At 44.4% G+C, this 109,087-nt stretch overlaps 1 protein-coding gene and 1 non-coding gene across 3 annotated transcripts; one reads left to right on the forward strand and one right to left on the reverse strand.

Annotated features, from left to right (window-relative positions):
* The first annotated feature begins 21,499 nt into the window (after window positions 1-21,499).
* On the forward strand, window positions 21,500-108,693 carry Lats2 (large tumor suppressor kinase 2). 2 transcript variants are annotated; one of them, XM_070003129.1, is made up of 8 exons: window positions 21,500-21,730; window positions 39,783-40,326; window positions 92,393-92,525; window positions 95,589-97,003; window positions 99,600-100,182; window positions 101,381-101,563; window positions 103,242-103,348; window positions 106,238-108,693. In XM_070003129.1, exons 2-8 carry the CDS (start codon window positions 39,988-39,990, stop codon window positions 106,730-106,732), a joined length of 3,255 nt encoding a protein of 1,084 aa, XP_069859230.1. In that variant the 5' UTR covers window positions 21,500-21,730; window positions 39,783-39,987; the 3' UTR covers window positions 106,733-108,693. The 2 variants fall into 2 exon arrangements, with proteins under 2 accessions (XP_069859230.1, XP_069859231.1); XM_070003130.1 differs by lacking the exon at window positions 21,500-21,730 and adding an exon at window positions 22,450-22,561.
* On the reverse strand, window positions 90,287-90,391 carry LOC138814405 (U6 spliceosomal RNA). The gene has a single exon (XR_011367984.1). It is a non-coding gene; the product is annotated as a U6 spliceosomal RNA (small nuclear RNA).
* Window positions 108,694-109,087: the final 394 nt, after the last annotated feature.

Below are 109,087 nucleotides of genomic sequence, written 5' to 3' on the forward strand. Positions count from 1 at the left end.
AAATGTGACCTTCTTTAAACATATGGATCTTTGCAGAGTCAGTTAATTGAAGGGAGGACATTAGATTGGGCACTAGTCCAATAAAATTGATGTCCTAATAAGAAGGGGAAAGTTGGATGATGATGCATACAGGAGGAAGATGATTCTGGAAGAACATGGCCACAGCCATGCCAAGGATCACTGAGGTGCCAGAAGCAGGAGTGCAGCCTGGAAGAGATTCTCCTCAGCCACAGGAAAGCCAGCCCTTTCCCAGCATTCAGTCAGGTCTCAGGGCCCTGGAGTTAGTTAGAGGAAATCGATTTCTGTTGTGAGATCTGCTCAGTTCTGTGGTGCAAATGCTCCCTGACTTAGGATGTGATCAGGTCATGTCCCAGGAAGCCCACTGTAAATCAAATACGACCACCAACCCTGCTGGCTCCCACAGCACTCTGTAGATCATCACTTGTGATTGCAGAGCTGATCGGTGCTGCTGCCACGCATTGCAGGAATATTTTGCCGCACATCATTAGTCCAGGAAAAGTTTAAAACTCAATTCTGATATATATGTATGTATATATGTATATATATTTATATATAATTTGCATCTAACTTTCATATATGAGAGTCTCTGAGCCTGACATACTTCATTTAATGTAATTTTTTCCAGGTCCATCTATTTCTCTGCTAATGATGTATTATTCTTTTCAATAGATGAGTAAAATTCCATTGTATGTATATATATATATATATATATATGAAATATGATATATACACATGTGGCATAGAGTATGTACACACATGGATATATATCACATTTTCTTGATCTATCACCTATTGTAGGGCATCTGGGCTGTTCCCATAACTTAGCTATGGTGCATAGTACAGCAATGGTCATGGGTATGCTTAAGTGTTATTACTGTATCTTGCCTTGTAATATTCTGGACAGATGCTCAAGAGAGGTATTGCTATATCATATGACAAGTTCAGAGAGACACATGGCTCATGTTTTCTCTCATATGAGAAAATTAGAGCTAAAATATAATCATACATGAAAACATATGCAAGGTTCTCTGCATATATACATAAGCAAATAGACTAAAAGATGGAATACTCAGGGGAGGAGTCCAATAGTATAACTCCTCTGAAGAAGTAAGGAACCATTTAGCGAAATGAATTTCAGGAAGCTGAAACATCTATTGTGGTGGGAGGAGGGAAAAGGGAGGGGTCAGAGGAATGAAGAGGGAAAGGGTGGGCAAATGCAGTCATTATAGTCAATGTATATGTGTGAAAATGGAACCACAACATTTGAGGGGGTGGATGGGATTGGAAGAGATGAGGGATAGCAAAGGAAGGTGTGGCATTGTCCAAGAAGATACGTACTCATTACCTGACTTAAGAAACTGTAACTTCGGGCTGGGAAGGTGGCTCAGTGGTAGAGCGCTTGCCTTGCATGCATGAGGCCCTGGGTTCGATTCCTCAGCACCACATAAGTAAAAAGAAAAAAGCCAGAAGTGGTGCTGTGGCTCAAGTGGTAGAGCGCTAGCCTTGAGCTGAAGAGCTGAGGGACAGCGCCCAGGCCCAGAGCTCAGGCCCCACGACCGGATCAAAAAAAAAAACAAAAAACTGTAACTTCTCTGCATATCACCTTTCTAATAACAATAAAAACATTGAAAAAAAGAAAAAAGAGGCATTTTACTTATAATCTGACATGTTGAATTGAAACTTCTTTATACAATATCCAAAAGATAAGAAGAAGGAGAAAAGAAAAGTAAAATGAAGAGTTATAAGAACCAAACCCTCAATTTGGAAGTATGGTTTCTTTGAAGTATGGTTTCTCTGGAGTGAAGATAATTTCCACAGCCTTGTGAAGGTGAGCCACTGTGGAGTAGGAAAAGACAAGCATCTGATGATGCAACCTAGCTCAGCAGCACAGGTCAGCTCTGGAGAAACTCTTTCACCTCTCACCTCTCACCACGTGCTGTGTCACGTCACCATCTGACGCTCTTTCTTCTTTTACATCTATCTGTTCCTTCCAGCCAGCCTCCACTTGTGCTCCTCACACACAATGGCCAGAACAGTCTTTTGTGTGTGTGAGAGGCGGGGGGGAGGTGGGGCCGTGAGGTGGTACATGCTGGGGTTGGAACTCAGGGCCTGTTAGTGAGTTTTTTCACTTAAGCCTGAAGCTCTCCCACTTAAGCCACAGGTCTGCTTCTGGTTTTTTTCCTGGTTAACTGGAGATACAAGTCTCACATACTTTCCTGCCCAGGCTAGCTTTCAATCATGATCCTCGGATCTCAGCCTCCTGAATAGCTAAAAATGACAAATGTGACCCACTGGTGCCTGGTCAGGTTTTTTTTTTTTTTTTCAGTTGTGGAGCTTGAACTCAGGGCCTGGGCACTGTCCCTGAGCTCTTTTTGGCTCAGGGCTAGTGATCTACCACTTTGAGCCAAAGCTCCACTTCTGGTTCACTGGAGATAAGAGTCCTATGGACTTTCCTGCCCAGGCTGGCTTTGAACCTTGATTCTCAGATCTTATCCTTCTGAGTAGCTAGGATTACAGGCATGAGCCACCAGTGCCTGGCAAGAGAGAATTCTTTTCAAGATGAGGCTACCAGGTCTTCCATGGTGTTTAACATTGATGAAGTCTCACATCTGCAACCTCTCCTCTTCTGTCACCCGGCCCATCCTTAGCCATGCTCTGTTCAGCTGGCCATTGTCCCTTCTGCCTGTGTTGTGAATGCCTCCCTCATATGCCTCTTCCTCCAGAAAAATGAAAATGAGGCAGGCACTGGTGGCTCACTCTTAGCTATTCAGAAAGCTGAGATCCAAGGACCTAAGTTTAAAGCCAGCTTAGGCAGAAAAGGCTATGAGACTCTCATCTCCAATTAGCTACCAAAAAGCTGAAAGTGAGGCTGTGGCTCAAGTGATAGAGTGCCACCCTTCGGCACAAAAAGCCAGTGGGCACTGGTGGCTCACACCTGTAATCCTATCTACTCTGGAAACTGAGATCTGACTATTGTGGTTCCATGCTAGCCTGGGGAAGGAAAGTCGGTGAGACTCTTATCTCCAGTTAACCACCAGAAAACTGGAAGTGGCACTGTGGCTCACAGTGGTAGAGCACTGAGCTTGAGCAAAAAAAAAAAAAGCTCAAGAACAGTGCTGAGGCCTGAATTCAAAGTCCCATGAACACCATCACCACCAACAACAAAAAAGCCAAGTGAGAGGCCCTGAATTCAAGACCCAGTACCAGCACATTAAAAAAATAAAAAGGAAAGAAAGAAAAAAATGATTCTTATGTACAAATACAGTCTACAGTTTATTATGATGTAATAGTCCTCTCTTCTTGCTAGGGAATACCTTAAAAGACCCCTCAGGGGATGATTAAAACTACAGCTAACATGGAACCCTGTAAATACTACTTTTCCTCTGTGTAACTACACCTATGATAAAATTTGATTCCTAAATTACGCACAATAGGAGATTAGGAATTGTAACTAATAACAAAATAGACTGTTTTAGCACTGTATTGTAATGATAGTTATGTGAATGTGGTCTCTCTCAAAATCACTTGTCATCTTTCTTGTGATGATAAGAGATGAGTCAAGGCCTCTGTCATGAGAGGAGGTGAGGGAAAGGAAATAGCTGGTGTGCCTGCAGCATTGCAGAAACACAAACATGAAGATACCAGCACAGTCGATCTGATAAAGACTCTACCAAGTGACGAAAGGAAAGCTGCATGACTAAGGAAAACATGTATGCGTGTTCTGGACAAAGGGCTCCATGCAGGACAACATGGGAGGGCAAGATATTTCACCATACTACTCAGAATGGTGTGCAATTTAAAACCAATGAATTGAGCTGGGCACAGTAATCCTAGCTATTCAGGAGACTAAGATCTGAGAATCTTGATTTGAAGCCAGCCTGAGTAGAAAAATCCCTAAGACCCTCTCACTTGTGTGTGTGTGTGTGTGTGTGTGTGTGTGTGTGTGTGTGTGTGTGTGTGTGTGTGTGTGTGTTGGTGCCAGTTCTAGGCCTCCATTTCAGGGCCTGGGTGCTATCCCTGAGCTTAAGGATATTGCTCTACCACTTGAACCACCACTCCAGTTCATGGTTTGGGGTAGTTAATTGAGATGAGAGTCTCACAGACTTTCTTGCCTGGACTGGCTTTGAACTACAATCCTCAGCTTCCAGAGTAGTGAGACACCAATGGTTGGCTTCCCCAAGACTCCCATCTCCAATTAGCCAGCAAAAAGTTGGAAGTGAAGGTCCGGCTCACACTAGAGTCAAGGGCAGCTCCCAGCCTCTGAGTTTAAGCCCTAGGACTGGCGCACACACACACACACACACACACACACACACACACACACACACACACACACACACACACACACACACACACACACACACGTAATATAGCCAAGTGCCGGTAGCTCATGCCTGTAATCCTAGCTACTCAGGAGGCTACAATCTGAGGATCGTAGTTCAAAGCCAGCCAGGGCAAGAAAGACCATAAGACTCTTATCTCCAAGAAACCACCAGAAAACCAGAAATAGCACTGTGGCTAGAGCTCTTGTCTTGAGTAGAAGAGTTTAGGGACAGCACTCAGGCCCAAAGTTCAAGCCCCATGACCAACAAAAAAATTTAAAAAATAATAATAATTTGATGAAAGAGGACATTAAAAGATGAGAAGTGGGCTGGAAATGTGCCTTAGTGATAAACTAATTGCTTAGTATGCATGAAGCCCTTGGTTCAACTCCCCAGTACCACATAAACAGAAAAAGCTGGAAGTGGCATTGTGGCTCAACTGGTAGAGTGCTAGCCTTGAACAAAAGAAGATCAGGGACAGTACCTGTGCCCGAAGTTCAAGCCCCAGGACTGTCACACACACACAAACACACACACACTCATACACACACACACACACACGGAAAGCATTCCCATGCTCATGGATTGGAAGAATTAATATCATGAAAATATACTATTTACTAATTACCTTACTCATGTAACTGTAACCCCTCTGTACAGTATTTTTAAATAAAAAACATTGAAAAAAATAGTCATACTACCAAAAGTAAACATATAGATTTGAAGCAGTTCACAACAAAATCTCAGTCACTTTCTATTTTAAGTAAGCCTTTATCCCATGCTGCAGTCTGAAGTACAATAGCCAAACTATCACTATTTTCTTTTTCTTTCTTCACAATTTCATTTTCTTTTGGGGTGGGAGCAGGAGACTGATACTGGAGACTTGAACTCAGGGCCTCACTCTCTCATTCTGCTTTTTTGCTCAAGGCTGGCACTCTATAGACACTGGGGTAACACCTCGACATCTGGTTTTTGCTAGTTAATTGGAGAGTCTCTTGGATTTTTGTGTTCCAGCTGGTTTCCAGATCTCGGCCTCCCGAGCAACTAAGATTACAGGCATGAACCAAAGCACCCACCTTTTTTCTTCACAATTTCTTTTTTTTTGGTGGGGGGGGTGTCCGGTCGTGGGGCCTGAACTCTCTAGGCTTGGGCGCTGTCCCTCAGCACTTCAGCTCAAGGCTAGTGCTCTACCACTCAAGCCATAGCGCCATTTCTGGCTTTTTCTGCTTATGTGGTGCTGAGGAATAGAACCCAGGGCCTCATGCATGCAAGGCAAGCGCTTTACCACTGAGCCACCTTTCCAGCCCCTCTTCACAATTTCATGAGTAGAGTATTTGTTCTTTCCTGAGATCTCATCAAATTAAGCATGAAGCTTTTTCTTCTTTCCTTCATAAGTCAAGAAACTTTTCACTTAAAAGAAATGTTTTACACAATAGCCAAGATATGGAAACAGACCAAATGCCCAAAAATAGACGAGTAGATCCAAAAAATGTGGTATCTATAAACAGTAGAATTTTACACCAACATTAGAAAGAATAAAATAATGTCATTTGTAGGGGAATGGATGAAACCAGAACAAATTATGTTAAGTGAGGTAAGCCAAGCTCAGAGAGACAAACAGCCCAAAGTTAGATCTAAAATGCACTCGGATATAACAAATTACACAGGACTCTAGACACTCACATACAGTGAGACCAAAAGAGGATAATCTTAGGAGAGAATCACAAAGATGCAATGTCTACATGCCTCTTCATATTTATATAAAGTAATATATATAAATTATACAGAAAAGAACTCCTAAGATATGGAAACAAAAGACTTTAAATTTTTTATTTTCTAATAATTCTGTCTTCTTTATCTTATATATACTATATTCACATATATATCTTCGGGAGGGTCAGGGGAGGGCACAGTAAAAGAGTAAGAAGTGCAGCAATGGAACCCACTGGACATTGATGAAAGTGAACTGTACAACTTGTTGGTGGAGATGGGAAGGAGAGACCGGGACAGAATGAGGGAACAGATGACACTATGAAAGGAAATGTACTCATTACCTGACTCATGTAATGTAACCCCTCCGTATATCACCTCATAATAACAATAAAGTAAAAATTTTTAAGTGCTTTACAGGTTCTCTCTGGCATATCTGAATTGCCAACATCACCATGATAGTTTTTTTTTTTTGGGAGGGTCTGGTCATGGGGCCTGAACTCTGGGCCTGGGCACTGTCCCTCAGCTCCTCAGCTCAAGGCTAGCGCTCTACCACCTGAGCCACAGTGCCACTTCCGGCTTTTTTCTTTTTGCTTATGTGGTGCTAAGGAATTGAACCCAGGGCCTCAGGCATGCAAGGCAAGCGTTCTACCACTGAGCCACCTTCCCAGCCCACCATGATAGTTTTTTTTGGAGCCATAATTCAGTAAACAGTGTTATTTGAACATAAAAGTATGATTAGACCATGACAGTCTAATAATTGAGATTGCTTCTAAGTATTTAATGCTAGGTAGTATTTATATAATACCTAGTATATTCAATGTGTCTAACTAAACAAAGGGATAATTCATATCTCAGGCAGGACAGTGTGAGATTTCATCATACTACTCAAAGTCGTACACAATTATAAACATATGAACTGTTTATTTCTAGAATTTTCCATATAATACTTTATACCTTAGTTGATCTCAGATTAATACTTTATACCTTAGTTGGTCTCACATAACTGAAACTTCAAAAGCAAAACCTAAAGTGAGAGCAGTATCATTTACTTTCTTTGTACTTCAGCTCATTTGCTTCTTTTCTATGCTCATATCTGAGCCAAAACAACCCCTGGTTTCTCAGAGCAGGTCACATCAGCAAAATTTTATTTTATTTTATTTTTTGTTGGTGATGGGGCTTGAACTCTAGGTCAGGGCACTGTCCCTCAGCTCTTCAGCACTCTACAACTGGAACCACAGCACCACTTCCGGTTTTCTGGTAGTTAGAGGTAAGAGTCTCACAGACTTTCCTGCCTGGGCTGGCTTTGAACCGTGATCCTCAAATCTCAGCCTCCTGAGTAAGTAGGATTACAGGCGGGAGCCACAAACGCCCAGCTTCATCACCACAATTCTAAGTGAGCACAAGAAGGTATCTGTTTCATCTAAAGTATTAATAACAATCCCAAATGTCCATTCATTTGTAGCATTATCTTGTGATGACTTACTTATCCCAGGGGATTTGTAAGTTCCATGATCTTGACTGAATTTCATCATTTTATGCCTGGTACCCAGTATAGCTGGGTGTCAATCACTCTATGTTGCACAAATGAGATCCTGGTGAAGAAGTCAACAAATCTGATACATAAGTACGAGTGAATGTACATGTTTGACATGCACAATTTATCCACATGAAAATACCTACCGATTGGAAGTGCGCAAATAAAAGTATTGATTTTTTTTTTTTTTTGTGAGTTGTAGGGCTTGAACTCGGGCTGGGCGCTGTTCCTAAATTCTACAGCTCAAGGTAAGCACTCTACTACTTGAGCCACAGCGCCACTTCTGGTTTTCTGATGGTTAATTGGAGATAAGAGTCTCATGGGTTTTCCTGCCCTGGCTGGCTTTGAACAGAGATCCTCAGATCTCAGCCCCTTAAGTAGCTAGGATTACAGACATGAGCCACCAGTGCTGGGCCTCCCCATTTTTTTGTGTTTTGTTTTGTTGCCAGTCCCGGGGCTTGAACTCAGGGCCTGGGCTCTGTCCTTGAGCTTCTTTGTTGCTCAAGGCTAGTGTTCTACCACTTGAGCCACTTTGCCAATTCTGGCTTTTTCTGTGGATGTGGTACTGAGGAATCAAACCCAGGACTTCAGGCATGCTAGGTGTGCACTCTACTACTAAGCCACATTTCCTGCCTCTAGCCATTTGTTTTTGTCGATCATGGGGCTTTTATTCTGGGCCTAGGTACTGTCCCTGAGCTCTTCAGCTCAAGACTAGCACTCTACCACTTGAGCCACAGCACCACTTTTGGTTTTCTGGTGGTTTATTGGAGATAAGAATCTCGTGGAACTGGGCACCATTGGCTCACGCCTGTAATCCTAGCTACTCAGGAGGCTGAGATCTGAAGATCATGTTCAAAGCCAGCTGAGCAGGAAAGTCTGTGAGACTCTTATCTCCAATAAACCACTCCATTAACCCGGAAGTGGCGCTGTGGCTCGAGTGGTAAAGCACTAGCCTTGAGCTGAAGAGCTCAGGGATAGTGCCCAGGACCAGAGTTGAAGCGCCACAACCGACCAAAAAAAAAAAAGTCTCATGGACTTTCCTTCGAACCACAATCCTCAGATCTCAGCCTCCTGAGTAGCTAGGATTACAGGCGTGAGCCACCAGTGCCCAGCCCCAGTTAAAAAAAATTTTTTTTTTGGTGGTCTGGTTGTGGGGCCTGAACTCTGGGCCTGGGCACTGTCCCTCAGCCCTTCAGCTCAAGGCTAGCGCTCTACCACTTGAGCCACAGCACCACTTCTGGCTTTTTTCTTTTTGCTTATGTGGTGCTGAAGAATTGAACCCAGGGCCTCATGCATGCAAGGCAAGCGCTCTACCACTGAGCCACCTTCCCAACCGCCCCCCGCCATTTGTTTTTAAAACCAAAGTCCCTCTAGATTACCCAGGCTGACCTTCAACTTCTGAGTTCAATCCCTCTTCCCACTTCAACCTCCTGAGTACGTAGGGCAGCCAGTGCATAATCACAGAGCTATGCCATCTCCTCTGCCCACTTCTCTGTTTACTTCTCATCCCTAGTTCTCTGACATCCTCCCTTCTATCACACAAGTCCATTCTCCACATGCCTCCAATTCCAAGCTTTCTCCTGACTTCATTTCTGCCCTTTTCCCCTTCCAAGTATCTTTGCCTCAAATATTAGACCTTCCTCTCCCCTCTGACTTTCAGAATGCTATTAGCTCTGGGGCATTTTTTGAATTCCAACTTCAAACCCAGATACTCTTCTTGGCCTGAGGTTATCAACCATCAAATATTTGGAAGCATATACGTATTTCCCTTTTGCCCTCTGAACTTTTCCAACCTCTTTATACCTGGCTTGTTTCTACTTCTGTTTGTGAACTCATAATTTCATTATAGTTTTTGTGACAGAAATCAGATTTATCAACCTTTCAGAATAGCATACTTAATTTTCCTTCTTCATATTTTGTCAATAAAGCAAGATACCTTATCTTCAAAGCAACTGTTAACAAAACCAAACATTTAGCAGTTCATTCCAAATTCCGAGTTAAAACTAATGAATAGGTTCCTTTAAAATTAAGCAATTAAATGTTTTTTGCCAGGCTCTAGGAGTTCACACCTGTAATCCTAGCTACTCAGGAGGCTGAGATCTGAGAATCTAGTTTTGAAGCCACCCTGGTAAGGAAAGTTAGTGAGACTCTTATTTTTAAATAACTAGCAAAACACTGGAAATGAAGTTGTGGCTCAAGTGGCAGAGTATCAGCCTTGAGCAAAAAAACTAAGGGATAGCACCCAGATCCTGATTTCAAGTCCCAGTACTGGCACAACATATATAGGTAATTTGGATTAGCTCAAATGCTTTTGGGTGACTTTTGGATATTTCTTTTCTTTTTTTTTTCTTGTCAGTGTGGGATTTGAACTCAGGGTCTGGGTACTGCCTCTGAGCTTTTTTGCTCAAAGCCAGCTAATACTCTACCACTTTGAGTCACAGCACCACTTCCTGGGTGCCTTTTAAATATTTATTTTGTTAGAGAAATTATCTTGTTGAGACAAGAGGAATTTTGGATTTCTGCTTTTTCTTCTTTCTAAATCAAGTTTTATCAATACTTAATGCAAAAGACTAAATTAAAAACTGTTAATGGAATAGTCACATTTGCTAACTGGTACCTTCAGCACTAGGGAGATTGAGGCATAAAAAAATTCCTTGAGCCGAGCACTGGTGGCTCATGCCTGTAATCCTAGCTACTCAGGAGGCTGAGATCTGAGTATCATAGTTCAAAGCCAGCCTGAGCAGGAAAGTCAGTGAGACTCTTATCTCCAATAAACCATTAGGAAACCGGAAGTGGCGCTGTGGCTCAAGCAGTAGAGTGCTCACCTTGAGCGGAAGAGCGCAGGGACAGCGCCCAAGCCCAGAGTTCAAGCCCCACAACCAACAAAGAAAAAAAAAAAACGAAAGTTCCTTGAGTAGCCAGACGCTGGTGGCTCAAGCCTGTAATCCTAGCTACTCAGGAGGCTGAGATCTGAGGATCACAGTTCAAAGCCAGCCCGGGCAGGAAAATCCATGAGGCTCTTATCTCCAATTAGCCGCCAGAAAACCTGAAGTGGTATAGTGGTTCAAGTGGTAGAGCGCTAGCCTTGAACTGAATTGCTGAGGGACAGCACCCAGGCCCAGAGTTCAAGCCCCACAAAAGACCAAAAAAAAAAAAAAAAAAGTTCTTGAGTACAAGAATTTGAGAAAATGTTGGCAACTGAGACCCTGGTTTAAAAAAAAATTAAATGGTTACCTTGCTCATGTAATTGTAACCCCTCTGTACAGTATTTCTACAATAAAAAAAAGAAAAAATGTTTGGAAATACAAAAAAAATTAAATGGAAGGTTTTAGAGCACATATAAGCAACATTTTACCTTATTCTTTTTCTTCTTTTTTTTTTTTGTCAGTTGTGGGATTTGAACACAGGGCCTAGGCATTGTCCTTTTTGACTCAAGGCTTCTGGTTTTTGAGTGGTTAATTGGAGATAAGAGTCTCACAGGACTTTTATGTCAGGGCTGGTTTTGAACCATAATTCTTGGATCTCAGCTTCCTGAGTAGCTAAGATTACAAGTGTGAGCCACCAGCACTCAGTCAAAACTTCACCTTCTCTGTAAGTATGTTGTGGGCAGTGGCCTGGGGCTTGAACTCAGGTCTTGGGTACTGTTCCTGAGCTGTTCTACTCAAGGCCAGTGTTCTTCCACATTGAGCCACAGCTTCACTTCTGGCTTTTAGGTAGTCAATTAGAGATGAGGGTCATAGACTTTCCTGCCCAGGCTGGCTTTGAACCCTGATTCTCAAATCTCAGCTTCCTGAGTAGCTTGGATTACAGACATGAGCCACAGTTGTCTGGCTAAAATTTTACCTCTCCAATGGAATTTTTTTTTTGTCAGTCATGGGACTTGAACTCTGGGCTTAGGTGCTATTCCTCAGCTCTTTAGCTCAAGGTGAGAGCTCTACTGCTTGAGCCACAGCGCCACTTCCAGTTTTCTGGTGGCTAATTGGAGATAAGAGTCTCCAAGAGGCTGGCTTTGAACCACGATCCTCAGATCTCAGCCTCCTGAGTAGCTAGGCACGGGCACCCAGCTGGATTTTTTTTTAAATCAATTATATAGACACAACAACTTTCTGCTGATATTTACAAATTAAATCAGAATTGAATATAGGGAGACATATGTACACAGCTGGTGTTGCTGTCATAGCTCACTCAGCATGGGAAGAAGCCAACAGGGGATGTGGTTAAGAAGGAAAATGTGTTGGGGCAATATTCTTAATAACACAAAGTGTCAACATAAGAATTCTTTAAATGCAGAATGTGATCTGTATCTTCATGGTGTTTCTTTGCACTCTCCTGGGAACAAATCTTCTCAAATTGTTGAGCAACACTGACTTATGCAACCACATATTTTATTACTCATCTGAGAAGCAGAGAGGCTATTCAGAGCATGAAGCTAACGTACCCTTCCTGGAGGCGGCTGGAAGGGCAAGCCTACAGAGATTTGCCCAGGGGCAAATCTAGTTGGCTAGTTTCCTAGTTTCCTCAGTTTCCCAGGAGAATCTGTCTCCCAAAAGACCTAAAAGAAAAGCTACTGCAAATAAATTAAAGTGGGAGAAGAGCTTATTTTTTTTCCCCTGAGTTTAATACTGGAAAACATGTTCAAGAGTCAGGATATTCATATCCAAAGCTGTTTTCATTATTATGAAAAAGAAGAATAAAACATAAAAAGAGGCTAACGGTTGGGAATGTGGTGCAATGGTAGAGAGCTTGCCGAGCATGTGCAAGGTCCTAGGTCTGATACCTACTACCAACAGCAACAACAAAAAATGTGGATAAGATGTTAAATTTGGTTATGTGTGTTCTGCAACAGTTTTCAAAACAAAATTAGACTGGGCACTAATGGTTCATACCTGTAATCCTAGCTACTAAAGTTGCTGAGATCGGAAGATCCTGGTTCGAAGCCAGCCCAGAAAGAAAAGTTCATAAGCTTGTTATCTCAAAAGAAATGAATAAATAAATAAATAGAAAAGAAATAATCAACCCTGAAGGAGTTGAAGGCATGGCTCAGTTAATAGAGTTCCAGCCACTAAGCGAAAACATCAGGTACTAAGTTTAAGTCCTGATTTAGGACCAAAAAGAAGGAACAATAGGAAAGAAAAGATTCTTATCTCCAATTAATCAACAAAAAGCAAGAAGTGGAGGTGTTGTTCAAGTGGTAGAGTGCCAGCCTTGAACAGAAAAAGCCAAGCAAAAGCAAGAGGCCCTAAATTTAAGCTCTAGGACCAGCATACATACATACCTATATACACACAAAGAGCTGGGCACTGGTGGTTCACTCTGCAATCTTAGCTACTCCGGAAGTTGAGATCTGAGGACTAGGTTTGATGCCAGCATAGGAAGGAAAAGTCTTTAAGATTCTTAAGATTGTTATCTATAATTAAGCTGAAAATGGAGTTGTGACTCAAAAGTAGAGTACCAACCTTGAGCCAAAAGGCTGAGATAAGCCAGGCCCTGGTGGCTCACACCTGTAATTCTAGCTACTCAGGAGGCTGAGATCTGAGGATCACAGTTCAAAGCCAGCCAGGGCCAGGAAGTCTGTTAACTACCAGAAACCAGAAGTGGCACTATAGCTCAAAATGGTAGAGAACTAGCCTTGAGCAAAAGAGCTAAGGGAGAGCATCCAGGCAGAGTCCAAGCCCTCTATGACTAAAAAACAAAAAACAAAAAACAAAAACCCTAACAGACAATGTCCATATTCTGAATTTCAAGGCAGAGCACCAGTCTTGAGCTAAAAGGCTGAGACAAGCCAGGCCCTGGTGGCTCACACCTGCATTTCTAGCTACTCAGGAAGCTGAGATCTGAGGATCTAGGTTTGAAGCCAGCCCAGGCAGAAAAGTCTGTGAGATTGTTATCTACAATTAACCACCACCAAAAAGCCAGGAAGGGAGAATGGTAGAATGGCAGATTTAAGCAGAAAAAGCCATATGAGAGCACAAGGTCCTGAGTTCAAGCCCCAGTACTGGCAGGAAAAGGAAAAGAAAGGAGTTGGAGGCATGGCTCACTTGGTAGAACACAAGCCAATGAGCAAAAGTGTCAGGTACTGAGTTTGAGTCCCAGTCTTGGAACAAAAAAGAAAAAAAAAGTTCATGAAGATGACTCATCTGTTGGGCTGAGAATGTGGCTTAGTGGTACAGTGCTTGCTAGCATGCATGAAGCCCTGGGTTCAATTCCTCAGTACCACATACACAGAAAAGTTGGAAGTGGCCCTGTGGCTCAAGTGGTAGAGGGTAGAGTGCTAGCCTTGAGCAAAAGCAGTTCAGGGATAGTGCCCAGGTCCCAGGCCTGGCAAGAAGAAGAAGGAAGAGGAGGAGGAGGAAGACGACGATGAAAGAAAAAGACAACTCACGTTTTTAATCCTAGTTATTCAAGAGCCTAAGAGCTGAGGATCAAAGTTTGAAGTTAGCTGGGGTAGAAAAGTCCATCAGCTTCAGCTTCTTATGTCCAATTAAGCATTAAAAAAAAAAAAGCTGAACGTAGAACTCTGGTTTAAGTGATAGAGCCAGAAGTGTCAAAGTGATAGAGCTCTAGCCTTTAGCAAAAATGTTCAGGGATAGTGCCCAGGCCCTGAGTTTAAAAAAAAAAAAAAAAACAAGCCAGGTGTCAGTGGCTCACACCTGTAATCCTAGTTACTCAGCAGGCTGAGATCTAAGAATCATGATTCAAAGCCAGCCCTGGGAGGAACATGCATGAGACTCTTATCTGCATGAGACTCTTATCTCCAAATAATCACCAGAAAACTGGAAATGGCACTGTTGCTGAAGTGGTAGATCACTAACCTTGAGCTGAAGAGCTGAGGGACAGTGCCCAGGCCCAGAGTTCAAGACCCACGACCAACAACAACAAAAAAAAGAGCCCTGGACTAGGAATGTGGCTTGGTGTAGACTGCTTGCCTAGCATGCATGAAGCTCTGAGTTGGATTCCTCAGTACCACATAAACAGGAAAAGCTAGAAGTGGCGCTATGTCTCAAGTGGTAGAGTGCTAGCCTTGAGCAAAAGAAGCTCATGAACAGTGTCCAGGTCCTGAGTTTGAGCCCCAGGACTGGCAAAAAAAAAAAAAAGATTCCTGAAGTAATAAAGGTGTCACTGGTAATTGTGCCAGAAGTCCAAGGAGTTAGCAGAACTCAGAAATTTTCAAAGAGCAGTAGAGTAAGAGTTTTTACTGACCTAGACAGGCAGCTAATGTTTCATGCTTTGATACTTAGCATATTATTTGTTTTGTTTTGTTTCTGTTTTTGCTTTTTTGGTTTTTTTGTTTTGGTCATGGGGCTTGAACTCTCGGACTGGGCACTGTCCCTGAGCTTTTTTGCTCAAGGCTAGTGCTCTACCAATTTGAGCTATAGTGCCACTTCTGGTTTTCTGATAGTTAATTAGAATCTCATAGGGCTTTCCTGCCCAGGCTGGCTTTGAACCAGGACATTCATATCTCAAACTCCTGAGTAGCTAGGATTACAGGTGTGAGTCACCAGCAGCTGGCCATTTTTTAATTTTGGAGACAAGAGTCTCACTATTTCATTCAGATTAGCCTCATAGTCATGGATTTGCAGCTTTTGCCTCCTGAGTGCTGGGATTATAGATGTTGCCTACCATGGCTGGTTCAAAGATGACTTTAAAACTGGATTAACTGCTCCAGAATAGGGACATGACTCAAGTCCTAGCGTACTTTCCTTAAGTTCAGTCCTCAATGTGATCACTAAAAAAAAGTGCATTTGACAGGTAAGAGGTATTTATGATTGTTAGGCCCAGCTGGGAAAAAAAAGGCCCCTTCTCTTGTTTTCTCTCCAAGTAAAACCCAACATAGATCCCTCCTGCTTTGTTCTCTGTGAAAGACTGCACTTGGCCCTCCCTAGAAGTCCCCGTACAGCATCAGTCACCCAGGTAACTGGTACACATGTGGGGGCAATGAGGGGCTCTCCTAGCTTGGAGGTTCCCTCCTCATCCCCTCCAGTTACTCCTCCTCCTTGCCTCCTTCTGCTTAAACTGCATGGCAGTCTCCTTTTGGCAACTCTTACAATAATCAAACCTTATTCCTGAAAAAAAAAAATAGATTGTTCCAAGCAGGGTGGCTAATATCTGTAATCCTAGCTACTTAGGAGGCTGAGACTTAAGGATTGTGGTTCGAAGCCACCCTGGGCAGGAAAGTCTGGGAGACTTATATTTCCAATAAACTACCAAAAAGTTGGAAGTGAAGCTATTGCTCAAGTGGTAGAGCGCTAGCCTTAAACAAAAGAAGGTCAGGGACACTTCCCAGGCCTTGCATTCAAGCCCCAGGACCAGCACCCACACATAAAAAAAGGTTGAGGCTTTTTTTGTTTTTTGTTTTTGCATTCAGAGGCAAGATGAAGGTGGGGGTACCAATGGCTGGTGCCTATAATCCTAGCTACTTAGGAGGCTGAGATCTGGGGCAGGAAAGTCTGTCAGTTAATTGCCAAAATGTAGGAAGTAGAGCTTTGGCTCAAGTGGTAGAGAACCAGCTTTGAGCAACTATAGCTCAGGGACAGTGCCTAGGCCCTGAGTTCAAGCTCCAATATAGGCATACAGGGGAGGGGGAGGGGATAGTATGGTGGGGAGTAGTTTTAAGTGAACTTCTATTTGAGGCCTCAGTGTGAACCACTAAAACTGTCTTGTCCTCAGAATTGCAAAGTTTCTATAAGTGGACATCCAGTATCTGTCAGAGCTGTGTCATCTCTGTGTTGGCTAGTGCGGAAGATACAGGTGTTTATTTATTTACGGAGACATGGGATTTTGTGTTCCCTTCATTCTCAATTCACTGTACCCACTCCTCTTCTTTCGGATATCTTTTCTGTCCTCAGTGTAGAAGGGGATTGACTAGAGGTATAGCTCACTGGTAGAGCACTTGCCTAGCATATGGAAGATACTAAGTTTTAGCCCTAGAACCACAAAACAACAAAAAAATGTAGAATAATAAATGCCTAAGTTCCTAAGGAAGTAGAGATAGAGGACTTATGGTTTGAGGCTAGCTGGGCAGATACAAATTTGTGAGATTTCATCTCACCCAATAGCTTAATATGGAGATATGTACAGCTACCAGGGAAAGCACAAAGGCTGTGTGCAGTGGTATGTGTATGTCATTCCCAGTGACATAGAGATGCTACATAAGTAGAATCACAGTGTAGACCAGCCAAAGCCTAAATTGAGACCTACCTTGAAAATAACCAAGGGAAAAAGGGTCGGAGGTGTGATTCAACTGGTCGAGTACCTGCCTACCTAGCAAGAACAAGACTGTATGTTTCATCCTTCGTACCACTTTAAAAAAAGAAAGAAAGAAAAATTAAAAAAAAAAAGTTTAATTTGGATTCTTTTTCCTTATTATAAGTACATTGTAATCATGATTTCTTAAACTTTTCAGAGAGAACCTTATATTTCAGTGTTTTTAAAGCTCTACTGTTAGATTTTCCAAGATTTAAATCCTAGCTCTTTGATCTTTGACAAATTACTTGGACTGTTTTCTATTTAAAAAAAAAGGGGGGGGGGGTGCTGGGAAGGTGGCTCAGTGGTAGAGCGCTTGCCTAGCATGCATGAGGCCCTGGGTTCGCTTCCTCAGTACCACATAAGCCGAAAAAGCCGGAAGTAGGGATGAGGCTCAAGTGGTAGAGTGCTAGTCTCTTCCCTCAGGGGAAGAGCTGAGGGACAGCGCCCAGGCCCAGAGTTCAGGCCCCACGACTGACAAAAATAAATAAATAAATAAAGGACCAATACTAACAGAGCTAATGTGGTCTCATGACTGTAATCCTAGCTACTCTGGAGGCTAAGATCTGAAGATCCAGTTTCTTTACTCTTTTTCTTTTTTCTTGGTATTGGGGCTTGAACTTAAGGCCTGGGTACTATCTCTGAACTTCTTTGTGCTCAAAGCAAGCACTCTACCACTTTCAGCCAGAGTGCTCTTTTCTATTTTCTGTTGGTTAATTGGAGATAAGAGTCTCATGGACTTTCCTACACGGGCTGGCTTTGCACCAGGATCTTCAGATCTCAGCCTCCTTAGTAGGTAGGATTATAGGTGTGAGCCACTGACACCTAGCCCTCGCTTTTTTGAAATACAATTTTATTGTTATTATTAAGGCATTGTACAGAGGGGTTACCATTTCATAAGTTAGGTCTTTCTTTCTTTCTTTCTTTTCTTTCTTTCTGTCCTGGGGCTTGAACTCAGCCTGGGCACTCTCCCTGAGCTGCTTTTTTTCCTTTTTTTTCTTTTTTTACTGGTCATGGGGTCTCTGGGCCTGGGTGCTGTCCCTCAGCTCTTCAGCTCAAGGATAGCGCTCTACCACTTGAGCCAAAGCGCCACTTCTGGCTGTTTCTCCTTATGTGGTACTGAGGAATCGAACCCAGGGCCTCATGCATGCAAGGCAAGCCCTCTACCACTGAGCCACCTTCCCAGCCCCACCCCTGAGCTTCTTTTGCTCAAGGCTAGCAACCTACCACTAGAGCCACAGCACCACTTCTGGCTTTTTCTGTTTATATGGCACTTAGGAATCGAACCCAGGACTTCATGAATGCTAGGCAAACACTACCACAAAGCCACGTTCCCAGCCTGTACATTTCTTTTTTTGGACAATGTCACCCTTCTTTTTCCCCTCAAGACTGGTACTGGTACTCTATCACTTAAGCCATTCTGTTATGTCCAGCTTTTTTTTTTTTTTTTCAGTCCTGAACTCAGGGCCTGGGCACGGTCCCTGAGCTTCTTTTGCTCAAGGCTAGTGCTCAAGCACTTGAGCCATAGTGCCACGTTAGCTTTTTCTGTTTATGAGGAGGAATCTAATCCAGGGCTTCATGAATGCTAGGCAAGCACTTTACCTCTAAGCCATATTCCCAGCTCCTTGTCTAGCCTTTTAGTTTTTGTTCTGTTTTGTTATATGGTCTTGAGGCTTGAACTCTGGGCCTGGGTGCTGAATCTGAGCTCCTTTTGCTCAAGGCTAGCACTCTACTACTGGAGTCACAGCACCACTTCGGGATTTTTCTACGATTTCATTGGAGATAAGAATCTCATGGACTTTCCTGCCTTCTTGTGTTCTTTTGTTTGTTTGCTTGCTTGTTTTTGGTCAGTCATGGGACTTGAACTCTGGGCTTGGACACTGTCCCTGAGCTCTTCTGCTCAAGGCTAGTGCTCTACCACTTGAGAGCCACAGCATCACTTCTGGTTTTCTGGTGGTTAATTGGAGATAAAGTTTTATGGACTTTCCTGGCCAGGCTGGCTTTAAGCCGTGATTCTCAGATCTCAGCCTGCTGAGTAGCTAGGATTACAGGTTTTGAATTGTAATTATTCTTTGACCAAAAAAAGGCAAATTTGTTCAGTAACAGTATGTATATAGTCTGAGCACCATCTTTTGTAGTAATACTTCTCTACTGTTGGACATTTAGATGATTCCTCATTTTTCACTACTGCAAACAATGCCAATTGTATGTATGTCATACATACAATTTTTTTTTTGACTTGAACTATAGGCCTGAGTGCTGTCCCTCAGCTCTTCATCTCAAGGCTAGTGCTCTACCACTTGAGCCATAGCCCCACTTTCAGTTTTCTGGTGGTTTATTGGAAATAAAAGTTTCACGGACCTTCCTGCCTGGGCTGGGTTTGAACCATGATCCTTAGATCTCAGCTTCTTTATATATATATATATTTTTATTGTGAAAATACTGTACAGAGGGGTTACAATTACATGGGCAAGATAATGAGTACATTTCTTATCAAGTATTGTAGCCTCCTCCTTTGTTTCCCCTTCCCATCCCTTCCTATCCTCCCCCCCTGCCCCTCCACCCAATCCTCCCCGCTCCCCCCCCCCCCCAAGTTGTAAAGTTCGTTTTCGACATAAGGACTTGAACATCTCATTGTTGCAATGGGTCCACCTGTATCCCTATTTACACAATTTGTTTTTCCCCTTCCCCTCCACAAATTATACCAACATCAAATACAGTGAAAGCAGGGGTTATACTGTGGGGGAGGGGCATACAAAGCAACAAAGAAATATCTCAGCTTCTTGAGTAGCTAGGATTACAGGTGTGAGCCACTGGCGCCCAGCTTATACATACAAATCTTTTTTTTTTTTTTTTTGTCGGTCGTGGGGCAAGAACTCTGGGCCTGGGTGCTATCCCTCAGCTCTTCAGCTCAAGGCTAGCGCTCTACCGCTTGAGCCACAGCGCCACTTCTGGTTTTCTAGTGGTTTATTGGAGGTAAGAGTCTCACAGACTTTCCTGCCCAAGCTGGCTTTGAACTGTGATCCTCAGACCTCAGCCTCCTGAGTAGCTAGGATTACAAGCGTGAGCCACTGGTGCCCGGGTTACATACAAATCTTAAAGTCCATTTATGTCACATTTTATTTCTGGGATAAAGTATCTGAGAAAATAAATGTAAAAAGAAGAAAGAGCTGAGGGCCAGGGCCTCATGGCTGTAATCCTAGCCACTCAGGAGGCTGAGATCTGAGGACTGCAGATCAAAGCCAGCCTGGGCAGGAAAGTGCATGTGACTCTTATCTCCAATTAAGCACAAAAAGCCAGAAGTAGAGCTGTGGCTCTAGCGGTGGAGTGTTAGCCCTGAGCATGAAAGCTCAGGGAGAGCTCCCAGGCTCAGAGTCCAAGCCCTAGGACTAACAAAAATTAAAATGAAAATGAAAAAACATATATTTCTGACAAGGGAGGTGAAGGGTGTGGTTCAGTGACAGTGCCTGAGAATCATATGTGCTAGTTCCTACGTTCCATCTCCCTACACCAAAAGGAAAAAAAAAGCTGGAACAAAATGATCATTCAATCATTATTATTTCTTTGGAGATTAATACTTAAAATGTCACCAGTTTGTTAATTAAAGAGACAATTGGGTTAACTTCACAAACTGTCTTCAGCAGCAGTGCCTCAGACGTAGGTGGTGGAAATAAGATGTTAGAGAGCCAACAGTAGATTCAGGATTTGGCTTGTAGTTGATTAAATTTCTACTCTGCCTTGCCATACAATTCTTGCTCATGTCCATGAACTAAATCCTCAAATGGAAGATAAAGGAGTGGCTTAAGTACAAAACCTCCTCTCTTGTTAGTTTATATATTACTTTTCTGCTCTACTAAGTCCTAAAACTCTTTCCATAAACAAAATATATCCCGGGACAGGTTCTGGTGGTATGTCTGTAATCTTAACTACTCAGGAGGTTGAGAGATCCAGGAGACTCTTACCTCTAATTAACCAGCAAAAGCTTGGAAGTGGATCTGTGGTTCAAGTGATAAAGTGTCAGTTTAGGGACAGAATCCAAGGCCTGAGTTTAATAAAGCCTCCAGTACAGGCATAAAACTAAAAACAAAACAAAATCTATAGAAGGGAAGAGACTCCACGAAATGACATCTGATCAAGTTGGATGTTAGATGGTTCTTGTCTCCACAGCTGTCTGTACTTTTGCAAGGTTGTCATCTACTTGTTAACTCGGGGCTCCCTAGGACCTGGCTAACTTTACTTTTCTCCAGAACCTTAAGAGAAGCAGAAGAAGGCAAAAGGGCTGGCACCGCGGTTTACCAACTCCCTAGGGCTTTTACTTTTCTCCAGAACTTTACTTTTCTGTCACTTCAGAGATGCAGAAGAAGAAAGCAAAAGGCTTGCACCACGGCTTCCCGACTTTCATGTACAAGCTCAGTGTGGGGGCCGCCCCGGGAGCGGGCAGTGGGAGTGGGTGAGCCCCTGGGAACACTATGGGGGTCCCCAGGCCCCGGAGGGAGGCCCCGGGAGGGAGTGGGGGGGGGCAGGTGGCCGCCCTGGCCCGGGGCAGGAAGCGGGGCGGGGCGGGGCGCCACGGCCAGCGCCGAGCCCCGGGGCCGCAGGCGCCCCGCCCGGGCTGGTATGCGGCCGAGAGTGACGCGGGAGGCGGGGTCACGTGACGCCCGAGGAATGCCAACAATGTAGCGAATGTCCCACTTGGGTCTGCGCGTTGGAACCGCGGCGCGAGCGTCCCGGGAAGATGGAACAGCCGCCGCTCGCGCCACCGCCGCTCCCGCCCGGGGCTCCCCCGTCCCTAGGGGAGCAGCAGCCTCTCCAGCCACCGGCGCCCGGTCTCGCGGCGTGTGAGGCTCCGGAGCCGCGGGCCAGGGCGCCCCCGAGGGTGTAGACCGTGCTCCCGGAGGTGAGGGGGGGAGAGGGGGGGAAGTGCGGGCCTCGGCCGGGCGGCCCGGCGGCCGGGAGAAAGTTTCCACGGGCCGGCGAACCCCGGGGGCAGCTCGGGACGCCCAGCGAGGTGGGGAGCGGGCTGCCAGGAAGTTGGTCCGAAGGCGGTGGTGGTGGTGGTGGTGGTGGAGGGGGCGCCCGCCCTCGGGCTCCGCGCGGCGGACGCCCCGCCCGGCCGCGCGCCCTCCGTCGCGGGGCCTGTGGGGGAGTGGAGGGCGTCGGCGCGGGCGTCGGGTCGGCCGGCCTGCGCCGCTTTGTGGTGCGCCGTCGGCCCCCGGGTGGCGCCGGGGTCGGGCGGCCTCGGGGACGCGGGGAGCCCCGGGCGGGGCAGGGCGTGGGGGGGTGGAGAGGGGGAGACGCGCCGTCGGCGCTGGGCCCGCCTCCGCCTCCACACGGCCGCGGGAGGTGAGGGGTCCCTCGGCTTCGACCGAAGCGCGGAGTCCCGCGTCCTTGATAGCCCCGGGCCACTCGAATCCACGCTGTCCCCCCCCCCACCTCGCCTCACAGGCCTCCGGGGCCCGCCGTGTGTCCGGTCCGCGCCGTGTGTCCGGTCCGCGCCGTCCGCCCGACGCGCGGGCCTAGTCCGTGCGGCTGTGCGCCACCGTCCCCGCGCAGCGCGCGAGCTGCGGGAGCTGCCAGCCGCGCTTGCCTTCGTGGCGGCTTGAGAACCAGCCGTTGCATAACGTGTCTTTTCGGCGCCCTCATTGAGGCCACTTTTCTGGGACTTGCCTGGTCCGGTCTGATGCAACCTCACCTGCTGGTAGACGGCTCACCCGCCCCACTGCCGGAGGTGCGACCCCCGGCCACGGCCTGCCTTCCCTCCTCTCCTGTATCCCGGGTCCGGGGCGCTGCCCTCTTCCGGGTGCCTGCAGCCCAGATCTCCAAAGCCTGGGGTCCAGATGGGTTAGGTGATGGGGGGAGAGGGGGGCTCGCCCCTTCCCAGAAGGTCAAACACACCTGACCTAGGACGCCACAGGGCAGGGTCTCTTGGTGACCTGAGCTGCCCGCTGCGCATTCCGAGGCCCTTGGGTAAAAAGAAACTTTTGCAAGCATGACCAGGAAAGAACTTGATTTGTACACGGATCTTGTTGACAAAGAGTTTGAACAACAACTTTTTACATTTTGACTGTTCTCTAGGACACAAGTGAATATCCTTAGATTGTTATCCAGGCATAAAAAAAAGATGAAACTATTAACCTGGGTGTTCTGAATAAAACATTCAGATTCATAGGCCAGTCTCATTAGACACAAATATATACAATTTTTAAAGGATCACTTAACTTCAGAAGTAAACTCAAAACATACTGAAATTACAACAAAAATGACTATATTGTGTGTAAACCTTAAGCAGGTGTTTTTTTGTTTTTGTTTTTTTTGGGGGGGTCCAGTCGTGGGGCCTGAACTCTGGGCCTGGACGCTGTCCCTCAGCTCTTCAGCTCAAGGCTAGCGCTCTACCACTTGAGCCACAGCACTACTTCCCGCTTTTTTCATTTTGCTTATGTGGTGATGAGGAATGGAACCCAAGGCCTCTGGCATGCAAGGCAAGTGCTCTACCACTGAGCCACCTTCCCAGCTCCAAGCAGGTGTTCTTAAAATTTATTGCTAGTAGGTGTGGCCCTCAGTCATGGAAAAAGTAAAAGTGTTACTGTTTGTTAGGAAGTTTATATTACCTAGATCTTGAATAATATTTTTAGTTCAATAACAGCCTAAGTCAGAATGGTAAGTGTTAAAAGCAAGAAACTGAGTTGCCTTTTTTTTTTTTTTCTGTAACAACAGTTATAATATGGTCTTTGTTTTGTTTTGTTTTTTGCTGGTCTTGGTTCTGAACTCTGAGGTGCTGTCCCTAAGCTCTTCAGCTCAAGGCTAGCACTGTAGCTACTTGAGCTACAGCACCACTTCCAGCTTTTTCTGCTTATGTGGTACTGAGGAATTGAACCCAGGGCTTCATGCATGCAATGCAAGCGCTCTACCACTGAGCCACCTTCCCAGCCCCATATAATATGGTCTTTCAATACAAGAATGCAGACTGAATGTGGGTGCAGGTACTGGCTCACACCTGTAATCCTAGCTACTCAGAAGGCTGACATGTGAGGATATGCTGTTAGAAGTGACCCCAGTTAGGAAAGTTTGTGAGACTCTTATCTCCAATTAATCACCCCAAATTGGAAGTGGAGTTGTGTTTTAGTGGTAGAACACCAGCCTTGAGCAAAAAAGTTAAGGAACAGTGCCCAGGCTCTGAGTTCAAGCCCTAGCACTTCTACACCAGTGCATTCACACACACACACAAGGCGGGGCGGGGAGGGAGAGAGAAAGATGTGCAGGGCTATTTAGAAGATCTGTTTTAAATGAACTGTAATTAAGACATTATGTTTTAGCTTCTTCTTAAAATTTGGTCCAATTATCCAGGTACAGAAAACACTGGTGAATGAATCTACCAGCATCTCTTTGAAATCACTGATCATTAATACATTTCAAAATGTCAAACAGTTTAAAATGGTATCTAAGTGGTGCTGTGGCTCAAAGTGGTAGAGCACTAGCCTTGCGTGAATAAAGTTCAGGGACAGCACCTAGGCCCTGAGTTCAAGCAAACAACCAAAAACAAAGAAAAGCAAAACTTTGGGGCTGGGAATGTGGCTTAGTGGTAGAGTGCTTGCCTAGAATGCATGAAGCCCTGGGTTTGATTCCTTAGTACCACATAAACAGAAAAAGCAGAAAGTGGCACTGTGGCCCAAGTGGTAGAGTTTTAGCCTTAAGCAAAAGAAGATCAGGGACAGTGCCCAGGCACTGTTCAAACTTCAGGACTGGCCAAAAAAAAAAAAAAAAAAAAGGTATCTAATTAGGCACAGGTATGAAAAATTGAGGTGAATTCCTAGAATCTTAGAACTTTTGAACTGGTGCTAGTCATTCCTGTCCCTCCACCTACTTTGAGATAGTTTTGACAAATGTAAATTGTAGCTGGTTGTGTTTTTTAGGAAATCATTATTGGTGGGAGGAACTTTTCCTTGGTGGAAGAGGAATTTATGTATTTGTTTTTACAATAAGGTGACTTAAATGCTTGAGCGTAGAAAGTCTGCCCTGGAATCCTAAGACCCAGGGTTGAATGGAGTGGAGGTTAAGGCTGATAAATTTGCTGCAAGTGTATAGAATTTGGGGAAGACCTGTAGGGGGATAAAAGTATTTTTTATATTTATTTCATGATCATAACATGAAACTACTAAACAATATTCCTTATTGACTTTAAATGTAGTAGTCCTAAAGAAATATAGAAGATAAATTCAATGTACTAAACTTTGTCTTTTCTATAAACCCGTCTACAGAGGGACAAAATAAAATATCTTACTCCATTGAAGGATCTTGCTTGATTGAAACTGTTAAGAATTCTCTGAATCTTCTTCCTTTTAAAGAGCTCTATTAGCCAGGCGCAGGTGGCACACACCTGTAATCCTAGCCACTCGGGAGGCTGAGATCTGAGGACCATGGTTCCAAGCCAGCTCAGATAGAAAAGTCCTTGAGAGGGCTGAGAAGGTGGCTCAGTGGTAGAGCACTTGCCTTGCATGCATGAGGCCCTGGGTTCAATTCTTCAGCACCACATAAGCAAAAAGAAAAAAGCCAGAAGTGGTGCTGTGGCTCAAGTGGTAGAGCTCTAGTCTTGAGCTGAAGCGCTGAGGGACAGCACCCAGGCCCAGAGTTCAGGCTCCACGACTGCACGCCCCTCCCCCCCCCAAAAAAAAAAAAAAAAAAAAGAAAAGAATAGTCCTTGAGACCTTTATCTCCAATAAACTACTCAGAAAAAGCTGCTAGTTGTACGGTGGCTCAAGTGGAAGAGCATTAGACTTAAGCACAAAGAGGCTTAGGGACTGCCCAGACCCTGAGTTCAAGCCCTAGGACTGGCAAAACCAAACCAAAACAACAACAAAAAAACACCTAAAAAATACTCGGTTGCTTAGTAATTTCTCTGAATTGGCTGGGCCTCCCAATTGCTCAAGGCAGGGCACTGTTCCTATTGTGTGCTAGGCTACATTGCCCTCAGAGGGACTTGTGAAGGAGTACTGGCTGTGGCTTTTGTCCGTCAGCGGTTCTTTCAGTACTGTAAAGGCCAACAATATTTGATTTTACTGTTTCATTTTGAAGGCATTAATACAACAGTAATGTTGGGAATAAAGATAATTGGTTATGCTAAAATTAGGATGGAAATTTGGCATTGCTTAATGCTTGCCATTCACACCCACCCCCTTCCCAAAGATTTTTTGTCAGTTATTGTCTAGACCATGTCAACTAACTTGTGAGAATGGCTTGTAAAAAGTTAATTAACAGATTTTTTTTGTTGTTGTTGTTGGTGAGCTGATAGTTTGACATACATAGATTTTTTTTTTGGAAGAATGAAAAAGGCTCCTGTTTCACAGCAGGAGTTTATATTTGTGTTCTACACTGATGGTTAATGATATTGTGGTGGTTGCCACAGACTCTAATGCAGGATTGTTAGGATCTTAGAATGTTGGTTGGATTTTGGGTAGAGTAGGCTGGTTTGGGTATTGAGCCTCACTGCCTTCAGGCAAGTTATCTTGAGCCAGAATATTAGAGGCTCAGCTATGTTCTTTACTGATTAATTCCATCTTCTCTCCTTGGACTTAACTCTGTTTTCTTCATTAAATATCCCTAGACAGCACCTGCCCTCCCTCTCCTTACATTGTTTTTGTTCATCTTTCTTTTCTGTGAGAAAGCCTTTTCATGGGAAGGTCATACTCCAAGAATAGTTTTGAACTTCCTCCATCAAATCATAGCCTTTCCAGTTTGGGTGAAGCATTCCTTTCTCTAGAAGCCTTTCTCTAAACAATCACAACATCTCCCTGAAGAATCAGATTCCTCCATAGAAACAGGCATGAGCACAGGGATTCTTTGGACATAAACTGTATTTTGTTACTCTGCCAGTGGCAGAGTGGGCTGAGTGTATCTCAATACCCAGAGAAGTGGATATAGAGGCAGAGACTGCTCAAAGATTGAGAATCAGTTTGATTTTTGCCTGGACTGTTCAACTGCTTGCTGTTAGGAACATTGAAAATAACTATTAGGAAGTTTAGCTTCACCTTGGTTCTTCACTGTTATGCATTGATATTTACATAATCTGTATCATGCAAATATCAGATGCAGCCCTGCTTAAAAGGTGGCAGGATGTAGCTACTCTGGTTTGTATTTCCAGCTACTGTGGAAACAGAGATTGGAAGTTGGATAACACAGGGCTGGAAAGGTAACTCAGTGGTAGAGTGCTTGCCTTGCATGTATGAGGCCCTGGGTTCAATTCCTCAGCACCACATAAGCAGAAAAAGCTGGAAGTGGCACTGTGGCTCAAGTGGTAGAGTGCTAGCCTTGAGCTGAAGAGCTGAGGGACCATGCCCAGGCCCAGAGTTCAGGCCCCATTACCTGGCAAAAAAAAAAAAAAAAAAGTTAACACAAAAACTAAGCAGGATCTGGGTGCTGTGGCTCAAACCTGCAATCCCAACTATGAAGGAAGTGTAGGATCTCAGATCTGAGGCCAGCCCCATCGAAAAGCAAAGTAGTTTATCTGCAAGAGGTAGACTCAAGAGGCAGAGCACCTCCCTGGCAAGTACAAAGTCCTTAGCATAAACTCCATACCACCAAAACCAAAGAGTGTGGTGGTATCTGGGAGAAAATGGTAGGAAGAATGCATTCCTAGGCCAGTCCAAAAACAAAACAAAGAAACCAACCAAAAAGCAAAAGGTTTGGGAGCCCATAGTTGAATCTTCAGTCCTACCTCCCTCTCTTCCCCCAAAAGGCCTAGACTTGTAGCACAAGCAGTAGAGGGCTTACTTGGAAAGTGCAGAGCACTGAGTTCAAACCTCTAGACTGTAAGCTTGTTTAAAAGTGAGACCCTGTTCTTACCTGGGTGAAGCTTCTTCAAGTATAGTGTCTGGTGTTTGTAAGGACCTGGGAAACCCACAGAAGCTGATGCTAGTGATGCTTCTTAGACAGTGGGAGTTCTCAACAGAATATTTTCCTAAACCCCCAGAGGTTTGTAATTTCTGCTTTCCTCCAAGACCCTCATTATGAGGGGCAGCCTATGGTTTCCTGGCCTGGACAGTGCTGGAGCAGTACATCTATCTGGTGGTTTATTGTTCTGACATTTAGCATCTGCCTCAAGGCCTGGCCCATCTGTTTGATTTTGCTAGTTAATTATAGTAAGTTGTGATTTAAATAATAACTGGAATATTGGGACTAAGAAATTATGTTTTTCAGCCAGGTGGTGGTAGCTCACACCTGTTATCCAAGCTACTCTAGAGGCTGAGATCTGAGGATCAAAGTTAAAAGCCAGCTGGAACAAGAAAGTCTGTGAGACTTTTACCTCTGGTTAACCACCAGAGGTGGCTCAAAGTGGTAGAGTGCTAGCTAGCCTTGAGCAAAAGAGCTCAGAGACAGTGCCCAGGCCCTGAGATCAAACCCCAGGACTGACCAAAACATTCCCTCTCCAAAACAAACATTTCATTTGCTGGTATATATAGTTATAATCCAAGTGCTTGGGAGACTGAAAGAGGAGGATAGAGATATGGAGGCTAACCTGGTCTGCATAGCAAGAACTTGTTTCAAAAACAAACAGCTGGGAGTCTTAGCTTCTCAGGAGGTTGAGAGCTAAGGATCATATTTCCAAGCCATCTTGGGCAGACAAACCTGAGAGACACTTATTTCCAGTTAACCACTAAAAGCTGGAAATAGAGCCTATAACTCAAGCGGTAGAGCACTAACCTTGAGCGCAAAAGCTCAGGACAATGTCCAGGCTCTGAGTTCAAGCCCCAGAATCAACATGTATGTGTGCATGCACTCAAACACACAACACAAACCCCACCAATGTGTGTCAGTAGAAGTTGAAGAGATAGGGGTTTAGTTGGTTCGTGGTTGTACTTCATGTGTGTTTGGCAGCTTATGTGGGATTTTGAAGCACTAGGAGAGGTTCAAAATATAAATTCTTGAACATCTGGTATCATTTTCCAGGGTTGGATTGAAGCTTGGAGTTGGGTTTGATAGGATCAAATGAAAGGAATGATTAAAATATTGTCCCTGTGGTATTTGCATAGCCACTTATACTGTAAACATGGATTTGGCTGGTGGTGGGCTCCATATTTGAGAATGAAATATTTTTGGTTTTGAATATTTTGTGTGTGTATATGTGCCAATCCTGGGACTTGAACTCAGGGGTTCTGTGCTGTCCTTGAGCTCCTGTGCTCCAGGCTAGTACTTGAGCCACCCAGTTCTACTTCTGTTTTTTTGTGTTTAATTGGAGATAAGAATCTGGCTTTGAACGGTGATCCTCAGATTTCAGTCTTCTGAGTAGTTAAGATTGTATAGTTGTGAGTCACTAGCACCTTATAGTTTGGTTTAATGGATATTTAAATGATCTGGTCGTTTATTTATTTATTTATTTATTTTTGCCAGTAAAGGGGCCTAAACTCTGGGCCTGGGCACTGTCCCTCAGCTCTTCAGCTCAAGGCTTGGACTCTACCCCTTGAGCCATAGCGCCACTTCCGGCTTTTTCTGCTTATGTGGTGCTGAGGAATCGAACCTAGGGCCTTATGCATACAAGGCAAGCACTCTACCACTGAGCTACCTTCCCAGCCCCGATCTGGTAGTTTAATGATACCCTCATTTTCCGGTATATATCACTAAGGGTGGTATTTTAACTCTTGACAAAGGACAAAATGTTCCCTTATGAGGTTATTTATTATTAAAATGTTAGAGCAATCTGTCAGAGTAGTTTATCTTCAGCTGCAGTCTTAATCTGAATAGATGTCAGATTAAAGATGTCAGATTAAGTAGTCTGAAAAGTTCCTTTAGAAGTTCACAATTTGGCTATGAAATCAGCTCTTTTTAAACTAAGAGGTTTAAAGATCCCAAGCTGAGAAAATAGCTTTTGCTCTTAACTGAATAGAAGGGAAGCGTCCTCCTTTTCAAATTATTCGGGTAAGCACACTGGATACCTATCACAGGGACAGTTCCTGGGGTGTTCCCCGGACCAGCACTTCCTATAAGATGGAGTGAGAGTTGGGAAGAAAATTGGGATGGTGTCCTGACCACCCTCCACACTGAGGACCAGTAGTTGGCAGTTAATTTATGGGTGTCCCTGAAAATCCTCTCAACCTTATGTTTGAAAATTTTTTGTAAGACGGGTGAAGGAGAAAAGAAAACCAAGACTCATGGTTGTGCTGCTGTTTTGGGAGTTCAGCCACTTAGGATGTCTTGACTCATACATCATTCCAGACACTAACAGGGGACAGTCCAGTCTCTCCTACCCTGGTCGATTTTGTGCTTGGAATGTCTGTGAGGTATGTGAGTGCTCAGCTGTGTGTTGGATGACAGCTGCTGCCCCCACTGTGTTTTCATTCTGTGTGATTAGGGATCATATATGAACCCACATTGCCTAGGGGTTTTGCCCTATTCTCAGTACCCAGTGCGTAGGGCTGGGCTTTTCATTGGTGGACCAGTGGTTTTTAGAAAGAGGGGCTGGGAATGTGGCTTAGTGGTAGAGTACTTACCTACCATGCAGGAAGCCCTGCAGAAAAAGCAGGAAATGGCACTGTGGCTCAAATGGTAGATTGCAAGCCTTGAGCAGAAGCAGCTCAGGGACAGTGCCCAGGCCCTGAGTTCAAGCCCCAGGACTAGCATACAAAAAGATAGCTTCTTGGTAACCTCTATTATTTTTTTCTTTTTTGGAGGGAGGGGGGTGATTTTGAATTTTTTTTGGTCAGTTGTGGGGCTTGAACTCTGGGCCTGGACACTATCCCTGAGCTTTTTAGCTCAAGGCGAGTACTCTACCACTTGAGCCACAGTGCCACTTCTGGTTTTTTGGTGGTTTATTGGAGATAAGAGTGTCACAGACTTTCCTGTCCAGGCTGGCTTTGAGCTGTGATCCTCAGATCTCAGCCTCCTGAGTAGCTAGGATTACAGGCGGGAGCCACCAGCACCAGCTTTTATTTATTTTTTATTTTTGAGAGAGTGACTCTTTCTGTGTGTCCAGGCTGGCTTTGTACTTGTGATCCTCCTACCTCAGCCTCCTAAATGCTGGGATTGCAGGCATGTACTACCATGCCTAGCTTCTATTCTCCTTTCTGTCTCTGGATTTGTCTACTCTAGTAAGTTGAATTTACGACAATATTTGTCATTTTGTGGGTGGCTTTGTTTACAGTCCATCCATATTGTGCCCTATAATAGGCATCCTATTATGGCTAAGTAATAGGCCATAGTCATATGACTCACACCCCCCTCCACCCCCCGTCCTAGGGCTTGAACTCAGGCCCTGGGCACTGTCCTTGAGCTTCTTTTACTGAAGGCTAGCATCTATCACTTGAGCCACAGTGCCACTTCTGGCCTTTTCTGTTTATGTGGTACTGAGGAATTGAACTCAGGAATTGGTAAGCAAGCACTGTATCACTAAGCCCAGTCATATGACTTTTGATAATAGTCCTATGACAACTTCTCTTGGGCACCTTTCATGTGGCCTTGCCCGTTAACTTCAGAGAAAGAACACTCTGTTAATGGGGCCTTCTTCCTAGTACTCTGCAGCCCCTCTTCAGGTCTCCAGGAAGGCAGGCTTCACCCCTATTGTGAACCTAGGCCCTCATATATCTGACTTCCAGACAGCCAAAAGGGTGGACAGACAGAATGTTCCTGCCCTCATTATGTTCATAGTTGAGGTCATTCATGAGGAGACATGGTGCTCATTCTTAGACACAGTGGTCATGCTGTAGAGGGACAGGTGACAGTATATTCTCTTAGCTTAGGTGGTTAGAAGGCCTTGCAGTGGGGTTTGGAGCTGAGAAATGACTAGGAATGAGCCAGGTAGATGGTAGGATTGTTCCTGGCGGAGAACAGTCCTGCCCCCTTCCAGAAGGAAAGGAGACTTTGTTAGTACCTTTTAACTTGTTCAGCCAATACCTGGTGAGTGGCCACAGTCACTTCTGTGGCTCTTGAAGTGGCTCTTGTGCAGCTTGGCCCCTAGCTGAGGCATGTGTGTTATCAGTCTAACACCTAGAACCTGTTTTCCTTCTCTGTGCTTTTTCTTCAAGCCTGCGTGAGGGTAGCGTTACCCAATACACTGTTTTTGAGTACAGATTTAAAGGTGGTCACTTAGTGGGCGTATGACATATCTGTTTGTATGTTTGTTTACCATAGCATCTTTCTCACTAAGTCTGTGTAAATTTTGCACTAGTAGTATCTCCTCCCTGATTGTTGTTGTTTGCCTAACTCATTAATTCATGTTACCTGAATCCTTAATTGATATGTTAGCTGTGCATCACTGTGTCAAAATGAGCATGAGCCTGGGTGCCGGTGGCTCACGCCTATAATCCTAGCTATTCAGGAGGCTGAGATCTGAGGATTGCAGTTCAAAGCCAGCCCAGGCTTAATCACCAGAAAACTGGAAGTGGCACTGTGGCTCACGTGGTAGATCACTTGCCTTGAGCTGAAAAGCTCAGGGACAGCGCCCAGGCCCAGAGTTCAAGCCCCACAACTGACCAAAGAGAAAAAGCATAATCAACTTGAAGAAAGATTTGTGGATTTGTGGTATCAGAGTTTGGCTCTGAGTGAGCCACAGACATGCATACAACACTCTGTAAAGGTAGTTTGTGTTGTACAATAAGATAATGGCACATGCATTATTTATAAGGAAGAGATGCCTCTTTGTTGTCACCCGTAGTCACCTGTATTCATTAAGGGTGGGAAGAATTTGTTTGGCTCATGGTTTCGGATTGTTCAGTTCATGGTGGCTTGCTGCTATGTGCTTAGGCAGAACAGCATGCTACAGGAGTGTGTGGAGGAAGTTCTGAATCTCATGGCAGACAGAGTTACAGGACTGGGGACAAGGTATACAAACACATGACCTACTTCAGCTAGGTTCCACATCCTAAACTTTCTACCTCTTCCCCAAATAGTGCTATCAGCTGAGCCTGTGGAGTCATTTTTGGATTCAAACCACTCCAGCCACCACAGGCTCTGCCATAATTGTATGAAAAATATCTAATATGGAAAAGCAAGGTCTTGGGCAGGCTTTACACTTCAGTCCCTTGCCCCTCAACAGTGGCATCTTGTGTAATAGGTAGGCCCAGGTGGAGTGGCTCCAATGTCCAGTGGTAGGAGCAATGATAGGCTATGGGAGATTCCTATTGGGGGATTGTTCTCAGTGCTCAGTGACAGTGAATATATAGGTGAGCAAACATAATGCATAAAATAAGTTTTAGGAGATTCCTATTGGGGGATTGTTCTCAGTGCTCAGTGACAGTGCATATAGGTGAGCAAACATAATGCATAAAATAAGTTTTAAAATAAGTATATAATGCATAATTCCACACATTTAGAGTCCAAACTGATGTTAGACATTGTGAAGGAGTTCCTATGAAGCCTAGTCTGAAGGGCTTCTGGGCCATGGTCATGATTCTCCTCTTGATACCGATGCTGATCAACAGTGTGTGAGCTCATGGGCAGTGGTTAGCTGCATGATTTGTGTGCTTTAAAACACATGTGTGAGCTGGGTGCCAGTGGCTCACACCTGTAATCCTAGCAGCTCAGGAGGCTGAGATCTGAGGATCACAGTTTGAAGCCAGCCTGGGAAGGCAAAGTCCATGAAATTCTTACCTACAATTAACCACTAAAAAAAGCCAAAAGTGGGGCTGTGGATCAAGTAGTAAAGTTCCAGTTTTAAGCAGAAAAAGCTAAGGGAGAATGTGAGACCCTGAGTTCAAGCCCCAGTTCCATCATAAGACAACAAAAACCATGTATGTGAAAAAAGATTGTCCCCACTCTAAAGCAAGCTTGCCTCTTTCAGAGTCAATTCCAGGGAGAGAGCTTCAGAGCCTCATTAACTCAGCAGAGCATCTTCAGCTACTTTAGTCTCTCCCTCTGCGGAGAAGGTGGCTTCTGGTCTTGGCTTCCATTCAGACTTTCTTATGGCTCTTTTTCTAGTTCTTTTTCTTGAAACTTAGGGGAGTGAAAAGCATCTTGCCCTTCTCTGTAGACTGAGGGTGTCACTGGTTGGTAAAGCAAGACACACACTGTGACTCTCCTGAGAAATGTCCACATAAAGAGGTTTGGGCCATGCAGTCCCTTAATGGATTGGTGAGTGAACTCAGTGTATGGTGAGACTTTGGGGAAAGGTCTCATTTGCTCAGTTCCATCTAGGTTTTTAAGCACAGGCTTTGTGCTTAATGCTAAAGTCATGGAGCCTCACTCCTGATCTGTGGTCCATTAGCAGGGCTGACCTTCCACTCTCCAGAGGCCTCTAAGCTCACCCCTCTGCAGGGTGGTGCTGCCCACATACTCTTCAGACTGACCATGAAGCCTATGCAGCATCTCTAAATACTTGAAGGTTTTCTCTGTCCTGAGCTCCTCCTGGAAAGCCCCAGCCCCATCCCACCTAGAAGAGCTGAGGAAGGCAGGGCCTACAGACTTCATCTTTTTGTTTCTTCCGTGCCTGTCTTTCCTCCAGCTCCAGTTCCATTCTTCCTAGGCTCACATTTGCTTATCTCTACTTTAAATCCTTCTCCCCTTCCTTCTCCCCTCCTTTGATATGGCCTTGTCCCTCTTTCCTTGCAGCTGTTTATTACCCATCTCACCCTCACCTCTCACTAAGTTTGGCATAAGATGGCAGTTTTGCTTATGCTTCCCATCTGTGACTGTTTGCACTGGCATCGTGGTATACACCCTTGGGAGGATGAGGCAGGAGGCTGGTGAGTTCAAGGCCAGCCTGGACTGCGTGTGAGACCTTGCCTTGTCTAAAAAAAAAAAACAAAACTGAAAATGGTTTGCAAAGTAGTCACGGTAGATGCTGGGCAGACCATGGGTGGAGAAGTTGGAATGAGCACATTTTTACCATGAGGACACCTTCCTGCTGTCAGACCCTTCCCGTACGTTGCTTGTTGTGAAGGTAGTATGACAGATGTCTTCTCTAGTTTAGTTTTCAAAGAAAGAGAAGTAAACAAGAGAGTATAAACCAAATGGTTGGTTATAAATTCCTACCAGAAAAGAAATAACCTTCTCATAAATTCCTAGACATCCAACTCACTCCTTGGAGTCTCCCTCCATCCTCAGCAGGCTCTTAGGAATCTCCATTTTTGTTGAAATGTGAATTTATGGTTTTGGCAAACCAGTTCTTTCAAAACAGATGCTCAGACCAGGAAGTCATTGCAAATGATGGTTGCAATGTGCCCTATTTTACATGCATTAGGCAGAACTCTAGGCTTCTGGGCCAAGGCCAACAATGAGGCTCTGGGGAACCTTGGCTCTCCCAGGTCTCATAGTTCTCTATCAGTACAGCTTTATACAATTGTTTTTGCTTTTTGTTTCTTGTTTGTCAGTCTGGGGCTTAAACTCAGGGCCTGGGCACTGTCCCTGAGCTGCTTTTACTCGAGGCTAGCACTCATCACTTGAGCCACAGTGCCACTTCTGACCTTTTCTGTTTATGTGGTACTAAGGAACGGAACCTAAGACTTCATGCATTCTAGGCCAGCACTCTACCACTGAACCACATTCCCAGCCCCTATATACAATTGTTTGAGTGACTAAAAATACTAGGAGTACATTAAAATAGAGGGTTCATGTAGGAAGTTTGATTCTGCCTTCTCAGTAACACCGAGAAAGTAGATGGTTGAACTGTGAAGAAAGGAATAAAAATTAAGTGCCATTTTATAATATTTTCTGATGTAATACTATGTACTAGAGCATATAAGTTAATTATATAACACTCTGAACAGTGTCTGGCCTACAGTAAGTACTAGGTAAATGTTAGCTGCCATTCCACACCCCTCCCGTAAACATTCGGTGAAGTAGGATCTTTTTTTTTTTTTTTTTTTTTTTTTGTCGGCCGTGGGGCTTGAACTCTGGGCCTGGGCGCTGTCCCTCAGCTCTTCAGCTCAAGGCGAGCGCTCTACCACTTGAGCTACAGCGCCACTTCCGGTTTTCTGGTGGTTTATTGGAGATAGGAGTCTCACGGTCTCTCCTGCCCGGGCTGGCTTTGAACCGCGATCCTCAGATCTCAGCCTCCTGAGTAGCTAGGATTACAGGCGTGAGCCACCAGCGCCCGGCTGAAGTAGGATCTTAAAGGATGCTTTTGGGCATATTGGTTATCAGTTTTCTTTCTTTACCAAAACTTAACAATAAGTTGTGTGGTAGAGTGTTTGCCTAACATGTGCGTGGCTCTTACTCCATCACCTGTACTGCAAAAAAAAAAAAAAAAAAAAAACACTGATTGGGATGGCTCATGCCTGTTGTCTCAGGGCCAGCCCAGGCAAAAATTTATTGGAGACCACATGTCAATCAGTAAACTAGATATGGTATACATTACTGTGATCTCAGCTATACAGGAGAATATAAGTAGGAAGATTATGGTCTGAAGCTGAGGCCAGATGTGGGCAAAAAAATCCCAGCTGGGCACTGGTGGCTCATGCCTGTAATCCTAGCTACTCAGGATACTGAGCTGTGAGGATCAAGGTTCAAAGCCAGCCCAGGCAGGAAAAGTCTATGAGACTTTTTTTTTTAATAGCCTTATTTTATTTATCTTATTTTTTAAAAGTTTTTTTTTAATTGTGAAAATACCGTACAGAGGGGTTAAAATTACATGAGCAAGGTAATAAGTACATTTCTTTCTTTCTTTCTTTTTTTTTTTTGATCGGTCGTGGGGCTTGAACTCTGGGCCTGAACGCTGTCTCTCAGCTCTTCATCTCAAGGCGAGTGCTCTACCGATTGAGCCACAGTGCCACTTACGGTTTTCTAATGGTTTATTGGAGATAAGAGTTTCACAGACTTTCCTGCCTGGGCTGGCTTTGAACTGTGATCCTCAGATCTCAGCCTCCTGAGTAGGTAGGATTATAAGTATGAGCCACTGGTGCCCAGCATTGTTGCCTCCTCCTTTGTTTCCCCTTACCATCCCTGCCCTCCCATTCCTCCCTCCCAACCCTGCCAAAGTTGTAAAGTTTGTTTTTCAGCATAACATCTTGTACCTCTCATTGTTGCAATGGGTCCACCTGTATCCCTATTTAAACAATTTGTTTTTTCCCTTCTCCACAAATTATACCAACATCAAATACAGTGAAAACAGGGGTTATACCATGGGGGAGGGACATACAAAGCAACAAAGAAATCATTTTATAAATATTTTAGAAACAATAGCAAGAAAGAAAAACCATTTGAGTCCTTATCTTAGGGTCCATTTCCCTGATATCAACTTATCTGACCTTTTCTGCTTGTCTCAGACATATACTAGATATTGCAAATAAGGGAAACCATGGGACCTATGTTTCTTTGGGCCTGGCTTACTTCACTTAATGTAATTTTTTCCAAGTCTTTCCATTACCTAACAAATGGGACAATGTCATTCTTTCTGATGGAGGCATAGAATTCCATTGTGTATATATACCACATTTTCTTTCCATTCATCTACTGAGGGGCATCCATGAGACTCTTATCTCCAGTTAACCACCAGAAAACCAGAAGTGGCACTGTGTCTCAAGTGGTAGAGCTCTTGCCTTGAGCTTAAGAGCTGAGGGACAGCGCCCACGCCCAGAACTCAAGCCCCACAACTGATCCCCCCCCAAAACCCAGCCAAACAAAAACACAAAGCCCCTATGAGAAAAATAACCAAAACAATAAGGGAGTAGGGATTAAAGTGTGGATGAAGTGGTACAGTGGAGGCCTTGAGTTCAAGCTCCATTACTGCCCAAAATAATACAATACATAATGATTATCTTTCCAAGTCTGCTCATTGAGTTATTTGGAATAAGAGGAGGGTATGAGGTTGAGGGAAAAAGGAGGAAGGGTCTGACCACTAGGTTTCAGTACAATATCAGCTATGATACCTGGGCATGCTGCCTTCCTTCATATACATCCTGACAGAGACCCATCCTAAACTGGAAAATACTGTAAGTGGGAAATGCATCCTATCTACATCACCTATTGAGCAGCCCAGCTCAGCAGTACAGTGTATAGTATGGAATGCTGTGGTTTCTCCTGTGAGCTTCAGGGCTGACTGGGAACTGAGGTCCACTGCCAGGCCTCAGGAGAAGATCAGACTATGTATTGGTAAAGCCCAAGGAAACGTGCAAGTTCAGCATCCCCAGGTATAGTTTTTACTGGATGCTTGGTGTTTTTGAATTACTACAGTTGAGGAAAATGGCAACTCAAATCATGCAAAGTAGGGAACTTCTGTATGGCAGATCCTGCTGGTTTATCATCATTCTCCTTGGTGTTTAGCACACCTGCTCCTGTGAGGGAAGTCAAGGGACTTGTCCTGGGTCACCTGGTCACCAAGTTAACCATAATCCAGAGCCAGCTACCTAGGGCAGTGTGGATTGGGCTGCAACCCTGAGTAGATGACAATTTAGGCCTGTAATCATTGTGATTCTCTGTGGAAAAGTACCCCAGGCATGTAGCCATACAATGGGGCCATGTTCCTGATGTAGTCCTCTATACCACTAGCTTGTGAAGTGTCTGGTCAATGTGCCTTTACAAGTCGTCTCCTCCTCCTCCTCCTCCTCCTCCTCCTCCTCCTCCTCCTCCTCCTCCTCCTCCTCCTCCTCCTCCTCCTCCTCCTCCTCCTCCTCCTCCACCTCCTCCACCTCCTCCACCTCCTCCTCCTCCCCCGTGTGTGTGTGTGTGTGTGTGTGTGTGTGTGTGTGTGTGTGTGTGTGTGTGTGTGTGTGTGTGTGTGTGTGTGTGTGTGTGTGTGTGTGTGTGTGTGTGTGTGTGTGTGTTGGTCTTAGGGCTTGAACTCAGGGCTTGTGTCTGTGAACTTCTTTTGCCCAAGGCAAGTGCTCTACCACTTGAGCCACAGGTCCACTTCCTACCAGTCTCCTGTATAGAATTAACTTCTACAAGAAAGATAGATTTGGGCTGGGAAGGTGGCTCAGTGGTAGAGTGCTTGCCTCGTATGCATGAGGCCCTGGGTTCGATTCCTCAGCACCACATAAGCAAAAAGAAAAAAGCCAGAAGTGGCGCTGTGGCTCAAGTGGTAGAACGCTAGCTTTGAGCTGAAGAGCTGAGGTACAGCGCCCAGACCCAGAGTTCAGACTCCACTACCGGACCGCCCCCCCCCCCCCCACCAAAAAAAAAAGAAAGAAAGAAAAGAAAAAAAAAGAGATTTTTGTTGTTGTTGTTGCTGCTGCTGCTCAGGCCAAAATGCTGAGTGATCACATTGTAAAAAATCAAGGAAGTAGTTGCCTTTGGTTTCATAATGCACAGCATGCAAACTGCTTTAGACTACAGTAGAGGATATCTTTAGGTGACAAATTTTGTGCTGTTTTTCAGGAAAATTGGGAGGGCTTTATTAGGAAAATTTCCAAAGATGTGAAAGGATCATAGCCTCAGGTGGGTAGCAGAATCACAGTGGAAACCAAGAATTAATGTGTTATTATTAAGGACAAGCCAGAAATCCACTGAGATAATTTCACTCTAGGCCCAACACTGGTGGTTCTTGCCTGTAATCGTACCTACTCAGGAAGCTGATATCTGAGGATTGCAGTTCAAAGCCAGCCTGGGCAGGAAAGTCTGTGAGATTTATGTCCAATTAATCTCAGAAAACTGGAAAATGGAGCTGTGGCTCAAACTGGTAGAACACTAACCTTCAGCAGAAAAGCTCAGGGATAGCACCCAGGCCTTGAGTTCAAACCCTATGACCAATCAAAAAGAAAAATTCATAAATAAATACTCAAGCTGTGAGCTTCAAAATGAAATTACATCATAATGAACTATTTTAAAGGACATGTCAATTGTTGGGACTTACTGGTCTTGTCCTGGGTAGGATATTTGTGGAGATACACTTGCTGCTTGATGGTCTGTTTACAGGAAACATCTTGGGATAGCCCCAGATGTCCTGTACTCTGGTGTTGCTAAACTGTTTTTGTTTTTCTTGCTTTTCTTTCCAAGTAGAGTATTCCCAAGATCACCGACCATTTCTGAAAATGCATTAACATTATATGGAAACCACAAATAAACATTTTTCTCTTTTTTCCTCCTTTCCCTAGAAAGTGGTGGTCTATAAGATGAAGATGCTGGAAAATTGTAGGTTCTCTACAGGAACTACAAAAATTGAAGGAAAGAAAAATTTCAAAAGGAAATTGTTTTGAATGTATGTTTACAACTAGTTGACTATTGAAAGTTGTTTTTTTAAAAAAAATAATAAACCCTTTGAGAAGATTGTATTTATGGTAAAAGGAAGTGGGACTAACAATGAGGCCAAAGACTTTTCCTGCCACAACTTATTCTGGAAATAGCCGGCAGCGACTACAAGAGATCCGAGAGGGGTTAAAGCAGCCCCCCAAGCCTTCGACCCAGGGACTGCCCGTGGGACCAAACAGTGATGCTTCTCTGGATGCCAAAGTCCTGGGGAGCAAAGATGCTGCCAGGCAGCAGCAGATGAGAGCTACCCCGAAGTTTGGACCTTACCAGAAAGCCCTCAGGGAAATCAGATATTCCCTACTGCCTTTCGCCAATGAATCTGGCACTTCCACAGCTGCAGAGGTAAACCGGCAAATGCTTCAGGAGCTGGTGAATGCGGGATGTGATCAGGTGCGTATAGACCTTCTCCAGCTTCCCATGGGGGTGGGTGCAATGAGTATCCCCCATGGGGACCACACTGGGATGGACAGAATCCTTTGGCAACTACTCAAGGCTTTGATAATACAGAAAAGTGTAAAGACATGAAAACCAGCAGTCTTTTCTTTGCATTACTGAACTGTTGTCTACCATGCCTCCCAGAGTCTATAGCTGCTTTTCCTTTTTAAGGCAGGATCCACAATGTTCTAAACGCTCCTGAAATTATAACATGCGCACTTGGTGTGTGTGTGTGTATGTTGTGTGTGTGTGTGTGTGTGTGTGTGTGTGTGTGTGTGTGTGTGCGTGTGTGCGCATGTGTGCGTGTGTATCTGTGTATCTTACTGGGATAGACCTCAGAGCTTTGTACCTATTAAGTGCTGTACCATGGGGCTGAATCCACAGCTCATTTCTGTTCTGATGGAGCAGGGCTTTTCTACTTTAGCCCTTTCTTTGGAGCTTTCTGTTTATGTGGTACTGAGGAATCAAATTCAAGGCTGCATGCATGCTAGCTAGGCAAGCACTCTACCACTAAGCCACATTCCCAGCCTATCTTTGGAGGTTTATTTAGGGTAATTCTGAGCTGCCCTAGGGAGGGGGCTAGCTTCTCTTCCTTTGTTTTTATACTCCTCTTAAGAGTGTTGGTTAACATTTAGGAACTATTTTCTGATTCCCTTTTCTCCTATTTTAAGAAGTTAATACTCTGTTATATAGGAGTTGTAACTATCTTCAGAAAATAAAGGAAAAAAGAATCCAAAAGACTGGAGAAACCAAGGCTGGTAAAATGGTCCAGATTTGTTAGTGGCATACTGTGCCTTCTCAGTCACTCAGGAATAAAGAATGCTAGTGGAAGGCTGGGAAGGTGGCTTAGTGGTTGAGCGCTTGCCTAACAAGCATGAAACCCTGGGTTTGATTCTTAGTACCACAGCAACAGAAAAAGCCGGAAATGACACTGTGGCTCAAGTGGTAGAGTGCTAGCCTTGAGCACAGAGAGGCTCAGGGACAGTCCTCAGGCCCTGAGTTCAAGTCCCAGGACTGGCAAAAAAAAAAAAAAGGTAGCCAGGCGCCGGTGGCTCATGCCTGTAATCCTAGCTACTCAGGAGGCTGAGATCTGAGGATTGTAGTTTAAAGCCAGCCTGGGCAGGAAAGTTCATGAAATTCTTATCTCCAATAAACCACCAGAAAACCGGAAGTGGCGCTGTAGCTCAAGTGGTAGAGCACTAGCCTTGAGCTGAAGAGCTGAGGGACAGTGTTCAGGCCCGGAGTTTAAGCCCCATAACCGACAAAAAAAAAAAAAAAAGTGTTACACATAAATAGACAACTCCCAGCTGGGCTCTTAGCAGTGCATAACCCTGAATAAAATCATGTTGAAGGGCTGGGAAGGTGGCTCAGTGGTAGAGCGCTTGCCTTGTATGCATGAGGCCCTGGGTTCGATTCCTCAGCACCACATAAGCAAAAAGAAAAAAGCCGGAAGTGGCACTGTGGCTCAAGTGGTAGAGCACTAGCCTTAAGCTGAAGAGCTGAGGGACAGTGCCCAGGCCCAGAGTTCAGGCCCCACGACCGGACCCCCCCCCCCCCAAAAAAAAAAAATCATGTTGAAGGCCAGGACCTTGTAAAAAACATGGCTAGCCAAATGTAACTAGCAAAAATGTCATTGTGTCATGGAAACCAGGGTTTTATTTCCATCTGTCATGTTAAGGATCAACTGTGTGAAGTGGGAATAAGCGTTTTATTTTTCTGCCTTGGAAAATTAGAGTTCTTGCCTAAAGCACACTGGGATGGCTTGAGCACTGTAATTTCTTTTTCTTTTTTAAAAATTGTTATTATAAAGATGAGGTACCAGTGGGGTTATAGTTACATAAGTCAGGTAAAGAGTACATTTCTTGGGGCTGGGAAGGTGGCTCAGAGGTAGAGTGCTTGCCTTGCATGCATGAGGCCCTGGGTTTGATTCCTCAGCACCACATAAGCAAAAAGAAAAAAGCCGGAAGTGGTGCTGTGGCTCAAGTGGTAGAGTGCTAGCCTTGAGCTGAAGAACTGAGGGACAGCGCCCAGGTCCAGGCCCAGAGTTCAGGCCCCACGACCGGGCCCCCCCCCCAAAAAAAAAAAGTACATTTCTTTTTGGATAATGTCACCCCTTCCCTCGCTCCCAGTTTTTTCCTTAACATTTATAATTTCTAATAATTACCGTCATTTCTGTACAAGGCAAACAATGGTCTTCTTTTATTCCCAAAGGCAATCTCTGTCCTCTTATACTGTAATTTATTACCATAGAACTTAACTGGAGAATTGTTACTTTGAGATAATACATTGTTAAAGCAGATCTGGCTATATTGTAGGGGCTTCCTTGATACTTGGGGATTTGTGTCCCCAAGTCTAGCAAGCATACTTGTATCTGGCCACTTAGATGAAGCTGAGGATCATGAGTAATGTGTGGAGTGTTTTAGGACAGTAGTGGCCCAGCCTTACTCATGAACCAATGAAGTTAAATATGCCTCCAGTTGTTGTGCCCTGACAGACAGTACTTGGTTGTTTTGAAAGTAGGGAAATTGCAGCCCAAAGAAGCCTGGGGTAAGATTGCAGAGGGATTTTTCAGGTCAACAGGAAGGCTAAAATTTTTTGTAAATTAGTTGTACACGAAAGGGGGCTATCAGAGCCCAGGTGTCCTTTGCAAGATGTATTTCAGATTCGAGAGAAAGAAACAAATCAAGAAAATAATCTGAAGTACAGGTGGGATCTTATTAGAGTAAAATCCATTAGTCGTAATTATACTACAAGACATTACACTAAAGCTGGTGCTGTTCTCAATACAGTAAAATGCAAATGCTGGAGAATTAAGGCTCATGATATCATTGAAGTTCACATTAACATTTAATTTATGTTAATTGCTAGCAGAAAGGGCTCCATTTGCCACACTAAATGCTTCTGAAATACTTGTTTGGTATCTAGTATTTATAACTTAAAGCAGCTGTGCCTTGGTCTTACCCTCCAACTCAGACAAGGGTGAATTTGCTTTCAGATAATTCCAGTAGGAAACGTTTATCTGAACCCCACTAATGTAAGGGAAAGATTGATACAACCTCTGGTGCCCTGTAAGACTGAGATTAACAGGTAAAGAGATCCCTGCAGTTGCATCTTTCCCCCTTTATCTCCTCTTATAATAGATACAGTTTTAATTTATATGTAATTTTTGTTTGAGTTTTGTTTGAGTTTTTATTTGAGTTTTGCTTACAACACTCTTCCCTCTTAAGCCATACCGCTACTTCCCGCTTTTTGGTCATCAATGGGAGATAAAAGTCTCATGGACTTTCTTCCCTGGGTCTAGGATCCTTAGAGCTCAGCCTCCTGAGTAGCTAGGATTATAGGCCTCAGCATTGTATTATTCATCCTATGGTCATCAGAATGTCCATAAGCACCTTGCTTTCTACCTAGTAGTGTCACATTTTTATTTATAAATTATTATTATTTGTCAGTTGTGGGGCTTGAACTCTGGGCCTGGGTGCTGTCCCTTAGCTCTTCAGCTAAGGCTAGTGCTTTACCACTTGAGCTACAGCGCCACTTCTGGTTTTCTTCTTTTTTTTTTTTTTTTGGTCAGTCCTGGGGCTTGAACTCTGGGCCTGGGCGCTGTCCCTGCGCTCTTCAGCTCAAGGCTAGTGCTCTACTGCTTGAACCATAACACCACTTCCAGTTTTCTAGTGGTTTATTGGAGATAAGAGTCTCACGGACTTTCCTGCCCCGGCTGGCTTTGAACCGTGATCCTCAGATCTCAGCCTCCTGACTAGCTAGGATTACAGGTGCCTGGCTGGCCTTGAACTTCTTTTGCTCAAGGCTAGTGCTCTCCATTTTAGCCATAGCTCCACCTCCAGCTCTTTTGCTGGTTAATTGGAGATAAGAGTTGCATGGACTTTCCTGCCTGGGCGGTTTTTTTTTTGTTGTTGTTGTTTTTTGTTTTTGGTCAGTCATGGGGCTTGAATTCTGGGCCTGGGCGCTGTCCCTCAGCTCTTTAGCTCAAGGCAAGTGCTCTGCCACTTGAGCTACAGTGCCACTTCTGCTTTTCTGTGGTTAACTGAAGATAAGAGTCTCATGGACTTTTCCTGCCTGGGCTGGCTTTGAACTGCAGTCCTCAGATCTCAGCCTCCTGAGTAGCTAGGATTACAGGCATGATCCACTTGTGCCTGGCTAGGAAAATTTCTATAATCATAAGGAAACTACAAGGAAGATGCTGTTATAGATTGAAAGAATTAGAAAAAAAAAGAGAAGTTTATTATATGAGTGGCATGTTTTGTAGCCTTGGATGCTTGTAACTGGCATAAGTAATTGAGTGTAGCTTTTACTTTACAAACATTTCTATTTCTTTTTTTCTTTTTTTTTTTTTTTGGTCAGTCGTGGGGCCTGAACTCTGGGCCTGGGCACTGTCCCTCAGCTCTTCAGCTCAAGGCTAGTGCTCTACCACTTGAGTCACAATATCACTTCTGGCCTTTTCTGCTTATATGGTGCTGAGGAATTGAACCCAGAGCCTCATTCATGCAAGGCAAGCACTTTACTACTGTGTCACCTTCCCAGTCCCCCTTACAGCATTTCTTTCTGCTTTTTCTCTTTATGCCTTCAAATGACCATATTTCCTCTTCAAAAAGTGGTTTTTATACTTGATACGCAGTGAAATTACTATATAAAACAGCCCCTGTTTCACAGTCTTTGTGACAGACCCAGCACCTGCATAGGGGGGTGCAGGAGTATTGCTGAATGACAGATGGAACCCTTACATGAGGGTGCAGGAGTACAGCTGGGTTAACAGGCAGAATCCCTTAATAGAGCACAATGGTTATTCTGACCCTGAATTGTGCTCCTGGCAGAAAGATGTGACTGAATGATCCAGTGCAGGCTTGTGACTGAGTGACAGGTGGAGAGGTTGTGTGAAGATGTAGGGGTGTTGCTAGATGACAGGAGGACCCTGAAAGGAGGGCATTGAGGTGTTGCTGAGTGATAGGTGGAACACTTGCATGTCCCAGGTTCACTGGTGTTGGGTGAGAGAGCTTTCACATTGGGTTATTGTATGGCTCTCTGCACTCACAGCATAATGACTCTGGTATGAGAGAAAGGACTCGAGGGCAGGCCTATTGCTTCTGGACCCCTCCATCAGGTTGTGATCTCAAGAGAAAGAGTTATGGAGAAACTGCCAGATATGAGGACTAGGAGGTGTGGCTGTCTCCTTTGAGGAATAGCTTGTGGTTTTTTCCTCTGGGACAGCTGTAACTGACCTTGCTGGATCCTCCCTCTCTCTGTGAAGTGCCCAATCTATGGCTATGTCTCAGTGAGATTCCCTGGTCCTGAATTTCTGTTTCTACTGTAACTTTACAACTTTAATCCAACTCCCTCCAACTTTTATTGTATGTGCTTAGGTGATTTAAGTCTTTATTGGAATAAGGGTAAGGAGAATACAAGTAAAGTGATTTTATTATATACTCAGTCAACAGAAGGAATATCACCAGTGGTCAGAACATGTCATCTTCTGAGGCCAGCTTCCTGAACACAGCAGCCATGACATCAAACTCATCAGAGATGAGCTGAGTAATAACCAAAGGAAGTCAAGTTTTTTGTTTGTTTGTTTGTTTGTTTGTTTTTTTAATGCCAGTCCTAGGGCTTGAACTCAGTGCTATCCCTGAACTTTTGTGCTCAAGGCTAGCTCTACCACTTGAGCCACAGATCCACTTCTGGCTTGATAGTTAATTAGAGTAAGAGTCAGGTTTGTCTATCTGGGATGGCTTTGAACAGAGATCCTTAGATCTCAGCTTCCTGAGTAGTAGGATTATAGATGTGAGCCACTGGTACCTGGCTAGTTTTTCCACTCATCTAAAAAGTTAGTGGCATAGCACTGTAAAGGGGCAAGGCATGTTGAAGCCCCGATCTCACATAGGAACAAGATGGATGTTTGTAGACACTGGAGTGCTAGGCACTATGCTCAGAACTTGTCACCTGTAATAGCATAACCACCTAGCAATTTGAGATGGGTTCTTGGTGATGTCTCAGTGTGATAGAATGGAAGAGTCAAACAGCTGACTCAGACTCTGATCTGCCTCACCTGAGCACTCACAGGTTCACCTGCATGTAAGAATATTTCTTAGACATTCTTGTCCAGGAGTCCTGACTGAGTGACAGGTCTTGTAAGTTATTCCTGAGTGCAATCCCTTGAAGTCTGGCTTTGCCTTTCTTATCTATCTCTAGGCAGCGGCTGACTTTTCATCTGCTTCTGTTTTTTTTTATCCTCTGACATCTCGCTCTCATTCTCTCTTGTACTTTGGAGCACAGATGTCTCCTGTCCTCTGATTTGGACAGACAGTCCTTTCAGGCTTCTGATGTCCCTTGTGTTTGAATTCAGCATACCTTGATTGTCCCATACCTGTGAGCTCTCTACTTTAGGAACCTTATGTCGTTCCAAACCTCCTTTCTCACTTCCTTGTTTTGGGGCTTTTGCAAATGATAGCTAGTTATTTGCTTCCAATAACTTTCCCATCTGGATCGTAGCATCAAAGCTCAGCTCACATCCTTCCTCCTCTTCTTCCTCCTCCTCCTCCTCGTCATTGTCTTCTTCTTCCTCCTTCCTTCCTTCCTTCCTTCCTTCCTTCCTTCCTTCCTTCCTTCCTTCCTTCCTTCCTTCCTTCCTTCTCCTCCTCCTCCTTCTCCTCCTTCTTCTTTCTTCCTTCTTCTTCCTCCTTCCTCTTCTTCTTCTCCTTCTCCTCCTTCCTTCTTCCTTCCTCCTCCTCCTTCCTCTTTCTTCTTCCTTCTCCCTTCTCCCTTCCTCCCCCTCCTCCTCCTCCTTCTTCTTCCTCCTTCTTGTTCTTCTTCTTGCTCTTTCTTCTTCTTCTTCTTCTTCTTCTTCTTCTTCCTCTTCTTCTTCTTCTTCTTCTTCTTCTTCTTCTTCTTCTTCTTCTTCTTCTTCTTCTTCTTCTTCTTCTTCTCCTTCTCCTCCTTCTCCTCCTTTTCCTTCTCCTCCTCCTTCTCCTCCTCCTCTTCCTCCTCCATCTTCTCCTTCCTTCTTTTTCCCCTTCCTCTTCCTCTTCCTCCTCCTCCTCCTCCTCTTCTTCTTCTTCTTCTCCTCCTTCTCCTTCTCCTCCTCCTCCTCCTTCTCCTTCTCCTCCTCCTCCCCCTCCTCCTCCTCCTCCTCTTCTCCTCCTCCTCCTCCTCCTCTCCTACTCCTCCTCCTTCCTTCCTTCCTGTCTGTCTGTCTGTCTGTCTGTCTGTCTGTCTGTCTGTCTGTCTTTCTTTCTTTCTTTCTTTCTTTCTTTCTTTCTTTCTTTCTTCTTCTTTCTTTCTTTCTTTCTTTCTTTCTTTCTTTCTTTCTTTCTTTTTCTTTCTGCCAAGCTTTTCCTGTGCCCAGATGACTGCCTATTCACTGTGCAATTTAATATTTAAAGAAATAGATGTGAGGGGCCGATAAGGTGGTTCAGTGGTAGAGTGCTTGCCTTGCATGCATGAGGCCCTGGGTTCGATTCCTCAGCACCACATAAGCAAAAAGAAAAAAGCCGGAAGTGGCGCTATGGCTCAAGTGGTAGAGCCCTAGCCTTGAGTTGAAGAGCTGAGGGACAGCGCCCAGGCCCAGAGTTCAGGCCCCACGACCGGACCCCCCCAAAAAAAGAAAGAAATAGATGTGATTCCATGTTCTGGTCTAGGCCACCCCTCTCCCCTCAGTTGTCAGTCTCAGCAGTAGACAAATGTGAATGGAATTTATTTAGTCTAGATCTAACAATAGGCACCATCAGGAGAGATCTAGAGAAATGTTATGTTTACAAGTCCTACCTCAGGACGGTTTCATTCAAATAAAGGTATTTCGCTAATAAAAAAAAAATAAAAGGAACATAGATACCATGTACATTTCTTCTTTTTCCCTTCCTCTAGAAAAAGGAGCTTCTAGGGTGACTGAATGCAAGAGTAAGAGGAGGAGGAAGAAAAAAAACAATTCAGGAATGTCAGTAATGTAACAGGAAATCAGATCACAATGGCCTTTGGGTGTAGCAGTTCCTTGCCTTTCCCCCTGTTTTTATTTTTATTTTTAAAAAAGGCTTTAAAAAAAAAGGACTGGGGCATGCTTAATTGGTAATCTGCTTAGCAGCCACAAAGCCTTGTGTTCAAATCCTAAAAAGAATAAAATAAAATAAACATAGGCCTATCATTTCTTTCACCAACTTCAAAAAAAAAGGCTTTCAAATAAAATTTGGTCCAATCCAAAGGTAAACTTAACTACATACTTTTTAAAAAGTAAGATTTTAAAATCTCTTCAATGCTGAGGGTGTGGCTCAATGGGAGAATTCTTGCCTGGTATGTACAAGGGCTGGGGTTGAATCCCCAGCACCACCAAAAAGTATAAATAAATACTTAAAAAAATAAAATGACCTTGACAAGACACAGGCTGGTCATACCAAGGTGTGTCATCACTGTAAGGTTTGAGGCACTCTGATCCTGACCAGGGAGTTCGCCTGGGTGTGTACCCCAATAAACTTTTATTCACTTTTACCTCCTCTTGCACGTACTTTCCTTGCCTAAAAGCTTACAATAACTCTTTCTGTAGTCTCGTCTTCAATTATTAAAATAAGGTGTGGCCTTTTGTGTGCCATAAAACCACAGCCCAAGCCTGTAATCTTAGCTACTCAGGAGGCTAAGATCTGAGGATTGTGGTTCAAAGCCAGCCCTGTCAAGAATATCTGTGAGACTCTTATCTCCGGTTAACCACCAGAAAACCGAAGTGGTGCTGTGGCTCAAGTAGTAGAGTGCTAGCCTTGAGCTGAAGAGCTCAGAGACAGCGCCGTGGCCCAGAGTTCAAACTCCATAACAACAACAACAACAACAAAAGACAGCTCAGGGCTGGGAAGGTGGCTTAGTGGTAGAGTGCTTGCCTTGCATGCATGAGGCCCTGGGTTCAATTCCTCAGAACCACATAAGCAGAAAAAAAAAGCTGGAAGTGGTGCTGTGGCTGAAGTTGTAGAGTGCTTGCCTTGAGCTGAAGAGCTGAGGGACAGCGTCCAGGCCCAGAGTTCAGGCCCCATAACCGGACCCCCCTCCCCACCCCCCCAAAAAAAGACAGCTCAAAAGACCATCCTTAATGTTTTAGATAGAGAATTGGCTAACTTTTTCTAATAGATCACATGTATATAATGCATTTTAAACAGTTATAGATATAACAGATGTCCATTTTTCATAACAGAATGGGGTCATACTGCATATGGTTGCTTGTGACCAGCTCTCTCCTGTCACTTTGGATTAGGCTCCCTTGTGACTTTCCTCATCTGCTCTCCTGCCCAACCCATCCATTCTGTCCCACAGTCCCTCTCTACTTCCTCTGCTCCTCTTGGTCCAGGCCTTTGTCCCCTTTGGGACCCAGGTGTTCACTGGTCACCCTTCCTGCCCCTTCTTCCTGGTCAGCATAATACCTATCTTCAAGGTACATTCTTTCTGCAAAGGAGATGTCAGATCTTTTCTCTTCTGGAAACTTCCTCCACTGCCTTTAGGATAGCTCTCTGAGGCTTAAAGCTTCAGGCCACCCTTGCCATTCTTTTCTGGTTCTGTGGACAATCTGTGCATTCGATTTCCTTGCCTTGCTGAAGGAGGATGCCCACTCTCCTTAAAGGCTGACATCATGTCTGTGGTTCAGAAAATCCTTTTCTGATCCGTCAGTCTAAATCAGATTCCTGGTCTTCATTTCCCTAGTATATATCAGAATGTGTTACCAGGTAGTGGTGCATTTTATTGAATATCCAGCTCCCTTATAGTCCTATTAGCTAGCATTAATCTTGTTCTTGCCATCGCTTGCTAGGACTCAGAACTGTGCTTGCTTGCAGAAATATCCAAGTTACGAACATTTCACCAGAAACATTTTCATACTGTTTACTGTTGTTAGTGGGGTTTTTTGTTGTTGTGATGGTAGTAGTGGTCGTGTTTTTTTGGTGCTGTTACTGCGGTTGAATTCAGGGCCAGGACCCTGTCCCATAGTTTTTTCTGCCCAAGGCTGGCACTCAAGGCTGGCACTCAACTACTTGAGCCCTAGCTACACTTGTGGCATTTTGCTGGTGAATTGGAGATAAGACTGTCATGGACTTTGTTGCCTGAGTTAGCTTCAGACTGCAATCCTCCTAGTTTCTAGGATTGTAGGCATGACCAGCGCCCAGCATAAACATAAACTTTTTTTTTAATTTTAATTTTTTGGGTCCAGTCGTGGGGCCTCAACTCTGGGGCTGGGCACTGTCCCTTGAGCTCTTTAGTTCAAGGCTAGCGCTCTACCACTTGAGCCACAGCACCACTTCTGGCTTTTTTCTTTTTGCTTATGTGGTGCTGAGGAATTGAACCCAAGAAGACCTCATGCATGCTAGGCAAGCGCTTTACCACTGAGCCACCTTCCCAGCCCCAACATAAACATTTTTTGTTTTTTTTTTGTTTTTTGTTTTGAATTCAAGGCCTGGCTACTGTCCCTGAGCTTCTTTTGCTAAAGGCTAGCACTCTACCACTTGAGCCACAGTGCCACTTCCAGCTTTTTCTGTTTATGTGGTACTGAGGAATTGAACCCAGGACTTCATGCATGCTAGGCAAGCATTCTACCACTAAGCTACATTCCCAGTCCCTTAAAACATAATTTTTAATGTCAATTATTCCAGTAGATATTCCATACTTTATCATAAAGCGCTAGAAATGAACATCTTTCCCCATAAGTATGTATGGATATCATTGATTTCCTTAGAATACAATTTAGAATAAAAGTATTAGGATAAATGAGCATTTTTACAATATTTATTTTGTTGTTCAGAGTTATTAAATAGCACTGCCAGCAATAAATATTATGGTTACTACTGAGCAAAACAACAAACAACTAATTGCCACTTGTTTGTAGCTTTCACTGTCTGAAGCTTTTAAGTTAAGGGCTCACTTGGAGCTGAGCATCAGTGCCTCACACCTGTAATCCTATTTACTCATGAAGTTGAGATCTGAGAATCCTGGTTTGAGGCCAGCCAACACAGGTAAATCTGAGACTCTTATCCCCAGTAAGTCTCCTAGTATGGGGGCAAATAAAGATCTCACTAGGAATATATCTCCCTGAATTGCTTCTACGTGTGAGTGGTACAGGTCCTAGGTTGACAATGGAATCTTCTCTCTTGGAGGCTTTGAAGAGAGAGGGGACAGCAATCAGCATGTGAACCATCCATTTTTTCACTTCACATTATAGCCAAGTGACAAGCACATACCTTTGTTCTCAGCTTCTTCTGTTGAGGTGAAGTTTCATGCACTTTCCTGCCTGGGCTGGCCTGAAACTCTGATTTGTCTGATCTCAGCCTCCCATGTAGCTAGGATGATGAACCACTATGCTTAGCTGTTGGTTGTGAAGAGGCCTCATGGACTTTCTTGCCTGGGCTGGCCTCCAACTGTAACCCTCTCATTTTCAGCCTCTGAAGTAGCAAGGATTACAGACATGAGGTGAAGAGAAATGATGTTTTCTTTTCTTTTCCTTCCTTCCTTCCTTCCTTCTTCCCTCTCTCCCTCCCTCCCTCTCTCCCTCCCTCCCTCTCTCCCTCCCTCCCTCCCTCCCTCTCTCCCTCCCTCCCTCCCTTCCTTCCTTCTTTCCTTTCTTTCTTGCTTTCTTCCTTTCTTTTTCTCTTTTATTTTCTTTCTTTTTCTTTCTTTTCTGCCAGTCCTGGGACCTGAACTCTGGGCCTGGGCACTGTTCCAGAACTTCTTTAGCTCAAGACTAGTACTCTACCATTTGAGCCACAATACTACTTCTGGCTTTTTTTTTCTCTGCTTATGTGGTGCTGAGGAATCGAACCCAAGGCCTCATACATGCAAGGCAAGCGCTCTACCACTGAGTCACATTCCCAGCCCATGATTTTTTTTAATAGTTATATTTTTTTCGGGGGGGGGGGCGGTCTGGTCATGGGGCCTGAACTCTGGGCCTGGGCGCTGTCCCTCAGCTCTTCAGCTCAAGGCTAGCACGCTACCACTTGAGCCATAGCGCCACTTCTGGCTTTTTTCTTTTTGCTTATGTGGTGCTGAGGAATCGAACCCAGGGCCTCATGCATGCAAGGCAAGCGCTCTACCACTGAGCCACCTTCCCAGCCCAATAGTACCCTCTCCTCCCCTTCCCCTCCCCCTCCCTCTCCCCCTCCTCCATGTCTGTCTCTCTCTCTCTCTCTCTCTCTCTCTCTCTCTCTCTCTCTCTCTCTCTCTCTCTCTCTCTCTCTCTCTCTCTCTCTCTCCCTCCCTCCTGTGTATGTGTGTTGGTCCTGGAGCTTGAATTCAGGGCCTGGGCACTGTCCACAAGGGTTTTTGTTTTTTGTTTTGGCAGTCATTGGGTTTGAACTCAGAGTGTGGGACTGTCTATAGCTCTTTTGCTCAAGCTAGTATTTTACCACTTTAAGCAACAGCATCACTTCAGGCTTTCTAGTGACTAATTGGAGATAAGAGTTTCATGGATTTTCCTGCCCAGGCTGGCTTTGAACCATGATCCTTAGACCTGAGCTTACTGAGTAGTTAGGATTACAGGTGTGAGCCACTGATGCCTGGCTCCAATTTGTAATATTTTATAATTTGTTAGTGGCCTGATTTGAATTTTGACAAGGGTTCCTTAAATAAAGTGTGGGACCCTTTTTCATAGTACCATTCCTGAGCACTGCCTCAGCACCCCACCTCAGTCTATTTCAGGAGTGGGAGCTCCTCAGTACTCCAGGTATCGGAGACAGATGGACTCTATTAGGGAGCTTGCTGGCCATATCATTGGAAAATTGAATGAGTTGGTAGTAGCAGATCCCCAAACAAAGGCTTACTGTAACTACAAGTAGAATAAGGACAGTTGAAGGTTGGCAGGATGTGGCTGGAATGGTAGTCCTATGGTATTATTAAAGATATCATTTCTTGGGCTGGGAAGTTGGCTCAGTGGTAGAGCGCTTGCCTTGCAAGCCTGAGGCCCTGGGTTCGATTCCTCAGCACCACATAAGCAAAAAGAAAAAAGCCGGAAGTGGCACTGTGGTTCAAGCAGTAGAGCACTAGCCTTGAGCTAAAGAGGTGAGGGACAGTGCCCAGGCCCAGAGTTCAGGCCCCATGACCGGACCCCCCCCCCCCCAAAAGATACCATTTCTCTTTCTGCTTTGCCATCCATTAACAAGTAGCTTCCACCAACATTCCAAGTGATATACAGAACAAGGGCAAGGAAGACCACTTAGGCCCTGGCTCTTTCTCAGGGTGCTTCCTCCAAAGTTCCAGCAAGGCTGAAAGTATCTTGGAAACGGGCCACTCCCAGTAAGACCTTTAAGCTCTGTTAGTAGGGAAGATAGAAAAGGTGACTTTTGTTATGAATCCACAGTAGAACCACATGTCCCTGGCAGTGTCACCAGGATAAATGGCTTAATTTGTCATTCTCTAGATTATTGGGCTAATTACTACTGCCTCCAGAGTTTCCCCGCAGACCAGAAAGAATGTCTCTGTGGTGGCTGGCACAAGGTTGGTACACAGAGATGGTAGTTCAACCTTAGTACCATATGTCACCAGCAAAGTAGCCAGAGAGCTGGGCACATTTTATGAAATAATAATATCATTATCTTCTTACCAGTCTCTGGCTGCTGGTTGTCTCTCTTTTAGAGCTCATACAAATAGTTGCTCAAACTCAGGGACTGTGTATACCTGTGGCTTTCATATATGTTGTGGCTGGTCATTATATTGAAAAAATGATTGATCATGTGATAGAAACAAAGGTGGTTTTCTACAGAAGTAAATGATTAACTGAGAATTTTCCCTAGCCAGCAAGTAAATATTCAATGTAAATTTGAAGTAACTTTATTTGTTTTCTCAAGGCTTTTATTTAGCCAGAGAGCCTTGTAAAGCTAGGCATTTGACATCTAAATGACTCAAGAATGTGGCCAAGGAGAGTGGAACAAATTGGACTCAGTACCAGCTGTCAACCTCTGACAGGAGGCTTCAAGAACACTGTATGTGGCTGTCACCTTTGGTTTCTGCTTCCATGCCACATGGTTTTACTCAACTGTTTTGTTGTTTCCAATTTTTCTGGTATTTTAAGCTAGAAATGTTAGGGCAGGAGTCTTACCCCTATAGCTGTGACTGTGTTGGCAAATCTTGGTGTGATTGTTTGATACTGGCCCTATTCACATCCCTGCCTTGTAAGATTCTCAGAAGGAAAAGGAGCCAGGCGCTGAGAGGGAGTTGAGTGGGCAGAGCCCTATTTGCTTTACCAGCCGCGGAAGCTTAGGTGCATGATAGGGTGTGACCTTTACAGTGATTGGTTCCTCTTCCTCCCCTCCCATGCCACCTGGTCTTTTTGCTTTAAAAAATGCTTGCTGTGTGTTCATAAACAAGTTTTCCTGCTTGAAAAAAAAAGAAAAAGAAAAAGAGCCAGGTAGCAGAGTAAGCACTCATTTCTTAGGGTTTCATTGGTAGCTTCAGAATTCTTCCCCAGACAGGAAGGTATCCCTTCTCTCTCTCTCTCTCTCTCTCTCTCTCTCTCTCTCTCTCTCTCTCTCTCTCTCTCTCTCTCTCTCTCTCTCTCTCTCTCTTCCCCTTTCTCCCTCTCTTCCCCTCCCTCTTCTCTCCTCCAGCTTCTGGTTTTTGTTTGTTTATTTTTTGGCTGGTTATGGGACTTGAACTCTGGGGCCTGGGCAATGTCTCTGAGCTCTTCAGTTCTAGGCTAGTACTCTACCACTTGAGCCACAGCACCACTTCTGGTTTTCTGGTGGTTAATTGGAGATAAGAGTCACAGACTTTCCAGCCTGGGCTGGCTTTGAACCTCAGATCTCAGCCTCCCAAGTAGCTAGGATTATAGGTGAGAGCCACCAGTGCCCGACCTGTTTTGTTTTGTAGTGTTTTTGTTTTTGATAGCATCGAGGGAGCTGAACTTAGAGCTTTTTGCTTATTAGGCAAGCATTCTTTCACTTGAAGCACATCTCTCCTTTTTTGTCATTTTTGTTTTCTTTTTCCTTTGTGCTAGGACTTCAACTCAGGGCTTGGATGCTATTCCTTGGCTGTTTCACTCAAGGTTGGTGCTCTACCATTTGAGCTACAGCTCCACTTCTGGCTTTTTGGTGGTTAATTGAAGATAAGAGTCTCATGACTTTCTTGCCTGGGCTGGCTTTGAACTGTGATCCTCAGATCTCAGCCTCCTGAGTAGTTAGGACTACCAGAATAGCATCTTTCCTTTATCCAGACCTTCCTGGATTATCTATTTTAATTAATTAATTAGTTAATTAATGCCTATCCTGGAGCTTGAACTCGGTGCTTGAATGCTGTCCCTGAGTTTATTTTGCTCAAGTCTGGTACACTACCTCTTGAGTCACAGCTCCATTTCCGGTGGTTAATTGGAAATAGAATCTCATTGACTTTCCTGCCTGGGCTGGCTTTGAACTATAATCTTCAGACCTCAGCCTCCTGAGTAGCTAGGATTAGAGGTGTTAGCTACAAGTACCTGGCCCTAATCCTCTTATTTATGATTCTCACATAGCTGGGGTGACAAAATGCCTGTGCTTAGCTTTTAAATGGTTGAGATATGTATTGCAAGCCCCCACCCTCCCGTCAGGCTATCTTTGAATTTTGATCCTTGATCTCTGCTTCCCAAATAGGTAGGATTTTAGTTGTGAGCCACTGGTGCCTGGCTTTCCTCACCCACTATTCTGTCCCTCACTTTGTCTGGCTTAAAATGGTCTGGGAATAGTTACCTTTTTTTTTTTCTCCATGTGGGGCTTGAACTCAGGGCCTAGGTGATGTCCCTGAGTCACTTGAGCCACAGTACCACTTCTAGTGTTTGAATGGTTAATTGGAGGTAAGAGTCTCATTGGGGCTTTTCTGCCCAGGTTGTCTTCAAACCCTGATCTTCAAATCTGAGCCACCTAAGTAGCTAGGATTACAGGCTTGAGCCACCAGCACCTGGCTGGAAATAGTTTCTTTTTTCTTTTTTTTCTTTCTTGCTTTTTTTTTTTTTGGTCAGTCATGTGGCTTGAACTCTGGGCTTGTGCGCTATCCTTGAGCTCTTCAGCTCAAGGCAAGTGCTCTACCGCTTGAGCCACAGCGCCACTTCCGGTAGTGCTTTATTGGAGAATAGAGTCTCACAGAGTTTCCTGCCTGGGCTGGCTTTGAACTGTGATCCTCAGATCTCTCAGCCCCCTGAGTAGCTAGGATTACAGGCGTGAGCCACTGGTGCCTGGCTTGGAAATAGTTTCTAATTGCAAAAGTGAACCTTTATCTTGGGCTTGTCTTTGGTTCTAGTATCTACTTGTTATTATATTTATGGGTACCTTTCCTAGAGCCTACTATTTTTTTCTAAATAGTTTCAAATTCTCCTGCCTTAGCCTCTTTCATGCTGGGATTGCCCCCAAGAAGAGATAGAAAAAAATACAAATAGCATAATTTGTATTAAATGAAATTAATAATTAAAATTTACCTATAAAGTTCAAAGTGGGGCTGGGAAGGTGGCTCGGTGGTAGAGTGCTTGCCTTGCATGCATGAGGCCCTGGATTCTATTCCTCAGCGCCACATAAGCAGAAAAAAGCCAGAAGTGGCACTGTGGCTCAACTGGTAGAACGGCAGCCTTGAGCTGAAGAGCTGAGGGACAGCGCCCAGGCCCAGAGTTCAGGCCCATGATGGACCAAAAAAAAAAAGAAAGAAAAAGTTCAAAATTGAGTGCCACTGACTCACACTTGTAATCCTAGCTACTCAAGAGGCTGAGATCAAAGGATCATGGCTCAAAGCCAGTCCAGTCAGGAAAGACTACTAGTCTCTTATCTCCATAGACTACTTAGAATAAGCCAGAAGAGGTGCTATTGCCCACATTGTAGAGTGTTGAGCAAAAGAATCTCAGGGACAGTGTTCAGGCCCAGAATTCAAGCCCCAGGACTGGCAAAAAAAAAAAAAAAATAGTTCACCTGGAATTATTGGTGAGGTATGAAATAATTAAGGAGGATATATCAGTAATCCTAGCTAGACTCAGCAAATAAAGGAGGGACCAATCACCAATTAATTTTTAAAATTTTATTTTTTGTCGGTTGTGAGCCTGAACTCTTGGCCAGGGTGCTGTCTCTCAGCTCTTCAGCTCAAGGCTAGTGTTCTACCACTTGAGCCCCAGTACCACTTCCTGCTTTTTCTGCTTATGTGGTGCTGAGGAATCAAATCTAGGGCCTCATGCATGCAAGGCAAGCACTCTACCACTGAGCCATCTTCCCAGACCACCAATTAATTTTATAATATCAGTATTCATAGGATATCAAGGTTTGACAAAGCCATTGTGAGGCCAATAACTTTTCAAGTTACCTTTTGTATTTATAATATATGTTATCAAGTGATAATAGGTTACAAGGTAATTTCATCAGTGCAAAGAAGTAGGATTTATACCAAACATGCAAGATTTGTTTATCATTGGAGAAGCAATGTAATAAAAACTAAAACCATTGCATCATCTTAGTAGAGAATACAAACACTTCACCAAATCCAACAGTCATCTATCACAAATTCTCACCAAGGTAGGAATAAAAGGGAACTTCAACTTGCTGAAGCCACTTGTGCAAAATTCTCATCTAATATCAACATTTAAGGATGAAAACCTGAACACTGGGGCTGGGAAGGTGGCTCAGTGGTAGAGTGCTTGCCTTGCATGCATGAGGCCCTGGGTTTGATTCCTCAGCACCACATAAGCAAAAAGAAAAAAAGCCAGAAGTGGCGCTGTGGCTCAAGTGGTAGAGCGCTAGCCTTGAGCTGAAGAGCTGAGGGACAGCGCCCAGGCCCAGAGTTCAGGCCTCATGACTGGACCCAAAAAAAAAAAAGAAAGAAAGAAAGAAAACCTGAACACTTAGTTTGCAAGACTGGTCTTATGGCAAGCATGGATACCCACTTTCACCTTCTATTGAAGGTCTTTACTAGTACAATAGGGGAAGGAAAAGGAAGTACATGAATTAGAAAAGAAGTAAAACTCTTTTTTTGGGGGGGGGTCCGGTTGTGGGGCCTGAACTCTGGGCCTGGGAGCTGTCCCTCAGCTCTTCAGCTCAAGGCTAGCGCTCTACCACTTGAGCCACAGTGCCACTTCTGGCTTTTTTCTTATGCGGTGCTAAGGAATCAAACCCAGGGCCTCAGGCATGCAAGGCAAGCGCTCTACCACTGAGCCAACTTCCCAGCCCTAGAAGTAAAACTTTTTACTTGCTTTTTTTTTTGGGGGGGGGTCCGGTCGTGGGGCCTGAACTCTGGGCCTGGGCGCTGTCCCTCAGCTCTTCAGTTCAAGGCTAGCACTCTACCACTTTAGTCACAGTGCCACTTCTACCTTTTTCTGCTAATGTGGTACTGAGGAATTGAACCCAGGGCCTCAGGCATGCAAGGCAAGCGCTCTACCACTGAGCCAACTTCCCAGCCCTTGTTTACTTTTTTATTATTTTAAAGTTTTATTGTCAAGGTAATGTGCAGAGGGGCTACAGTTAGATAGTGAGTGAGTTAGGTAAGGTAGTGAGTACATTTATTGTCGAACTCGTTATCCCTTCCCCTGTTTTTCTCCCACATTCCCTCCCCCAACACCTTGTACAGATCATTTTCAACATATTATCTTGAGTATCGCTGTTGCATTGGTCAGGGGGGACCAATTCTCCTTTGTCTCACCATTTTGTTGTTCCCCTTCCGTTCCCTAATTCAAATAAATGTATATACAATACCAGGATTCTAATTTTAAGATGACAGCTCTTCTTGACCTTTTCTATAGATGGTGTATAATCTCCAATTAACCACCAAAAAAACTGGAAGAGGAATTGTGGTTCAAGTGGTAGAGACCTAACCTTGAGGAAAAAAAATTGAAATTGACAAGCTTATCTTAAATTCATACAGCATATAAAAGACTTAGAATACCCCAAACAATTTAAAAAAGATAGCTGAAGATGAGGCATTCCTATACTACTCAGAAGGCAGAAATTAGGAGGATTGAAGTTTAAGGTCAGCCCAAGGAAAAGGTTCAAGAGACCCTGTGTCAGTTAATAAAAGCTGGGATATGGTGATATGCATCTGTCATAGAAGGATCACTGAAAGACAACCACTGTTAAGGTTAAACTTTTAACAACCTTTTCATACATATGCCTTCAGCCTGTGTATATGTATCTTCTTTTCAAAAAAACAAAATAATGAAATCATGGGGCTGGTTGGGGTCATGGCTCAAGCACCTGCGTATTAAGCACACATAATCTTGCCATTTTTTATTTTCCTTAAGAGCTGTAGGGTTTATTGTTTCCTGAGTTGCTTCCATTTTCTTTTCTTTTGTGTAAACCATGGGTTTATTCATAGTGGCCGGTGAAATGCTTTTTTCTCTGAGTCCCTCAAGGGAAGCAGGATGCCTGCTGGTTGTTTCCAAAGCCTTTGGTGTTTCTTCTTTTATTTTCCTTTGTCAATAGCATGAACTGTGCCACTAGTTGGAGCTGCCCCCCCCCCCCCCCCCGGTCCTTTATGAGTTCCCAGAGCTTGTTTCCTTTGGTCTGTGAAAGGCTGGGAACTGAGTATCCCTCATTCTGGATGATGGCACTCCTTCTGGTGTGGTTGGCCCCTATGGTGGACTGTGCTTAGTGAATAGGTGTGGGTGAACATGATTCACAATTCATTGGTAGCCATATCTAGCCAATCAGCAGAAGCTCACCTCTAGTTTCATCTTTGGAAACAGAGGGCAGAGGGAGGCAGAGGAACTTTCAAACGCGCGTGCGTGCGTGTGCGTGTGTGTGTGTGTGTGTGTGTGTGTGTTAGGGCTTGAAGTGTGTGTGTGTGTGTGTGTGTGTGTGTGTGTGTGTGTGTGTGTGTGTGTGTGTGTGTGTGTGTGTGTGTGTGTGTGTGTGTGTGTGTGTGTGTGTGTGTGTGTGTGTGTGTGTGTGTGTGTGTGTGTGTGTGTGTGTGTGTGTGTGTGTGTGTGTGTGTGTGTGTGTGTGTGTGTGTGTGTGTGTGTGTGTGTGTGTGTGTGTGTGGGCTTGAAGTCTGGGCCTGGTCTCTGTTACTGAGCTTTTGTGCTCAAGGCGAATATTCTACCACTGGAGCCACAGCTCCACTTCCAGCTTTTTATGGTGCTTAGAGAAAAGAGCCCCTAGGGGCTGGGAAGGTGGCTCAGTGGTAGAGCGCTTGCCTTGCATGCATGAGGCCCTGGGTTCGATTCCTCAGCACCACATAAGCAAAAAGAAAAAAGCCGGAAGTGGTGCTGTGACTCAAGTGGTAGAGCGCTAGCCTTGAGCTGAAGAGCTGAGGGACAGTGCCCAGGCCCAGAGTTCAGGCCCCACGACCGGACCTCCCCTCCCCCCCCCAAAAAAAAAAAAAAAAGTCTCCTAGACTTTCCTGACCAGGCTGGCTTTGAATTGTGGTTTTCAGATCTCAGTCTCCTGAGTAGATAGGATTACAGGCTTGAGCCCAGGACACCCAGCTGGGATTAGTCTTTTAAAACTGGTTTGTTTGGCTGAAAAGTGGGGTCTGGGAAACCCTTTTGTAAACATGTGCATCTTCAGGTGATCTGCATCCTGACTCTAGCTGGCCTAATAATTTCTGTTTACACTAACTTCAGTTTCTTTGAAACACCCAAATGAACTCCTGCACTTTCCTATCTAAATTGACCCTGTGTCTTTGTGTAGTGTCCTTCCTCTCATTTCTCTGATTCCTTGAGAATTCATTTTCTCTGATTTACAGAGTTAGTACAGATTCCTAAAAGCCCTCTGAATCATGTCTATAATTCTAGCTACTCAGGAGGCTGAGATCTGAGAACACTTGGTTCAAAGCCACTCTGAGCCAGAAAAGTCTCAGAGACACTATTTTATTTTATTTTATTTTTTTGTCGGTGGTGGGGCTTGAACTCTAGGCCTGGGCTCTGTCCTTGTGCTCTTCAGCTCAAGGCGAGTGCTCTACCGTTTAAGCCACAGCACTACTTCCGGTTTTCTAGTGGTTTATTGGAGATAAGTCTCACGAACTTTCCTGCCCGAGCTGGCTTTGAACCGCGATCCTCAGATCTCAGCCTCCTGAGTAGCTAGGATTACAGGCGTGAGCCACTGGCACCCACTACAGAGACACTAATTTGCAATTAACCACTAAAAAGCCAGAACTGAAAGTGTGGCTCAAGTGGTAGAGTGGCAGCCTTGAGTAAAAAAACTAAGGAACAATGTCCTTGCCCCTGGCTCAAGCTCCTGTACGCACGTACGCGCGCGCACACACACACACACAGAATTTGAACTAAAAGCACTTTATTAACAAATTTAAAGCTTTGGTACAGGCCTGTTTTTGTTTTTGTTTTTGTTTGGCGCCAGTGCTGAGGCTTGAACTCAGTGTTTGGTCACTGTTCTTGAGCATTTTTGCTCAAGGCTAATGCTCTACCACTTGAACCACAGCTCTACTTCTGGCATTTTTGGTAGCTAATAGGAGAAAAGAGTCTCACAGACATTCCTACCATCCCAAGCTGGTTTTGAAGAGCAATCCTCAGATCTCAGACTCCTAAATAGCTAGGATTACAGGTGTGAGCCACTAGCACCAGCTGGTACAGTCCACTCTAAATTTTCACAGGTTTTGAAAGATGGGCAAAATATATTTGTGTGGTTAGAATATGAGCCAATGGGTGTAGGGGCCAATCCTTGTGTCATGTGAGGCAGAACTCCAATCTGGAGAAGCATAGCCTGGCAGAGATTGAAAGCTTCTATGGCCAAAGAGAAAAAAGGCATTATATTGGGAGCATTCAAGAATGTATTAGATGTTATGCCCTTGAGCCACAGAAGAGAACACATACATCACATGCATGGATATGTGTAGACATGTACATGTGTGCAGATACATACCTACATACACGTAAGTTAATTGCACAAACCCCAAGATGCCAGCTCCAGAAGTCCTGACTCCACTGGCCTTGGTTGGGTTCTGGGCACTGGATGTTTTTCAGAGTTCCTCAGCAAGCATGAGGCCAGACTGCACTGTCCTCTAGTGTGTTCTGTCCCCTTCACAGTGAGTCCACTCTGCTTTTACAGTTCATTGTTAAAATAAGGCCATATTCTCTGAGAACTAAAATAGAATAGACCATTTGAGTGTAGCATGTGGTTTTTGGAGCTCAGCAGGTAAGGAGCTTTCAAGTTAGCTGTGCTGTGATCGCATAGTTTTGGGGACCCAGGAAAGTGTTCTGATCCCCTGTCAGTTGTAGCTGTATGCAGCCTGAGCACATGTCAAAGCTCTACCCCAGAGAGAAGCCTGGGCAGTGATAATATAAACTGAGCATTTGAACAGGTATAAGTAAGACACATTGGGGTAAAAACTGGAAGAAGATTCTCTCCCCTACCCAACCTTAAATGTGCATATCAGAAATTCCTTTTTAGGTCTGTGGGTGTAGCTTAGTTATACAGTGTCTGCCTAGCTTGAAAAAGACCCTGGTTTTTGATCCCCAGCACCTCAGAAATAAAAAACAAAGGAATTTCTTCATAAGAGGTTTAATTATGGGACGTTTTAAACATACTCAGAAGCATACAGGATTAAATAATGAACTCTTTCATACTCACTGTCCAGCTTCAGCAGTGATCCATGCATGGCCTGCCCCATTGGACTTCTTCTACCTCTCTTCCTCTCAAGCTCTTAAAATAAATCCTGACATCAATCAGATGCTTTGTGGGGGTTGGGGGGATGGGAGGCGGTGTTTGTGGGTCTGTGGATCCAGGGGCTTGAACTAGGAGCCTGGATGCTGTACCTGAGTTTTTTTGGCCAAGACTAGCAATTCTCCTACTTGGGTCACAACTCTAGCTTTTTGGTAGTTAATTAGAGATAAGAGTTTCATAGGCTGTTCTGGGTGTCTTTGAACCGTGTGATCCTCATCTCATCCTCCTGAGGAGCTAGGATTACAGGTGTGAGCCTGGCATTATTGGATGCTTTTTTTAACTTTCCAAGGATCAAGGTCACCTTCCTTACCACTGATGGTAACAAAAACCTTAATGGTAACAAAAGTAATTCAGAGACAATCAAGCCGTTACATGGGAAGCACTTTTTTGGTCTTTACAATAGACCATCAGTCTGAGTTGCCTGAAAGGGGTAGCCATATTTGGGGCAGGGGAAGGGTGCTTATGTGATAAGATCAACTCTTCTGTGGGGCAAGTGTGAGCTTCCATCACCATCATGTGGTAGGAATACAGTATTTTCTAGACTCTGTTTCTGGTTGGAAAAGCCATCCTCCCTTCCCTGCATTTCTCAAGGCAGACAGATACATGTGCAGACAGGTGAACTCAGCCAGCTCTCTGGCTAAGCTGCCTGATGGCAGGCATACTGACTATATGCAGTTAAGTTCTGGGTTTCAAGCCACTCATTTGTGCCTATCTAGCTGTACAGGAGAGAAGTTTGGTGATTCTCCTTCACCTTCACCCCCTTAAAATTACTTCCTACATAGAAGCAAGGTTTTATAGGAACTGGTTCATACCTATAATCCTAGATACTCAGGGGCCTCCATTTCTAAAAGTAATGAGGAAAAAGGTGACCTGGATGTGTGACTCAAGTGGTAGAACCCCAATCCAGCCAAGAAGCTGAGTGAGTGCAAGTTTGGTTACCAAATGAAAAAGGCTTTTGAATTTCTGAATATTGGCTTTCTGTCTATCTTTCTTCTTTGATGTGCTTCCTGGGTAAATTGCCCTATACCTACAGGCAGTACAGAAGAAATTTGGTTTTATTCTGCTTGTAGACTCCTCAGCAGTAGCTCTGAAATGAGGCAAGCTTGAGTTCAGGGCTAGCCTGCCCAATATCATGAGCCCGTTTCTCATGAAAGAGAAAAGAGATGAGGAGATGGGAGGGGAGAGAATAAGGATAGAGGAGTGCAGTCTTTTGGTATTATTTTGTTTTTCAGACAGATTAGAAATACTTAAAGAAGCTTGAGCCTGTTCACTCACACCTGTAATCCTAGCTACTCTGGAGGCTGAGATCTGAGGATCAAGACCCAAATTCCAGGCAGGGAAGTTCATGAGACTATTATTTCCTGTTAACCACCCCCAAACTGGAAGTGGAGCTATGACTCAAAGTGGTAGAATGCAAAGGAGCTCAGACACAGCACCCAGGCCATGAGTTCAAGCCCCACAATTGACCCCCTCCCCCCAAAAAAAGTAAAATCAGGAATACTAAATAACTTAGCATGTACATACAATTCATGCTAAAAAAAAATACAAAAAAAAACCCCACTTTTCATCTGTTTCTCAGGACTATAGCAGAGGAGGTTAGGAATGCCTACTCCATGCCAGGCACTGCCTTCAGTGCTAAAGATGTAAGAGATCTGCAGGTGAAATGGAGGCCTAGGGATTAAGTAAGGGACAACCCTCCTAGAAGCTGCTGGTCCAGGGTTCAGGCTCAAGTCATCTGGCACCCTTACTTAGCCTCAGCGGGGAGAGAGGGTTGAGGAAAACTAGGAAAATTAATTGGAGGGACCCAGAAGGAGAGTACCAGTACCTCTGTTCTAGGTGAAGGATCTAAAACATTCTGCTTAGCCTCACTGCTTCCCTACATGTGAGATCTGCCCGGGGGGACTTCTGCCTTCCCCACTAAGACCCAGATGGCCCCATCTGGGACCATCTTGTCCCCTTGGAGCCTCTGAATCTTATGTAGCACTTACATCAGCCTCATGGCATAGTTTGAACTGCTTTCTGTGTCAAAGCCCAGTTTGGTTTACCTTGCCTCTAGGACAGGAAGTTCCTTTGAGTGAGAGCGGCACAGAGTTTGGGTAGACAAACAAAACAAGTGAAGTCTTTAACAGTGTTAAACAAGCCTTTGCAGTAATATTGCAGACTTAGCCAAGCACCCAATTTTACAAGTGCCATGGGCAGTATCCTCTAATCTAGGCCAGCAGAAACTGCCTGCATTTATTTCCATAAGAAGCATTTTATTTTATTTTTTTTCCAGTGTTTGAGTTTGAACTCAGGGCCCTATGTTTGCTTCAGTAGTGCTCTACCACTTGAGCCATGCTTTTTGCTGGCCATTTTGAAGATGGGAGTTTTGTGGGCTTTCCTGCCGGGTCTGACTTGGAGCCACTATCCTTCTGGATCTCAGCCTCCTGAGCAGCTGGAGCCACTAGCACTTGGCTTTCAAAAGTCTTTTTTTTTTTTTTTTGTCGATCATGGGGCTTGAACTCTGGGCCTGGGCGCTGTCCCTCAGCTCTCATCTCAAGGCCATCACCCTACCACTTGAGCCACAGCACCACTTCTGGCTTATTCTGCTTATGTGATGCTGAGGAATTGAACCCAGGGCCTTATGCATGTAAGGCAAGCGCTCTACCCCTGAGCCACCTTCCTAGCCCTAAAGAGTATTTTTTAAAAGTGAAGTTCACTTTCTAATTGAATACTAAGTACCAATACCTGAGGGAATATCAGTTTTCTCAACAAGTCTCCTCAAATCAAATTTATAATTGAATTCAAGAAAAATTGACCCATTAAGAGTCAAACAAGATAGTTTAAAAATTCCCTTCTTCAAGAAGATTGCTTTAAAGAGTAGGATGAGAACCTTGAAGAGAACCTTAATCAAAGGGAAAGCATCTAACAGTTTCATTATTAGTAGCAAAATGAATCCTCTTTGTAAGAGGTGGTGTTCCTAATGACCCTTACACCTCCTTCAGCATCTCCTGTTTTTCAGACAGTAGGGAGCTATTATTCTTGAGCTGGGCAAGTATCTAGTACAGTTGTCTCTGACCATTCTCTGGGGTTGGTTCCAGGACCCTGTGGACACTCAGATCTTATGTAAAGTATTTACATATAATCTACATACATATCCTGTATACTTTAAGTTATCTCCTAGACTTACAGTTAATGCAGTGTAAATACTTTGTGAATAACTGTTAGTACTGAAGTGTTTAGGGAATGATAAGAAAGTCTGTACATATGCAATACAAATGCAATTGTATTGAATATTTTTTATCTGGTTGGTTGAGTCTGCAGCTGCAGAACCTATGGAGGAAGGAGCCAGCCAGAATCAGATTTGGGGTCGTGAGAAACACTTAAGCAGCCCTTCAGAGAACGTAATTTTCTGTGCTTGGGAAGGTTGATGTAACCAGGCGCCATGCCTTACTTCATCACACCAGCTGTCATCCATGTGCCAAACATTTTGTGAAGGCCTCCTCTCATGATTAGTCACCTCCTGTAACCACTGTGAGCTTCTTAGAAATCTGGGAGGGGAAGCATTTATAATGTAGATGAATTTGATGTCAGTTTTGCACAATATTCCTCTCTGGGACCTGGTGTGTATTTTGCCCATAAGTAATTGGGAACCATAATTGTTCTTAGATCTGAGTCTAGCTACAAGGTCACAAACTCTGTTGGGCATTCTCCTTTGTCTTGGTGGTTCTTATCTGTAGGATCCTAGACTTGCTGGAGGGAAGCCAGGCAGACAGCTGTGACTGGTAAATACAGCTGTTCAAGTGTTCTGTGGAGCTTTGTCACTGAATTTTCTTACTCATTTCTGTGACCTTGACCATCTAGTCTTTTACACTGGCTTAGAAGAGTAGCTGCCTGCCAGGCTCTGGTAATCCTAGCTATTCAGGAGGAAGAGATCTGAGGATTGCTGTTCAAAACCAACCCAGGCAGGAAAGTCCAGAAGACTCTTCTCTCCAATTAACCAGCAGAAAACCAGAATTGGAGCTGTGGCTCAAGTGGTAGAGTGCCCGTCTTGAGCTGAAGAGCTCAGGGACAGTGCCCATGCCCAGAGTTCAAGCCCCATGACCAACCAAAGGAAAAAAAAAAAAAAAAAGAGGAAAAATAGCTGCCTTTCTCTGTAGGTCCTAGAGGAGCTGCACTAGACACCTTAGCATATGCAGCAGGGTACTGTTTCCTGGGCTTTGGATGGATGTGAAATGTTCAGAAATTTCAAGTCAAACTTTTCTGGCCATTTGTGTTTGTGTGTGTATATAATTTTTTTTCTGTTTATGTGGTGCTGAGGAATTGAACCCAGGGCGTCATGCATGCAAGGCAAGCACTCTACCACTGAGCCACCTTCCCAGCCCCCTTTGTGTGTATATATTTATATGTATATGTCTGTATGTATGTGCACGTGTGTGTGTGTGTGTGTGTGTGTGTGTGTGTGTTTACTGGGGATTGAATTCAGAGCTTCACACTCTTGCTTAGCTTTTCCACTTAAGGCTAGCATTGTACCACTTGAGCCACACCTCTACTTCTGACTTTTTTGCTGGCTAATTGGAGATGAGTCTTTTCAGAGTTGTCTGCTGCTTTTTGGCCATTTTGAAAGTAATGGGTTCTGGGAATGTGACTTAGTGGTAGAGTGCTTGCCCAGCATGAATGAAGCCCTGGGTTCAATTCCTCAGTACCACATAAACAGAAAAGGCTGGAAGTGGTGCTGTAGCTCAAGTGGTAGAGTAGCCTTAAGCACAGAGAGGCTTAGGGACAAGAAAGAAAGAGAAAGAAAGAGAGGAAGGAAGAAAGGAAGGAGAAACAGTTAGGGAAAGGAGGGGGGAAGGAAAGAAAGAGAAAGAAAGAAAGGGAAGGGGAGGGAAAGGAAGGAAAGGAAAGAAAGGGGAGGAAGGGAAGGAGGAAGAAAGGGAAAGGAAAGAAAGTAATGAGTCATACAAAAGGAGAAACTACTTTTTGAAAAATGCTAGTTATAGAAAATCAAATCAATTTTTAACAATTACCTACAAATATATAAAAGTCAAATACTAGAAATGCCAAACTTGGCCTGGCACTGGTGGCTTACACCTGTAATCCTCAGGAGGCTGAAATCTAAGGATCACAGTTCAAAGCCAGTTTGGGCAGAAAAGTCCCTGTGAGACTCTTATTTTCAATTAACTACTCAAAAACTGGAAGTTGCACTGTAGCTCAAGTGGTGGAGTGCTAGCCTTGAGCACAAAGAGGTTCAGGGATAGCGTCCAGGCTCTGAGTTCCAGCCCACAACCAACACACACACACACGCACGCACGCACGCACGCACGCACGCACCTGAGAAAAAACTTCTTGGCTTCTCTTTTTTTCTTGGTGGGAGGTATTACTGTAAGTTTGAATTGTTTGATATGCAAGTAATAATTTGAGCCACACCCCAGCTCTTTTTGCTTTTTTTAATTCATTTATTTTATTGAGTGTGGGGCTTGAACTCAGGACCTGGGCACTGTCCCTGAGATCTTTCTTTCACTCAAGGCTAGCACTCTACCACTTGAGCCACAGCGCCAATTCTAGCTTTTTCTGCTTATGTGGTACTGAGGAATCGAACCCAGGGCCTCATGCATGCAAGGCAAGCATGCTACCACTGAGCCACCTTCCCAGCCCCACATACATATTTTTTTGTGGGGGTTCTAGGGTTTGAACTCAGGGCCTTGCTCTTACTCAGCTTTCTACTACTTGAGCCATATGCTTCCAGTTCTGCATTTTGTTGGTTAATTGGAGATGGAATCCTGACAACTTTTCTACCCAGACTGGCTTCAAAACCTCAATTCTCCATGTCTCAATTTCCTAATGTTATAGGCATGAGCCACTGGTGTCTGGCACATTTAATAATTTTTCAAATAGGGGCTTTTTGCTCTGGTAGGTCTGGACCTCACTCTTCCTATGTCTACTTCCAGCATAGCTGGGATGACAGGCATATACCACCACACCTAGCTTTATATTGGTTGAGATGGGTTGTTGAGGTCTTTTTGCCACAGTTGTCTCAAACTAACATCTTCCTTATCTCTGCCTCCTGTGGGGTACAGGCATGACCTACTGTGCCCAGTTTGCTTAAGACAAAAGATAAGTATATCTTTCTTAAGACAAAAGATAAGTAAATTCGATTTTTTGGTGAGTTACTATGTATGTACTGGTAATTTTTTTGTGGGGGGAGGGGGTCAGTTGTGGGGATTGAACTCTAGCGCTGTCCCTGAGCTCTTCAGCTCAAGGCGAGTGCTTTAGCACTTGAACCACAGTGCCACTTCCGGTTTTCTGGTGCTTAATTGGAAATAAGAGTTTCATGGACATTCTGCCAGGGCTGGCTTTGAACCATGACCCTCAGATCTCAGCCTCTTGAGTAGCTAGGATTACAGGTGGGAGCCACGGGCACCCAGCTTGTGCTGGTAATTCCTAATGATTGGCTCTTTATTCCATGTCAGAAATGAGCCCACCTACTGAGCCTGATGTCCACTGCCTGCTGGATTGGTGGTTCTTCTGTGGCTGAGGTGCAGGTCATCTTTTGGACAGGATCTTAAGGCAGCAACAAAACAGCCATCCCCAGCCTGCAGGGGAGGCAGCTTTAGTCTTGGCATCCTCCAGATGCTGTCCCTTATATGGGCTGTTGTTCTGATGGACTTTGACTGCCAGCAGGTGGTGTCAGAATCCTTCAGCCAAACAATTTTGGGGGGTAGGAGAAGAGAAAGGGGTTCTGCTGGCTCATTCTTGACAAGTGCAGCCTCATCCATTCAGCAGCAATCTATCTTCAGTTTCCCCAGTGTATGGGGAGGATGGCTCCAGACCCCCTCTCTATAGGTGCTAAAATGTATCCCATGGCAGATGTATCCCATGGCAGATGTATCCCATGGCTAAAATGTATCCCATGTCTACCATACCCTCCCTCCTGTATGCTTTAGATTGTCGTATGTAATCTACAATACCTAAAAGTTAATTCAATTTAAATACTTTGTATATCACTGTGTGGTATAGGGAATGACTAAAAACTATCTGCATATTGGCAGATATGGTATATGTGTGTACATGTATATACATATATGTATGCAATACACATGCAAGTGTGTATGCAAATGCATGCTCTGTGTGTATGTGTGTGTGTGTGTGTGCTGCTGCCATACTAGAGTTTGAACCCAGAGCCTTATACTAGAGCCCACATTCCCAACCTTTCTGCTTTATTTTTCAGGTAGGGTTTCCCTTTTGCACAAACAAAAAGGACTTCAGTCTTCCTACCTCCTCCCAAGTAGCTGGGATGGCATGCTCAGCTTGTCTTTTGTTTTTTCATCAGTTATGGGGCTTTAACTCAGGGCCTGGGTGCTGTCCCTGAGCTTTTGTGGTCAAGGCTGGTGCTCTAGTTTTATCATTTTGAGCTCCACTTTCAGGTGGTTAATTGAAGAGTCTCAGGAACTTTTCTGACCAGACTGGCTTTGAATCGTGATCCTCAGATCTCAGCTTCCTGAGTAGCTAGGCTTACAGGTGTGAGCTACCAGTGCCTGGCTTCAGCTTGCTTTTATGAGAGATGATCTTTTTTTCTCCCAGCTGGCCTCAAGCAATATCCACTTTCATACAGCTGGAATTGTAGGCAAATGCCACAATAACCAGTACTCATTTTTGAATTCTTTTAAAAAATCAAGACTGTTAAAGTTTGAGATGCAGAACCCAAGAATACAGAGGGCCAAGAGCTGTTGTTCATTTTTACTTAGAATGCCATATATTCAAAACTCAAAAGAAATTCCTTGTTAGTCACTGAGTTTGCACTCATTTAGTGAGTGGCCTGGGCTGCCCTCTTGGAGTTTACAGCTGGAGCTTATCAACCAGGCAACAGATACTTTGTCATTACCTTTTTCCAAAGCCAGCCTGTCATAAAACAGCCACTATCTGAGAATAGTTTAGCTCATCCCAGCTGGTAAAAGTATGTTAGGTTATTTGTGCTCTTCTCTTCTCTTCTCTTCTCTTCTCTTCTCTTCTCTTCTCTTCTCTTCTCTTCTCTTCTCTTCTCTTCTCTTCTCTTCTCTTCTCTTCTCTTCTCTTCTTTTCGGTCAGTCGTGAGTCTTGAACTCTGGGGTCTGGTCACTGTCCCTCAGCTCTTCAGCCCAAGGCCAGCGCTCTACCACTTGAGCCACAGTGCCACTATTTGTGCATTTCTGAGAAAGGAATTTTCATTTGGTGAATGTGTAAACCTAACCCACTCAACAAACATACTTTTTTTTTTGAAGCACATGATTGGGGTAGGGGGAAAAAAGCACATGCTTCCTTCTTTCCTCAATCCTGCAATGTTTGTTTATTTTTGTTCCTCAAATTGGACTTTCAGATTGATGGCAGCCATGCTGTCTGCAGAAACAGATTTTTCCAGTCCAGTCAAGTAAGCCATTCGGGTGCAGATCAGAGGCACATGCAGGGAGGAGCTCTGCAGCCACACACGACGTGACCTGGCCACACACTCTTAGACAGTGCTGTGGTGAGACTTCCTTGTGGGTAGTTTGTTACACTCACTGTCAGGCATAAACTTTCCATCCGGAATACTTCCTTCCCAGCACGTCCTTCAGACTGTGCTTTTCTCAGATGCTGACATTCAGCAAAACCAAACCCAGGTGGCAGTGAAGGCTGGCCTTGAGAGAGTATGTATAACCCACATGGAGGTGTTGTTTTTTCCCTATGCCATGGGGGTGGGGTGGGGTGTGTGTGTATATGTAAGTAAGTAAGTGCTGGACTTGGTTCACAATATATTGTCTGTCCGGAAAAGAGCTGGCTATACTGCTAAATGTCTGCTTGTTTCTCCCTTCCGTGGGAGAACAAGAAGGAAAGCCACTGGATTTGGGAGTGTCCTTCCTTCCCATTCAGGGGAGGACCTGGGACAGCCTGTGTTCCTACTTTCCCTGACCTACTGTTGCCCTTGGTTTGGTTCTCTTTCTTTGTCTTGCCTTTGGCTTGCCCCTCCCTCCCTCCCTCCCTCCCTCCCTCCCTCCCTCCCTCCCTCTCTCTCTCTCTCTCTCTCTCTCTCTCTCTCTCTCTCTCTCTCTCTCTCTCTCTCGTGTCTCTGTCTCTCTCTTGTGTGTGTCTGTGTGTCTCTATTTCTCTGTGTCTCTGTCTCTTTCTCCCCTCCCTGCCTTTCCTATTTCCTTCTTTTTTTTTTTTTTAACCAGTCCTGGGGCTTGAACTCAGGGCCGAGGCACTGTCCTTGAGCTTTTTTTTTTTTTTTGCTCAAGGCTAGCATTCTACCACTTGAAACACAGCGCTATTTCTGGCTTTTTCTGTTATTTAGTACTGAGGAATCTAACCCAGGGTTTAACCCAGCCCTTTTCTCTCCTATTTCTTTCTTCCTTTCTATCTTTTCCCTTCCCTACCTCCCTCCCCTCCTCATCCCCTCCTTCCTCTTCCTTTTCCTTCTCTCCTCTCCCATTTTCTTCCTTCTCTCTCTTTCTTTTTCTTCCTCTCCTTCCCTTTCTTCTCCCCTCTCTTTCCCTCTCCTCTCCTCTCCTCCCCTCGCCTCCCTTCCCCTTCTCTCCTCTCCCCTTTTATCCTTTCCCTTCTTTCCTCTTTCCTTTTTTTCCTCAAACTCTCATTCTTCCTGCCTCAGTCTCCTGAGTGCTGAGGTTACAAGCTTGCACTAACAGAACAGCTCTGTTCTGTTCTTTTTTTTTTTTTTTTCCCAGACTAATTTTCCACTATCTAGTTTTCCTGGATTACTTGTTTTTTGGGTATTTTGGGTTTTGTTGTTGTTGTTGTTTTGTCTGTCATGGGGCTTGAACTCTGGGCCTCAGCGCTGTCCCTCAGCTCTTCAGCTCAAGGTTAGTGCTCTACCACTTGAGTCATACTGCCACTTCTGGTTTTCTGAGTGGTTTACTGGAGATTAGAGTCTATGGCCTTTCCTGCCTGGCTGGCTTTGACCTGCGATCCTCAGATCTCAGCCTCCTGAGTAGCTAGGATTACAGGTGTGAGCCACCGACGCCTGGCAGATTACTTGGTATTTGAATCCCACTTTCAAATTTCATTTCTTAAATAATCTGTCCAGATTTGATGGGAGGACAAGACAGAGGATCTCAGAGAACAGATAAAGAGACCATGGCAATAAAATGGGTTCTATCAAGGTCTTGTTCCAGTGCAGCCTGCTTGACGCAGCCTCCAAGTGAGCCTGTCCTTACCTTTCCTGCCTGTCTGGGATCTTTTTTTTTTTTTTTAATTTTTTTTTTGGGTCCGGTGGCGGGGCCTGAACTCGGCCTGGGCACTGTCCCCCAGCTCTTCAGCTCAAGGCTAGCGCTCTACCACTTGAGCCACAGCGCCACTTCCGGCTTTTTTTTCTTTTTGCTTATGTGGTGCTGAGGAATCGAACCCAGGGCCTCAGGCATGCAAGGCAAGCGCTCTACCACTGAGCCACCTTCCCAGCCCCTGTCTGGGATCTTGTCTGTACAAACCAGATTCTTTCCATGGTCTTTGGAATGAATAAACAATTTTTACTTTTATTAGATATGATAATATTTCTTCAAGCACATTAGTCCAAGAAATAAGAATGATTTTAGGGTATTGAGCCAGGACAACGGTTCAAGAGGAATGAGATCAAGAGGAATATTAACATTATTCCATAACTGGGTGCTATTGATCACATTAGTGCTTTCAGTGTCAAAACATACTAGTACTTAGAATGGAGCTCTGTCCTCAGTGCCCAGAGCCAGACTCTATCCTGTTTGGTTATTGAGTAACAGTTTTGAGTGCATGAAATAATTGTAACTAACACCATGAAGTCATCAGTTGGAAAAGGTCACTTTACCTTAACCAGTTGTTTCAGAATAGAAATGTATATGTTTCTCCTCCCCTCACTACACACTATCCATGTTATCTTTGGACATTTGGATGAATTGCTATGGTACTTTAACTCACTTTCCCATCTTTGAAACATGGCTGGTAATGCTCACTTTTAGGGTGCTAGTGGGTGGTCAGGGATCCTGATAGGAAGACGCATTAAGTCATGTCACCTGGCCCTTCATCCTCACAATCCTTCAAATCAGTCTTTTATGCATTACTCCCAAGTGTGAACAACCTTTGTCCTGCAGTATATGATGGGTTGGAAAGGGAAAGTTGAAGAGGCAAAGCTGATTTTTTTTTTTAATGCTTCACTTGATCCTGTATCTTCCTGTGTTTTCAGTCTGCCTGCTGTGACTATTCAGCATCTCTTACTCTTTGTCTGCAAGGACTGGTGCTCAAGGGAGACCCACTATCCAGACCCTCTACACACAGCCCGCCAGGGAAACTCTTCTCCAGCTTCCTCCATCCTCAGCATGTCCTTATGGCTTGTGTGTCCTCCTCTCTGAGGCTGGTTGAACACTGTGCTTGCATCTCATGTCTACCCTAAAAGATGTTGACACCTTCTTTCTCTTCCCTCCTCCCTCCTCCCTCCTCTTCACTCCTTCCCCTTTTCCTACCTTCCCTTCCCTTTCTTCCCTTTTTTCTTCCCTCTCATTTTTCTCTCTTCTTTTTTGTGCCAGTACTAGGGCTTGAACTCGGGTCCTGAGCTCTGTTTCTTAGCATTTTTTTTTTTCACTCAAGGCTGTCATTCTACCATTTGAACTACACCTCCACTTCTAGCCTTTAGGTGATTAATAGGGAATAGGGCTCATGGGTCATTCCTGCCCAGTCTAGCTTCAAATTGTGATCCTCGGATCTTAGCCTCTGTGGCATGAGCCACTGTCACCTGTCTTGGTATTTGTTCTTGTTCTTCTTTTTTTTTTAATGCCAGTTCTGGGGCTTGAACTCAAGGTCTGGGTTTGGAAGACACCCTAGAGCAGATATGTAGTAGTGTCTTGCAAATTCAAAAAAAAAAAAAGTATATACAATAGGATTTTTTTTTGCCGGGGGGGGGGGGGGGTGTCCTGTTGCGGGCCTGAACTCTGGGCCTGAGCGCTGTCCCTCAGCTCTTCAGCTCAAGGCTAGCGCTCTACCACTTGAGCCACAGCGCCACTTCCGGCTTTTTTCTTTTTGCTTATGGGGTGCTAAGGAATCGAACCCAGGGCCTCATGCATGCAAGGCAAGCGCTCTACCACTGAGCCACCTTCCCAGCCCTACAATAAGATTTTGCAAGTTGCTTTTGTCTCTCCTGGTTTTGTAATGTAGCCATGTTGATAGATGAGGGTCTAAAATTCTGTTGTGCTGGCTAATCATGCCATTGCTCATCTGCTTATCTTACATTACCCTTGTTGAGGGACTTTTAGAAAGTTTCCATTTCACACAGAATACAGAGTGTTCTTCTGCCTGTCTCTTGCTCATGGGAGGAAGTTTACTGGAGGATAGACGTAGACTTTTTCCTTCCCTCCTCGTCTTCATCCTTTACTTCCTCCTTTTCTTCCTTTTCCTCTTTTTCTGCCAGCATCATGCAGAGGGGTGCCCCACCACATCATGGAGGAGACCCCAAAGGCCGTGTTCTGAAGCAGCAAGAGCCAGGCAATGAGGGCTGGCTGGAGCTGCAGTCACCATCCCAAAGACCCAGTGAAAGTCCCAGGAGGGCGATGTGCGCCTGTGCTTCAAAAGCCACCTCAGCTGGCAGTGCTGGCTGCGAGTGCTTATTGAGGTACTGTCTATTGTGTTGCACCGGCCTGCTCACACAGCATACCCTCTCCCCTCCCAACTCACTACACAGATCAACTGCAGTAAGCCTTCATTTATACATTTACTTACTTAGTTTTGTGCTGGGATGGAACCCAAGGAGGGGCTCTACCACTTTGCCACAACCCAGCCAATGGATGGTCCTCTTAAAGCAGAGGAAAGATTTAGAACCCTCTAGTGACTCCCTGTCTCACTCCTGGAAAGCTTCAAACTATGGCATTTCACTTCTTGAATCCTGAAATCAATTTAAAGGAGGAAAGATAATCATCATCATAGTTGCTACTCAGGAGGCTGAGACCTGAGGATTGAAACCATTCTGGTCGTGAAAGTTAAGACTCTTATCTCCAATTAACTGGCAAAAAACTGGATGTAGAAGTATGGCTCAAGTGATATAAAACCAGCCTTGAGTGAAAAAGCCAAGAGATAAGTACCTAGGTCTTGAGTTCAAGCCCTAGGACTGACTGGCACACACACACAAAAAATCCTAGCGTGCATGCTTGAGTAGCTCAGAACATCAGTAGGAGGATCACTTAAAGCTGAGAATTTGTTCCAGGCTAGCCTATAATGTAGCAAGACTGTCCCTCAAAAGTTAGTATGTTAACTAATTAAAATGAAATAAATAGAAAATGAGGTAATTTATGGCTGGTTTGTAACAGGCCTTAAATCAGGGCAAACGTTACGTCTGGGTGTCATAGGCCTAATGCTGTTTTCAAGTTAAGTGAATCTTTCAGACCTTGGCAGCATTTTACAAGCAACATTTGTGGGACATGAAGAGCATTCCATCTTCCCATTGACACAGAGACTTATCATTAGCAGCCAGGGTTGGCTTGTAGCCCAAATTGGAGAAATCTGTTCTTCAGAATTGCATTGCTGCTATTTGTGCTTTGGCTCTGATGACTGGTTTATTTCCTGATTCTGTCAATCTTCACTTAAGGCACAAGTTAATCACTGTTTGTTGGTTGGTTGGTTTTGGAGCCAGTCCTGGGGCTTGAAATCGGGCCCTGGGTACTATCCCTGAGGTTTTTTTGCTGAAGGCTATTGCTCTACCGCTTGAACCCATAGTTTAGTCTATGGCTTTTTGAACCATGATTCTCAGATCTCAAACCTCCTGAGTAGCTAGGATTACAGGTGTGAGCCAGGTGGTGTCCAGCAAGTTAGTCCCTTTTAAACTCAGACTCACCAAAAAACAGTCTTTCAGGGGCTAGAAATATGGCTTAGTGGTAGAGTGCTTTCCTAGCATGCATTAAGCCCTGGGTTTGATTCCTCAGTACCATATAAACAGAAAAGCTGGAAGTGGCTCTGTGGCTAAAGTGGTAGAGTGGTAGAGCCTTGAGCAAAAGAAGATCAGGGACAGTGCCCAGGCCCTAAGTTCAGTTCCAGGACTGGCCACCAAAAAAAAAAAAAGCACTTCTAGCTAGGCACCAGTGGTTCACACCTGTAATCCTAGCTACTCAAGAGGCTGAGATCTGAGGAGCACAGTTTGAAGCCAGTCCAGGCAGGAAAGTCCATGAGACTTATCTAAAATATTCAGAAAAATCCAAAAGCATTGCTGTGACTCAAGTGGTAGAGTGCTACTCTTGAGTACAAAGAGGCTTAGGGACAGTGCCCAGGTCCTGAGTTCCACCCCTTAGGACTGGTTAAAAAAAAATCTGGGCTGGGAAGGTGGCTCAGTGGTCGAGTGCTTGCCTTGCATGCATGAGGCCCTGGGTTCAATTCCTCAGCACCACATATGCACAAAAAGCTGGAAGTGGCACTGTGGCTCAAGTGGTAGAGTGCTAGCCTTGAGCTGAAGAGCTGAGGGACAGCACCCAGGCCCAGAGTTTAGGCTCCACAACCGGCAAAAAAAAAAAATCTTTCTACAGATCGGGAGGATCACGGTTCAAAGCCAGCCTGGGAAAGAAAGTCCGTGATACTCTTATCTCCAATAAACTACCAGAAAACTGGAAGTGGCACTGTGGCTCAAGTGGAAGAGCACTCGCATTGAGCTGAAGAGCTCAGGGACAGTGCCCAGGCCCAGAGTTCAAGCCCCACAACCAGGGGGAAAAATAAATCTATCTATCTATCTATCTATCTATCTATCTATCTATCTATCTATCTATCTATCTATCTATCTATCTATCTATCTATCTATCTATCTATCTATCTACCTACCTACCTATCTATATATCTATCTATGTTTCTACAGGGGCAGGAGGTTGATGGTGGGCCAGAGACCTGGACTGGGAATTGGCTGCCATCTAGAACTGCATTGCTGCTGGGCACTGGTATCTCAAGCCTATAATCTTAGCTACCTGAGAGGCTGAGGTTGTAGGATCATGGTTTAGAGCCAGCCAAACCAGGAAATTCTGTGAGACTCTTACAACCGATTAGTCACCAAAATATTAGAAGTAGAGCTGAATGGTACTGTAGCTACCACAGACATGGGGCCAGATGGCCTTTGTCTTACCTGACCTTTAGTATCTTACCTCAGTCCGCAGCAAGGTCAGTATTGGAAATTCATGATGAAGTTTATAGGTAAGTTTTTGCAGCTGGGCAAACCTTGCCTGGGGAAAGGCACCCTCCAGCTTGGGCCTATGCAGCTATGACCAGTAGGGGGCACTAGAAAGTTGGCTTGGTTCTTCCCTGTGTCTTCCCATTCAAATCAAAGGCCAGATTGTTTTTGTGCCAGGTTGCTCTCTCAGGACAGCCCTTATAGGTCACCAAATGGTTTGTGGAGCCATCTTCTGAATCCTGCAAGCCCCACTCTCCTATCAAACACACTTCAGCTCCTTTTTCACATTCTGCCTCCCTAGCTTAGTGTTAGGTTTCCTTTTGTGCCTCCTTGGCAGATGGTTCCAGAATTTTCCTCAGCACTTGTTTGTTTTCTTGATACCTGTGTCATTCCTGTCTAGAAAGCAATGCTTCTTGGCCAGCTTCAGTAGGCTCCTTGGATTTCCAAGTATTGTGAACATTTGGCTAGGCTCTGTCCTTGGAGTGACAATCTGGCTTGACCCTGTTTGGATTTCCTTTTGTTTCCTTGGAAAATAGATTGTTTCCAGTCATCTCCCTTCGTGGATTTTGAGTGTTAATTTTTTATTTTTTTTGTCGATTGTGGGGCTTGAACTCAGGTCCTCCAATGCTGTCCCTGAGCTCTTTTTGCTCAAGGCTAGCTAGCACTCCATCACTTGGAGTTACAGCTGGAGTTCTGGTTTTCTGGTGGTTAATTGGAGATAAGAATATCACAGAGCCGGGCACTGGTGGCTCATGCCTATTATAATCCTAGCTACCCAGAAGGCTAAGATCTGAGGATCTCAGTTAAAAGCCAGCCAGGGCAGAAAAGTCTGTGAGACTCTTACCTCTAATAAACTACTCGGAAAAAGCCAGAGGCAGAGTGGCTCAAATGGTAGACTGCTAATCTTGAGCAAAGAGTTCAAGACATTAATAATATTAATTTTGTAGTCAAATAGTGACTAGACCAAATATTTATTTTCTAGTCTATAAAGATATAATACCTTATAGAAAATATTAGTGTTGAATACACAGCCAAATTATTATTGTAATGTATTATAATGTTATTGTAATGTCTTTATTTATTGTTGTATAACCAATCATCCTGTGTGGCTTAAAAATCATTATTTATTATTTTCAGGTTCAGCTGGGCAGTTTCATTCCAGGTAGTATCTAAGGCAGGGGGGACAGCAGTCCCCATGTAGCTCATTCTCCTAAGCATTCAGCTGGATTAGGCTGGACCTGAATGATTGCTTCACTATTGGCCAGAGCTGCAGCAAACTGGTTGGGAGCAGCTGGGTGTTGCCAGCCACAGGGATCCAAGGCATGGAAGTGGAAACAGCCAGGTTTTGTGTACATGTGGCTTCTGTGCTATATTCATTGTTTAAGACAAATCACAGAGCTGCAGCCTGCCGGTCTAGGGATGGGTGGAACTACTGGCACTCAGATTTGACACTACAATAGGAAGATGGGATCCAGGACCCCTGAAAGTGTGTGGGGATGTGAAAAGTAGTAGAAAATCTGAGGGATATTAACTTCACCCAATGTGCCCCATACTTCTGTTTGCCTATTGTATGTATGTATTTTAGCAACCATCCATCAAAACCATGGGAATTTGGAGTTGAAACTAATTTTAGCATTGGCTTGTGAAATCTTATTCTCTCTTTGTATTCAACTAAGATCTGAAGAATTTTTGTTGATATGCTCATAATTTGGTAGCTAGACAGTGAAGGCAATTTTTAAACTATAATGGATTTGAAGAATGCAAAAATATTCTTGTCTTTGACAGAAACAAAGTTAAGTCAAACTTTTATTTTCCTTGTATTCTAATAAATCCTTTGTAGGCATAGTTCCTAGGTACAAAGGATACCAAAAGATAATAAGCTTTGTTTTTTTTTTTTTTTTTTTTGGCCGGGCGCTGGTGGCTCACACCTATAATCCTAGCCACTCAGGAGGCTGAGATCCGAGGATCTCGGTTCAAAGCCAGCCCAGGCAGGAAAGTCTGTGAGACTCTTCAATAAACCACTAGAAAACCAGAAATGGTGCTGTGGCTCAAGCAGTAGAGCACTCGCCTTGAGCTGAAGAGCACAGGGACAGCGCCCAAGCCCAGAGTTCAAGCCCCACGACCAACTTTCTCCCCCCCCCCCACCAAAAAAAAAGCTTTCTTTAAAAAAAAAAAAAAACACTGTTGAAAGTTGTGTTATACTCAGTACTTCTTTCTCAGTGTCTAGAACAATAGTTGATGCTTAGAAAGCATTGGCCAAGTAGAGAATTGTGGTTATGAAAAAGCATTGTTTGGAGGAAGTGGTGGAGGCAGAGGGGGGTGGTCCTTGGGCTGAACTTGGGGCCTGAATGCTGTCTCTGAGCTTTTTTTTTTTTTTTTTTTTTTTTTTTGTCCGGTTGTGGGGCCTGAACTCTGGGCCTGAGCACTGTCCCTCAGCTCTTCAGCTCAAGGCTAGTGCTCTACCACTTGAGCCACAGCGCCACTTCCGGCTTTTTTCTTTTTGCTTATGTGGTGCTGAGGAATCGAACCCAGTGCCTCAGGCATGCAAGGCAAGCGCTCTACCACTGAGCCAACTTCCCAGCCCTCTCTGAGCTTTTTTACTCAAAGCTAGCATTCTATCACTTGAGCCTCAGCTCCACTTTTACCTTTTTACTGGTTAATTGGAGATAACAGTCTCACAGACTCTCCTACCTGGGCTTGCTTTAAACTGTGAGCCTCAGATCTCAGCCTCCTGAGTAGTTAGAATTACAGATGTGAGTCACTGGTGTCCAGCAATGGAAAGCATCTTTAGGGCTATGTCAAATGTGTAATTTATAGTTAACATGTTAATTATAAATAACTTTCTATTATTGAGTAGTAAAGGTCTAACTTTTTCTTACCCTAAGATACCAGGTACACATATATTACAGCCAACTTTGACAGACATCATATGGAAGTTGATTTTTTTTTTAATTCTTTTAAGTTGTCCTGAGAATAAACTTCATGAAAAAAACACATTAACTCAGGATACAAAACCTTTAAAAATCATTGGTGCTTAACAAAAACTTATTTGAAAGCAGTTTCATGGTTTATATTGCCACCAAAGATACTTGGCTGTGCTGTTTTCCTGGCCCATTTATTTTATAATGATTAATTTTATTTTGGTGCTAATAATAATTATAACATGATCTTCATTAGTGTTTTTTGGGATCATTGGCAAAGTTAATTACTTGGGTTGGTTTAGTTTAAGGACAGATTTCTTCACTGCCCACATCAAGTTTCTTTTTAAATAGTGGGATTGTTTGTTGTTTTGTTTTGTCTTTTTTTTTCTCAGCCATGCTAAGCATGTACCCCCACCTGCACAATAGGTGAGAGAGTTGTGGGCTTCCCCAGCAGCCATAGAGACCACCTCCTCCTGGGATTCAAGCTTCTTTTCATTTGTTGTATTGGTGTGAAGTAGCAGTTGACTTTTCCTTTCATATACATCCATTGGCAATTCAAAAATTACTTTTATTAGTTGGGCACTGATAGCTTACTCCTGTAATCCTAGCTACTTAGGATGCTGAGATCTGAGAATTGAAGTTTGAAGCCAGCCCCAGCAGGAAAGTCTGTGAGATTCTTTATTTCCAGTTAATCACAGAAAAAACTGAAGTAGAGCTGTGATTCAAGTGGTAGAATACTAGACTTGAGCAAAAGGAGTGTAAGGATAGTGCCCAGGTCCCAGAGTTCAAGCTGCATAATGGGCAAAAAAAAAAAAAAAAAACAAAGAAAAACCATCTTATTTTCTTCTTTACTTTGTTTTTCCAGCTGTTGCTTGTGCACTTACATACATAGAGAAGTGCTCATACATACACATGAACACACACAAACACACACACAGCTTCTTCTGAGAACCCATGTGTATCTCAGTTCTCTATAGGAAATAAGAGGCAGGGAGGGCGCCCTGTGATTCACTCGCTCATTCTACTGAGGCTGTGTTTCTGGTTAAGGCCTGACAACTGGCAGCTGGATGCATTGAAACACTGTGTTCCCTGTGCTTCTCAAAGGGCTTCTGGAAGCCCTTACCCCAGAAGGAACCATGGAAGTCAGCCTGGGAAGGATGGATTTGCCTCAATGGAGGAGGCCTGGCCTCACTTGGCCCTGCTGTGGCCTGGGGAGCCTGCATCCTTCCACAATCCCCAGGCTCCTGGCTTCTTTCTTTTTCTTTCCTGTGCTCACAGACTAAGCCTTTGAGCCCCTCTACCATGACTTAGGGTTCCGCTACCTCTTCTACCCACTCTTTTCCTTCCAACTTTAGACTAAGATTGCAAGTTATGCAAATATGAGACAAACAGACGCAGACTGAAGAGAGACTCAGCAAGGCCCAAGTGCCCGCATTTCTCTCTCTCAGCCAAACCTCCTACTTGGAATGTTCAAACATGGGACATGGCTTTGCTAATGCTTAAAAAATGTTTCCTCTCCAGGAAGGGGCGGGGGTGGCTTTCCAGAGGAAATTCCTTCCTTCATACATGATGGTTTGTGACTGGATTACTCACAGTTATGCTGGTAAAAAAAAAAAAAACTATTGTGCTTCGTGGAAACCATGAACCTAGCTCCTGCTAAAGAGACTGCAGGTGTGAATTCAAGTTCTACAGCTGCCCTCAGAGGGCTTGTGTGCAGTGGGGAAGCAAGCAGTGGAGAAAAACTAACTGAAGAGAGCAGAGGTGGAAGCCTGGGCACCAGTGGTTTACTCCTGTAATCTTAGCTGCTCAGGGGATGAGATCTGTAGATGGAGGTTGGAAACCAGTGTAGCCCAAAAAAAATCTGTGAAACTTTCATCTCCAATTAACCAGGGTATGTCTCGTCAGCAAGAGGTGAGGCTTAAGTGGTAGAATGCCAGCTGAGCAAACATGAAGAGCAAGAACAAGAGGATCTTAAGTCCCAGCACTCATAGGATGAGAGAGTGAGAGCAAGAGTGCACATGTGTGTCTGTTTTGACAAGTTTCTTGACTGGTATTGATTTCCAGTCTGTGAACAGCAGGACTGATGGTGGACAGGGCTTCCCAGACACATACCCTTCTTTGGGATACCCCATCACAAGAGAGATGCAGTCCTGGGCTGTAGTAGAGGCCTGTACCATCCCATGGAGAGCTCTGGAGTTGGTCCCTACATGAGGGACCAGCCTGAGATTCTGTCAGGGCAGCAGGAGAGCAACTGAGCCATGGGCCCCATATCTTATAGTCTCTTTGCCTCCTTTCCATACACATGGTACATACCATACATGCCATGATTATAGAAGCCAGAACCAGGGTTTTGGGGTTTTGTTTTATGTGTTTTTTTTTTTTTTTTTTTAATTTTTTATTGTAAAGATTCTATACAGAGGGTTACAGTTACATGAGTGGGGTAATGAGTACACTTCCTCTTGAACATTGTTACCCCCTCCATTGTTTTCTCCCTACCATCCCCTCCCTCCCTCCCTTCCCCAAGGTTCTTTTTTTTTTTTTTTTTTTTTTTTTTTTGATTGTGATTAAGTGATTACTTAATTTCCGGAAATTCACAGTATTGTGGAATAATGATGCTCATTTAAAGTCACACGTTCATTCTAACTTTCCTGGAGCAAATTGTCTATCACAGTCTGTAATATATAACGGTGTTCATATGTTATATACCATACACGTGATCAGCAGCATGGGGATATTTAGTAGTGGTTCAACCAGATGAGTGGGAGTTCTTTGTTTCTTAAGTCCTGTTAGTTTTGTCATATCACCTAACATTTTGGATTTATCATCCGCTTATCAGGGAGACCATGTACTGTTTGTCTCTTCGTTCTTGGCTTACCTCGCTCAACATGATTCCTTCTAGCTCCATCCATTTCCCTGCAAATGCCATTATTTTGTCATTTCTAATGGCTGCATAATATTCCATTGTGTATAGATACCACAATTTTTGGATCCATTCATCTGTGGTGGGGCATCTAGGTTGTTTCCATATCCTAGCTATTGTGAACAGTGCTGCAATAAACATGGAGGTGCACGTGTCCTTGTATATTGGTTCCTGTTGTTCAGGGTAGATGCCTAGAAGTGGTATGACTGGGTCGTAAGGGAGGTCAATCTTTAGCTTTCTAAGGACCCTCCAGACTGCTTTCCAAAGTGGTTGTTTTATGTGTTTTAAAGATGGAATTTCCTATGTATGTACAAGGTTAGCTTATAACATTTTACCAACACCCTCCCTCTGCCTCTTCAGTGCTCAGATTATGGTGTATACCAGCACACTCAATTCCAAAATACAGGTTTAAGTGGTCATCAGTTTTTAGATAAAATATAGGGAGAAACCACAGGAATATAGCTAAGGTACAGATATTAAAAACAGCTTTTTATAGGATCTTAAGATCATAGTTTGAGTCCAGCCTGGCCAGGAAAGTCAAAGAGACTCTTATCCCAATTAAGCACCAAAAAAATCAGAAGTGGAGCTGTGGTTCAAGTGGAAGAGCACTAGCCTTGAGCAAAAAAAACTCAGGATCAGTGCCCAGGCCCTGGGTTTAAGACCTAGGGCCAGCACAAAAAAACAAAATGCCAGCTTTTAAAAATTCATTGCACTGGGCTGGGAAGGTTGCTCAGTGGTAGAGTGCTTGCCTTGAATGCATGAGGCGCTGGGTTTGATTCCTCAGCACCACATAAGCAGAAAAAGCTGGAAGTGACACTGTGTCTCAAGTGGTAGAGTTCTAGCCTTGAGCTGAAGAACTGAGGGACAGTACCCAGGCCCCAAGTTCAGGCCTCATGACTGACCACCCCCCCCCCCCGCAAAAAAAATTCATTGGGCTGGTAGTCTAGCCCAGTGGGTAGAGTGCTTACATGTACAAGGTCCTAGATGCCCTGCCTAGAAATTCTTGCAAAAGATATAGATTACTCACCTAAGGTAGATTTTCTTAGAACTTCTACATCAGGAAACCAATGAAGTTTGAAACCTGGGTATATCACATTTTACACACATACACACTCCTTTTTGGATTTGGGTTTTAAAATATGTTTTTGGTGATTCTGGGCTTTGACTTCAGGGCCTTGCTAAGCAGGCACTGAGCCAAACTCAGCCCCATCTTTTCATTTTAGCAGTGAGGCAGACACATTCTTGAGGAGCTCTGTTTTAAAGGGGCAGGATTAGTTCCTTCTCTTTGGTCCAGAGCCAAGTATCTGAGGCTGAGAATAGTGTGCTTAAGGCTGTTCCCCAGAAAAGAATAAGCAGCCGGCCTCTTCTCTTGTCTTCGTGCAGCAGTGTTTAGCCCTTCCAGCTCCTTTTCTGTGGAAGCTCTGATAAAGCACGGTTTCATTTGCTCATGTACTTACATATATTTGAGTCTACAAGAATAGGGTAAGAGCCATGTGCTGGTGACTCATGCCTATAATCCTAACTACTCAGGAGGCTGAGATCTGATGATGGTGGTTCAAAGCCAATCTGGGCAGGAAAGTCTGTGAGACTCCAGTTAACCACCAGAAAATCAGAAGTGGCACTGTGGCTTAAGTGGTAGAGTGCTTGCTGAAGAGCTCAGAGACAGTACCCAGGCCCAGAGTTCAAGTCCCACAACTGATCACTCCCCCTCCACCACCCCCCCAGCCCCGCCCCGCCAAAAAAAAAAAGGATAGGGTAAGAGCCCAGAGGACAATTATCTGGGCAGTACCTTGATTCTCACATTATAACTCATGGAGTTAATACCATGCCAAGTTTTGCTGGACCTGGTATGGAATGTGAGAGACAGTGTCCATAGTGGTCTTCTACTCTACCTAGTTAGGCCTACAGAATGTGCTTCTGGATTGGAGACAAGAAGATAATTCCTAACTAGGGAGGGTAGATAAAGCCAGCAGTTCTGTTTTGCTCATGTGGAGTCATTATACTATGGCCGTAGGTCAACAATGAAGTAACTTTGAGGACTGGAGGCATCTTAAGCCAGATGATGGCTTCTAGCTCCAGCATGCTGTATGCCTGGAAAAGAAAGCAGGCTTCTTGGACATCGTGGTTGTGTTCCTATTGGACCAACATCACTTTTCCAAGACACTAAACAATCCTGGAGTAAGCCTGCTAAAGCATTTTAAGAAAAGAATTTAGTACCGTGACTATATCATGTTACCCACCTTATTGCTCTGTTAATAGTAAATGGTGAGCAGTACACAGAGCCCATCAGCACTGATGTTTCTGAACCTCTATATAAGAGGCTGCCCTAAAGGATGGCCCAGACTGGAGTTACTGGGAAAGAATAATGCTTACTTGGGGAAGTTGTTACGGCTGCTGCTGTAGCAGTTCATCTTAAGTTTCCTTTCATCTGGGTCTTGGTGCATCACCTGAGCTTTGTGCCTTTTCTTCACCATCTCATATGCTGCACATAAGCCTGTCCAGTAGCATCTTGTGTCAGTCCCTGCCTATAGCTCCTTCAGAGTCTAATTCAGCCATTCACTCACTTATTTATGGAATCCATATACAGTCTCCCCCACTTCAGCTTTTGGTTTTCTGTCTTTGGTTTAGGAGAGGGCTGCCCAAAAGTTTTGGCCTGCAGAAGTTGATAATAATTACACAGCAGTGTTTTGTTTTGATCAGTCCTAGGGACTGAACTCGAAGCCTGGGCACTGTCTCTGAGCTTCTTTTGCTCAAGGCTAGCACTCTACCACTTGAGCCATAGCACCACATCCAGCCTTTTCTGTTTTTTTTTTTTTTTTTTTTTGTCGGTCGTGGGGCTTGAACTCTGGGCCTGGGCGCTGTCCCTCAGCTCTTCAGCTCAAGGCGAGCGCTCTACCACTTGAGCTACAGCGCCACTTCCGGTTTTCTGGTGGTTTATTGGAGATAGGAGTCTCACGGTTTCTCCTGCCCGGGCTGGCTTTGAACCGCGATCCTCAGATCTCAGCCTCCTGAGTAGCTAGGATTACAGGCGTGAGCCACCAGCGCCCGGCAGCCTTTTCTGTTTATGTGGTAGTAAGGAGTCGAACTCAGAGTTTCATGTATACTAGGCAAGCACTTTAGCATTAAGCCACCTTCGCAGTCCCACACAGCAGTTTTGAAGTAATCTGGAAGAGATTGGAAGTATTTGTGGATGCCTACTGAATAAAACTCATTCCATTTCTTTATATAAATATGATTTTTAAAAAAATACATTAGCCAGCGCCGGTGGCTCACACCTATAATTCTAGCTACTCAGAAGGCTGAGATCTGAGTATTGCCCTTCAAAGCCAGCCCAGGCAGGAAAGTCTATGGGACTTTTATCTCCAATAAACCACCAGAAAACCGGAAGTGGGTCTGTGGCTCAAGTGGTAGAGCTCTAGCCTTGAGCTGAAGAGCTGAGTGACAGTGCCCAGACCCATAGTTCAAGCCTCACAACCAAAAAAAAAGAGAATACATTAAACAGGTGCTGGCAGCTCACACATGTAATCCTAGCTACTCAGGAGGCTAAGGTCTAAGGATCATGATTCAAAGCCTAGGCTTAGGTAGGAAACTGTGTTAGACTGTTATCTCCAATTATCCACCAGAAAACTGGAAATTGTGCTCAAAATAGTAGAGCACTAGCCTTGAGCAGAAGATCTCAGGGACAGAGCCTAGACCCCAAGTTCAAGCCCTATGACCAACCCTCCCAAAAGAATATAAAGCACTAAAGATAATTAATATTGAATCTGTGTGAAATCTATACATATCATCTCATTTTCTGCCTGAGGCACCTATGATATTTCTGAAAACTGTAGCCGTGACGTCAGAAATGGTGCTGGGATGTGCCATTACATCCTTTTAACCCTTTTAGCCTCATTTCCCAGATGAAGAAATGTATGTTTACAGGAGGAAGAGGATTTGGTAAAGGTTACACAGCTGTAAGGTATCAGAGGGTAGGTGTGAACTCAAGTCCCTGGGCTGTGCCTTTACATGTGGTATACTAGAGATATCTGTTCCTGAGGGACCTAAAAATATAGTCTGCTTTCCTTTTCTTAAGACACAGATGAGCCGGGAGCTGGTGGCTCACGCCTGTAATCCTAGCTACTCAGGAGTCTGAGATCTGAGGATTGCAGTTCAAAGCCAGCTTTGAAAGGCAGGAAAGTAGTCCATGAAACTCTTACCTCCAATTAACCACCAGGAAACTGTAAGTGGCCCAAATGGTAGAGCACTCACCTTGAGCTGAAGAGTTGAGGGACAGCACCCAGGCTCAGAGTTCAAGTCCCACAACTGACAAAACACACACACACAGATGGACAGGGCTGACAGTGTAGCTCAATGGTAGAACATGTATCGACATGTGAGAGGCCCTGCATAATGAGGATTATGTCAGGATCATGCACTTCAAAAACAAAAGGCAAACCAAGGAAATACCCTAAGGCCTTAGGAGAATTAATGTGCATTTCCATAGCATCTTCTGAGAGTTACCATGTAGAAACTAACATACTTGCTACACACAGATGATGGACCGGTAATTTTATTTATAAACAAGTTGACTCATGAATGTGATTCAGTTTGATGAGCCCAAGTCTTGATATATGTTCTTGTGCTGATTCCTCTTTCCTAGATTTGAAATAGAGTAAACACAGATCTTAAAATAGTACAAGTCTGGACTCACCTACAGGTGATGTGGTCCTTTCAGGAGTTGTCACCTTCTTAATTGCCAACAAGACCTGAAGTGACAAGTGATTTACCCTGAAAGAGATGTGGCTACTGGACACATTTCATATGAAGCAAAGGCTTGTGTTTAGAGCCAACTCTCATTGCCACAATTGTTAATAGGTGTCAAAAGCTCTGGAGTGATTGGCTGGAATGTCTTTTTTTGCTGGTCCTGGGGCTTCAACTCAGGGCCTGGGCACTGTCTCTGAGCTTCTCTTTGCTCAAGGCTAGCACTCTACCACTTGAGCCACAGAGCCGCTTCATGCTTTTTCTGTGAATGTGATACTGAGGAATCGAACCCATGGCTTCTTGTAATCTAGGCAGGCACTCTACCAGTAAACTACATTCCCAGCCCTATACCTTTGACTTTTTTTGGTGATTAATAGGAAAGAAGTCTCATGGACTTTCCTGCCCAGGCTAGCTTTGAACCATGATACTCAGATCTCAGCTTCCTGAGTACTTTAGGATTGTAGGCGTGAGCACTTGGCCCTGAGGGTCTCATAGACATGACCTCATTGCATAGCACAGCTAAGAAGGCAAAGCAGGACATGCTTCCTGCCTGAACTCCACTACCTTCTCCCCATGGCTTCTCCAGATGACAAACATTTGTCTTTTCTGTCAAGCCCGTGCCACCTCATAGAGCAGCCCTGTTCTTAAAAGTTCATGTTAGGTGATCGGCCCTGTGGGTAATAAGCATATAGTTTATGCCCTTTGTGAGGTAGGTGGGTGCAGCAGTTAGTCATGTGGAGTTTCAGGCCTAGCCAGATTTCTCCTAGTCCTAGTCCTAAGGAAGTAGACAGACACATGACAGCTCATAGATACCATGTAGCCTATCCAGAGATTGTAGGGATAGAGTGGTTCTCTCTTCCATAGCCAGATTGCCTTGATCTGAAAGCAGCTCTGGCCACCCCAGTGTCCTGGAGACTTCCTTTGTTCCCACCCATGACTTCCTCACCTTCTACTCTCTTCCTGCTCTTTCATTGTTCTTTTTTTTTTTTAATTGTGAGAATACTGTACAGAGGGGTTACAATTACATGGGCAAGATAGTGAGTACATTTTTTATCCAGCATTGTAGCCTCCTCCTTTGTTTACCCTTCCCATCCCTTCCCAGCCTCCCCACCCCACCCCACCCTCCCCCCCCTGTTGTAAAGTTCGTTTTCGACATGACAACTTGTACTTCTCATTGTTGCAACAGGTCCACCTGTATCCTTATTTAAATGACTTATTTTTCCCCTTCCCCTCCACAAATTATACTGACATCAAATACAGTGAAAGCAGGGGTTAACTGTGGGGGAAGGAAATACAAAGCAACAAAGAAATAATCTTATAATTGCATTAGAAACAAATGCATGAAAGAAAAAAAAACATTTAAAATACATATCTTAGGGTTCATTTTCCTAACATCACCTTATCTGACCTTTTCTGCTTGACTCATACATATACTAGATATTGCAAATAAGGGAAATCATGGGACCTATGTTTCTTTGGGCTTGGCTTACTTCACTTGATATAATTTTTTCCAAGTCTTTCCATTTCCTAACAAATGGGGCAGTGTCATTCTTTCTGATGGAGGCATAGAATTCCATTGTGTATATATACCACATTTTCTTGATCCATTCATCTACTGAGGGGCATCTGGGTTGGTTCCAGATCTTAGCTATGGTAAAAAAATATGGAACACTTCACAGATTTGCATGTTATCCTTGCACAGGGACCATGCTAATCTTCTCTGTATTGTTCCAATTTTAGTATATGTGCTGCCGAAGTGAACAAACACTCTCTCATTGTTCTTTACAGTGCTCAAGTTCTCCTTTGTGGAAGCCCCTTTTGCTACCTCTATTGGCTTCTGCTTTGTCCTTGTCCAGGAGCCACCATCCATGAGGTTCTTTCTTTGTCCTAGTCCTTGTGTCCCAAAAGGCCAAGTGCCAAGTCACAGCCTTTGTGGCCCTGGCACATTTCTGAGTCCTCTTTTTTTTTTTTTTTTTGTCGTGGGCCTTGAACTCTGGGCCTGAGCACTGTCCATCAGCTCTTCATCTCAAAGCGAGCGCTCTACCACTTGAGCCACAGTGCCACTTCTGGTTTTCTGGTAGTTTATTGGAGATAAGAGTTTCACAGACTTTCCTGCCTGGGCTGGCTTTGAACTGAGATCCTCAGATCTCAGCCTCCTGAGTGGCTGGGATTACAGGCGTGAGCCACTGGCACCCGGCTCCTTTTTTTTTTTTTTTTTTTGACTCGCTCTTTCACCTGAGTACCTCCAGCACTGCACCTTACAGTGCCCTCAGGTTCATGTTCATATGATAGTGGTCTCTGAGTGCTCCTGAGAACTTATTCACAGGGGCAATACCTGGGATAATCTGACCTCGGGCTGCAGCTCCCCATCCTGGCTCCTGAGTACTGCTGCCATTTAGGCCACCTGTCCCCAGGGACTGCTTTAACTGGTCCATCAATATGGATACCTATTCTATACCTAGAACTTCTCCTGCCCAGTCCATCAGTGCCATCCCTTCCTCCTGGGGCGGGGGAGGCGAGAGGATATTGTCTCCTGACTCATATCCATTCTGCCTGTTTCCTCCTGCCCTGTGTTCATCCCACACCAGTTCAAAGTGACCAACAGGGCTCAAAATGCTCCCATTATTGCCTGCCTTTGACAGATCCCTAAGGGCAAGTCTCTACTGCTGTGGCCAGCACCAGAGAGGATAAACAGTCAAGTATTTCATAAATGAATCTTTTTTTTTTTTTTTTTTGGTCAGTCATGGGGCTTGAATTATGGGCCTGGGCTCTGTCCCTGAGCTCTTCAGCTTAAGACTAGTGCTCTACCACTTGAGCCACAGGGCCAGTTCTGGTTTTCTATTGGTTAATTAGAGATAAGAGTCTTACAGATTTTCCTGCCTGGGCTGATGATCCTCAGATCTCAGCCTCCTGAATAGCTAGGATTACAGGTGTGAGCCACCACCTGTGTCAGGCTGAATGAGTTTCTTAACAGCCTCCCTCCCCCCTAGGGCACACCTAGGGGTGAGCTAGGATTAGATCCTACTTCCCTGACTCCTTCAATTCTTCGTCTTGTAATTTCTTTCTTTCTTTCTTTTTTTTTTTTTGGGGGGGGGGGGGTCCGGTCATGGGGCCTGAACTCTGGGCCTGGGCGCTGTCCCTCAGCTCTTCAGCTCAAGGCTAGCGCTCTACCACTTGAGCCACAGTGCCACTTCTAGCTTTTTTCTTTTTGCTTATGTGGTGCTGAGGAATCGAACCCAGGGCCTCATGCATGCAAGGCAAGCACTCTACCAGTGAGCCACCTTCCCAGCCCCCGTCTTGTAATTTCTTTGTTTTTATGTTCACATAAAAGTTCTCGGAAGGTGGCTCAGTGGTAGAGTGCTTGCCTTGTTTGTGTGAGGCCCTGGGTTCAATTCCTCAGCACCACATAAGCAGAAAAAGCCAGAAGTGGTGCTATAGCTCAATTGGTAGAGCGCTAGCTCTTCAGCTCAAGGCCCAGAGTGCCCCAGGCCCAGAGTTCAGGCCCCATGACTGGCAAAAAAAAAAAAAAGAGAGAGTTCTCAGAAGAGAGGAGCTTAAGCTTTTCCTTATCTACTATGTATTCAGATTCTCTTGAGCTCTGGACACAGGCTCAACAGTACAGGTGTGGTATGACCTCAGCCTTTGTCATTAGATGCCACCTAGATACTTTCTGAATGTTCTTAGGGCACTGGTAGGCACTGTGTGGGGACACGTGTCACCAGTGACAATGATATGTGCTTACCTCTCCATGCTTCTTTCCCAGGAAATGGCAGGCAGAGCACTCAAGCAGACGGGCAGCAGGAGTATTGAAGCCGCCCTGGAGTATATCAGTAAGATGGGCTACCTGGACCCGAGGAATGAACAGATTGTTCGTGTCATTAAACAGACTTCCCCAGGTGAGTGCAGTGAGGTGCATGAGAATTTGAGAACATGCAACTGTTAGCAGGAAGAGGTCTGATAGCTTAGCTTTGGTCAGTAGATAATTACTTGACACATAGCCTTGTATGGCCAAAGGATGCACTGAGCCTACCCTGGCCTGATAGTAAGGCCTAGAGAGGGGAGAAACTTGTCTGTGTACTCACCCTACCCCTATCTGAAATAACCTGTAGTAAGTCTTGTCTAGAGGGTTTTTGTGCTTGTTTTGTTTTCTTAAAAAATGAAAAAAATCCAGCAGAGTGAGTAAATATGTTCTTTTTACTTGCTCTTTTCCTGGAGAAAAGTCTTTGAAATACTTACCAGTTCTAAGTTGGGCACCAGTGGCTCATACCTGTAATCCTAGCTACTTAGGAGGCTTGAGCTGATTGCAATTTGAAACCATCTTGCGTAGGAAAGTCTGTGAGACTCTTATCTTCAATAAACTACCAAAAAAGCCAGAAGTGGAGCTATGACTCAAGTAGTAGAGTACTAGCCTTAAGTACAAAAGCTCAAGTACAGTGTGCAGGCTGAGTTCAAGCTCCTAGGATCAGCATCCAAAAAAAAAAAAGCCAGGCTGGTAGCTGCTACTCCAGAGGCTGAAGATCGAGGTTCCAAGTCAACCCAGGGAAGGAAAGTCCCTGTGAGCCAACCCCTGCAATCTTTGACTCTTTCTCCAATTAACCACCAGAAAACTGAAAGTGCAGCTGTGGCTCAAAGTGGTAGAGTGCTAGCCTTGAGCAGAAAAGTTCAAGGACAGCACCTAGCCTCTGAGTTCAAGCCCTACAACCAACCAGAAGCACAACTTTTTCACACTCAATGACAGGTACTTCTAGGGATCTCTGGGATTTTTTCAAGTGTCCCCTGGAATGGACAAAGGAACCCACAGTGCTTTATTGGCTATCAATTATGTTCTTCCCTGAGAATGCAGGATAGGCCATATTTTAGGTACTTTGAGACCCTGGTATGTGACAAAGGATCTATAGCTTGCAAAAGTATTTTCTCCATTTATATGAAAACCCTGGAATAAAACCTGCTTCACATGAATGAGAAACATCTCACAGGTCTTATAAGTTATATCTGTTGTTAGGAGAACACAGATTTCTGTTTTCTTCTTGAGAGAAGGTCTTTCTAAATGCGTTCCTGTTCATTTACATCATGATTCTTGGAGTTCTGATGCAAAGGGAAACAAGATCTACTCTGTAATGATTTTTTTCCTAATGGCCTTTGCTGTGCTGTAATCACAGGAAAGCATTAACCCAGGCAACCAAACCATAATTTGGTTACTGTAACTTCTGCTCAGTGTGATGGCTGTTAAGGCCTTCACTCTGCTGAGTTATCATGGAGGCACGGATGTGGTCCTCCTGGATGGGCAAAGTCACAGCTTTTGGATTACAGCATCCTCTGCCAAAGCAGGCTCTGGAGCAGAGCATTTGAGGTGAAGAAATGAAAGGAGGAGCCCTTTTTATTCCTTCCAGGCATCAAATTTAAATCAGGAAAATTTCTTAAAGTAGAAAAGTCAGGAATTGGAGACAGCAGCAGAAGTCCATCTGGATGTTTGTGGAGGGAGCCTATGGGGTTTTTTTCTTTTTGTTTTTGTTTTTATTTTTATGTTTGTGCTGGTCCTAGGGCTTGAACTCAGGACCTGGGTGCTCTTCCTGAGCTTCTTTGCTCTAAGCTAATGCTCTACCACTTGAGCCACAGTTCCACTTCCAGCTTTTTGGTGGTTAATTAGAGATAAGAGTAGCTAGGAGCCAGGAGCCTGTGGCCCATGCCTATAACCCTAGCTACTAAGGAGGCTGAGATCTGAGGAACATAGTTCAAAGCCGGACCAGGCAAGAAAGTCCATAAAACTCTTATCTCCAATAAACCACTCAAAAAACTGGAAGTAGTGCTGTGGCTCAAGTGGGTAGAGTGCTAGCCTTGAGCTGAAGAGCTGAGAGACAGAGCCCAGGCCCAGAGGTCAAGCCCCACAACTGAAAAAAAAAAAAAAAAAGAGTAGCTATGATTACAATTCTGAGCCCCCAATGCCTGTCTGCCTTATTTGATTTTAATAAAGACAAAAACCCAGGAAGCCTTTGATTTAGAGAACTAGGTAAAAGGAAAGTAGACATTTTGAGTGTGTATGATTCTGACCTTTGTTAGAGAAGGAGAAAAAGCAGACTTTGGGAATCCTGTGACAGTAAACTAAACTGTCCCACATGACTTGAGCATGTCATGTAGAAAACAATGCTGGCTGTATACATGGTTCCGGACAAAACTGAGACTGTACCTTCTCTGGCCTATAAGCCATGCACTCCTTGGCCTGTGGTCTCCTCTCCTCTTCCCATGCCAGATTATGGTGATTGGTCCCTGCTGGACAGTATGTACTCTTTCCAGCTCAGAGTGGAGTCCTTGTGCATCTGTTCAGCCCCAAGAAACATGGCTAGTATGAGGATCAGCCTGAAAGTACGAGAACTCACAGATCCTTTCACCTACAGGAGTTGGATCACTAAGACCTGGTGGGTTCTTGTTCTTGCTGAAAAAAATAATTCAGGGACAGACTGTTTTACACAGCTAGGTTTGTTACAAGCAAAAGTGAAAGGAAACAGCAAAGAAAACAAGCAGCCAAATGTTCTGATCTTTCAGGGCCTAAGCACCCTTACTAGCCTTAGGAGCTGTTTAACTGGCATGTTAGTTTATATACTTCATTGTGGAGTATTCTAGGTAATGGGAAGACTTTTCCTAGAAGCTGTGGCTAAGGAGATTACCTCACAAGGGCAAAATGGTGATTTGCAAGGGTGTGTATGCATAATCCCACAACTTTAATTAGTGCTAGTAAAGTCTTCCTGCAGAAGTGAAACAGAACCACAGAGTGGGAGATTCACAGAACTGCCAAAGTGTCAATGGGGTATTGAATCAGGAGGTGAGTAGAATTGAGGACTTGTGTGGGGGCACCAAAAGCTCTCATCATCCGTTTTGGAGTGGCTGCTACTAGACTCATATTCCTCTGCCCAAGACCCCCTTAGTCTCACTCTGATACTATCCTTCTGTTCTTCCTGCTGCAGGAAAGGGCCTTGCACCTGCCCCGGTGACACGGAGGCCCAGCTTCGAAGGTACAGGTGAAGCCTATCCACCCTACCACCCGTTGGGCAGCTCCGCCTATGAGGGTCCAGGCTTTGGCACCGAGGGCCCCACTGCACTGGAGGATGTGCCACGGCCCTACATGGATTTCCTCTATTCTGGGGTCAGCCCCCATGGCGTGCATGGCCACCAGCACCCTCCCAAAAACTATGGTGCAGGAGTGGAGGCTGGGGGGACGCACTTTCCCTCCTCAGGTGCAGCCCTGCCACTGCCAGGTGCTCACTACAGCCGCCCACACATCCTGGTGCCAGCTGAGCCCCTGGGCTACAGTGTGCAGCGCAGTCCCTCCTTCCAGAGCAAGACGCCACCAGAGCCAGGAGGCTACTCTGGCCTGGCTGCCAAGGGTCAAGGGGGCCCACCAGGCCCTGGCCTGGCTTTCTCAGCCCCAACCACAGGGCTGTATGCTCAACACATACACCACAAGCAGGCTGGGACCCACCAACTGCATGTGATGGGGTCCCGAGGCCAGGGGTTTGCTGGTGACAGCCCCACACAGAGCCTGGTTGCCTCCTCCAGAAACAGTCTCAACATGGACCTGTATGAGCTGGGTGGTGCCCCTGTGCAGCAGTGGCCAGGTGCCACGCTGGCCCGCCGTGACTCCCTGCAGAAGCCTGGCCTGGAGGCACCACGCCAACACATGGCCTTCCGGTCCAGTGGCCCAGGACCCAGCAGAACCAACTCCTTCAATAGCCAGCAACCTCGGGCCGGTGTGACAGGCCAGCCTGAGCCCTCCCTGCCCACCCCCAACACTGTCACGGCCGTGACGGCCGCACACATTCTGCACCCTGTGAAGAGTGTGCGGGTGCTGAGACCTGAGCCACAGACAGCTGTGGGGCCCTCGCACCCCTCCTGGGTGCCTGCCCCTGCCCCTGCTCCTGCCCCTGAGGGGCTAGACAGCAAGGAAGAACATAGCCTGGGCCTGGGCAATACCAGTACTCACCCCCTGGATGTGGAGTATGGTGGCCCAGACCTCAGGTGCCCACCACCACCCTACCCCAAGCACCTGTTGCTGCACAGCAAGTCTGAGCAGTATGACCTAGGCCTGGACAGCCTGTGTGCTGGTATGGAGCAGAGCCTTCGCTCAGAGCCCACCGACAGGGGTGACAAGAGCCACAAGAGCACGAAGGGGGACAAAGGCAGCAAAGATAAAAAGCAGATCCAGACCTCCCCAGTTCCTGTTCGCAAAAACAGCAGAGATGAAGAGAAGAGAGAGTCTCGCATCAAGAGCTATTCCCCATATGCCTTTAAGTTCTTCATGGAACAACATGTGGAAAACGTTATAAAGACCTACCAGCAGAAGGTGAACCGCAGGCTGCAGCTGGAACAAGAAATGAGCAAAGTAATTTCTGTCTTCATTTTTAGCTCTCTCTCTCTCTCTCTCTCTCTCTCTCTCTCTCTCTCTCTCTCTCTCTCTCTCTCTCTCTCTCTCTCTCTCTCTCTCTCTCTCTCTCTCTCTCTCTCTCTCTCTCTCTCTCTCTTTGGTAACAGGCTTCTCTGGAAGTCCTATTCTTTCTGTTACATTTCTTTATCACGAACCCATCTCAGGGTCATAGTCGTGTGTATGTGTGTGTGTGTGTGTGTGTGTGTGTGTGTGTGTGTGTGTGTGTGTGTGTGTGGTCCTACTCAATTCTGTTACATTTCTTTATCTGTGTGTGTGTGTGTGTGTGTGTGTGTGTGTGTGTGTGTGTGTGGTCCTACTCAATTCTGTTACATTTCTTTATCTGTGTGTGTGTGTGTGTGTGTGTGTGTGGTCCTACTCAATTCTGTTACATTTCTTTATCTCTGTGTGTGTGTGTGTGTGTGTGTGTGTGTGTGTGTGTGTGTGTGTGTGTGTGTGTGTGTGTGTGTGTGTGTGGTCCTACTCAATTCTGTTACATTTCTTTATCACGAACCTATCTCAGGGTCATAGTCGTGTGTGTGTGTGTGTGTGTGTGTGTGTGTGTGTGTGTGTGTGTGTGTGTGTCCATCCATGTGTCAGTTCTGGAGCTTAAACTTGGGCCTCCTGTTCTCACTTTTTGTTTTTTTCTTTTTTCTTTCAGTCCCTGAGGCTTTAACTCTGGGCTTAAGCACTGTCCCTGAGCTCTTCAGCTCAAGGGTAGTACTCTACCACTTGAACCATAGCACAACTTCTGGTTTTCTGGTGGTTAATTGGAGATAAAGAGTCTCTCGAATTTGCCGGGGCTGGGCTGGCTTTGAACTGTAATCCTCAGATCTCAGCCTCCTGAGTAGCTAGGATTACAGACATGAGCCACCAGTGCCCAGCTCACTTGGGATTTTTGCTCAAGGCTGTTGTACTACCACTATAGCTATAACCTCCACTCCTTGCTGGATTTTTTTGTTGTTGCCAGCCTAGGGCTGGCTTCTGTCATCCTCAGATCTCAGCTCTCTGAGTAGCTAGGATTACAGCTGTGAGCCACCAGCACCTGGCTTCATAGTCTTATTGTGGATCAGTGACTCAGAAAAGTCACAAATGTGGTGGCTTCCTTTTCTCCTTCCCTTCCTGCTGACCTTGGGGAATCTGTGATAGCTGTGTATAATGTGGCTAATAGGTAAACTGGCAAGTTGATTTTTATGGCATTTTCCTCATTCTTGAAGAAGCTATGTGAAGGATGACTTACCACTGAATGAATAAAACCAAAGTTCCAGGTTTATAAATTGAAACTGAGATTTTTAAAGAATATATCTAGTAGTGATCCATTGATACATCCTATAAGTAATTTGTAAGTAATATTTTAAACATACCAAGTAATTGACACTATGAAATGCTAGGAAGAGGTATTTATTGAAATAATAAGATAATGTAACAGTAAATATGAGTTACACAGAACTCTGAAAGTCGTTTGTGTTCTTTCTATTGTCCCATTCATTGCTTTATGTTTTCTCTTCCCCATCTTCTCTGAGCTGGTGATTACTCTAGGAGTTCCAGGAATGGTATCATCCCTTTCCCCTTATCTTTTTTTTTTTTTTCAGCTCTTTTCTTTCTTATTGTGAAAATACTGTACAGAGGGGTTACAATTACATGGGCAAGATAAGGAGTACATATCTTATCAAGCATTGTAGCTTCCTCCTTTGTTTCCCCTTCCCATCCCTTCCCAGCTTCCCCCTACACCCCAACCAACCCTCCCCCCCACCAAAGATGTAAAGTTTGTTTTCTATATGACAACTTGTACTTCTCATTGTCCCCTTATCTTTTAACTAGTAGAGTTTCCTTCATTTTTAGAGTTGAAAGTCACTTACAAAAGAACTGTTTTTGTCTTCTCTTCCTTTGGGTTACAAATTTTTATTTCTATATGGATAAAAGAATAATACTGGGCCGGGCGCTGGTGGCTCACGCCTGTAATCCTAGCTACTCAGGAGGCTGAGATCTGAGGATCGCGGTTCAAAGCCAGCCCGGGCAGGAGAGACCGTGAGACTCCTATCTCCAATAAACCACCAGAAAACCGGAAGTGGCGCTGTAGCTCAAGTGGTAGAGCGCTCGCCTTGAGCTGAAGAGCTAAGGGACAGCGCCCAGGCCCAGAGTTCAAGCCCCACGACCGACAAAAAAAAAAAAAAAAAAAAAAAAGAATAATACTGGGGCTGGGAAGTTGGCTCAGTGGTAGAGCGCTTGCCTTGCATGCCTGAGGCCCTGGGTTCGATTCCTCAGCACCACATAAGCAAAAAGAAAAAAGCCGGAAGTGGCGCTGTGGCTCAAGTGGTAGAGCACTGGCCTTGAGCTGAAGAGCTGAGGGACAGTGCTCAGGCCCAGAGTTCAGGTCCCACGACTGGACCAAAAAAAAAAAAAAAAAAAGAATAATACTAATTATTGTTCTGCTTGTAGTGTAGTAGAACCATTCTTCTGTAGCATGCTCTTGGTTCCAGGACTTTCCCTGCTCCAATCCCTTGTTGCCACTGGGCTCGCTAAGGTGACTCTTCTGACTCATTTTACTTGTGTGTAGGCTGGACTCTGTGAGGCTGAACAGGAACAGATGAGGAAGATCCTCTACCAAAAGGAGTCTAATTACAACAGGCTGAAGAGGGCCAAGATGGACAAGTCCATGTTTGTGAAAATCAAAACCCTGGGGATCGGTGCCTTTGGAGAAGTGTGCCTTGCCTGCAAGGTAGACACACATGCCTTGTATGCCATGAAGACCCTGAGGAAGAAAGATGTCCTAAATCGGAATCAGGTGGCCCATGTCAAGGCTGAGAGGGACATCCTGGCTGAGGCAGACAATGAGTGGGTAGTCAAACTCTACTACTCCTTCCAAGACAAAGATAGCCTGTACTTTGTGATGGACTATATCCCTGGGGGGGACATGATGAGCCTGCTGATCCGGATGGAAGTCTTCCCTGAGCACCTGGCCCGCTTCTACATCGCAGAGTTGACTTTAGCCATTGAGAGTGTCCACAAGATGGGCTTCATCCACCGAGACATCAAGCCTGACAATATTTTGATTGACTTGGATGGTCACATCAAACTGACAGATTTTGGCCTCTGCACTGGATTTAGGTGGACTCATAATTCAAAATACTACCAGAAAGGTACTGTCCTGGGTGTGCTGTGGGCATCTCCACATCCATCTGGAGATCAACATTCTGGGGCAATTGGTCCCATACGGGTGGCTCCTAATCATTGCAAAGTTACCTCTCACTCCATTTTATAATTTGATGTAACATCCTTTTCTCCCTGAAGGAATAGTGTAATTTATGTGAGTTGGTGGGGAAGGGGAGGCTGGGGGTATTTTTTGTGGCCGTGTTTTTGGTTTTTTGTTTTGTTTGTTTTTAAGGTAGTAAGTAGCCTTTAGTGTTGCTACATTTTAAGGTCATAGGAACTTTGTGAAGAAACGTCACTTTTCTATTATTTAAAAGAAGCTTTGAAAAACAAGCGTATGGTCTAAGGGGGTAGATCAGTGTCAGAGCACTTGCCTAGCATGGACACGGTCCTGGACATAAAAAGAAGGAAAAGCCTCACTGCTCCTCCTACAGCTGACCTGATTCTAATGTATCGTTAGCTTCATTTCCTATGGTTCTATTTCCAAAGACTAAAACCAGCTGCTGCTTACCTTATTTATGATTGGAGTTCCTGAATTAATCAATTTTAATACTCAAAACTAACCTTCATTCTCACTGAGCCTATTTTTGAAGTCTTCTTTAGTTTTTCTATGCTCATTATGTCTGCTGGACAGGTGCCATTAGTGTGAGAAGTGAGCGGAGTGGCATGCCCTCATCCTTCCAGGCTTGCTTTTATTATTATATTTTTTTAATTTTTTTAAAATTTTTAATCCATGCTGGGACTTGAACTCGAGGCTTGAGTGGTCTTCCTGAGCCTTTTTGGCTTAAGGTTACCTATCTACCACTTGAACCACACAGCTCCACTTCTGGCTTTTTTGCTGATTAATTGGAGATAGGAGTTTCACAGACTTTGTTACCTAGCCTGGCTTTGAACCATGATTACAAGCATGTGCCACCGAAGTTCAGTTTCTTTCCAGCCTTTCTTACCATGCTTGATTGCCTGCTTACTACAGTGTACTTTGCTATTACTACTTCAGGCCACTGGCATTGCCCTTAGCTAGTCTCAACCAGGAGCCACAGATATCCTTGTGGAACAGTTTGGGGAGGATTCTTTGTCCTAATGTGTTAGCAGCTGATTGAAATTACTTGTTAAAACTTAATTGTCACATTGGCTCATAAGATTCACATTACTTTCTGTTCTTTCACCATCCCTCATTCCTTGGCAAAGGGAGCCACATCAGACAGGACAGCATGGAGCCTGGTGACCTCTGGGACAATGTGTCTAACTGCCGATGTGGGGACAGGCTGAAGACTCTAGAACAGAGAGCACAGAAGCAGCACCAGAGGTGCCTGGCACATTCCCTGGTTGGGACTCCAAATTACATCGCGCCAGAGGTGCTTCTGCGAAAAGGTACACTAAGGGGTTGCTTGTCACAGGCTCACAGCTAGCCATTGACTTGAGTTGATTTTCCTTTCCAGCCCTGAGGGGCCGGATAACTTTTATGAGGTCTCTCTTACCTTTAGGTTTCCAAGACTAAATATTTCCAATGTATATTTGTGCCCAGGGAAGCTTAAAAGCAAAGTGATTTCTCTCAGCTCTGTTCTGGAAGTTTTCTTGCTTCATGCACTATTAGGCCAGTGTCCGCTTGTCCCCTCCCTCTGGCTGTGATGAGTGTAGCGCCTGGGCTTTCTACCTAAGATCCAGAGGAAGTGGCTCTGAAACTGAATTTTCCAAAACATGTGATGGAAACAGTTCTGGGACTACTACTTGATCTGCCAAACCCATCCCTGGGCTTTAGGCCTCACACTCTCTGTCCTATATTCCTGACCAGGTAATTCTGTGTCTAGCACAAAAATACTGTTTTTCTCTCATTTTTCTGCTAGCCCCAAACTACTGACAAATCTTACCACACTACCTTTGTAGTGAGCATAAAGTCACTAATACTCAGCAGAAATTGTCTCCTGGATGGATTTGTCTGTTTGGTCAAACACAACATTGGTTTCAGAAAATGAGGAATCCCTACACATCTGGGCCTATATGGCCCATAACAACTGGTGGGCTGCTGGCTTGCTTCTATGTTGTGCTAATTCAGGTAACAGGCAGTCTCTCCCTCCACATGCATTGTTGGATGTTGTTGGGGCCAGCCAGACCTGTTCCGATTGAGGGTTTTTCTGTTTGGTGTGGAGATGCCAGGCAGGAGGTAACTAGGAGCCAATCAGCCACAGTTAGTGAGTACTAACCTGGTGCCCAGGAAAGGAGCTCTGGACTGTTATTCTTGAGTCTCAATGGCAAAACAAATGTGTAAAGGAGAGAATCCAGAGATCTAGCAAGCCATCTGAGGGGCTGACCTCTCATAAATTTAGTTCCCAATAACAAGGACCACATGGCAACAAGACTAGCTCCTCTTGACTAGGAGAAACAATGGAGCTCTGAAGGAAAACTACGAGATAATCAAAAGTTAAATGAACTTTCCCACCTCAGGGTGGCCCTGAGTACCTACCCCAGACAGGGACTTTGTTGCGGGGAAACACTTGGCTCTGCTACAGCCACATATACAGGAAAGGCATTTGGAGTTACAGTGCATTGTCCAGTCATCTTTGCCAGAGTAGCCCTTCTCTTCATATCTTCAGCTCCATCTAAAAATGCCTTAAAGGTCCCCAGGAAACCCTCTTAATGATGGCTTTATCCAACTATTCTCAGGTCATGGCACTTTGTGGTTTTTTATTTCTACTATCTTCATTTGTGCCTCTGTTTATGTGATCAGTTGGTAACAAGTATTGTTGTTAAGGACTACAGTGATCTCTTAAAATTAAAAAAGTGGTTTCTTATTATGAAAGCATCCCAAATATATCACCTACTGCTGACTGGAAGTAGGCAAGTACCATGTGGCCGGGGTTCCTGTGAACTAGCACACTGGCATGAGGCCTCCAGCTGCTTTCTGAGTCCCTGCAAGGACTCTTGTCTTCTTTCATGAGCACCAGTACTACCTGAGTATGCTTCCCTGAAGTCCATATGCTCAGGATCTGACAGAAGTCATCTTGACGGGGAGTCTGCTCTGCACTGGGACTGATTGAACGCTGTCTTTCAGGGTACACGCAGCTCTGTGACTGGTGGAGCGTTGGTGTGATTCTCTTTGAGATGCTGGTGGGGCAGCCGCCCTTTTTGGCACCTACCCCGACAGAAACCCAGCTGAAGGTAAGTGGGAAGGGATGTGCACCTGCTTATGAGCGCTATACTTTCTGATGCTTCTGAAATCCTCAATTACTATCTGACTTCTTATTGGTTATAATGGAATTTTTTGTTTGTTTTGTTTTAAAGCAGCCTCTGATGTAGCCCCAGCTGGTCTTGAACTTGAACTCTCAATTTTTTTTGGGGGGGGGCCTATTTTTGGTACTAAACTCAGAGCCTCGGTACTGTCTCTTAGCTTTCTTGATCTATTCTACTGCCTTGTGACTTTAGCCACAGCTCTACTTCCAGCTTTTTTGGTAGTTAGTTTATTGGACATAAAAGTCTCAGGGAAGCTGGGTGCCAGTGGCTTACCCCTGTAATCCTAGTTACTCAGCAGGCTGATCTGAGAGAATTGTGGTTCAAAGACAGCCAAGCAGGAAAGTCCCTGAGACTCTTGATTTCCAGGTAAACAACCAGAAAACCGGAAGTGGCTGTGTGGCTCAAGTGGTAGAGCACTTGCCTTGAACTGAAGAGCTCTGGGACAGTGCCCCAGACCCAGAGGTGCCAGATCCTCAGATCTCAGCCTCTTGGGTAACTAGGATTACAGGCATGAGTCACCAGTGCCCACCTTCCATTTATTTGTTTGGTTGTTTTTTTACCAGTCCTGGGTCTTGAACTGAGGGTCTGCACACTGTCTTTGAGCTGCTTTTGCTCAAGGCTAGCACTCTACTACTTGAGCCACAAGTACCACGTCCGGTTTTTTCTGTGTATGTGGTACTGAGGAATCAAACCCCTGGCTTCTTGCAATCTAGGTAAGCTCTTTACCACTAAGCCACATTCCCAGCCCCTACATTCACAATGTTGATTCACCGTTTCCACACTCTTAATTCCAGTTTTTAAATCTCAGAAACTTTGTACCCATTAAATAATAGTCCCCCTTTCTCCCTACCTCCCCCCTCCCTTCCTCACCTCTGTTTTATTTTGTGTCTCTGAATGTGACTACTTAACGCATATATATGGAAATGAACATTATTTGTCCTTTTGTGACTGACTGCCTTATTTCATTTGGCATGTCACCTCCAAGGCTCATTGTGCTTTAGAATGTTGGAGTTTCCTTCCTCTTGGAGGCTGAATTAGAATCCTTTGTTTGTACCATATATTGTTTATACACTCATCCAGCAATGAACCTCTGGGTGTTTTTACCTCTTAGCTGTTGTGAAAAGCGCTGCCATGAACATGGCTATGGAAGTATTTCCTTTGGATATATAGGCAGAGGTGGGATTGCTGGCTCTGTAGTCATTCCATGTTTAACTTTTAGAGGAACTGCCAACTGTTTTAACAGCTGTACCAGTTTACAATTTCACCAGTAAAATACACAGCTTCTGACTGATTCTCATTCTTTCTGCCAACCCTTAAAACCCTCACTCCTCCTATGTTTTAAATTCTGGCCATTTTAGTGGGTGTGTACCTCCATTCTTCTCTCTGAAGTTACTTTTTTTAAGAAACATTTTAAAAATTTTATTGTCAAGGTTATGTACAGAAGGATTACAGTTACATAAGTAAGGTAGTAAGTACATTTCTTTTGGAACTTGTTACTCCCTCCCACTTACCCCCACCCCTATCTCCCTCCCCAAAGTTACCGTCTATTGTCTAAAAGTGACTATTTTGGCCCAGTAAATATTGAGTGACTACAGTAGAAAACAATTGCCATTGCTAAAGGAAACTACTTATAGGCTAGAGATGTGGCTTAGTGGTAAAATGTTTGCCTATGCATGAATCCCTGGGTTTCTTTTCCTCAGTACCACATACACAGAAAAAGCCAGAAGCGGCTCTGTGCCTCAAATGGTAGTGTGCTAGCCTTGAGCAAAAGAAGCTCAGGGACAGTGCCCAGGCCCTGAGTTCATGCCCCAGGGCTAGGGAAAAAAATACTATTTATTGAGATGAATTCCAGGAAATGGAAACATTGTTGGGTTTTTTTGTTTGTTTTTGCTTTTTTGGTTTTTTTTTTTCTTTTGTATTTTTAGTGGGGGGGGCAGTGGGGGGGAAGGGCGGTGCAGAATTGAGGGAGGAAAGATGAGCAAATGAATTCATGGTATTCAGTATGAATGAACTATACAATTTGTGGGAGAGATGAGAGGGGAAACTAAAGGAAGGGGTGACATCCAAACATAATTATACTCATTAGCTGACTTGAAAGAGCCTCATAGACTTTCCTGCCTGGGCTGACTTCAAACCTCAATCCTCACATCTTAGCCTCCTGAGTAGCTAGGATTACAAGTATGAGCAACTGGTGCCCAGTGACACAGTATTTTTTTTTTTTTTGACACAGTATTTTTTATAGAAGAAAATCAGTGTCTTCTGAGCTGAAAATGACAAGCCATCTTCTAAAACCACACAGACTTATTGCTGCTTGGACCAACAATTGCTTCCTCTGTGTCTTTTTTTTTTTTTTTCTGACACTAGATGCTTTAAAAGGCACAGCATCTGGCTCAAGTGGTAGAGCGCTAGCCTTGAGCTGAAGAGCTGAGGGACAGCGCCCAGGCCCAGAGTTCAGGCCCCACGACCAGACCCAAAAATAAATAAATAAATAAATAAGTAAAAGGCACAGCATCATATACTATCAAAAAAAACACACTTTAGCTTACCATTAATTTATTTTAGTTTTCCATTTTGCCTATACTCGAGCTTAAACTCAGGGCCTCTGGGTACTGGTACTCTTAACATTTGACTTACCATTCCTACCTTTAGCCCTTTGCAAAAAGTTATCTTTGAAGATAACAGTCTCAAGAATTTTCCTGCCCATCCTCAGATCTAAGACTCCTGAGTAGCTCTAATTACATGTGAGCCACTGATGCCCAGCTCTCAGCTCACCCTTGAAATGTGAGGAGAAAGCCTTTGGTTCTGTTGTCTCTTCAGGTGATAAACTGGGAGAACACGCTCCACATTCCAGCCCAGGTGAAGCTGAGCCCTGAGGCCAGGGACCTCATCACCAAACTGTGCTGCTCAGCTGACTGCCGTCTGGGGAGGGATGGCGCAGATGACCTGAAGGCCCACCCATTCTTCAGCACCATTGACTTCTCCAGTGACATCCGCAAGCAGCCAGCCCCATATGTCCCCACCGTCAGTCACCCCATGGACACATCCAATTTTGACCCAGTCGATGACGAAAGCCTTGAGAATGAGGCCAGCGAAGGTAGTGCCAAGGCCTGGGACACGCTCACCTCCCCCCACAACAAGCACCCAGAACATGCGTTCTATGAGTTCACTTTTCGGAGATTCTTTGATGACAATGGCTACCCCTTTAGACGTCCCAAGCCTTCGGGGGCAGAGGTTTTGCAGGCTGAGAACTTGGATTTAGAAAATTCTGATCTAGTGGATCAGAGTGAAAGCTGCCAGCCTGTGTATGTGTAGGTGACCCAGGGCCACCTGGTTTTGTCAGAGGTTGGGCTTACAGTCTGGTGGCTCTTATTTTAAATTAGTCCGTTGATTACATCACTTGAAATTCTGGTCTTCGTTAAGGAAACCCAAAAACCAAGAAAAACTTTTTTTTTTTAAGGGACTCAAGTCTAGTTGATCTTTATTTCTAGATTTTGGTTGATGGCCAGCAGGGAGTGCCACCATGCCTTTGAATTGGCTTTTGAAGACCTTCTTTCACTGCATTAAAACATTTTAAAAAATTAGCATAAGTTAGAGCACTTATTTTGTTGATATCCATTTTTTTCTTAACTAAATTATAAGGATTAACTTTGACAAATCATGCTGCTGTTATTTTCTACATTTGTATTTTGTCCAATAGCACTTATTCACATTTAGGAAAACACATGAAAAGTGAAGGACATGTGATAAGAAATCTCTGTGCAATAATGTTTTTAAAAAAATAACACTCTGCTCAGATTTCACAGAGACTGTTTCTGTTTTGTATATTTCTCACATTTTAAAATTGTGATATAATGTTAAAAAGCTGCTTTTTTGCTTTTTTGCATATTATATAGTATATTAGGAAGTGTGAGCAAAGAGATGATATGGGTGTGAGTTCAGATGTTTGGTGTGTGGAAAGTACTGCATGAGCAGAGGTTTTTCTATTATAAAATTACCGTATCTTGCCGTTCACAGCAGGTCCTGTGAATATGTATGTACCAAGTGTTTTTAAATGAGGTATTCTAGACCACAGTTAATGTATTGTGTGGGTGACTTCTTTGCCATGATTGTATCCCTTATTGTTTTGTTAAAGAAATGCAGATGTGTAAATGAGAAGTGATTTTTGTTTTAAAATGTATGTGTCTTTGGGTATGATTGGTTTCTTGCAGGGGTTGGTAAACATCAACATTTGTCATGTACTAAACCTATATATGTCAAAAGGGATGAATTCAGCTATGCCAAGATATTGTGGTTAATCATGGATCTTCTGTCTTATTCTCTGACTAGCATGCTCTCATTCTTGTATTGTTGGTGTGTGGAATTCCGTGTCTAAGACCCTACTACTATTTAATTTTCCCTAATGGACTGCTCCACAATAAGGTTAGATGGATGTTATTCTTCCATTGGTCTTAGACAGCTGAGACTTTAACATGAAATTAAGTAATCTCACAGTTCTTTTTCTTTCTCTTTTTCTCTTTCTCTCTTTCCTTCCTTCCTTCCTTCCTTCCTTCCTTCCTTCCTTCCTTCCTTCCTTTCCTTCCTTCCTTCCTTCCCTCCTTCCTTCCTTTCCTTTTTTTTTTGCTTGCTTGCTTGCTTCCTTCCCTCCTTCCTTCCGTTCTTGTAGTGTGCTTTGAAGTGTCAAATCTCAACCTGGTTTAAACAATACACTTTCCTAACTTTTGTTTGAAAAAAAATCTGCAAAGTAACATTGGAATAAAAAAACAAGCCATACGTATTTTCTTAGACATGTAGTTGTATATATAACTATATAGATAAACACAAAATATTCCTTATTTCAATTAGTATGGTTCTTATTTAAAGTGATGTGAATTAATGAAAAGTTGGATTTTTTGCTTTTTATAAGATCTGATGCATCATATTTTTCATTATATTATTCCACATTATTTTTCCTTGAAATTCTTAGCATAATATATCTATTATTTAGTATGTATCTAGGCAGCAACACATAGAAGTTTATCAGTGTCTAAGAACAATTCCTGTGTACTGGTTTACATTTGTATGAATGGCATATCCTGAAGACTGCTGTGCTTGTGTCGTGACTTACAGTATTTCACTATTTTATAGGAATTCCTTGTTGTCATTTACAGCGCTCTGACATACTTTCATGTGGTAGGTTCTTTCTCAGGAACTCAATTTAACTATTATTTATTGATATATCATTGCCTTTTAAAAGCTTCTACTGGCACAATTTATTATTAAAATTTTGAATCCAAGCCTCTTAGTTGGTGTCATTTTATTGTTGTACATGTAACAACGTTGTCTTGCAGGACACAGTAACTCCCATACCTTCTTGGGCATCACATGTAGCTACATGTTTTTTGTGTGTGTTTGTGTGTGTGTGTGGTTTTTTGTCTCCCCCCCCCCCCACCAGTCCCAGGTTTTGAACTCAGGGCCTGAGATTTTTGCTCAAGGCTAGTACTCTACCACTTGAACCACACCTCCACTCAAGGCTAGCACTCTATGACTTGAACCATACCTCCACTTCTGGCTTTTTTGTGGTTAACTGGAGATAAGAGTTTCACAGACTTTCCTGCCTAGGTTAGCTTCAAACCTGGACTTTGTAGGTGTGAGCCACTGCCGCCTTCTTCTTTCAGCTTCTCCTTTTTT

Source organism: Dipodomys merriami, unplaced genomic scaffold, assembly GCF_024711535.1.
Source record: "Dipodomys merriami isolate MVZ:Mamm:240054 unplaced genomic scaffold, mDipMer1.0.p SCAF_6, whole genome shotgun sequence".
Lineage (NCBI taxonomy): Eukaryota > Metazoa > Chordata > Mammalia > Rodentia > Heteromyidae > Dipodomys > Dipodomys merriami.

What these genes read in the sequence shown, in the direction of transcription:
- Lats2 (XM_070003129.1), top strand. Translation starts at nt 39,988, where the DNA reads ATGAGGCCAAAGACTTTTCCTGCCACAACTTATTCTGGAAATAGCCGG. An exon ending in CATTAAACAGACTTCCCCAG is followed by an intron (nt 92,526 to 95,588) that starts GTGAGTGCAGTG and finishes TTCCTGCTGCAG; the next exon opens with GAAAGGGCCTTGCACCTGCC. An exon ending in CGACAGAAACCCAGCTGAAG is followed by an intron (nt 103,349 to 106,237) that starts GTAAGTGGGAAG and finishes TTGTCTCTTCAG; the next exon opens with GTGATAAACTGGGAGAACAC.